This window comes from Anguilla rostrata, chromosome 16 (genome assembly GCF_018555375.3).
Source record: "Anguilla rostrata isolate EN2019 chromosome 16, ASM1855537v3, whole genome shotgun sequence".
NCBI classification, from domain to species: domain Eukaryota; kingdom Metazoa; phylum Chordata; class Actinopteri; order Anguilliformes; family Anguillidae; genus Anguilla; species Anguilla rostrata.
Window position 1 is genome coordinate 14,568,733 of NC_057948.1, and position 106,357 is coordinate 14,675,089.

The window sequence follows — 106,357 nt, forward strand, 5'->3', positions numbered from 1 at the left end:
ATCAGGTTAAGTCCCTTGCTGAAGATACACCAGAAATTTACCACCTGGGATTTATACCTGCAGCCTTCTGCTGCAATACCAGTTCCACAAATACTGCAGTGCCTGGGGGAAATGCATAAAATAGTAACAGTAATGTTTGATCCTGGGGGTTGAATGATCATTTAAAAAATATATTCTGAATGCATATGAAAAATCAGAGGTGATGATATGTATCTAGCTTGTGTGAATTGCTGGTGAAATTGCTAAAACTGTGTTTCCCTTGCCAGAGTGTTGGTCTTGTATTTGGGAAACCTGTACAGCCTGATCATTGCCCTCCTGGACAAGGTGAACAGCATGAGCTCAGCTGTGAGTACTCTTCTTTTTCTCCTTATTCTACCTCTTTCCAGAGATTGTGGTGAAATATTTCATATTTCTGTGCTTTCTCTTGTGACACTGGTGTAGATATTCACACATCACTCACTAAGCGTTGCGTTGACGGTCCTTGTCACTAGGTGTGTGTGTCTGAAAATTGTCCAGGTACTGCTAGTCTGTAGTACCAGCAGTACATGGACACATGTCTGTATGCACATGCATTGCATGTGTATGTATGTACTGTACATATATGTGCACCTTCATCAAAAGTGCGGAAAAGTGTTTCTGTTCAGTAGATTATTTTATGTTTAATAGAATACTGTTGAGTACAGAGCGAAATCTTGTGTTTATGGTGGGTCTGCTTGCTTGATTAATTCAAATTTGAAAATGTAACAGTGACTCCTCGTCAGGGTTATCCAGATAGACATACAGTTCTGAGCTCTTGAGTCTGTTAACATTGGGACATACTGTACATTTCTGTCATGAGCTCAATGTTTTTCTTGAATTTGTAATGTAGTGACAGCCTCTCCTAAAGGGATAAACTTTGGCTGTTCCTCCTGAAGACAGCAGGGGAGATGTCTTATGAGTGCTGTCTGTTCAAGGGCACAGCAGTAGAGCCATGCAGTGGAGTTAACCCTGAACCCTTCTGGTTACAAACTAAGGCCCCATATCACTGTGCCATAACTGCACTCCACACCAGAAGACACAAGAGGGTGTGATAAGAGGGCATGATCAGCAGATGGACATATAAATGTGTGGGTGCGTGTGTGTGCGTGCGTGTTTGCCAGATTAAGTAGAGACCATGATCAGCCCGTGTGTGTGTGTGTGTGTGCGTGCGCATACACTTGCCAGGTTAAGTACAGAGTGTGATCCCCCCGCGTGTGTGTTTCTGTGTGGCAGATTCCCGTGGCAGCTGCGGGGAACTGGTCAGACTCCTCAGCTTTCCTGGCCACCATTGCCCTGCCCGAGGAGGAGAACCTGGCCACCATTGTGCCGGAGATCTCCGACCGGCAGAACAGCACCATGGCTGTGGCACTGGAACCCAATCGGACCAAGAGTGCCATGCCCCTCATCCAGAACCACACCGCCCTGTACGAGTACAACATGCGCTCACAGCAAGACCAGTGCTGGGAGACATACGTCGGGCAGGTAGGAAGTATCATCAGCATCGTCATCATCATTATCATCAGCATCCTACTATTATTATTATTATTATTATTATTATTATTATTATTATCAATAATATTTTATTATTATTATTATTATTATTATTATTATTAGTAGTAGTAGTAGTAGTAACAATACTAATAACAATGGCATCATTTAAAAATGACTATATCCAAGGAACATCACATTGTAACCATTGTTTCTACTTTTTATTTTAATTAGATGGATTATATGGATGGATTAGAAAAGTCCATTATAAAGGCAGTATGTGTGAATGTGTGATTTAAGTGGATATCCAGAATATATCAATGATTGCATTTTTGTATTTATATTGTACAGCATATTTGATGTTTGCCTTGAAACAATATATTTAAATATTATACAATAACAATATATATGAATATATGTAAAACAATTCACATAAGTTTTTGTTTGTAAAACACACAGGTAGCTTGTAAAATATTGGCTAATATATAGAGATTTAATACATGAACATGTTCAGTAATAAAGATAATAAACACCCAATCTCGGCCCCCAATACTATTTAGAGCTGAGATGGTTCTGTCTGTGCGCTCACTGAAAAATTACAGTGTCATTCTGCAATTGTGTGCAGTGGTCCCTGTTAAATAGTTTTTAAAAGCATTACATTGGGGGGCCAAATGAAAACTTACTGCCTTTCAGCTCCCCCACCCTCCCCACGACATTTTTTGCAGATTGGATATTGATCAAAATGTGCAGCATGACATTTATTTAATGGAATTGTCCAGGTGGATGAGATGTTACATGTATCGCTTTTTGTTTGAAATCTTTACAACCACTTGAATTTCCCCTTGACTGCAGGCAGGAAAGTGCTTTTTTAATGGGTCTGCCTTTCTTCTATGGAAAAAAAGTCATCAAATGTGTATCAAAATTTAATCATTTTAAAATAACAAAATAATTGCTCTTCTGTTGCAGGAAATGTTGAAACTCTCGATCATTGACATGATATTTACGGTGGCGAGCATCTTGCTTATCGACTTCATCCGTGGACTTTTCGTCCGGTACCTGAGTGACTGCTGCTGTTGGGATCTGGAAAGCAAGTTTGTAAGTGAGCACATCTGTGAACTGCTTATCTACAGCTTTGTTTCCCCAACTTCAGCTATCTCAGATTTATAATAATTTATACTCATAGATTCACAAATTCCTGAATGAGTACTTATTAGTGTGTGTGTGTGTGTGTGTGTGTGTGTGTGTGTGTCTGTGTGTCCGCACATACGTATTTTTCTATATTGGTGTGTATGTGTGCATGTTTCTTTGCATGTGTGATGTATTTAATTACAGCCTGAATATGGAGAATTTAAAATTGCTGAGAACGTTCTCCATTTGATCTACAACCAAGGAATGATCTGGTATGTGAAAAATTTTCTGTGTGCGTTATGGATGAAGTGTATTTGACTTCTGCAGTAGTGATATTTTCTACAGAGCAGAAATGAAAGCTTTCTTATATAGAGAATTCGAGTTCACTGTTATCTTGCATGTTAGGCTGTATCTTGCGTCTTGTGTCTAGCTGAACTATTGTTGAAAGTTTACTTTTTAAAGTGTTATTTTAATCCTTTTTTGTAACGTGTTATATTTATTGATCCCAGGATGGGAGCGTTCTTCTCACCATGCCTGCCAGCATTTAACGTAATGAAGCTGATTGGTCTGATGTATCTGCGTAGCTGGGCCGTCCTTACCTGCAATGTCCCACATCAACAGGTTTTCCGAGCCTCCAGGTCAGTGACTGATGTTGGGGTGACGAGGTCCCCCTCGGCCTGAAAGAGACTGAGAGAGGCTAACTGCCTCTCTGACCGGCACGCTCACAGTCCATCTTCTGTGCTGATTTATCTAATGGCCTCTTTCCCTGCCCTCAGTTCCACACACTCTCCATCTCCAGTGACAAGAGTCCTTCATGTCAAACATAAAAGTCTCCCAACATGGCCGCCTAGTACAGCCTGCCTTGTGACCACACATCCCTCGGAGCCTGGCTGGTGTGAGGTTCTGCTAACATGTGCACCTTTGAGAGATTCTCACACAAACAGCGCACCATCATTTCAACCTATTCAACTGGGGAAGAGCATTCCTAGTATGCTTCACTAGCTAAATGCCTTTTGTTCATAATGAAAAGTTCCACTGTATGACGCAGATGCCAGTGGCCAGTCAGAAACATTCAGGCCACTAAGCGCACTCCCAACACGCAGGCTGCCTTTGTTTCGATGTTTTCTGCAGGTCTAATAACTTCTACCTGGCCATGCTGCTGTTCATGCTCTTCCTGTGCATGCTGCCGACCATCTTTGCCATTGTGAGGTACAGGCCATCCCAGCACTGTGGTCCCTTCAGGTGAACGGCCTCATAAATCACGGCCTGACTTTCACTCCTCAAAGTGCTGTAGAAAATATCACCCGCGTTTTTCTTGGTCTGTCTAAACCAATTGTGTTTTATCCAAACAGGCTGATGTGGGTGCACGTTTTTGTTTTAGCCCAGTACTATGAGACCAGATTCAAGCAATTTATGAATAAGTCTTTTCAATCAAGACCTTGATAAGTAGAATATCACGTCTTAGTGTTGAGCTAAAACAAAAACCTGAAACCACATCAGTTCTTTTTTGGATGGAAGCCATTCAGTCCACCTTGGCTCATCATTTGATTAAATATAAAAATACATTTGTGGTGCATTTTATGCATTAAAACAGTGGTAACCAACCCTGTTCCTGGAGATCTACCATCTTGACGCTTTTCATGGCAACTCTAATTGGCACACCTACTAATTAGCAGCTCAACAAGATATTGAATGAGGTGTGCTTTGTTAGGGTTGGAATGACATCCTACAGGGTGGTAAATCCCCAGGAACACGGTTGGTTACCACTGCATTACAACAAAATAAAGAGTGAACAAATAAATAAATTTAAAAATATCTTTGGAAGACTGTCAAATACCAAATAAACAAAGGAAAATGCAGAGCCAGTGAAAATAAAATATGAAATGTAATACATTTTGATAAATATGCACGCGTTATTAATAATTTGGTTTTTGATTATGCCCAGTGGCCAGGAGAAGATCTATGATATCATCTCTGAAACGATCGCGGCAGACTTCCCACTCTGGTTCAGTAAAGTGATGAGCTATGTGACGAGTCCCGTTGTGGTCCTGCCTGCCCTGCTCCTGCTGTTGTAAGTACAAAAGTCTTGGCTCATTTGCTTTATGGAATGACTGGGTCAGGTAACCTTCAGTGAGCTAACATACAGATTGGGGCAGTGATTTGATATCTGGGTTTGGAATTCAATTATTGAGGAGGCACAGCTGTATGGAGGACTAAATGTGCCTAGTCCTCCATACCAGCTGAGGACTTGACACAGAAAACTGATTATCTGATGAATGACTTGTCAAACTGTATGGGTCACAGTACACAAAGCTGACTGCGGAGGTGAAGAGTAATATTTGACATCATAATATAATGTAAAATCACACCCCATACAGTGTCTGTGATATGTGTGTGTTTTATGTGTTGCATGTTATGTTTGTGTGTGTGTATGTGCATGTGTGTGTGCATGTATGTATGTGTGTGTGTGTGTGAATGCATGCCTGTTTCTCTCTTTCCAGTATGCTGATATACTACCTTCAGGCCATCGCCAGATCTTTAAAATTCACCAACAATCAGCTGAGAATGCAGCTTCAGACCGTAAGTATGATTACTAATTCAGGTCATCACAGAAGAATTAATGGTTAACAGGCCTCTGGCGAAAAAAAAATAGGAGCTAATGCTTTGTTTGTGTTTATGGCAGAAGCAGCAAGCCGATCGAAGCGCGTGCAAGAAACTCAGAGTGAGACACAGACTAATTATATGCCACTTAGCCATTGCTTTATGTCCCAGCCATTCCCACAATGCATTGCATTAGCCATCACAACTTCAGCCTTTAAAAGAGTAAACAGTTTAGCTGTGTTCTCTCTCGAGTCGGATTCTGCGTTCTAAAACACATCTATTCATGTGTTTGTTTCAGGAGAGGACAGAAGATAAGAAGAAGGTCTTTCAGATGGCTGCAGGTGACCTTGGTCTGCTCACTATATTCATAAATATTGTATTTGTGAGGGTCATTGACTGTGTGTTCCTGAATGTGTTTAAAGACCAAACGAAACTGCTGAGTAGTGACTTGTCTTTCTATCTTCTCGATTATGGGGGTCATTGTGGACGGCCCCCCTACAGCCCGGCTCCAGGGCACAGAGGAGGGAGGGAAGAAGACGGAGCAGGAGAGTGACATCACCAGCCAGGAGTCGTCTGTCCGCTCCTCCTCCCCCCGGCGAAACGGCAGCGTCGCCAACTTTGAGTCCCCGGCTCAGCGTGGCAACAGCATCCGCACCATTGCCCAGTCTGCCTCGCGCTCGGACGTGAGCCGGGCCATTGGCACCTCACCAAACCCCTCCATCCCAATCCTGCAGAAGCACCGAATGGACAAGATCCCCAGCAGGTGGGAGACAGCAAAGAAAACCAAACCACAGGGTTCTAGGTTCAAATCGTGGCTGGGGTGCGCTCTGCTTTTTTACATGTGGTTCAACTCTATTCAATAGTTTGTGTGTACGCAATAGGAATAGATCATACTCAGTGAATATGCTCCTGTTTCCTGAGTTGATCTGAAGTTGATGTCAGAGGTGTAAAATAAAATTCATCCCCAGTACTTCCAGGTAATCCAGGTGTTCCATGCACAATTCTTCAGGTAATAAATTAACTAATTAATGAAATCAGCTGGCTGACTTCATAGATGGGAGAATCGCATGCATGTCTTTTACTTTCTGACCCCTGGAGTTATCACCTCAGGTTGATGTTCAACCAGAGTTGGTCAAACATTTTGTACTTTGTATCTTTGTGTATGAAATTTTACCTGAACGGCTGCAGTAATTTATGAAGCTACATATATGAATGGGCAACGCTAAATACGTTTTAGGTAAACTAAAAATGAATTAAATATACTTACAAAGTGGAAACATTTTATCTCATATAACATTTTCTGGGCTTTAAACTTATGCATTCAAATGTACGCCTCCTTGCTGTTATTCTGTTTTCTGAATACATTTCCGATGCATTTGAAGGCCCCCCGGGTATCTTGGAGGTGCCACAGGCAGCAGATGCAAGTCTTACCACCACGTGGCATACAACCCCTGCAGCCGCTACACTGAGAACATCCACTCTGACCCCCTGTTCAGGAAGAGCGTGCGGCTGGCGCACCCGGACACGGTGGGACTGGCAGCAGCCCAGAGCTTCTCTGGACGACGCTCCCACACCACGCGCTACGTCATCGTCAACGAGCACGAGGTCCGCAAAAAGCTGCTTCGGTCCTCCACCCGAATCCCTCGGCACTACCGCTCTGGCGACACCAGCGACATCGTGGAGCTGTACCCTCGAAACAACAAGAGGTTCGCCGGTCGCGCCCATCACCGCTCACACCAGCCACACCTCAGTGAGGAGGAGGAGGAGGAGGAAGAAGAGGAGGAACTGAGAAGCGTGCGCAGGGGCTCCTTCGGCCAGTCACACCGTCCGCGTTCGCTGTCCGACCTCCACCAGCCGGCGCCTGCGCGCTTCTACATTGGGGACCAGGTGGGCAGTGAGCTCTCCATGACGCAGGAACTGGGGGGGGACAGGTACGGGAAGCGGGGGCAGGGGCAGGACGAGGTTGAGGGGGACTGGGAGGACGCAGCATCGCGCTCGCTCTCCCAGACCAACGTCCGCACTGTCCTGCCCCCATCCGTGCACAATGAGCCACAGGTCAAGCCCAAAACCAAGCACAAGGTGGTGCCATCTCTCACAGAGTCAGACTCGGCTTCAGTAGCGTCCAGCAGTGACCCTCAGAACAGCAGCACTGACCAGTACATCCAGGTCATTCACAACAAAGACAAATACCTCAAGTCCAGTGGCAAGCTCACAAAGAAGAAGTCCAAAGCCAGCACGGATTTCAATGTGTCTGGGTCTAATGAACTGGTCTGCTCAAATGTTTGAGGATAATAATAATAATAATAATAATAATAATAATAATAATAATAATAATAATAATAATAATAATAATAATGTACAGAGCCCCCTAGGTCTTAACTGAGAAAAATTTGATAAATTGCTGTCTCAAAATTGTAATCTGAGATCATCAGAGATGTGGAAAAAAGTGATATGGTCAGATGAGTCATCCTTTACCATATTCTGGACAAGTGGGCGAGTGCATGTGTGGCGTACGCCAAGCGAACAATACATGACTTGTAGAATCTATGCCAAGGCGCATTGAAGCTGTGGTCCTCGTGGTGGCCCAACACCTTACTAAGACACTTCATGTTGGTTTTTCTTTTAATTTGTCACCCGTCTGTATGTACTCAAATAATCAGAATGTTTTACAATGAAAAAGGGTGTAAATATGTAATTGGTGGTGGGTGGTGCACAGCTAGTTCCCTTGTTCCGTGCTTACAAGGTCCTCGTGTAAATGCTCACCACTCATTCATTAAAGTGGTCAGGATAAGATGACTTTATTTTATTTTTTTTCCAATTTGTGTACACTATGTTGTCATTTTGCCGTTCAGCACTGAATGTTTTGGTGATGCGTGCTACAGTTTATCTCATGGCTGTTTTGTAAATTGCCAGATTGTACTTGTGGCACTAATCAAATAAAAAAAGAACAGAGCACTGATAACCCATATGTAATATACAGTATTCCTTTCATGTGCATGTTCTTTGTTTTTTTTTTAAACGTTTGATGTGTGTTATATTTGGGATTTTTGTGCTGTGTGATGTAAATAAAGCAGTTTACAAATGTATTCTAGGTAGTTTGGCTGTCAATGTTCTTCATGTCATCTGGGACCCTGTTTGAGATGACACCGCCTGTTCTGCAGCATATTAGATGCAACGTGACAGGGAAACCCTCCCCTTGATCTCTATGGTCCACTGTGTGTTGTTGGACTTGGATACTCACTGTCCAAGCAGAAAATGACCCAGTTCTTTGATAAAATGTTACATAACATTGCAGTTACTGACACAAAGATATGAATGAGTGAATCATAAAGATATTATATCAATGTTAACCATTTACAGTAATTACAAATTATTGTATTAGTAACTCAGGATCCATTTTAATTCAAAACACTTGAAATCTACAACTCTACGCTAGGGTATTTTGTATGATATAACTCAACGCTTGGCTATATTACAGAGAAAAAAGTATTGGTTGAGGCAAGGCAAATGTGCGACCATCGAACTGGCTACATGTGGTGCAATCCGATTGATAAATTCGATAACCCTGCCAATTCGCCTTTGAGACCGCAGTTTTAAAAAATTCCATAAAAAGGATAAATAGAGAAAATATCGACGTGTGGTATAGTAACTTGCCCGATGGGAGGTGTAGTTTTGTAAATTCTATACGCCTACGTATGAACTACTACTCCCAGTGTGCAATTCAAGAAATGTTCGCACGATTGAGGAAGCATTCATTTTAACATCCATTCCGTCTGTGTAATGTTTGTATTCGAACAGTTTTGTTATCCATTTAATTTATTACATTGTTTGTGTCGAGCCTGAATAACTGTTTTCCTGTGCTGTGCTTTTCCATTTATTCATTTTCCATTTGTAACGTTGACGTGTTCATTGTGAGCTTGCCAGGAGTAGAAAACACTATCGACTATTGCCGGGATTTTTGTTGTGCAATCTACCGGTGTTTTTTGCTGGCAAAATATTATGTATATATAATACTGAATGGTGACTGGGTCATTGCATCGTTGTTAAAGATTTGACATTTCTTGTTTATTTGACATTCAATATGACTAATATGTCTTTTCTAGCACTGTAGCTAGCTGCCCGTGCCACCAAGAAATTGTGCCGTGAGGTGGTTTGAGCAAACAGGTAGCAAAGCAAAATCATTGAGCATTATTTGTAGTCATACTTATGGACTATCTTCAAATTACAAATACTGTCGCGGACAGTCTCCTCTGCTACGCCAAGGACGAGAGTGGGTGGAAAACATGCAAGAAAACGGTAATAAAATAAAAGCTAAGGTTGATTTGTTTCATATTTTATCAATATTTCGAAATGGAAACCTATGACGCATCATGCGTGGTAGCGCTTACTTATAGCTGAAAGCAGAGTTTTGCGTAATTTCTTGCCTTTGTTTTGTGGAATAAGATGTAGTATAGACCTAAATGTGTGGCGAGACATAAATCATGTCTTTTTCATCTTCTTTAGAATGAAGTGACTGTGTGCTGGCGACCATCAACTGAATTCCCAGGCAATTTGTAAGCGTTTCTCTGCCTTCTATACATGTTTATATAGTGCAGTCTGTAAGTATTTGGACAGTGACAGATTTTTGTTGTTTTGGCTCTGTAATGCAGCACATTTCATATGAAATGAAGCCGTAAATATGAGGTTAAAGTCCAGAATGTCTGCTTGAATTTGTGGGTATTTACATCCATGACGGGTGAACCATGTAAGAATTACTGCCCTTTTTATACATCATTAGTTCATGCAGAAGAAAGCTAACAGTAGGTGCAGTGTTGATTGAAGGTTCAGAATTTGCGTTTGGATTCTGTTGCTGTTAACTCTCAACATGAGGGCCAAATAAATATCTATGGCAGCAAAGCATGCCATAATTGGGTAGAAAAATCTGAATGAATTCATAGCCAAAACATTTGGTGTGTTTGGTATGCTGCAAGTACACACTGGTGAGATCAGAAATGGCAGACAACCTGATCAATTGCAGAAGACCACTGTAGTGGATAACCAAAGAATACTTTTGTCAGGCTGATCAAGAACACTCTCCAGGATGTTGGCATGCAGCAGGTGTTTCAAAAGGTGTTTAAAATAAAATGGCTACTCCAGCATGACCTGAGAGGCCTCACTATGAGATGCAAACCATCTAAAATAGTGGAGTACAGAGCCAAATCAAGAAGAAAATATGTCTTTGTCCCAGACATTATGGAGCTCACTGTATATACATTGTATAGGCCAAGCTTTATCTTTGAGTAATTTCATTTTAGTTTTAAACAATGGCGTGCAGTATAAAATAGGCTATATGTAAATTTATGGAATGGTGTTATTTTGGGGAATATTTGGGCTTTTCTAAAATGTTTATTTTAATATTTCAGGTACAAAGGGGACGGCATTATAAACGGAAGTCCAGAGAAGGTTTGGGAGTGTTTGAAGCCGGTGCCGAACGGAATTCGAGTGAAATGGGACAACAACGTAAAGAAGTTAGAACTCGTTGAAACGGTCAATGTTGTAAGTTTCCTGTGCAGGCCTTTTCTCCAAAGTTAGTCTGTGGGATTGTTGTTCTTGTGGTTGTCATGTATTTATTTATTTTGTAATGGAGGATACTGATTTATTCATGTATATGTTTCAATTGTTGAACATTATAACTTTGATTTGGATACATGTAAAAAACACTTTGGTCCAGTTAAATATCCCCCCCCCAAACTCTCATTTGTGCACACTTTACATCTCCCTGTTTAAGGTCATTTTATTTTACGGCGATAAATAAAATACGTATGCCACAATGCGGCTGTAAGCTTAAGCATGTTTGGTCTGTTTGATGCGTTTGTTTTGCTTCTGCGTGTTTGTCAGTGATTCGGAGTCCTGTGTGTTTGCCTTGTCCCCCACTGTCGCACAGGACATATCGGTCTTCAGGACAGTAACGCCCTCTGCAGCTATGGGTATTATAGCTCCTCGAGACTTTGTAGATGTTGTTTTAGTTAAGCAATATGAAGATGGCACCATTACATCCAATGGTGCGTAATACACCTTATTTGCTTGCATTCTTTCTGAAACCATATTATTGTTATTTTTTTGTTGTCTGTCAAATTTTGATTCCATTTTGATTTCAACAGCTTTCATTCATTTTAATTGTGTTTTGATATTTAAAAGTGAGGATTTGTTTATCTTTTTTTTCTTTTTTAATGTGAAACTATATCTTTAAAGTGAAGAACATGTGTGCAAGTGGGAAGTCTCAGCTTATCAATTGTTGCTTTAACTTAATTCTGAAAAATATGGATAGTTATTCACTTTTGTCTCTCAAAAATGGCAATGCAATGGCAATGCATTGCACAATATGAATGCTGTCATCATAATTAGTTTAACACATTCTGGAAGGTTTGTCAGTATTCTGTGATGATCTGTGCAACAAAAAGACTCTTGGGGATGCATTGAATTTAAGTTCAGTGGAACCCTACCACATGGTTCCCTATACAAGTAGACGTAGTGAGTAATAATATCGCTGCATGAGCACGTTACAGTTTGTGTGTGTTCATGTGTTTTCCTTCCTTCGGTAGCTACCCACGTAGGGCACCCTGGCTGTCCTCCACAGGCCGGCTATGTCAGAGGGTTTAACCATCCGTGTGGCTGCTTCTGTGTTCCTGTTCCTGGGTGAGTCTTCGTTTAGACTGAATCAGAGGAGCCTGCAAATATTTGTTGTAAGTGCTACAGCCACGCTTAAGAGGGCATGAAAGAGTTGTAAATACTGCCTCACTAACCTATTTATCTCATCGGTGATTGATTTGATTTTTAAAAAAATCCTTAATATTGACAATGAATTTCAATCTAAACCCCCCCCCCATCCTTCAGAAAATGAGGCCAACCACATTTCTTGGAAATTGTCACATTATAGTAAACTGAATAGTTTCCCCGCTAACCCACACACCCTTAAGTTCATGGGACAGAAGGGCTTTGTCTAGAATGCGTCTGTCTGAGAGCACTCCGTCACTCACGGTCGCTCATTTCACGGTGCTTTTGAACACAGGGAGCCGTCCAAGACGCAGCTGTTGAGCTTCTTCCAGACGGACCTCGGCGGACTCCTCCCACGCTCCGTGGTGGACTCCTTCTTCCCCTCCAGCATGGCCGAATTTTACAAGAACCTCGCCAAAGCAGTCAAATCGCTCAAAGACTGCTAATGGATGCCTTCAGAGAAAATATGCAAGAATGAAATTGGCTTATTATGTCTTATTCCATTGCGCTACTTATGTTGGCATTGGACCATGACCTTTCGTCAAAAGTAGATTTTTATTTTTGTTTTTAACTCCTTAGAGACAGTATAGCCCACAGCACCCTTACACACACCACATACTGATTTACCACATTTATAAATAATATCGGCCAGCTACATATTGAAGATTAAATGGCTGGGATCAGATTGAGTAACAAAGCTAGTGCACTACAATGTAGAAATCATTAGAGCATTTTGATTCATCTCACATACCTTAACTTTTGTAGTGTTGCTGATTTCTGGAGTCATATGATTATTGACTACATATACATGAGCTGCATGTATATCAGAATACACTAGTCTTGTGCAGCTTTTTTGGGAATGGGATTATATTTCATTACATTTCATTACATTTATTTATCCAGAGCGACGTACAGTAAGTACATACTGAAGGTCATTGGAACAACTACAAAACACCAGTCTGATAAGGTACAATACTCATTTTGTAACAGTTATTCATAGCCATGAACACATTAAGTCCAGTTCACACAGTAAACATTTCCATTGAAAATGTTCTATTCGTTATTAATAATGTCAAGAAGAGGAAGAATAATGTTTCATTTTTTTCAGTAATTATTCCAGTTTATCATGGTGTCTATAAAAGGAACAATAAAAGGTAATTCTATCATTTTAATTCAAGATCAAGTTCAATTTACCCCTTCAACATTAAGGCAACAACACTGTTGTGGTTAGATTGAACATCTGTTCCACCAGGGCAGCCAAGCTATTTGCCACATGCAGTTAATCCAGGGAATGATACCTCTCACGTTGTTATAAGTCACTGCTAACACAGTGTTAAATTTTGGTGTGCTACTTCCCAGGGTGTTAAATGAGGGAGTGTTACTGAGCATGAGCGTCCTGCTGATCTTAGTCACAGTATTGTCCCCTGTCTGTCCTAATGCATGCTGCTGTACTGAAAACATTATAGGATATTTTAATAGTGAGGTTCCTTTTAAAATGGCTAAGTGTCTTTCTTCCTGTGCATCATTAAGGTGAGACTTACTGTAGTTCAAGCACCAGTCCTGACTCACAGTATGAGAATGTGTCAATTCCTTCTGTTTGTACAATGGTACATTTGTATCTTGGGAATTTTTGAATACCTTTAATAATATATGTACTGGTTGAGTGTATTTCAATATTTTTCTTGTTATAAAAACATTGCCCCAAGCAGCACCCCATGAACAAAATTTTATGTATGGGCTTTGAGACACACCACTGGCCAGAGACTTGCTCATGTAAATATGTACTCTGTTGTAGCTGTTGAAAAATACAGTAATATAAAATTTTAAAAAGGGAAACTAACATTGAAATTGGACTCTGTTGCTCCACTGGTATAATTTCAGATACCACTGAAGTAAAATAACAGGAAAGGAATGTCTGTCTTTCTTACTTGTACTAAGCGGTTGGAAAATGTGATGTGTGTCTAACTGAGGATGAGAAATATTCTGTGTCTGGGTAGTTTTTTAAATAAATGTAGCAATATCCACAACTTCAGCTGCTAGACACCTGTACTGACATGGGTAATATCCACTAATGCAGGTGTACACCTGTACAGAAACAGGAAATGGCCTCTAATACAAGTATACACCTCAGGAAATATCCTTTAATATACATTTACACCTGTCCTGAAATGAGTAATATCCACTGATACAGGAGTACACCTGTACTAAAACTGGTAATATCCACTAATACCGAAATGGGTTAATATAATTTATATAATGAAATATATTAAACTGAAAAGTGTTCTGAATAATTGTGAAAAAGTGCTTCACTAAAATTATGAAAACACATAATGGTGTATATATTGTATATGTGTGTGTTTGTGAAACAAATTCTCATTTGCTCATTTCACTGTGGTGTTGAATAAAAATAATGTAGCATCCTTCAAAAGGAAAGAAAATGCAAATTTAGAGTTGTTTCATTTCTTTTTGCATATAGGAGTGTGTAGTGTAATTTTTGCACATTTTCCACGGAAACTGATTTTTCATCAGAACTCTCTCCAAACAGATTTTCATTCATTTCATTGTGGCTGTCGAATAAATATCGAATAGCATTCATCTACATGAAAAAACACAGAATTAGAATTTTTGCATATAAGTCTAGTCCTGTATTTAGCTTATTTTCCTCTTAAAATGATTTTTCATCATCAATGTCTTCAAACCCATTTTATTTCATTTATTTAACCATTGTTGAATAAACATGTATCATCCATTTAAATGAAAAATAAGAAATTATACATGCAAAAAATTATACACATTATACACAGGTACATAATTAAAATTAAAAGATTTATCAAGTTGCATTTATTGTCATTCAGTCGTGCAGTGTCACTAAATGAACTCTTTGATGCTGCAACAAGAAAAGGTATGCAGACTTTTGTATACGGCACAGTATTCAGATTCAGTTTTCGGCTGAGTTCACCTCCCGCTGAGAAGTGAGAGTGAGAGAGTGAAGGGCCTGGCCAATGGGATGAGCATACAGTGCCCACACTGGTCATGGGAGGTGTAGTATCATTTAGTATCATGACGAATAGACTGCACTATTTCAGATGCTTATTGTAAACTATAATATTTACTTTTTCTTCAAAAATGCTGCTGAAAGGTCTCCTGCTAAGAGGCTAGTGAGAGTGAACGAGTTACAGGCCACTGCCGAATTCTACACACATTTGGCCAGTGGTGGGTGTTAATGTCAAAGCCTGATTGGTGGTTACTGGTTTCAGTTGACGCTTCTGCCGTGAGAGATCTTAACAGCAGAGACAAATTTGAATATATTTTCTTTGTATTTCCACAGAAACTATTTTTGTTCGCAAAACCACCACGAGGTAAAAAATGTGAGCACTCAAAACGATATCTGACAGTTAATACTTCAACTGTGGGACTCACAAGCAAAGTAGAACAGTGGTAACGATACTCTTATTTTAACGGGAAAGGAGAGGAAAATACATTTTAAAGCTAAAAATAAGGACATGCTTGTTATCCATTATTTTTCAGTGTGTATTTGAGTATGAGCGCAATTCTATGCAAAATAATTAATGGAAAAGAAACAGCATTTATAAGCAAACACCACATTGGTATGTGTAGTAAGCTTTTGTTATATGGTTTTGTGTGTTTTTAATACGAGGACATTCTAATGTCAAAAATGGGTCAAAAGTGGCACCGTTTCCAAAAAGCCTTTTTTTGGTACTGATGGATAGATAAGCATGTTTATAATATGCCTGTAGTGAAATAAATGAATTATAGTGTGTTTTAACAGTTTTATGATCAATAATATGTTTTCATGGAAAATGGCAAAATACATAAGCCTATAGTCTTATGTCAAAAATGGGTCAAAAGTGGCACCGTTTCCAAAAAGCCTTTTTTTTGGTACTGATGGATTGGAAATCATGTTTATAATATACCTGTAGTGAAATAAATGATTTATAGTGTGTTTTAACAGTTTTATGATCAATAATATGTTTTCATGGAAAATGGCAAAATACATAAGACTATTGTCTTATGTCAAAAATGGGTCAAAAGTGGCACCGTTTCCAAAAAGCCTTTTTTTGGTACTGATGGATGATAAGCGTTTATATATCCTGTGTGAAATGAATTAATATATGTGTTTAACGTTATGTCAAATGTTTTCATGGAATGGCAAATACTAGACTATAGTCTATGCAAAATGGGTCAAAAGGGACGTTTCCAAAGCTTTTTTGGACTGATGATAAACATGTTTTAATCTGTGTTGAAATAATAATTATATGTGTTTTAACAGATGTCAATAATGTTCTGGAAAAGGCAACAATACATAGATATAGTCTAGTCAAAAATGGTCAAAGTGGCACCGTTTCCAAAAGCCTTTTTTGGTACTGATGGATAGTAAGCATGTTTATAATACCTGTGTGAAATGAATAATTTATGTGTTTAACAGTTTTATGATCAATAATGGTTTCATGGAAAATGGCAAAATACATAAGACTATAGTCTTATGTCAAAAATGGGTCAAAAGTGGCACCGTTTCCAAAAAGCCTTTTTTTGGTACTGATGGATGGAAGCATGTTTATAATACACCTGTGGTGAAATGAATTAATTACAATGTATTTTTTAAATTTTATGTTCAATAATGTGTTTTCATGGAAAATGGCAAATACATAAGACTATAGTCTTATGTCAAAAATGGGTCAAAAGTGGCACGTTTCCAAAAAAGCCTTTTTTTTGGTACTGATGGATGATAATCATGTTTATAATATACCTGTAGTGAAATAATGATTATAGTGTGTTTTAACAGTTTTATGATCAATAATTGTTTTTCATGGAAAAATGGCAAAATACATAAGCCTATAGTCTTATGTCAAAAATGGGTCAAAAGTGCACCGTTCCCCCCAAAAAAAAAATCATGTTTATAATATACCTGTAGGTGAAATGAATAATTAAAATGTGTTTTAACAGTTTTATGATCAATAATGTGTTTTCATGGAAAATGGCAAAATACATAAGACTATAGTCTTATGTCAAAATGGGTCAAAGTGGCACCGTTTCCAAAAAGCCTTTTTTTGGTACTGATGGATAGATAAGACTGTTTATAATATACCTGTGGTGAAATGAATTAATTATATGTTTTTTAACAGTTTTATGATCAATAATGTGTTTTCATGGAAAATGGCAAAATACATAAGACTATAGTCTATGTCAAAAATGGGTCAAAAGTGGCACCGTTTCCAAAAAGCCTTTTTTTTGGTACTGATGGATTGGAAATCATGTTTATAATATACCTGTGTGAAATAAATGATTATATGTGTTTTAACAGTTTTTGATCAATAATGTGTTTTCATGGAAAATGGCAAAATACATAAGACTATAGTCTTATGTCAAAAATGGGTCAAAAGTGGCACCGTTTCCAAAAAGCCTTTTTTTGGTACTGATGGATATGTAACATGTTTATAATATACCGTAGTGAAATAAATGAATTAAGTGTTTTAACAGTTTATGATCAATAATGTGTTTTCATGGAAAAATGGCAAAATACATAAGACTATAGTCTTATGTCAAAAATGGGTCAAAAGTGGCACCGTTTCCAAAAAGCCTTTTTTTGGTACTGATGGATGAAATCATGTTTATAATATACCTGTAGTGAAATAATAGATTATAGTGTGTTTTAACAGTTTTATGATCATGTTATGGAAAATGGAAATCTAAGCTATATCTTATGTCAAAGGGTCAATGGCACGTTCAAAGCTTTTGGTATTGGATTAATTATAATATCCTGTTAATAATATATGTTTTAACATTTTACATATGTTTTAGGAAAATGCAAATAAGACATGTTATTCAAAGGTCAAGTGCAGTTCCAAAAAGCCTTTTTGTGTGTGTACATGTTATAATCGTGAAATAATATATGGTTTAACATTTGACATATGTTTGGAAGCAAAATATAGCTATGTCAAAAAGGGTCAAAGGGCGTTCCAAACTTTTTGTATGGATATGTTATATCGGAATAATGATATAGTGTACGTTTGATCAAAATGTGTTTTCGAATGAAATTACATAAGCATCAATTGATGATGAATATTAATTGTGAAAATATGGTTAAGTTTTATGATATAATTGTTCAGAAGGCAAATACTAGCATAGTTTATGTCAAAAAGGTCAATGCAGTTCAAAGCTTTTTGGATAGGATAAAACTGTAAATTCTGTGGAATATATATATGGTTTTAACATTAGTCATATTGTTTCATGAAATGCAAAACTAAGCTATATCTTATGTCAAATGGGTCAAAAGTGGCACGTTCCAAAGCCTTTTTGGTACTGATGGTGAAATATGTTTAATTACTGTGGTGAATATAATTTAATGTGTTTTAAAGTTTTAGACAATATGTTTCTGGAAAATGGCAAAATACATAAGCTATAGTCTTATGTCAAATGGGTCAAAGTGGCACGTTCCAAAAGCCTTTTTTGGTACTGATGGATGAAACATGTTTATAATATACCTGTGTGAAATATATTATATGTGTTTTACAGTTTTATGATCATAATGTTTTCATGGAAATGGCAAATACTAACTATAGTCTTATGTCAAAATGGGTCAAGTGGCACCGTTTCCAAAAGCTTTTTTGGTACTGATGGATGAAACATGTTTATAATATCCTGTGGTGAAATTAATTATAAGTGTTTAACAGTTTTATGATCAATAATGTTTTCATGAAATGGCAAAATACATAAGCATAGTCTTATGTCAAAATGGTCAAAGTGGCACCGTTCCAAAAGCTTTTTGGTATGATGGATTGAACATGTTTATAATATACTGTGGTGAATATAATTATATGTGTTTAACAGTTTTATGATCAATAATGTGTTTTCATGGAAAATGGCAAAATACATAAGACTATAGTCTTATGTCAAAAATGGGTCAAAAGTGGCACCGTTTCCAAAAAGCCTTTTTTTGGTACTGATGGATTGGAAATCATGTTTATAATATACCTGTGATGAAATGAATTAATTATAATGTGTTTTAACAGTTTTATGATCAATAATGTGTTTTCATGGAAAATGGCAAAATACATAAGACTATAGTCTTATGTCAAAAATGGGTCAAAAGTGGCACCGTTTCCAAAAAGCCTTTTTTTTGGTACTGATGGATTGGAAATCATGTTTATAATATACCTGTAGTGAAATAAATGAATTATAGTGTGTTTTAACAGTTTTATGATTAATAATGTGTTTTCAAGGAAAATGGCAAAATACATAAGACTATAGTCTTATGTCAAAAATGGGTCAAAAGTGGCACCGTTTCCAAAAAGCCTTTTTTTGGTACTGATGGATAGATAAGCATGTTTATAATATGCCTGTAGTGAAATAAATGAATTATAGTGTGTTTTAACAGTTTTATGATCAATAATGTGTTTTCATGGAAAATGGCAAAATACATAAGACTATAGTCTTATGTCAAAAATGGGTCAAAAGTGGCACCGTTTCCAAAAAGCCTTTTTTTTGGTACTGATGGATTGGAAATCATGTTTATAATATACCTGTGGTGAAATGATAATTAATGTGTTTTAACAGTTTTATGATCAATAATGTGTTTTCATGGAAAATGGCAAAATACATAAGACTATAGTCTTATGTCAAAAATGGGTCAAAAGTGGCACCGTTTCCAAAAAGCCTTTTTTTTGGTACTGATGGATTGGAAATCATGTTTATAATATACCTGTGGTGAAATGATTTAATTATAATGTGTTTTAACAGTTTTATGATCAATAATGTGTTTTCATGGAAAATGGCAAAATACATAAGACTATAGTCTTATGTCAAAAATGGGTCAAAAGTGGCACTGTTTCCAAAAAGCCTTTTTTTTGGTACTGATGGATTGGAAATCATGTTTATAATATACCTGTGGTGAAATGAATTAATTATAATGTGTTTTAACAGTTTTATGATCAATAATGTGTTTTCATGGAAAATGGCAAAATACATAAGACTATAGTCTTATGTCAAAAATGGGTCAAAAGTGGCACTGTTTCCAAAAAGCCTTTATTTGGTACTGATGGATAGATTAGCATGTTTATAATATGCCTGTGGTGAAATGAATTAATTATAGTGTGTTTTAACAGTTTTATGATCAATAATGTGTTTTCATGGAAAATGGCAAAATACATAAGACTATAGTCTTATGTCAAAAATGGGTCAAAAGTGGCACTGTTTCCAAAATGTCTTTTTTTTGGTACTGATGGATTGGAAATCATGTTTATAATATACCTGTGGTGAAATGAATTAATTATAATGTGTTTTAACAGTTTTATGATCAATAATGTGTTTTCATGGAAAATGGCAAAATACATAAGCCTATAGTCTTATGTCAAAAATGGGTCAAAAGTGGCACCGTTTCCAAAAAGCCTTTTTTTTGGTACTGATGGATTGGAAATCATGTTTATAATATACCTGTAGTGAAATAAATGATTTATAGTGTGTTTTAACAGTTTTATGATCAATAATATGTTTTCATGGAAAATGGCAAAATACATAAGACTATAGTCTTATGTCAAAAATGGGTCAAAAGTGGCACCGTTTCCAAAAAGCCTTTTTTTGGTACTGATGGATAGATAAGCATGTTTATAATATACCTGTGGTGAAATGAATTAATTATAATGTGTTTTAACAGTTTTATGATCAATAATGTGTTTTCATGGAAAATGGCAAAATACATAAGACTATAGTCTTATGTCAAAAATGGGTCAAAAGTGGCACCGTTTCCAAAAAGCCTTTTTTTTGGTACTGATGGATTGGAAATCATGTTTATAATATACCTGTGGTGAAATGATTTAATTATAATGTGTTTTAACAGTTTTATGATCAATAATGTGTTTTCATGGAAAATGGCAAAATACATAAGACTATAGTCTTATGTCAAAAATGGGTCAAAAGTGGCACCGTTTCCAAAAAGCCTTTTTTTGGTACTGATGGATAGATAAGCATGTTTATAATATGCCTGTAGTGAAATAAATGAATTATAGTGTGTTTTAACAGTTTTATGATCAATAATATGTTTTCATGGAAAATGGCAAAATACATAAGCCTATAGTCTTATGTCAAAAATGGGTCAAAAGTGGCACCGTTTCCAAAAAGCCTTTTTTTGGTACTGATGGATAGATAAGCATGTTTATAATATACCTGTAGTGAAATAAATGATTTATAGTGTGTTTTAACAGTTTTATGATCAATAATGTGTTTTCATGGAAAATGGCAAAATACATAAGACTATAGTCTTATGTCAAAAATGGGTCAAAAGTGGCACCGTTTCCAAAAAGCCTTTTTTTGGTACTGATGGATAGATAAGCATGTTTATAATATACCTGTGGTGAAATGAATTAATTATAATGTGTTTTAACAGTTTTATGATCAATAATGTGTTTTCATGGAAAATGGCAAAATACATAAGACTATAGTCTTATGTCAAAAATGGGTCAAAAGTGGCACCGTTTCCAAAAAGCCTTTTTTTTGGTACTGATGGATTGGAAATCATGTTTATAATATACCTGTAGTGAAATAAATGAATTATAGTGTGTTTTAACAGTTTTATGATCAATAATGTGTTTTCATGGAAAATTGCAAAATGCCTTCTTCATTGAAAATGGCAGAATACATAAGATTATATGTAAAAATAATTCAAAATACCATGTCTTTTTGTTTTTCTATTGTTCTAAACGTGTCATTTGTTTATTATGAGTTATACTGGTGCCTTAATTCCACCATCCTAAACCCAGTCAAGTGTAGGTAAAAGATGTATGATCAGCACCCACATGACATCCACACAGGCCTCCTTCAATGTCTGGATGAGACAATTGACAATTTCACAGTCTAGCGGTGCCAGGTGTGGATAAGGTGCTCAAAATGATTGCACCAACATCACCCTGTTACTGAAGGCGCGCTAATAAATACATAAAATGCGATGTGGATGAGAATCAGTGGTCAGTTGCATACTGTATGTGTAATCACTGTATATTTGTCAAGACTCTTCCCACTCCATCTCATTTCAAGTAATGTAAAAAATAATAATAATAAAAAACCTCTAAATAATAGCATTATTAAAACTGAGAATAAAGAGCTTTATTTATTTTATTGTAAACAGTCTTTCAGTCTGAAGTAACGGGGCTGAAGAGTGCCTTATGCCCAGTCTTGTTTATTTCACATATATTTCATGAGATCATAAACAAAGTTTGAATTTGTCGCTGAACTACATACGTCTGTAATATAGTACATTTTTTTAAAGCTTTTTGTTTGTTTTACAGATAAGACAGAAACACAGCAGAATATTATACTCAGAATGCTCAAAAGATGTCCCTTCTAGATTTGCTCGATTGTGCCATTACAATAAATAAGTATAAAATATATCTCTGTTACCAATCTGAAGAATTTTAGAAACACGTTCAACATAGAAAACACTAACAACTCTAATATCCGAAAAAAGACCTGCTATTTCGGCAAACGCATACTTCTTTTTTTCAAATTGAAAAAGAATATTGGGCACTGCATTATTGATTCAAACCTGAAATACACAATTCAAGTCAGGATTAGCTGTAGTTAGTCCAACAGAATGCATTCTCTCTGAGGGAACCAGGTTAATATGTTGGACACTGGGTCAAACGGCCCTCGCTGCAATGCATTACAAGGCTTCAGATTTTCTTTCTTTTACATTTACAACATCCACATATGGCCCACAGGTTCAGCAATGAAGCGATTACATGACAAACGCCACGCTATTTAATCACAAAGTTCGTTCATGATTCCAGTCTCTTCTGGAACGCCTTAGAAGTGGACACCAACAGGACAAGATACAGACAGGGAATGCTTCACCTTTCCAGTGACGTCAAGTATACCCAAAGAACAACACAGTTCAAACACAACAAACTCTAATCACTACGGTCCGCGTGGTCTCGCAGGTGTGCAGGTGCAGTCGCAGATGCAGGTTTTGATTCTCTCAGACTCAGCAGGCTGTTCTGGGCATCCCACAATTCCTTTGGCAACAGTGCCAGGTTGGGGGCCGACCACATTCGGCCCCTCATAACTTCATCTTCTTCACCACAGGGAGAGGCAGGACCTGATGAATTTTAACGCTCTCCTCATCGGTCACCAGCCGTACCCACTCTGGTTGGAAGCTTCCTTTGAATCCCACGAACACCAGCTTCTCTGTAAACAGAAGCAAAGGTTACTTTCCATGAAGCATAAATGATAAATGACACAAAGAAAGTCGCTTCCTGTTTGAATTTAGGATTGGAAGTACGTCTTGCTTGTTTTTATGAAAAATAAGTTAATATAATTTTTTAAAAATAATTTTATATTATCTGTTTGTTAATATAGAAGTACTCTGTCTTCAGATACTTCTATATCACAGACACCTTGTACCTCAGCAAATTCAATGACATCAAGATCCAGAAAGAAGTCAACGAACAATTGTTTGGAACTCCTAACCTCGATAAACTCTAAACTTAAGTAGTTATCATGTTTCTTCTCCCCTTCCTTGTATGTGCACTGAGTGTATTATGGTTTGTAACGTATCCTCCACCAATAATAGTTATTTATAAGAGATTCAGGTAGCATGCTAGCCTGGCACAGACTTTAAAATTGAAAGCTTGCATCCAGACTCATCAGCAAATTAAGAATAGTTAGGATTGCTTATGAATTTAATTTATTAAATTATGTTGCTCCAAAGGAAAATCACTGAAAATAATAATGTTTCTGAAAGGACATGAATTATCAAAGTGACGTAAACTTAAGTTATAAGTTATAAACCAGCAGTTCAGGGTCAATGCTTTGACTATGAATTATTCAGATAATAATATATTCACCTGCTTCTAGATTGAGAATTTACAAATATAAGCACATTTCCTGGACCTAAATGCAGTATGGACATGTGTGACAATATCTCTGCAAATCATGTCATAATTATTTTGAAAACACAGTTTTTGTGTGATTATGCAATGCATAGGCTTTATGAAAAAATCTGTCAGAAGTTCAGTCATACCTTTCAATTTGACACTTTTGTCAGCTCCAAGATACTCAAGTATTTTAGTCCATGGCCCACGGGTAACAAGGCGTCCTTTTGAGGTCATCAACACAATGGACCTGCGCATGCACAGACAGAGGTGACCTCATCAAAATGTGCCATGTTTGTTACCCTCTGGGCCCCATGTAAACAAAAGGAAGTAATCTCAGAGCACACAGAAAATGGAAGGAATATACACCCGGCAGACAGGATGAAGACTTGTGTTTCTTTGACTGGTGTCAGCAAGTCAGGGGAAGGGAGGGGGGAGTGTAAGAGGGGAGGGAGGGTCTTACTCGTCTCTGAGGCCAGAGATGAAGCTGGTGATCTGAGCTGGGATTCCCAGGAGGATGGAGTTCCGAAAGACCTGGCTATCCAGCACCTGCCCCGAATGCCCGTCAATCACTGTCACCTGTACACCATCCTCAGCTTGGTACGTCTTCTGCCCATTCACCTGACAACACAACAGCTAGCCAATGAAAATGCATCTTAAATGGGCGGCCAATGAACAGAGGGGAGTAGAAGTTCAACTGGTAGGAATGCCAGTTGAACTAAATTTTGCCAGTGCTTCTGGCTTTTCCACAACCACTGCTTAGCACAAGCATGTGCTTTTGGACATTATAATCACTTTGGTTTTCATTGGGCCATTTGGGTCAAAGAAGCATGATCAATTTAGTGGTTGACACTTCTAAGGCACTGACTGTGGACAAGCAAACAAATCAGCACGGTATAAGGCTGTAGTCACCACTTCTCAGGCTTTTGGCCTGACCTGGCTGGTCTAATGGTGTAAATATAATTAAAGGGAGAGAAAGTTTGTATTGGGGTGTTTATTTGGGTTCAAACACACAGCAATTTACCTCTGTATAAGCATAATCATCTTTGATGTGGAAGAAACGTGTGTTGTAGGACTCCAGCTTAACCTCCAGGAAGTGCTCTGTGGTGCGCTGTTGGAAACAGGAAACATCATTTGATGAACATTTAAATCGTTACAGTAGCAATTATGGTCTTTTGGCTCCCCCTGCTGGCTAACTGCATAAAGCAGAATCCTAAACCCAGGTCTATGCCAATACACAGTACCACTGTTACACAGTTCCCTGTGAGAGCCTATGATGGAGGTCCTATGACACACTGTATGAACATTCCACCCTTTCACATGTGTGTGTGCGTGTGTGTGTGCATGTGTGCATAAAGATATGTCTGTACCTTCTAGATACATTTTTCGGCAAAAGAAAATATATTGTATTACTATTTCACAAGCAATAGTATTACTATGTTACAAGCAATAGTGTAAAAGGTGAGAATTCAGAGAGGGGATTCTATACCACTTGGGCGGCTGGCAGCTTTTTTGGCATGGGCACATCCACGATGGGCATCTCTGCGTATTTGGGGTAGGCCTCAGCCATGCAGTCACTCGGGCTGCTGCCCTGAGGGATCAGGGCTTTGATCTTCACTCGCTCACAGCCGTTAACAGAGCAGAAGGCAAACTCCTCCCTGTCGCCATGAGCACGCACTTTCACAAACAGGAGCCTAAGAAGGGAGAGAGAGAGGGGGACATATTACACAAAATATACTTGGACAAAGTGCAAACTCTGTGTGCACAGCCTTGAGGTAGAGAATGAGCCATGTGATAAACTGTGCTCATACAGTATATGTTGTCCACGAGAGGTTGAGACAAAAGATGCACTTCATCACATGACTTGAGATACACAATGAGAGAGGCTTCAGTCCAGAGTTATACTCCCAGTCCTGTGGAACATACAGTACGGGAGGTTTCCAATCTGCTTCAGTGCTGACAGCAGTTCATTATGGCCTTTGATATCCTCAAATGAGCGACACAAAAGGACCTCTCCCACACCTTAAACTTAAACAGGTCTCTAATATAAACATTGCAATTTTATGACTAATGTATATTGTTGCATATCTTCTTATTTAATTTCTGGTTTTTAATATGACGTATTTCCCGCAGCAACCAGCCCTGATGATCCCATGAACTTTATAGAACTTTATGACCTTATTCTTCTATCATGCACTACAGTTCAGCATCAGCAATCAGTTCAGTACACTTCATCCATCATGCTCCATTTCCCCAGACAGCCAGTCGGTCTCAGAGCCTCATACCCAGTCTCCTCGTCCCAGTAGTAGTATCCTCTGGGCAGCTGCGCATGCTCCACCTTCTCCCTCTCATCGGTACTGTAGAAGACTCCAGTCTTCTTGGTCTGCTTGGTGATCCGGTTGTGGATGTCTGAGATGATGGTGAAGGTTGTCCCTTTGGGGTAGCAGATCCCTACAGTGATCCAGTCCTTCCTTCATGGGAAAGGAGCCACAGCAAGAATTTAAAAAAAAGAAATTTAGAGTGACTGAAGAGACCTTTTAGGCCTGTGAATAAACATTCATGTATATGGTTTGTGAACAATAGACGGCATCAGTGTGTAAACCAGGGAAGAGAACAGGGGCCAATGAACACACAGGAAATTCAACTGTCAGCCTGAATGTTAATTAGAGATGAACAAAGCCAATGTGAGAGGATTGAACACATTAAAACTGACAAGATGTGAGCATTGCATGCATTGTCATTTGGTGTGTGTGGGTGTATGTGCATGTGTGCGTGTGTGTGAGAGAGAGAGAGAAAGAGAAAGAGAGTGTGTGAGTGTGTGTGTGTGTGTGTGTGTGGCCACACATGCTGACCTGTTGAAGTTGATGAGCCATATGACCACCTCTGCAGGTGCAGGTTGGTCCCAGTGCACAGTGTAGCTCTTTGCCAGCATCACCACTGGCTGGAACTGCTGATAATGATTCCTCTTGCCCAGCGCCCCCTGCAGGTCCAGCGGGTACTGCGGATACTCATCCTTCACTATCCTCATGTTGAGATTAGCAGGCTCTCGCGTCTGAATGTAAATCTGCGGAGCCACCAAAAAAAGAGATCAACCTGGGGCTGTTCCCATTTCCGCAGGAGAATTAAGTCTCCGTGACGACGGCAGGGGCTCACCTGGGCGTAATGCCCGCTGCAGATGGCCGCCCGCCAGTCGGGCACGTCCACGCAGTCCGGGTGGCGGAGCAGCCAGTTGTCTTCCTTGACCAGGAAGGCACCGGGGTACTCGCTCACTGACCCGTCCACGTCGTGGAAGATGGTGGTCTTATCGCCGTCCATCTGCATCTGGCTAAACCAGGGCCCCGGCTCCCCAAAAAACACCCGCGAGGTAATCTGCACCCAGAAAAGAGGTGGGATTAGCATCCCCCCATGGTACTGCTGCTTCATACAGAGCAGGTTACCAAACACATAATGTACTCTAGAAGTGGTTTTGCACTTACACACTAACAGGAGTATTAGAACCACAACCTTTTTACTTACATTCTGCTTTTTATTGACTGCCATACGTTTAAAATCATAATTGTGCAGACTAAATATATAGCCTGGATGATACCTGATTAGGACAGGGCTGAATGAGAGGTTATGACTATGTACCTCTTTGCTTTTGGTAATATTGTTTGTAGTTAAATGTTTTTTTTAAATTGTGAATACTGTGGAGATCGAGCCGGTGATACACAGCAAAGTTCTATGTACAACTGACAAATATCTATCTGTCTGTCTGTCTATCTATCTGTCTATCTATCCTACCTACCACTAAGCTACTAAGCACTGGAGTTAATTGGCAGTTTTACCATCACCATCTTGGCAGCTGGCGAAGGGTTAAAAGCATAAAGCAGTTGGATTCGAAATTGGCTGCCTTGACTCACGGGCACTTCTTCGAAGGTGATGTCGGTGACGTTGTTGTTGGGGCAGCTCTGCCAAGAGTTGTTCAAGCGGAAGCCGAAGGCGCTAGTGTGCCGTCCATCAAGAGCCACAAATTTGCGGAACGTGCAGTTCTGGACGTTAATGGGGCCGTCGTAGATCTGCATGCCTCGAATCGGGAAATTACTGAAAGGGGGAGGGGGGAAAGGGGGATCATTCCCTTGACAAAGAACTATAGAGCATTCTGAGACACATTCAACGGCAGTTTTCTACCCAGGAATCGAAACCTGTGACCTCTAGGTTACAAGACCCGTTCCTGACCTTACATTATACTACACTGCCGCCCCTATGGACAATGCGGTAGGATTATAGATGGCATGAGGTGTGTGGTTAAGCGTGTGGGGCAATGTGTGTCAGGTCATGATTGACAGCGTCACTCACAGGCCCCTGGGCAGGGTCCTGCCACTCAGGTCGGGTCCGCCAGGCCCCCAGGTCATGTGATCCGGGTCGACCATCCCTCGGTTTTCACTCTCCCCCACAAACAGAGAGTTCTTCACCTCCTGCCTTGAGCCATCGTCATCAGGGAATGTCCCTCCACTGCAAGCAGGGGGCGCCGTCACACTCAGAGCAACCACACATGGGTCAGCATCAGCACTGACCCACTAGACCCCTTCTGCTCCCACCATACCATTCAGAATAATAATAATAATAATAATGTATCGGAAAGTCATGCCTTTCAGGGCACTCAAAGCTTAGTTAGGATCAGTGTAAATCAGTATGCAGTACAGCTCTGTATCCAAACCTCCCTAATACACAGCATCCAATTACAGCTTCACCATGAATTTCCACAACACACCATGCTGCTAGAGTATGAGGATAATATGCTTTTGGCCCAAAGAGCAGAAACAGGATTAATCCTCTTACCTAGCGAGAGTCAGGCCAATGCCATTATCAGCAAACCTGAGAGAGAGAAATACTGTGTTCAACACAAGCAAAAACTGGACAGATCATTTCAACATGATGAACCCCACAGGATTTTATAGAAGGACAGTAGGGTAGGAGGAGTAGAGTATCATTTCCTATATTACATTACCCTAAAACACCAGACATGCATTAATATAAAGAGCACCTTCATTCTGATGCAATGTACAGACCAGGGCAATGTGACTGCAATGCTCTACTCACTGGCAGTCATCCAGCCACACGTCCCCACCCCGCAGCCAAGCCCCATGGTCCTGGTTCTTGTATGCCACCAAGTGGTGCACGAGCGCTGGGACCCTGGGTTTGAGGGGGTCTGCATCCTGGTGCGGGCCGTACCTGTCCCAAACCGAGAGAGAGGATGCTTCATCTACCTGTAACTCCACATTTAGCATGTGCTGTGGGTGTGGAAGTGCAGGTAACACAGGGGCTTCAGGTGCGCCCTGCAGGTTGAGCTCACCTGGCCCCGATGAGGGACAGAAAGGGCCTCTTGTCCCGAACACTGGCCTCTGTGGTCTTCACTCCCTGGTCAAGGATCATTCCAGCCTGAAACCAAGGAAACAAGGCTACTAAGAAACACCTAAAGCTGACACTTTCCACTTTATCTTCAGTTCACTGAAACCGCTGCAATTTTTAAGGTCCAGCTGTGATCCCTGTGGCCTTGTTTTATCAGACCAGCACGGATGCAGCTTTGCTATAAGAGCTCTCACACTCTGGCATCAATAGAAATGCCTGCAATTCAAACCCAAGGTCATTCCATGTAGCTCTCTCCCTGTGGTCTCCATGCTGCCCAGACAGTATGCTTATTAACAGGGAAAAATGTGGAAATTTGTGGAGAATAAATATATTTCAGGTTTCAGCAGATAGGTAACAGGTGGATAACAGCCAATGGAGGGATGGACGCTCACATAGGCCTCAGGGAGCTTGTATCGAGGGCGTGGCCCATTTGGGGGGTGTGGCTAGGCGGTGATGGCTGCAGCCAGTGGTCTCACCCTGTAGTTGGAGTGGGCGCGGTTGTTGCGAAAGTGGCCCATGGGGGTGTGCTCTGTCCGGCCGGGCGAGTACATGCCCTCCGAAGGCCCGGTAGGAACATGATGGAAAACGAACCAGAACCCCGTCTCCTGCAGAAGAGCCCACTGTGAGCACATGTGCACAAGCACACTGATGCACTCGCACACTCCCACACTTACATACACACACACATACACACATACACACTAATACACACGCATGCAGATACACACACACACACACACACATGCACAAGCACACTGATTCGGATACACATACTCACATACTCAAGAACATACACTCCAACATGTATGCACATACAGACACAAACACAGACCCACGCACACAAACACTCAAGCATGCACACACTAATAATAATAAGAAAACATAATAAATAACATTGCAGTAACGGCTCTTGGCTGTGGGACCGTAATGTTTTCTGCCTGCTCAGTGTGGAGCCTGGGCCTCATTAATCAGGCTCTGAGGTGCTCAACAAAGAGACTCAGCACATCTGCTCTCTGCTCTCCCCTGAGAGGTATGGGGGCAATGGGGGGCAGGCGGACCTCACCTCTGAGCCCGCTGCCGCGCAGTCGATGAGATTGTTATTGGGATTGGCCATCCAAAATGTAGACGTGGCACTGTTGGGAACACCAAGTAGTCTGAATGAGTACACCTCTCCTTCCTCAGCTAGCATGCACTTTAGATAGCACTCTAAATGTGTCTCTCTCTGTGCCTGAGTATGCGTGTGTGCGTGGGTGAGAGAGAGAAAGAGACTGTGAGAGAGAGAGTATGTGTGTGTGAGAGAGAGAGAGAGAGAGAGAAAGAGAGACAGTGAGAGAGACTGTGCATATGTGTGTGTGTATGAGAGAGAAAGACAGAAAGAACGAGATTGTGAGAGAAACCGTGTGTGTGTGTGTGTGTGTGTGAGAGAGAGAGAGAGAGAAAGAGAGAGAGAAGGACATGCGTGAATATGTGTGAGAGGGTGTTTGAGTGGTGGGGGACGCTGGGACACAGACACAGCTGAGTAGGGTACACAGAGAGTTGGGCGATGTTGCTGCAGGCTGACAGGTTTGTGATTTAATTAGCTGCAGGTTTGAACTGCAGCAGGGGATTGGTAGCAGGTGTGCTACTGTACATTTTATTTTTTACATGTCGCTCAGGTGTAGCAGCTGCTTTTCGAAAAGAGCCAGAGTTAAGGTTTACACTGTCTCTGTTTTCTGGTTCAATTTATGTTTCAGTTTAGCTTGGTGGCTTTGTGTCCAAACTTCTTTCTTGTGGGTTGTGTTGTTATAGAAATCACTTAGCAAGTGTAAGAAGGTTTAAGCTTTTTGGTTTTTCTGTTCACTTTCCTTTCTCACAGTCTTTCTTCTTCACTCTGCACAGTACAACTGCTAACATCACTCATTAGGCCCCTATTCATAGTCAATTTCATCTGTCACGTGGCTGGACACATCTGTGCTATTTCATGCTTTATTGTTTGCTACTCAGTTAATGTAGCAGGGGGTTATATTTGGACCACAGCAGTACTTAATTAAGTCATGTGATGGTAGAATATCTGTCAGAGGGCTGGAACGGACTTCTTTTCACAGCTGTAGGGCCCTTTCAGTTAGTGAATGTAATCCCAGAATTACCCGCTGCTTTGTGAGAATGCGACACATCCGTCTTTGTGTGGGTTATGGGTTCAGTGTTAATGTGCTGTTCATGCGGTGCAGCATAATCACACATTTATGGTGCAGGAACAGAGACAGTGCAGCAGAATACCACAGGGCTTGAAAAACCCAACAACGAGATGGCGATCTTAAAGATATTAAAACCACAGGAACAAAGAACAATAAGACATTACATAAGAACCAAGCATAATTATGCAATAATTAAATACAAAAGGAGACCAAACTGAAAAGCCCCTCAGAAAAAGATGCATATTGAGCAGCAGTAGAAGTTTCATAACTGGACCACAATGCCCACTGTTCCAAACAGCACAAATAGTCCTGATCAGAGGAACGTGAAAGGGACCCACACTGTCTTGGGGCATCCTGCATCCCACCACTTCACACAATTAAAAGAACTGTCTCAATTTAATACAAATGTGTATAGCTAATGCTAACAATCCCCATGGTTCCCAAACATGATATTTACTAAATGTAATGTCTTCAGATTATGAATGTCTTCACATTATGATTGACCACATTGTCCAGTGGAAAATTACTGTGGGATAAAATCTGGTGCATGCCACTGCTAATATTATTCAGTATCTTGACAGGCTAACACTGAAAAGTCTGCCATTAGGATGGTTTTCTCAGGTCAGGCACAGATTGAGCAAGCCCAATGACATCTCTCTCTCTCTACTGCTGCCAACATTAATAATCTGCCTGTCATATTAAAATTTGTGTCCGAAGTGTGGTATTTCAGATAGGGGTTATAATGGAGAGGTTTGCAATGACAGGAAGGGGGGGGGGGGGGTGTGTGAGTGGAGAGAACGACTGGAGAAGGGGGGGGGGGAGTGTCACCTGCAGTCCTGCCTGGGGTTTGCCACGTAGCCTGGGTAGGCACCACTGGTGATGTCCTGGCACATCTTGCTGTCCCTGTCAGAGGGTAGCAGTGTGCCAGCTTTCACCAGCAGGCCCAGGCAGTGGTCAAATGTGTTCCTCTCCTCAGGACCATCTTCCAGGAAGAAGCAGTGACCGAGAGCATCGTACCCCACCACGTCCTTCACCTGGGCGGGACACATGCGAACACGGGTCAGTTTTAGCACAAATGAAGTCTCCAATTACCTGCACCTGCCACCCTGTCATATGCTCACTGGTCTAAACATTGTATTTAATTGACTGAAATGTACCAGTGATTGACAGCTCACTGTAGCTCTGGCCATTAAGCGGTCGGTGGAAGTCTCCTCTCCCAGAGCTAGCAGGCAGGTGTCTGGGTGTGTACTCACCAGCAGGCCATTTGAAGAATGAATTGTCACACAGCGAGAGAAGGTGTGGTGGATGGATAGGTCCCGCACATAGGTGGGGGGGTCATAGCCCCCTCTCTGATCCACATCACCGTTCATGTGGAAGTGCACGGGGTAGTGCCCCATAGACTGCTGTCCCATGTGCAACAACTCTGCCCCCTGCAGGTGCACTGCCTTAAACCCTCGCTCCACCTAGAACACAAACAAATACTCTGTGTGACGCTGACACTAAGCAATCAAATTGTGGTCTACCTCAACAAACATGCTAACTATAGCAACACATGTGAAGCATATATCTGTAACATCCCAGCTGAAGCACACATGGAGCATTTTTACTGCAACACAGCTGAAACACATGCAAAACATATGCTATCTGCTGTACCACAATACTGCTGAAATTGTGTATTCAAATGCAATTACATTATGTGATTAGTATAACCTATGAGATTCTGCTGGTTGCCTGTATTTTCTGTGGTTTTCAAGCTGACAGATTTTACGAAGTAGCATATGTTTCAACATCGATTAAGTACACAGCACTGTAATTTAATTGGATTGAGAACATTGTGGTCATAAGAATTCATATTAATCATAAGCATAGCCTGGATAAAATTTCATTCCAGTTCTTCTCCCCTTGGGGGTGTAGCCAAACTATTTGTCAGTAAGTAACAGCAAATGCAAGAGGAAGTGACCACTTTAAATGATCAAAACAAGGTTATTCTGCCATTTCATTATTGGTATTCCCGGTACTTATTTTTAAATACTTTGAAGTGTAAAGGTTGTTAGCGCTGAGATTTTGTTGTTTACAATTCCTGAGCCTACAGTCAACATCTGTCTTCTGTTAAACCGGTGAAAATATTTTGGCAGGATGAAAAATATGTCTAAAACAATGATCATGTTTCATAGTGCCCCATCAGATTTAATCGGAGTAGAGAAATTCTAACCAGACATCTAGAAAACAGGACACTCCCCTGAACATAACTGCTGATTGATTCAAAGCACAAGTTTTGAATCACTGCTGTGGTTGTGAATCCCATATCTCTGACACCCTCGACCAACACTATTGCATCTCTCCTAGAACTAGAGCAGGAGCCCATTAAAAGAGAGTAACTCTCTTACTGACAGGGAGCCTGTGGGTCAATGCAGAGCCAACTGTGTCCTGCTACTGTGGACTGGTTACAGCCAGTTAAAGCCCAGACCCAAACTTGCAATTTCTAGGCTACAGGGCCCATCTAGGCCTTGAAAATAATGTTACACCAGAGTCTCCTAAATAGTCACCTTGTGATTTTTACGCACTTATCCAGCAAACAAAATGCTCATTGAAAAACTATGGCACTGAAACGGTTCGATTTGTAATGGCAGAACAAGGCTCGTCATTGAGTCTACTCAACTGTGACTCTGCAGATAGTAACCCTTACATTGACTCTGAAGTGACTACAAAATGTGATGTCACTGTGAGGCAACAGACAGTGCCTCCAGTGTGTGACCATGGGGGGTCTCGTGCAGTACCTTTATGTGTCCTCCAAAGGTGTCAAAGTCGAAGAATTTGCAGGCCTCACTGGCATAGCACTGGGGCTCCATCTCCCCCCGAATGAGGATGTTTCGGGTCAGCAGACCCACCTCGGCCCTCATGTCCACCCCATTCACCTCCTGTCCCATGTGGAGATAGGTTGGCTTCCCTGTGGGGCATTGCATATGACATTCGACTCATTACAATTGACTAGACCCCAGTGTCCTCAAATATGCCTTCTACAGCTCATACAGAAACTCCGGAGCAGAGGTAAAGACACTGCAGCAGAACAGCTCAGCAGATGTGTGAAAGACAGGACAGCATTAGTGCCATATTTCTCACCCTTTTTTCAGCACAAACAGGGGCACATGCTCCAGGGGAGTGGCCATAATATGTGCTTTCCAATGGGCAGCTTGGAGATGTAAATGTTATAAACATTTAATGTCTGTGGTTTACGGTATCGAAAATACTCATGATTTCACAGTTTGGAGAGAAGGTGGACAGACAGTAAATGTAACTGAATCACCTTACTCATCAGGGGTTACAGTAGCAGACCAGACACACTCTCTGTAAACACATCTGCAGTGCATACACACTTCCTGTTCACACTCCACACACATATTCAACACTGTCCTGGGCACAACATGAATGGGTCTCAGGCTGTTATTTTAGGATGGGCAATCCAGACAGTCAGTTTGTCTGGTGCTTGGAGTCAGCTCATCGAGCATGAGTGTGAGGAGCGCTTGTGCACACAGAGAGCTGGGGAAGCCGGGCGGAGTCACCCGAACATGAGCCAACACGGTGGAACCTTGCTGTGTGGGGGGACCACATTTTCTCCAATGAGACCACCCAAAAAAAGAAATGAGTAATGGACAAGTTGGTTTTCCTTGCTTCTCTAATTTTAACCATTTTATTCCAAGCTGAAACCACAGCTACCGCTCAGCTAGTATTTTGGGCCAAAACACACCCTTCCTGATCCTGATCAGGCCAATCCTGACCCTGTGCACTAGATTCACAAAGAACTGACAGATCAGACTGATCCTCACTGGAGGAACCCGGAAGGCAGGACAAGGTTGTCCCCATGGGGCCTGTGGTGTAAGATGCATATGTAAGCCTTTTGTCCCAACAGGTCACATGCACCCTTGAGCAAGTATTGACTCTTGTAACATTGTGAACTTTGAGGCAGCAAGATGAGGTTATTTTTCCCACATACTGTATGAGTGCTTGTGATATACAGTGTCGTTCCCTAATGAAACAGATCCTGAAATGGCTCTCTCAAACAGGGCCTGACCCCTTCCCTGTCTCTGATTCTGCACACAGTGCATTTCTGTGTAAATGGGAAATTTCTGTTCTGTCAGAGGTGAGAGGCTGCATGCACATTTCCCTTTTCACACCACTGCAATGTGACTGTTTCTGACACGACTTGCCTCAGGGGAGATTTGAGGGGTTTTAAGGGGATTGGTGGGCTAATCCCCCTTTTTTTGTAAAAGCCTTTTTTTCCCCCAAAGCTGTGGTCCAGAAGTGGTCCAGGGGTATTCAATGCCCACAGCAAAGCCACAGCAATCAGTTCATGAGTCATGAACAGGCAGATGTCTGCTCCTAAGCGCGTGCAGCTTGGCTGCTGCTTCTTTTCCTTCCCTGTTCCCCAGCTGAGCTGCGCAGTCATTTTTCCGGACACATCGTGCGCAGCCGGTGCAGGCAGACTGCCGGCCCTGAGGCAGATCAGTGGATTATGCAACGGGAGGGGCGTGCCCTCCTTCCGTAGGAGACAATACAGCCAATAGACCACCACCACATAGGGCTCCGAGCTTGAAAGCACCAGTGCAGTTAATGGCATGCAATATAAATCTGTCAGCTTTGATTAATGAAGAATTTAAGCAGTAACGATCTTTCTGATTGTAAAATTTGTCTTAGCGTGGCGGAGCGACTCTCCACACGGCAGGGAGAATGGGACAATAAATCAGTGAGCCGGAAAATGCATATAAAAGGAATAAAGAAATATGGCATTCCAAGCAGGGTCACCAGGCCTCCAGGCTCAGAGTGGACCTCTCTGGCACTCAGAACGGCACATTAAACAGAAGTGGCCATTGTGTTGCCGCTGCCACGGTGATTCACGGCCGCTCGCATGCAGGGGTCCTCCCTCAGTTACGCCGTGCGGCTCAGTGACAACTCACACTGACTCAGCCAATCACACGCTGCCCAGAAACTGTTTACCGCTCACACTGACTCAGCCAATCACACGCTGCCCAGAAACTGTTTACCGCTCACACTGACTCAGCCAATCACATGCTGCCCAGAAACTGTTTACCTCTCACACTGACTCAGCCAATCACACACTGCCCAGAAACTGTTTACCCCTCACACTGGCACAGATATCCAGCTTAGAGAGCGCTTTTATACAACACACGGATTGTAGAAGAGAACATCCTTCCACGACACACACGTCTTGAGACCTTAGACTCCTTAGAGGACAGAATGCTGTGATAGGATGGAGCTTTAATCATTAAAAACAGGCTGACTATTTGATCAAACAAATCTGGGGAGAAGAGAACAGGCTGCCAAGTAAAGCAGAAATAATAATGAAATTCTTATTTGTGCCAGTAATGTCTGGAACATGGAAACCACCTGTCTAAATTCATTTGGAAGGACTTGTGAAAGGAAATGAGTCAAGTTCAAGTGTCTTCAAGTCGAGAGAGAGAGATAGACGGAGAGACTGGGTCTGGGTTTAATTCACCCAGAGAGATCTGGCGCTCAGTTACAGGCTGACTTTTAAGTCTTGAGTGTCTGATCTGCAGGAAGAGTGCCTGTGGGGAGAGCAGTAATGTCTATTATTTTAAAATAGCGCTGTCCTGCTGAAAAATGCCTTTTAAATAATAACTGAGATGTGTATTACTTAACCTTTTGAAATCTGAGGAATGCTAATCCCCTTTAAAAATAGTTTTGCCTCATGTCACAAAAGGATTTACACATTTTTATATTATTAAGCTTTCTAATAATGAAGAAAATGAGAAGGTGAGGGTTACTTCCTTTTAATTACAGATTGTATATTTCTTATTGAATATAGCTAATTTGGCAATACTGATTATATTTGTCCTGTTAAGTACCTCTTTGACATCAAATTAGTTACATTGTATTGAACTGAACTTGGCTCAACTGAACTGGATTTCATTGACGTGAACAGACAGAGAAAGAGGGTATGACTGACCTTGAACTTTGACCTGAGAGGCGGAGCAGGAAGGGCAGGGCAGGACAGTGAACTCCTCGGCCTGGTGCATGGAGTAGTCAGTGCTGGCCACCACCACCCTGTCCCCTGCCTGCCAGCCGCTGGCATCGTCCACCAACTCCAGGATGCTGTTGTTGGAATGTGTTTCTATGGTAATGGAGGCATGGGGCCGGACTGCATTTGAACACAACAACACAGCCAATCAGAATGCAGAAACCTACATCCTGCTTAAACATGCACAAACACGTACTCTGTGCAGTAATGCTAATTCCCCATATGGTCATATAATATACCCTGGACAGTAATAAGGATAAGAGCACTGCTTACATCACTGATACTAATATCCTGTGTAGTAATACAGAACAATACTGTTTAACAGTAATAATACTGTCCGTAGCATACATACCAAGTTTTCCACAAAGGAAGCGCACTCTGTAGTTGTGGCAGATCCCATCAGGCTGATCTTTATTCAGGCATACAAACCCGTAGTCCTTGTCAATCTTGTGGAATATCTCTCCTGTCTGATTGGCTGGTACTCCATCTAGCGTCTCTGCCTATGGGATGAAAAAGGAAAATGTTGCATCAGGAAACTTTGACTCCTACCTTCATGGTGTTTACGCATGATCTGACAAAGCATCCAATCCGTTGGGAACCTGTGTGTGACAGACATCCTTTTCCTCCCCAGTAAATACAGCCAGCCACCACCTCCATTCACTCTGCTGTCCTTCCTGCCTGGCACAGGCAGACAGCAGGGGGATCGGAAACCCCTCCTCCCTGTCATAGACTGGGTACTGCGTGACCACTGTGCATCTGGCAGTGACAGACCACCCCGCTGTTACCATAGAGAGGAGCAGTGAATGGTGAGAGACTGTACCTGTATTCCCAGAGAGCTGCTGCAGGCGCGGTCTGGGTAGGCCTTGTGGAGGTCTGCCAGCTTTTCCCAGTCACCCGATCCGCGCTCATCATCCCGATCAAACCATTCGGTCCACTCCGCCTCTGCAAAAGAGACCAGTGACCTGCTCAAAATCACCATGGCAACTAAGCTGGGTAACACCAACCACGCCTTCATTGCCCATCCCACTGAACACCAATTGTACACCCTCAAACACACACACTCACTCACACACACAACACACACACAACCCATGCTAACACCAAAACATTACAACCCACAGCAAGATTATTCCTTACAAACAGTCCCATTTAAAATAACAGACATCAGGGACCCAGCTCAGACAGCACCCAGCTCCGGCCAGCTACCATATTGCCCTACATAGTTGGCCTGTGTTCACATAAAACACAGTAAAGTAGCACAAGAATGAGAAAGGAGGGAGGACTCCTATCAAAACAGTAGTCTTCTGCACATTCATCAACTTAACAGCCTCCGGCAGGCCATTTGTAAAATATGAGGTATTGTGGAAATAGCTATTTGAGCTGCATAAAATAACAGAGAGAATATGAAACCCTTTGGTGGGCAGCTGACTGTGTGAAAACAGCATGGCCATTACATCAGCTCTAACCACCTAAAACTGCCTAATAAAACAGTGTTTCTGTCTCTAATGTCAGAGATGCATATGTCTGTATTGGAGCTTGAGTCACTGCTGTATGCCTCTATCCGTGATGGTGTTCGAGTCAGTGACTTTTGTCTTTGTCTGTGCTGTAGTTTCAGTCAGTGTGTATGCCTGTCTGTGCTGTGATTTCATTATTATTGTGGTGCAATGGGGGTGGAATGGGTAAAATCATTTTCATATTTTTCTAAATGGAGTACACAAAACCTTGAGACCAAGGAAAGTATGCGACTGTGAATAATCGTGTCCCAGACCAACACAATTCATCTAATGTATGCTATTTTATCCACGATATGTCTGGCTGTGCCATGCTTATACCACAGTTACTGTGGTTACAGTAATATGTTACTATGGTTATGCTGCCACTGAGAAACAGTGCAGGGGCCTCATTTATAAAACAAACTTAGGATCAATTTTGAGTATGACTTCCGCATAAAATCACGCATAAGTAGTTATTTATAAAACCTTACTTTGACGTGTAAATGATCTTATCTCTTATCACTTACTTGACGTAAGTGATTTTCCTGCTGGCTATGTAGGGGTATTGCAGTTTGGGAAGCATATGCGTCCAAGCCTGTGGTGAACTTTGCATTAGCTTTCTGAACAATTTGTTCACTGCAGTGGCAACACACTAGCAAGTTACCTGTTTGGATTTGTTTGTCAACCCACTATTTAGTCCACCGAATAATATGTGTTGCCTGTCTTCAATCTTCTCTACCATCGTCGTGATCTCGTCTTCCAAAAAGTTTGCTTTCCTCTTTTGGTCCAGGGTTATTCCTGACTAAACCCTAATTTGTACTAGCATTATAAAAGGGGAAATCGCTGATTGTAAGGCACGTTCAGATGCCGTCAATTTTAAGTTAATTTGAGATTTATAGATCATAGCTGCGTAAGTTACAAATGGGCTTCTTAGAACCTGCGTAAGCAAGGTTTTTTATGCTCAGTATCTTTTATGAATCGAACGTAAGCATAACATCGGAAATTATCTTAAGACGAAGTTCAAGTATAAATATAAGAACATTTTTATAAATGAGGACACAGGTCTGGCAAACTATGAGTTTAAGCTAATTAGTGATACATGGATTTGTGACAGCTGCAGTACATACTAACACTGCACTGCAAGCAAACCATGAGGGCTTTACCAAGGCCAGAGGAAGTGTTGCTTTTGAAAATTAAGCAAAACCACTTATTGTTGTGAAGTTTTGTTAGATTGTTAGATGACAAATTGAAAACGTTTTAAGGCTTCGCTGGAACAAGTTTAAAAAAAAACTTTTATTGCTGACATCTTATCCAAATCTGCAAGTATTGCACACATGCCTGCCCAAAAGCATAACTCGGTAATAAAAGAAATTTGGAGCTGCTCAGGCACAGTAAAGGTACCCCATTTGGGCCTCAGTATGCTGCAGTAGACTAGGGTCTTCATTAGGGCGAAAGGTTGGGGTTACCTTGCACCCACTGGCTGGTGGCGATCACAGTGAAGTGCTCTCCATTTCCAGACCTGAAAACACGTGAACTCTTTGCTTCAGATGAAGATTTGGTTCCTGTTGGGGGAATGAAGATGAAACATCAGGGTAGAAGCACAACAGTGTGAAACCGGCACATTCCACAGACATATATTTGAGCTTTAACATTAAACAAACGCAGGAAAGCAGACAGATATGTCACCTTGATAAACCGCTCGATCCTCTACAGACAACGATGGGGTTCCTTTCACTGTGATGAAACTCCAGGGGTGACTGCACAGAGAAAAGAGCCATACGAGCATGAGTAGGGTCATGTGACTACAGTATAACTATAGTGGGATCATGTGATTAGACGTGAGATTTCCACACCGGAAGCCAAGACGATGGAATTCCCGACTGCCTAACTTCACCAGGTTCTTCCTGGCTGTGTCTTCCAGGTTTGTGGAGCCCTCGTCGTTCACCACCATTGCCAAAATGACACCGTCCTGCACTGTGTCCATGTACTGAGCCAGACGCCGGCTCTCATCCTTACTCTTGTATGTGTCGAACCTGAGGCCAGAAACACGCATAACAAACAACTGAGAAATTATAAAGATGATAGTGTTTATCTGCTATCGTTTGTATATGACCATACTAAAGATAATCCATAAGGTAGTGTTAGAGTCTAACAGCTAACATAGACAAGCTGGATCCTTATCTAGGAGACAAGGAACTGACAAATCGGAGGTTGGGATTATGAGATTGTCAGTTGACCAATCAGAACCCACACATTAAGCTTAGCAGCCTGCTTGCTGACCTGTCAGAATGGAGCACCTCCCCTGTGGATGGGTGAATGGCATGGACTAAGATGCCCCTGGCTCCCCAGCCCCTTTCATAGTGGTAGCTGTCCTCATTGACCTCTCCAGGATGCATTGTTCTGCTCAGGAAGGTCCAGGCCAGCTTTCTCTGTCCATGAATCTCCAGGGTCCCCCCTGTTCCCACTCCAATGTATTTCCGCCCAAAGTAGCTGTGCTCTGGCTCTGCATTGTCAGCTCTGTTGGAGCACAAAGCAGAGAGAAAACCATGACCGCAACCACTCAAGACTGGATCGGGATTTAAGGTATCACTGGTGACGCTCCATACCTGCCATACAGGGATATAGTGAGGTTGCCCTTGTAGGGGCAGTCCGGACTGCCAATGTGAAGCTCTCCATTGTTCCCAATGAGAATGTGCTTAGTCCGCAGAACAATTGGGCGACCTGTGTCTGCAATAACAAGCTTTCCTGCGAGAAAGAAAAAAAAACCTGCTGATGAATTCTCCCCTCTTTTCCAGTACATACAGCTCAGTCACACACCCTTAAATGACCATGTACTACAAACGTAAATACACTCAATCCTTTATCTTATGACAGCTGCTGTTTTAGGAGATGAAGTGCCTGACACAAATGATATGGTACCAGGTAATGCGGCGGAGAGGTCGATAGGGTGATTTACAGCCGTGTTGAGGGCTAGTCTCGTTCAGGCCCAGATCCCAGATTGTGCAGATAAATCACACGGCAGCAGAACAGCATGGAGACAGTGCGTCAGCTCACCTCCATCCCTGATCTCTATGGAGTGGACAGTCGCCGAGGTGGTGAGAAGGACCTTCCTGCCGTAAGCAATGGTGACACGATGAGCTCTGCTGTGGCCAGGAGTCCAGGTCTGAAGGTCTGCTTCCTTATCGGGACAAACTGTGCCAACAAGCAGAACAATCAATCAATCAGTCAATCAATCAGTGAATAAAAAACAAAACATTTAATGAATCAACTAATCAGACAATCAATCAAGCAACCAAGTAATATAAGAATCAGTTTAATCATCAGCACTACACAACTGTGGGATTTTACAGGTTTAAAACACAGGATGTTTGTTTTCCTTTCTGAAATAAATTTTTTTAAAATCGCAGGAACAAAGGAGGCCTCCTGTTATATGGGCATTATGGTTTGGAGATATGACTTGTTGACTTCTCACAGCAAACCTAAACTGTCTATTACTCCATGTAATTACAGGGAATTACAGGGTGTATTTTGTCAGCAGGCAAGGATAAACACACACATACACAAACACACACAGCATATATCTGCAGACCTTAAAGACACAAACACACATGGAACACTAGGTGCAGAACCCACAGTTAATGCGAGCGGTTAATGTTTCCACAAAAACAAGGCCACAAGTTGACTTGACTCAGGTTTGGGAATGCTGAAGTGGTTAGTTTTTTCCATTAAAAATACAGAATGAACCCTCAGTGAACTTTGGCGCAGGTAACCCAAGAGCACAAAAGAATATCTGATTAGGCACAATATCCAACCACAGATCATCAAGTGTGTTGGAAATGGGAGTACTTGAAGAATGTAGTATAACATTGTGCAGGTCTCCTTTCCACTTCAAGAGCTTTTTGGGCTCATCTGCAAGAAAATGAAAACGCAAAAAAACGTTTCAAAATAACTGCGTCTGCTGTTTCAGCTGCTTTTGAGTATTTCTGGAAAGTAATTTCCCGTTCATTTCGTGCACTTTAACAACTAAGTGTGCCAGGCCTGAGTGGGTGGACTGTGTCTAGTGCTGCAACGTTGCTGAAAACCGCACACTGACCAGGATAGCGTCAGCCTCATTTCTTCCTGTTTCACTATGAGGTACACTACCGTGCTGCGTGCTAACGCTCCTGGAAGCTGTGGCAGAAGTGCTGTTTGTAATTATACACAGCAAATAAAACTGCTGTAAGACTGCCGTTTGTAATTACAATCAAAGAGCGGGCAGTGTAAATAAAAGAAAGGAAAGGCCAAAGTATATTTATATAAGCTCATAAAAAATTCAAGCGTTGTGTCACAGCTGTGCTGCTGGCCAAAATTCCTTCATTTGCTGCGGACGGGAACTGGATTAGATTGGGCCAGGCCCGGTCTCTCGTGACTTGTTGAGCGCGTGGCAGTGCGGTGACTCTACGAATCTTTAAAGGGTAAAGCAATGTTTCTCTAAACCTTTGATCTCTGACTCAGTTTAACTGTGATAACTGTTGACTTTTCTGTTCAAACAAACCCTATAAAGTAGCCTAATAAACCCAAGGAAGTACCGCAATGCTGGTTTAGTTAATAGCTTAGCAGTTGTGACGCAGTTGCAAATGGCGTGCAAAAGGACCACACAAGGACCTGCACAATTGAAATGATTTCTAGTCTCTGCTCCCTCCCACACTTAAGAGCATTGAGGACAGTCACAATGCTTCAGCTTTGCTCTTAATCCATGGCCACCTTGTCACCCTGCCATTTCTGTCTTATACAGTCTCCACAACACCTCTACAGGTACACTGTCATGTTCTCCTCAGTCTGATAATGGACAAACACAAAGAAGAATCACAGCAAAATAATGTCTTTTCCTGGAAATTCTCAGATCAAGTAAACCTTCAGCCCTTCACACCATTTGCGTTCACCTGCTACCACAAACACCCACGGCAGCTCTCATACCCAAGGTTAAAGCAGAGACCATAAACCCAATCTTCTCTTCTTTCTGTAGTACCAGGGCAGTATAAAGAAGCTCATTAAATTCCCATAAAGCTCCTGAAATGTTTTTTTTTCCCACTGCATTTTTGTTTGGAGTTGACCTACATGTTTGAGACAGAACACAATGGTCACAGCTCAGTGGCTTAGCTAAAGTGGATCAGAGCTGCTGCTGCTGCTGCTGCAGGGGAACACCAGCTGCCCTTTGACACAGAAAGTAATCTATCATGGGTCAGGCCAGCAGCAGGCCTTCCTGCACCAAGATCTATTCATCTCTCCATTGTTGACAGAGCCAGGTATCCAGCTGCCCACTGTACATTTACAGGAAGGGAACGATGGCACTGAATCAAATCTGATTCGAAAAATTGTTGCGAGCAATCGATTGATCGATTTACTGTCTGTTCTCACAGAGGAGATTCTGCCATTTTCACTCACCAGCTTGAATGATGGGAAGGACTGCCACAAGGAGCACCAAACAGGTCTTCATCTTTCAGCGCTGAGGGCCAGCTCGCTGCAAGATCGATTTCAGGACTGACAGTGAGGTTGCAGAGGGTCAAATGCAGTGCTCTAGGGTCAAGTGGATTGCCAAAGTCATCTGAAAATAAACGAGTGCAGTCAGGCACATGTAGCAGTTCCAGTCAAACTCACAGCTGGGGTTTTATAGTGAGGTTCTCTACACCAGAGTCTTAGCAGAAGCCATAGAGAGCTCCTCAATGCCTGTTATTTCTGTGGTTGTATTAATCTGCAGAGTGCTAAGGTAAGCATTTTCACCATGTTTTTACAAAGGGATCAAAGACACACAGAAAGAGGAATGAAACACTTGCAAGCCTGCATATATTTTCAAAGCTACATAAAGGTTTCCCACACCCACGCACACACACACACACACACGCACACACTTTTTCATGATGAACAAAGAGCTGCAGCTTCACAATCTTCACTGGCCAAAAAAAGCAATGCGCATACGCCCACTCACCCCCACACACTCACATGCACCTGTTTCCATTTGTTTTTTGTTTTTTTTGGCAATACGCACACCATGGGTGTGTGAGGCTCTGAAGAGTCTGAGGTTCATTAGTTCAGATGACAAACGCCCCACTCCCCCCTCAGCCCTCCCTGCCCCCCCACCCGCACTGCCCTCGCTGCTTCTCCAGAGCCTCACCTATGCATCCTCACCCACTGCCACAAGTGACCAGTTATTTAAAAACGCCTCTGTTTAAATCGGCTAGAAGTTGTCACGAATGTTATGCTGCTGAATTTTTCTCATGATTATTTTAAAACTGAGGCGGCAACATACAGTCAGGTGATCAAAACAAAAGGCCCTCCAAGTCACTTCCTGTGCCGACTTCACATTGGCCTTCACCGGCGGGAAAAACCCCAGGGTTTTCACCAGGGTTCAAGAAGGAAAATGAGACACAGAAGACACGGCTGTCCATTACCACAGGAGCGTTTATTCATGTGTCAGCTGATACAGGTGTAATACAGGTGTGAGGAAATGAACAGGAAAGGACTGGAAAATAAAATCAGAAGCAGACACGAGAGGGGGGTCGGGCTGGGGGAACCCCTCAGGGGCCTGGTCAGTGAGGACCCCCCAGGATGGCGTTGGCCCCGTGGGGTTCCCGCTCTCTCCCCAGGCACCCATAAGTCCGCAGAGCCAGCGGGACGTAGTGCTGCAGGGTGGCCCACTCCTCCCCCCAGCCCCGGCTGATCGTCCTCACCCAGGGCGGAGATGGCTGGCCCCTGTACCCCAGAAAAGCCAGACTTCCTGCAAGGAAAAATGAGGGATCGTGGTTATGGCTGTGCAGAACTGAGCACGGCTGCGCGTTCTCATCTCACAGCATCACCTTTCCTGAAGAGGCTGACGGGCTTTGCAGATCCCAGTTTGGTAAAGGCAGAGATCCTGGAATCCCTGGGCAGGTCTGAGATGTCTCTGGAGCACACCAGCACTATGGACCTGAAGAGCAGGCGAATCAGCCCAGTGTTAGTTCCCACTGGAGGGATGAAGGGTTACATACACAGAGACAGGTACCCTTCATTTAATGAATAATTGTCCAGAACTCAGACAGAATAAGTGCACGCATTACTATGTGCTCAAAACAAACACAACCAAACAACCAAAGCGTTCATGAATTGGAAATGATAAAGAAGATTAATGTTGACTGAACCCAAGGAAGGTCATTTTCTGCATGCCTTTCCTTGTCGGGGGAGATTTTCTATTTTCATAAACTTGAAATGAGAGTATGGCTGCATTCTGAAACAGCAGCCAGGGAATAAGTGTTCGTTATTATCTCTACAGTCACAGAGAGCACTCAGCTAACACAGCTGCTCAGCAATGAGCTCTGAAAACAGGCATCCCACAGAGGAATGTAAAACAAAGACTTCAAACAGATTCTCCCCCCCATCACGGGAGCAGGCGGTCTTAAAAGAGATTCTTTATCTCTCTTTCCCTCTGTCTCTCCATCTCTCTCTTTCACAGAAAAAAAGGCAGTGCAAGCCATCTGACCTCTCATTCACAGCACTGATGATGTAGGATTCAACTGCAGTGTTGCCGTGGGTGACTGACGCCGTTTCAAAGTGCCTCTTATCTTGCACCTGTCCCGTGCAAGCATCCACTACCACAAAAAACAGTCCCTTCATTCCAAACAGGAACACCTCCTCGTTTACCTGGAGATGAGACAAGAAACAACCAATAGGATTAACAAAGCTTGAGAAACACTATTCCTGCAACACTACCTCCACTTACAGAACCTAAAGCACACACACTGCACAATATCACCACTTGGCAATATCCTTTCAGCAATGTCGATCAAACAACAGTTTCCTTAATGACAGTATGAGCTGAAACCACACCCAGCAGAATCTCAAGATACACCTCAATCTAACAATGGCCATGGATCACTGCCTAGGCCCAATGCCCCTCCCCACCCATCGTGGATCATTATTCTTACGGCCTGGGTTTCAACAGAAAGGAGACCAGCTTTAACGGAGTATTTCACTGAAGTCCTTGGCGTTTGTTGCTTGAGCATGGCATTAGAGAGTAATCCCAGTCATGCTGCTTCAGGAAAGTCATTTCCTTTTTCAGGGGCCTTGCTGTTCAGTTGCCAGGAGAAAAGTGGAAAATTCCATTGTCTGCTCTTTTCCTTGGGCTACAAGCAGATGCTTGCACCATGTGACAGGAAGTGCTCCATCTCATCCACTGATATTGCAATGTAGGCAAGCAGCTGGCCAGTCAGAGGGAGGGCATTTCTCAAGTGCATGAATAGATGAGCAGCATTTTCACTGAGCTTCTGACTGCATTAAGGGTTAATCGTTAAAGTGTGAAAAACTGCGGATTCTATTCAGTCAACTTATGAAATAAATTTTCATTGTTCGAATTTTTAAAAAACTTTTTCTGGTCCTACACAATTTAGAAAATAACGTGTACTCAGCAGTGCTTTTCAGACATCATCATATACAAGCCATGAACTTAGCCTGGAGCCATCACCCAGAGGCACAGCGTAGCACAGGGCTGCATGGCACGCGAGTGGCGCTAAGCCCCATAATCTCACATAAACGGACGGCTTACGCAGAAATCCCTAGTGTGTATAACACAGCACGTCGAGTGGGGATCCACCACACCGCAGCTATTTAACACTCACTACTGGGGCCTTAGGGCAAAAGGCAAAAACATGGCCCTCTCAGCTTCACAAAGCACTCATCTTTAGTTTCTATTCTTCTCACCTCTGCAAACAGCTCAGCATTAGGAGATCCACATGCCAACACACCTAAGGAAATGGCTGTTTTGCTTAAACACTGCAGCAATGGGGGCAAAGTTCAGAAATCCTACCTTAATGAAAGCAGACTTCAGGCCCTGCTGAACACTTGCGCTACTCAGGGAGAGAACCTGGATCTTGACATACTGTTGGAGAGGGTCAGTAGACACAGCCACCTGGATTCAACAAGACATCATCCATACAGATCACAGGGAAGGCAAATAATTCTCAGAACAAAAAAGGCAAATTGTTTTTGGCCTTCTTTAGTCAGGAGGCAGATGGTTACAAACAAATAAATATAAAAGTTGTCTGGTAGAGGACTCATGTACAGTGAGGCAGATTGTTTTTGAGGCAAAGAAAAACAAAAAGCCATACAGTGGTTATAGCTCAAAAAGTTGGTTGCATCTTGGGGGCTCAATGTCTCCAAATCTATCATGAAATGCTACCTCCATGCCAATAATTTTTGGAAGGGTTGCCAGAAAAAAAGCCTCTATTGTGGGCAATCAACAAAAATAAACATCTGGAGTTTGTTAAATGGCACTGGAACATTGGAAATCGCTGTTATGGTTAAATAAGACCAAAGTTAGCTTTTTGGCTACACACTCTAATGGTGGGTTTGGTGTCAGAAGGAAGGCACTTAAGTTGAAAAGGACACCATGCTATATATATAGCCATACCTGCGGGGCCCCACACAGGGGGCAGGGTGTGGTCACACGCTCTGACGCCCACAGCCGGCGTGGGGGGTCTGTGCTGCTCTTCTTTTTGGAAAAGGGGTGGGGGTGACAGGCCCTAGGGGCAGAGGAGGGGATGATGGCCTGAATCTTCACCCTCTCGCACCCGTGCTCTGAGCAGTAGCTGTGTCCCTGGCGTTGATGGGCAGCCTGCAGGTAAAGGAAGAGGTACCTGGTGGGAAATGCATCAGAGGAGGGCTGTTAAGGTTAATACATCATTTACACCACATACATTTCATCTACCCACGCCAGTGATACTCCTTTGCATTTACAGAAGAACAACAAGCTCAGCACCTTGTTCAAATGTATAATGGCAGCGCCACACCTGCGAATCAAACCTGAAACTTCCTGCTTACACATCCAGTTCTCTGTCCAACATACTTCTGCTCCATCCACTATACTATACTGTACAAGAACTTTTCCAGCATTCAAATTCAATTAGCTTATCCATACTGAATATGGACTAAACGCTGGGTCTCATTTTGTAATTATGTAATACAATGGTAATTATTTCATGCTTTGCAATGATTCATCAAACCCACATGTACCAAAATTTATTTAAAAAACTGCCTCTTTGCACAATGGTTCCATCAGTACAGCAAGGGCCATTGATCTCAAACATTGACAGGATAACAACATAATTTCTCACGCTTCTCCCTGAAGCACCCTGGATCACCCTCCCTTACCCTGTCCTGTTACTGTAGTGATAGAGATTCCTGTTGCGTGCTTCCTGTAGGGATCTGAGGGAGGGAGCAGGGTCATATTGTGCCACGCCCTGCACCCTCCCGCTCTCTCTCTGGTAGATGTCTGACACAACTTTGAAAGCAGTTCCTCTGGGGAAGCAGAGCGCCAACAGGATCCAGTCTTTCCTGAAATCAAACACATTGTCCAATCAGGGACCCAAAACCATACACACCGACCAATCATACAGTCAAAACTGAACACATCGACCAACTTGGCTATAGTCGCTTCTGAAAGGAAACACAACAACCAGAGAACCAGCATGATTAATCCCCCACTGAAACCAAGCACACCAACCAAAGTAGAGAACCAGCATGATCCAGTCTTCCCAGAAATCAAGCACACCAGCCAATCAAAGAACCAGTAAGATTCAGTCTCCCTTTAAACCAAGCAGACAAACCTATCACAGGACTAGCTTGTTTTAGTCTCCTCTGAAATCAAATAAACCAGCAAATCAGAAATGTGCAACAGATAAGGAGGAGGCATTTAAGCTTTGTGCCAGGGCACCTCCCCTCTTAAAACTGTTATTTACTATATTAGGCACACTTATTTTCCAAATACCCGACTGCTGGACATGTAGCATCAGAGCAGATGTTAGCTTTCTGTCTGTCCTTAGAGCGGAGAATTCTGATTTGTATGTGACACGTCTTCGATGGCTAATATGGCATTTAATGACTGCTTAACTTTCTATGGTGCATTGTTAGCTGTAAGTTAAGTTTTTCCACTTTAAATCTTTGCATCACTGGTCTTTGGACTTCAAATAATTCTCTTATGAAAGATCAGGCACTGTTAAAGAATGGATAGGTGTTCTGGTATGGTATGAGACTAATAACAGAAAAGAACACAACGTTAATGTACTGTGTTGCCAGTCAAGCCATTTCAAAACATCTTCATCACCTACCGCCTTCAGATAAGATGTACTGAGACAAAAATGACTGGCCAGCACTAAATGTCATACATATAGACATCTGATAATGAGTATCGCTTTTGTAATTCACAAACAAATACTGAGCATAATTTTAAAATAAAAAACAGGTCTAGGAATATAATATGGCTGAAATCATAACATAAATAAATACAATTATTATCCACCCAACCAGAGTACATCTACAAAAGCACAACAGAAAAAGCCAGTTAAAAAGCCAAAGACGCTTGCTATTCTACACATTAAATGGAAGTATTTTGTTTTTTTTGGAGAGATCCTCCTCATTTTTAGAAAGTACTCTCTGACCTGTACTACTGCACAGACTTGCGAGCAGCTGCACAGCCATAATGATGCTGTCTAATCGGGATAAGGTCTATAGGACTATCTTAAATAGAGAATTGGGGTACGGTTGTATATCTTATCGTCAGCTTTTTGGCGGGTTGTTCAACATGTTGTTGAACTTAGGCTGTCAGACTGCCCTCAGGTGACAGGTAAATGAAGTGCTCTTTAAAGGAGCAAATAGCCAGGAGCAGTCGAACGTCCCAGCAGGTGCAACCGAGAAGGAACAGCGTGTAGCCCAGCGTTCTGATTAAAGAAGTCCGTGTTTTTCAGCCTTTCCCCCATGAAATCCTATCCCGTTCCCCCCTCCAGCTGTTGCGCACAGCTGTTCCACGCCATTTCATGCACAAGCCCTCGTCTCCATAGGTCCCAGATGTGGCACACTGCCGTCCTGTCTGCCATAAATCAACTCAATGTGCAGCTAATGAAGGGTTATGATGGAAAAGGAGCGCTTTCGCTGTCCTAATAAACAAATTTTTCAATAAATCAAAGCCTCCTGACTCCAACACGTGAAGCCTGCGTTTGTCATTTCTCAGAATGTTCTGACATGCTGTCTGGTTACCGCAGGCCAGGACCGGCATACTTGGGGGGGGGGGGGGAGGGTGGCTGGGGAGGCATCTGCACCCTCTGAGTTCAAACCGCTATAATATTTGCTGCAGGCTACGGTTCAGATCCCAGCAGGATACAATGTTTGCTTCCCAGAGAATATACTGTACAGTATGTAACAGTGCTAGATTGCACCTGACCACAGTGAACAAACAGACTGCACTGTCTCACAGCCTTGCCTTTCAGCTGGAGGGAAAATTAAAACAGGGATACCCCAGCCTTCCATAAACTGTCACTGCTCTGCACCCCTACAAGGCAGGGCAGGTGTGTTATCAAAATTAGACTTTCAGGACACAAAAAATAGTTTTTTCTTCGTGGAGGGTGTGCACCTCCCTCAGGATCAGGCCATGCTCCCACAGTAACAGTGATGCAAGAGTAACAGAAAAATTGATGCTGAGGGGCATTTTTATGAATATCAGCAAATGCCAGAGTATGTGTAAAAATTGAAAAAGTACATGTATTTTTACTAACTTGTAGCCTATGGAAAATACTTACAGTATATATTCTGCTTTAACCTATTATCGGTTAAATTTCCATACATTCAACAGCCTGATACAGAATATAAACATTCTTCATAATATATAACTGAATATGATCCTTACTGTGTATTTTCACTCCCACTCTGGTGTCCCTAGAATAGACACCTATCCTGCTATTGATTTTTCTGAAGACAGGGACTGCTTGTACACAGACACCCTAGGGAGTCTGTAGCACTAATGCTGTAGCCAGAGGAGGCATGACCTCTACCGTCAGATATGCATGCAGGCTCATTTGTCTCTCAAGTCTACATGACAAGAGCAGCCTCTTCATCCACACGTTTCCTGACCTTTCCCATCATCCCTTGCAAGTAGAATAGGAGCCTCTCGGTGGTTTTAGGAATTATAAAAAGGTGAGGTGAAATCTGGAGAATTTCAGGAAATCATGTGAAAATACATACAGCTATTGCATAAATACAGCTGTATATTCATACGTCAGACTACATTCAGAGTTTTATGAAGTAGCCTGTGCTTCACCATAAATATAATGATATCCACATGGAAACTTTACAACAGCTTTAAAACATGCCAAGTATGAAACTTAGATCCATCTTTTTCCAGTTACAAAAGGAAATAAAGCAAATTAAATTAAAACTGGTCAATGGTATGAAAAACACTACTGATCTGAACCTTTCGGCAAAGTTTCAATATGTGTTTAGCACACATAGGAATACAAGTATGTATGCTGCACACACAGACATATGCACAGGTGTAAAGGGGATGGCATAAATTGATGGGGTACAGGTGTATGCGCGAAGGCATACTGGTTAGAATTTATGGGCTACAGCTGAACAGGTAAGGGTACACCTGTTCAAGTTCATTGGGTACAGGTGAGGGTGTACCTATTGAGATGTATGGAGTACAGGTGAGGGTGTACCTGTTGAAGTTTATGGGGTACAGGTGAGGGTGTACCTGCTAAAGGTTATTGGGTACAGGTGAGGGTGTACCTGCTAAAGGTTGTTTGGTACATGTGAGGGTGTAGCTGCTAAAGGTTATGGGATACAGGTGAGGGTGTACCTGTTGAAGTTTATGGGGTACAGGATGATCTCCTCAGGCACTCCACTGTGCCAGAAGATGGAGTAGGCCTGCTGGAGCATGACCACAGGCTGGTACTGCTGGTAGGGGGCGCCACGGTTGACCCCCTGCAGAGTGAGGGGGTGGTTGGGGTACCTCTCCCGCATCATGACAAGGGTCAGGTTCTCTGGGCGACGGGCCTGGATGTAGAGCTGGGAGAGAAGGGGGAGATAATTAAGAAACTCATCAAAATCCAGCCTCCACAGAGCATACAAACCAGAGGCATTGTGTAGGGGGGCACACCTGCCTAGTTTGAGTTATTCTGCTTTCTTTTAGGGGAGAAATATTCCCACTGTAGACATCCCATAATTGAGTCTTTTGCCCCTGACGAGTGCAGCCTCAGTTGTTACCTCATCTGTCAGAGGAATGCTACCTCACAGAGCTGGAAGGCCACCACAGACACTCCTAATTATAGCCTTTTGAGTTTTACAGCAGTGCATATTCAGAGTGGAGTACATGCCCTGCAATGGTGGGATAGTCTGTCGCCTGAAAAATGAGGACATGGAAAGCAGACCAGTGTTCCTCCCTGATTTCAAAACACCTCAAACTCTCCCAGAAAAATAATATCACGATTCTTCATGCAGGGGCTGAGGTCGCGTTGCTCCGCCTTTGCATTTAAGCCACGTCAAAACACATCCATCCAGCTCTGAGAACACATGCAGACTTGGAAACTGGAGTGCACATAGGAAAACAGAGCTACTGCTGCTGCTGCTGCACCCCTTTGTGATTTGGAAATGAGAAGCTTTTATCCAGCACAGAGTGAGACCCTCTGCCCTGTGGAACTTGAGGAAGAGCCATTTAGATTCATCCTACATCACAACCACAGAATTCCACTGCCTATCAGTCACATGATTACAAGCCACCTTCCACAACATCAGAAACATGATTACATGTCATTTACCTCAAAAACAGTGACGTGCTGTCAAGCGACAGGCTGTCTAGCAGGGCTGCTGCAGAATCTGTAGGGATTAGCTGCAGAATCTGCAGGCTTTATTTGCAATACTTCATTACTTTGACTGTCAATACAATTTAGTACTAAAAATCTTGGAAAAGGCAAAAAAGTGGAGAAAGTCGCATAACTGCCAAAAAATGTCAAGAATCAAGGAATCTGTGACACCCACGACTTCCGTGATAAATACACAGCCATAATTGTGGCACTGCTCCTTTGTAAGGGGTCCAAAGATAATCAGTATTGTGCCCAGCCAGGAGCTGCTGGCTCATGTTTAGTGCTGACCATATGGCCAGCACAGAGAGACTGGTCTGAGCATGCTCGCAGTGTCCCAAACTGAATGGAATAAGGGAGACGTTCCATTTACTTGCACTGGTGGAGCAGCAGATTCATATCACCAGATTTCTTCTGGCAGCATTTTAAAATTCCACAGCCTAACTGAACAAAGAAAACAATTAAACCTTTTTAATAGAATTGAAATCTTTGTGAATTTTAAACAGAACCACAACTAAACAAATAAAAATTAATTAGTCCTGGAATCCTCAACACACCCTCCCCCTAACACATCATTTTCATTTTTATGGTCTGTGCAGACTCTCCCCAGCTTGTTCCCACTTGCTGCAGCGGGCATAGCACTGTCAGTTCACCCATGCCTGGACCTGAAGAGAGCTTTCGTAAGCACCTGCTTACTCCGAAAGCACAAATCTGGGGAGACAAGCCAGATCCAGGATTCAGGTTTCCACTAAAGACCGCAGCACGGGCTTAGAAAATGAGATGTCAATCAGCAGATTGATGTAACTCTGCAAATGTCACAGCAGGCATATGCATGCCAACACGCTCCACTCTCCTGTTGTTTCAGAAAAAGGCATGGAGCAGGGGGAAAAACACTAATTTTGTTGCGGTATTTGAATGGAGTAATGGAGTGTGGTTGATATGCAAAGCAGGCCTTGGGTTATCTGAATGGAGACACTGTAATTCCAGCACCGCACCACTGTAGAAGGACAGGAAGCACTCAACTTTGTCGTCCAGAGAGCGCCCCCTGCTCCTCAGGCAGTAAATCACACGCAAGTCAAAACCATCTCAGAACCAAGCCTCTGAAGACCCCTTTCTGAACACACACTCGGGAAGCCATCTGGAAAGATACCCCGGTTTTAAGAAGCCTCCTCTCAGCAGTCACCCCAGCCCTATGAGGGCTCCCCTGCATTACTCCCACCCCAGAGGTCAGGCTTTGGAAAGAAAGACCTGGATTGACACTGTGGCACAGCCATCTTTGTTTATTTGCACACTTAATTAGCAGGCATAACACACGGAATGCCGCCCAAAGAGACAACCTGCTCCATCACACCAGTCACAGACGCCAGTAAATCCTGCCAAGTCAACTCTCCCGTGATCAGCAACACTGAACTCAAAGAGTAGGAGAAACATGTACAGATCTGCCAGTAAGCTACAGTGTAGAAACTGTAGAGTACCCTGTGTGCGATACAGAGTGAAGAGTATAGATTAGCCTGTGTAAGACACTGTTGAGAGGCAAAGCACAGAGAAGGTAAATGGGTCAAAAGACAGAGGGTCAAGCCAGGTCTCACCTGTGCATATTGTCCGTGGCAAATCACGCCATTCCACCGCGGCACGGTGAGGCAGCCAGGGTGCCGGATCAGGTAGTTATCAGCTCGGGCCACATAGGAGTCTGGGTACCCAGTAAGAGAGCCGTCTAGGTCGTGGAAGATGGATGTCTTGTCCCCATCCATGTCATTAGCCCCAAACCATGGGCCTGGCTGCCCAAAGAATACATTTAGACCCACCTAGAGTTCAGGGAGAAGACTATGTCATTACTACAGAACATACTCGCAAACATACTCAAAAGCACCCACACACAGACTTGCATTCAGACATACTTTCTGACACAAATGCAATCAAGTTTTATATTATCGCGATCCTAGCACTGAAATTATGCAGTCTGCTCAGGGGACTCTTGATTGACAGAATCTGTGAGACACTGTGACAACTGCACCTGACAGAGGTACATCGTTAATCCCGATAAAAATGAAGACACTACAGCCCCAATGTAAAACAGTCTATTAGGAAGTGCGAAGCCAGATTGCCCATCATTTGCCATTCCAGAGATGACTGACCTCTACCCTCCCCCCCCCCCCATACTGCATGACTTTCTATTGGCTCCTGTTCCCATATTGCACAGCAAGCAGAGTAAAGTAAATGCTTTCCATATGAAGGAAAGTGAGAGGCTGAGATCGCAGGCACAGGCCCATCCTCGGGGGGCTCACACAGTGCGGCTCCTTCAGCTCTGGACCTGTCACTGCCAAGAGCACAGAGCTGAGACTCACAGTCTCCAGCTCAATTTGGGATCCTCATATGCACTTTCAGTCCAGTTGGAAATACTTGTGCACAGTTGAGCCTGTGCAATACTGGCTCCTCCCCTTTGGGAGAATCTGCCAATCAGGACTCATGCCTGAAAGGCACTTCTGCCCAAAGGCACTTTCGTTAGGGCAGGGGGAATTAAACAGGGCAGAAGCAGGGGAGAGAACATTATTACACAATGAGAAAAGTGCTCAGAGGTTTTAAATATTCTAAATATGCAGCGATTGCATAATTTGACCATTAGAAGGCAGTACAGTGGCTCATCAGCCACAGTCCCTCTGTCATTTTATCATGTCATTACAGTTCAGTACTTCTACCAAGAGGGAGTCAAGGATCCTGTGAAAAACAAACTTCTCAGAACAGGCAAACTCTATATGAGACCATACTATGTTAGGAGAACCTTCATTATCTCAGGTGTTGCTTCAGCACATCACAGTCTAAGCCAGTGGTCTCCAACCCTGGTCCTGGAGAGCTACAGGGTCTGCTGGTTTTTGTTTTCACCTTAACATCAGCACCCAATTGAGACCAAAGATACCAGGTGAGTTGAGTTAACTGTGTAATCAACTGCTCTAATTGATTCATGAAGTGCAGAGTCACTATGAAAACCAGCAGACCCTGTAGCTCTCCAGGCCCAAGGTTGGAGACCACTGGTCTAAGCTCAGCTTGGTGACAGTGTTACACATACACACAGACACACACGTAGACCGCAGAGCATGCAGATAGCAGAATGTGGGGACATTCCCTGTCTCAGGTTAACTTTCTCCTACAATGCATCTCTCTGTTTACAGTCCTCTGTGTCTCTGACAGGCACGTCACAAACAATGAGCTTTAGGAACCATGAAATTACTGCTTATGATCTGCGGCTTGAGTAAGAAAGCCAGTATGCAGATCCCCTGTCCCAGGGGAGCAGTCAGCGACCTTAAACTGGCTCCGGTGCAGAGCAGTAGGTGAGACAGGGAGCACTGTGATCTCTGTCCTCTCCATAACCCCCAAAATGAATTTTCAACTCAATGCTTAAAATATTTTAATGGTCGACAGAGCATAGTCTTGGCAAAGTTAAAGGCGCATTTTTATAGTACAAAGTCACATTCTTCAGAGAAAAAAATGAAAAAATAAAAGCCAGAACTTGGCTTTGAGTAAGGATTGGGACAGGGCTGTTGATTTTAGCCTCCCCCCTGCCCCTCCACGCCACGCCACGTCACACCTCGCCCCACCCACTCCATTTGCCCCATGCCGTCCCACCACACCTCCTGGATGTGTCCCACCCGACACTGACAACACCATCCGTGTTCATGGAGCTCCCCAGTGTGCTTACAGTTCTCTCCATCTTGATGGCAGAGATGTTATTCTGGGGGCTTCCCTGCCAGGCATTCTTCATGGAGAACCCAACAGCACTGGAGAACCGGTCCACGGTGGGGGAGAACTTCTTAAAGGTGCATCTGGTAAGCCTCACTGGACCATCATACACCTGGAACCCCCGAATCGGGAAAGTCCTAAACAAATACCATTTACAAAAATAATTCATGCTTTAATTTGGAGGCTTCAGACCTCAAAGCAGATCATATTATTATCATTTTGCCCCAAACAGCATAACTCTTGGTCTGGATTACTTTACCTTGCACTTAACATAGAATATTAGAGTAGCATATGACAAAGAGTTTGATACTCAGTAGCACACACATTCACACACATACGAGCGCACACGCTTGCAGTGTGTATTTCAGCATTTTGACTTGACCTTGGGCCACTTCTTATTCTCTACCCCTGAGCTGCCAGACTAAGCATGAAGGAGGGTGATTTAGACACACACACACACACACACACACACACCTGCTACAGGTACCCTAGTAAAGTTATTGAAAAACACTACCTGCTGAGAGTGAGATACATAAATACTTACTTGTTTCGGGGGAGTGTTCTGTATATGTTGTTGGTGCCTTTGCCCCAGTATCTGTTCTGGCCCCCATGGCTGCCCACATTACTGCTCTCCCCTACAAATATAGAGTCCATCACCTCCAGGCTCGAACCTTCATCAGTGGGGAAAGTTCCATCGCTGATGGAGAGAAAACAGGGTTTTATTAAATAAAGAGGACAAAGGAAATAATGGCCTCAGCAACCCTGATGCCATCAATCACAATGAGAATCAGAAATGATATGTTAGTAGCTTTCTGGGACACAATTGCTGTCAGAATATGCCTTTCCAAGAAAACAAAAACAGAAACAGAGAGGGAGCTTAAATTCATTCCTTCTTTAAATCAATCTGTTTTCCATCTCATAGGTCGGTCTGTGTATGCTTTGGAAAAAGACACAAGAAAGTCGCCAAAAATGAGAAGTGGTTGAAGGAGGCCATCTGAGGATTCTGCCATCATTAATGTGCGCACAGTAATTAAGCAGTGATGGACTTATCAACCGATGAGAGGACCTTCCATGACCCCGTCTCTTTGGTGCTCAGTGCACGGTGAAAAAGTTCCCCCCTCTCGTGACCTCACCTACACCTTCGTTAGGCTTATTCACACAGAGTCGGGAAGGTTACGGGTCTGTCATTAACACACACAGAAGGAAAAAAGGGGTCAATGAGGGAGGAGAAGCTAATGGATAAAGTGAGCCTAATGGAACTTTAATTAAGCCATTAATGGTGTGCAAATAGGTCTGTTATTTCAGCAGGACTTTGCTGCTATCTGAAGGCATAGACAAGATTTTTTTTCCTGACAGATTTTGGAAGCTCCTTCTACTTAACGAGGAGCTCATTTTAATTGGATGCCTTTTCCAATTTTGTGGACGACTGTCCATTATGCTAATTGTAAATCGGCTTAAGGTGAAAAAGGTTGTCGGGACAGACAGCTTTAACACTGTTAATACAACCTGGACTTAAGGTTGAAAAGGGCTGAAGTGTTTATATGACCCTGGTGGATAAAGGTAGGTTGTGTAGGTCTGTATACTGTACTACAGCACAGAGACCCTTTTTATAACAGCACCAAGAACAGGCTCTGTTTAGTGGCTGAGACTACTCTTTCTCAAACCCCTCATTAATGATCTTTTGGCCATCTAGTGGCAAAGCAGAAGCACTGCCAATACCCTGGGGAGTCCCACACACTCAGTAAATAGCTCAGTTTCCTCAAAGCAAATTTATCTTGGAGCAAACAAACAATCAATCTCTTTTATTTTTCCAGGAAACATTCTGAAATACAAATGTTTTGCAGATTCCATTGCTGGCGAAAGTAAGATGAATATTTAAGAGAAACCCACTTTAAAATAACATGAATTATATATTCATACAAATGAAAGGAAGTGAGAGAGGAAGTGTGGAGTAAGCAAACTGCAGCTCTTGCTATTTGCTGTAATTCGCATTCAAACAAGTTATTTCAGATTTTTCTGACCGGTCTACTTATTAGAATGCTCAGGTCTAACATTTTAATTATGTTTAATCAGCATTAAAAGTCACATCAAATTCATACTGCTGAAAATTCAGCCAGTGAGTGCGCGAGCAAATGAATAAGGTGAGAGAAAGAGTGAGTGAGCGATTAGCAAGTGAGTGAGTGAGTGAGCGAGCGATTAGCAAGTGAGTGAGTGAGTGAGTGAGCGAGCGATTAGCAAGTGAGTGAGTGAGCGAGCGATTAGCAAGTGAGTGAGTGAGTGAGTGAGCGAGCGATTAGCAAGTGAGTGAGTGAGTGAGTGAGCGATTAGCAAGTGAGTGAGTGAGTGAGTGAGCGAGCGATTAGCAAGTGAGTGAGTGAGTGAGTGAGCGAGCGATTAGCAAGTGAGTGAGTGAGTGAGTGAGCGAGCGATTAGCAAGTGAGCGATTAGCAAGTGAGTGAGTGAATGAGTGAGCGAGCGATTAGCAAGTGAGTGAGTGAGTCAGCAATGGGGACAATGCCATTCCTAGTATAGTGATGCAGTCAAAAACCTGGAATACTGATTTACGGCAGATTGCTTTTTCACAGTTCACTGAAAGAGGAGAAGGTGGCTGGGAGTGCCATACCTCGCTAGCGTGAGTCCAATGCCGTTGTCTGCAAACCTGTAAGAAAGTCAGGATTGGGGGTGCTGAGGTGCAGTGTGACAGATGAAAACGCTTTTGTGCTAATACAGTGCGGCTGCAGAGGCATCCATATTGGCAGCTTATAAATAGAACGCGTTCATCTGAGAGCCACATGCTGGAAAGCTCAGCAATAGTCTTAATATTCAAAGCATATGGAGAGAATTACAGTAGAATTTCTCGCCCTCCTCTCCTGCTCTGTAATTTCAGTCCACTGCTCCTTTTTCCTCTCATAAAAACGGGTTCACGTGCATCCACAAATCCCTACTCCTCGTGGCCTTTGAAGATTGTTTTGAAAATAATCATTATAATCAAATGCAAAGGAACAAGCAGCAGATTGTTCTTGAAGTGAATGTAACTTTTTTTGTGGGCCTGCGCTGCCTTGGTGACAGAGATAAGAGCTGGGAGGACTTGCTTACCCACAGTTCTTAAAGATGACATCGCCTCCTCGGGCCCATGCTCCATGGTCATTGTTCTTAAAGGCTATTAGCCCGTCAATGAGGGCAGCGGCCCGGGGCTTGGTGGGATCTGCATCCAGGTGGGGTCGGTACCTGTGAGGAACCAGGAGCTATGTGGTTATTCATCACAGTCTAACAGCATTTTCATTGTCTACTCTGAGAGTGCATGTGTGGTTATTAAGTCTGGTCTTAGAGCATGGTCACTATGTGGTTATTAAGTCTGGTCTTAGAGCATGGTTACTGCACAGTTATTAAGTCTGGTCTAAGAGCATGGTCACAATGTGGCTATTAAGTCTGGTCTAAGAGCATGGTCGCTGTATGGTTATTAAGTCTGGTCTAAGAGCGTGGTCACTATGTGGTTATTAAGTCTGGTCTAAGAGCATGGTTACTGTGTGGTTATTAAGTCTGGTCTAAGAGCATGGTCACTGCATGGTTATTAAGTCTGGTCTAAGAGCATGGTCACTGCACGGTTATTAAGTCTGGTCTAAGAGTGTGGTCACTATGTGGTTATTAAGTCTGGGCTAAGAGCATGGTCGCTGTATGGTTATTAAGTCTGGTCTAAGAGCGTGGTCACTATGTGGTTATTAAGTCTGGTCTAAGAGCGTGGACACTATGTGGTTATTAAGTCTGGTCTAAGAGCATGGTCGCTATGTGGTTATTAAGTCTGATCTAAGAGCATGGTCGCTATGTGGTTATTAAGTCTGGTCTAAGAGCATGGTCACTATGTGGTTATTATGTCTGGTCTGAAAGCACAGTCACTGCAGGTGTATTCTGAATGGTCCAACAGCATGTTTCCAGGGAAATGGGCCATCACAGCTGATTTGTGTGATTAGCTCCTGGAAGAATAATAGATGCTCACAAGTCTAAATATAACTGCTGTATGAGTTCTCTCTCAGCTCCAGTGCTGGGTTTTTTAGCATGGCATTATCAGACTGAGTACTGCATTTTACACAGAAAAGGGAAACACAGACATTGCTCCCTAACCATCTTCAGAAATCAAACATCAATCGATCACCAAAGGGCGCTCAGTTTCCCAGAACAGAGGCACAGAAAATGAAGATTATGCTGAGTGCTTGCAGTCAGTACTCCAAATTATTTCTTTGGCTCTAATGGAAAAAGAGCATCCACCTTCAACAAGAAGTGGTTATCTCACCAAACAGCTTCTGTCCCCATTAAAAGCAATTTGATGCAGACATCAATTGTAACAAACAGCAGATTGCGGTGATAAACAGATGATTTAAAACACTCATAAGGGCCATGAAACACATTTTAATATGTAACCACTTAATAGAACAGTAAATTTGCCTCATACATCCATGAATTACACTGAGAGGGTCTGATGAATGAGAATGAGAATGAATAAACATGCTCCAACAAGGACGAACAGAACGTGACACGTATTTAAAATAGCTTAGGGTCAAAATGTGCTGTTGCAGTGTAGGATTCAGAGCACCCCGTGGGGGCATGCTTAATTCTTACAGCAGCTTACTGCAGTACTGTCATTTTCCACCTGACAGCCTCTCATTAAGCACAAGGTTATTAAAGTAGAGAAGAGCAGCAACAGAACCTACAGCCACCCCCCTCGCTCGCAGGGGCAGAGGGACAGACGGTAAAGACAGGGTGTGGCAGTGAGCGGCAGGGCGTGTACGCTGTACCTGGCATTGTCAATCGTCAGGTACTCTCTGGGATTGTTAGCGCTGGCGTGTGTGGTCTTCACTCCTTTCCCAATAAAGAGCCCAGCCTACAGACCAATCACAGCACAGCTGTCACCACACCCACACACAAATGTGCACGCACATGCACATATGCATACCACACATGTATGTTATGTTATGTAAAACCAAGTAAAGCATGGTTTCAGTAGACAAGGTCCAGATAATGCCAGGGGCCTGAGAGGGAAGGTATGTGTCTTACTTTAAAGTTGGAGTGCACCCTGTTGCTCCGAAATATTCCCAGTGGCGTTAGCTCTGCCTGGCCTTCTGGGTACCAGCCTTCGGACAGTCCCGTAGGAACACGATGGAAAATAAACCACATTCCCACATCCTGCCAAGAAGAGAGAGTGCAGGGAATTCTGGGTAAGGCAAGCCCTGCCCACACACATAGCATTCAGGAAATACAATGAAGCCCTACATAGCTTAAAGGCAGGACATTTATGAATGAAGCCTTTAGGGCTGTTATTGGGAGAGTAAAAGTGGCACATGTTGACTGTTGTGCTTGCGTTTGCCTACACAACTCTTTCAAGAAGGATTCCGATCAACAGAGCACAAGGCCAGAGGCAATCCATCGATTAGACCTCAGCAGCAGCGCTGTACCGCGGCTAATGGAATTCCTGCCGCTACATTTAATAATTTAAATACATTAAATACATTACAAAAAAGGTCAAAGAGTGACCCTGTACCTGGGAGCCAGCAGCTGCATTGCCGATCAGGTTATTATTGGGATTCGCAATCCAAAATGTGCTGACCGCCCTGTGAAAGGAACACATAGCAAAACATCAAATAATCAATGTGTACAAGAGCTCTGCAGGTCCGCTGATGTTTTTAAATAAAGGTATATATCAATCAGTTTTATAAAGATTTCAAGAACACATCAAAGCAACAGTGAATGTTTAGAAGCTAGATCCTGCAAAGTGTTCAGGCTCACATGCAGTCGGTGCTGGGGCTGGGAGTGTAATCTCCATAAACAGCAGCACGTATGTTCAGGCACATGGTCTCGTCCCTGTCAGTAGGCAGGATGGTGCCGGGACGGGTCAAGAGGCCAAGATTGTGGTAGAAGGTGTTCCTCTGCTCCACACCGTCCTCCAGGAAGAAGCAGTGGCCCAGGGTGTCGTACCCCACTACATCCTTCACCTAGGACACAAAGGGGAGAGGGAGATCAGTCTGGCTGTCACTCCCAGTGAAGGACACACCTTCATAACTATACAGAGACCATCACTTTTGGCCAACAAACTGGAAATGACACCTGAAAAGATGATTATTAATGGTTTGGTTTGTGTTTAAACAAAGCTGGTAATTCTGTCAGAGCTAAAACTGATCTAGCAATGGTTTAGTTTGTGAATAAATTAATCTATTAATGCTATGGATTGCAATTAAATGAAGCTGTTATGGTTTGGATTGTGATTAAGGTAATAAGGTTTTTGACTGTGACTGAATGAACTCGGTAATGGTTTGGACTGTGATTAAGTTTATAATGGTTTGGACTGTGATTAAGTTGATAATGGTTTGGATTGTGATTAAATGCATTTGGTAGTGGTTTGACTCATGATGTAAGGAAGCAGTTAGTGGTGATGTGAGTTGAGCAGAGTGCATACCAGCAGCCCATGTGTGTTGTGCACAGTGACACATCTGGAGAAGCAGTGGTGGACAGACAGGTTGTCCAGGTAGGTGGGGGGGTCATACCCTCCCCTTTCGTCCACGTCCCCAGCCAGGTGGAAGTGCACAGGGTAGCTGCCCCGGTTCTGTTGGCCCAGTCCGATCAGCTCAACCCCGGACATGTGGAATGAGTGAAACCCTTTCTGGATCTGAAGAGACAAACAGAGCTGTTACATGATCTCTCCATCTTTAGATTTGGACAGACTCTCAGAGGTCCCTCTCTGACTTCTTCTTCCAGCTCCGTGTTGAGAGAATAAAATACCTAATTCGCTGGTCTTTCATGGTTTCATTTATTTTTTTATGTGAATTTAGGTTCACCACCACTGCGAGCCAGGATAGTGTTGCTCCTTATTGAATCCCAGTAAAAGAACAGATTTATACTTTTACAGAAGCCATTTCAAAAGGAAACTTTGTCCACCCTAAGGGTTTATACATTCGTAAATAGTGTCATTGCAAAGCAAAACACTATTGTTATCCGACAGAGAACTCATCATCATTATTTCCATTATTATTTTTGTCCACCATCTCTGAAGACAACTTTCGAGGTAGACGCACTAAACCAACTCTCAAATGTGCAGCTTGGTCCCAATCGATGTGCTTGTATACAACTTTCCAAAATTCCAAATAGTTTCCCAGATATCTAATGCTATTTGACAAAATAATTCCCATGGCGAACGAATGGCAGAAATTTTAGATCGCAATTCTTCAGGAAATACACCCTCCTAGTTTTAAATTACCATCATTTATTACATGCACAAATGTATGCTTCGATGAAATCCGACACCGGTAGAGTTGCATCTGGAAGCATGCTACGGGCAGGGAGCTCACCTTGATGTGTCCTCCGAAGGTGTCCTGCTTGAAGAGGTGGCAGTGGTTGTATCCATAGCAAGCGCTCTCCATCTCACTCTGGACTCTGATGTTCCTGGTGAGCAACCCCACCTCTGCCCTCATGTCCACTCCATCCACCACCTCCCCCATGTGGAGGTAATGAGGCTTACCTGCCAAAACACATCACCTGCCACATTAGAGCCAGCTCTCGGTGTACCTGCCAACATCGCAGAGCTGACCTCAACCCTGCAATTATTTCTATAAATTAGCGTGACAGATCTAAAGGCTTTCTCACTTTCTATTTAGCAGCAATTAGCCGGGCTAAGGAGCTGCTGAAAGGGGAGGATGAGGCAGGTGAGGTGCTGTGGCATGGAGCCCAGAGCTGCACACAGGGCATGCCACAGAAATGAGGGTGAGATGGAGGACACCCCTTACAATGCTATGGGATGGACTGCAAGAGAGACTGCAGTAGGAGCAACAGGTTGGGGTGCTGTTGGGTACAGTTTGAATAAGACCTGCTTGGGTAGAGGGGATGAAACAGAAGAAAGAGACAGGTTGCCTGATGGCTGTGCTACTCTGGTCCCGGAGGGCCACAGGGCCAGCAGGACTATTCTAACCTTACCCTGGAATGCTTTAGAGAGGTGGAACTAGTGTTGGCAACCTGCCTTAGAACTCAGTTCATATTGAAACTAACAGGACGGGAGCAGAATTGAGAGATGGGAGGCATACCATCGATTTTGACCTGGGTGCGCTTGCACTCCGGACAGGGGAGGAGCTTGAACTCTTCTGCCTGGTGCATGGAGTAGTCAGTACTTGCCACAACCAGCCGGTCCCCAGGCCTCCAACTGGACACATCGTCCACCAGGTCTATCACTAGCCCCTTCATGGCCTCCACCTTAAACCCAATATGTGGTGACCCTGAACCAACACAGGCCAGGAGACAACCATTAGTAAAGTACTTATAATGATACATAATGGATTTAATATAATGAAGGAACAAAAATAACATAGAACAGCGACACTAAACCTTTTACCCATTCACTGTAGGCGGTGACAGTGAAGCGGACCCCACTGTAGGTGTAGAACTGTCTCCTGGCAATGGCTGTGCCTGTGGTTCCGCTCCACGCATAGGGCCGCTTTCTTTCTGTGGTGGAGAAGGGGCCTGCCCGCAAAATGCCCACCAGTGCCCAGGGCTGCCTAAGGGATGGAAATGGCCTATAATCCTACAGTACAGACCCAGAACCAGAGTTACAGAACCAGAGCTACAGAACTAGAGCCATAGAACCAGAACTCCACTGCCTTTGGGTGACAGCTGCCAGAATTTCCTCAGGAAGTTCCCACTGCAAAGGTCTGGCACCTGTTCCACTTCCCTCCAGGATGAGTAATTTTACTGAATACTCTGAGGTTTGACTGAAACTTCCTGATTCTTCAGCATAAAAAGGCTGCACTGATACCAGTATAAATCTTGAACCCAAAAAAGTATACCCATCCAACACTTTGTGACACCTAATCATGATGCAAGGTAACAGATCTTTCAGTGGGGCTATAGCAGTAGTACCTGAAGAACAGAGGCATAAGGTCAGAACTTTAAAAGAAAAAGCATGGCTGCAGTAGGGAGCAGACTCTTATACAGAAATTATACAGCTGTGGGCACTAGATGTGAAAACTGTTATTTCACCGGCTGAAAATAACTCAGCGGCCGTCAGATTTGAAAAAAAAAGACATTAAAATGTGCAGTGCTCTTTTCCTTTCTCAAATTATACAGCAGCCTGGTGATGTCCTGACGTATAACCACAGCTCTGGCACACAGCCAAACTCTCCCACTGTGGGCTCAGAGCTGACTGGAGTCAGGGGAACAGTGTCCTGGAGGGCATGGGGACTCACTGGGCATGCTCAACAGACCAGTAACAGCAGCACACGGGAGGAGTGCTACTGTACATGACACTATATTGTGTCTGAGAGGGGCCGATGCTCCCCACACACCTTTTCACTAAGGAGCCTTTAATATTCACTCACCAAGAGAAACAACACACAGCTCTGCACATTGGCATCACTACATTATTTTTCTTTTTTCAAATAAGAGATTATTTTCATTATCATCTGACTGTGATCAGCTGCTGCAAAAGCATAAACACGTTTGGAGAGGACAGAATAAGGGGAGCTGTCCATGGTGAAACTGCGCAGCAAACACACAGTCCGGCACATGTGCTGAGAGAGGAGGAATGCAGTGGTGGCTCTTACCTGTACCCCAAGTGTTTAATAAACTTGCTCCCCAAAACCTCGATGATGAACTCCCGGGTCTCGGCAGATAAGCTCTTGGCTGCTGAGTCCCCCACCGCCATGGCAATGATCACTCCAGTTGGCTGCTGATCGAGGAACTCTTTGAGTCTCAGGCTGTCATTCGGGAACATGTGCGTGTCAAAGCGGTCTGCGGCCAGAATCTGACCCGTTCCGTCATCCACAACCCTTACGTTGATGCCCCTGCTGCCCCAGAACCTCTCAAATTTGTATGGTCCAAATTGCAAACCCATGGGGTTCAGGGTTCTTGCCAGTAGAGTCCATGAGACTGGCTTTCGGCCGTGCATTTCCAGCGTGCCGGCTTCGTCCACACCGATGAACTTGCTCCCAAAGTTATGAACCTCACTCTGGTCTGTGGACTTCCCATAGAGAACAATGGTAGCAGTGCCTCTGTAGGGGCACGTCTCAGAGCCAATGTGCAACTCCCCCTTGTCTCGAATCAGAATGTGCCTTGTTCTCAGCACAATTCTGTGTGTCGAGTTGTCATTAAAGACCAATACTCCTGGGGGAAAAAATCAGCCATTAAATCAATCAATTAATATATTAATATTATATATAATATTATAAAATATTCCACATTACCCTCACAAATACTTCTGAGCAGTTATGTTTGACCAAATAAATATACTAGCTATGTAGCACTTTTCCCCTCTATTTTTGCAAATGCCCATAGTTACTGGTCATGAAAAAAGAAAGCAAATCCAGATTTACCTCCTCCCTCTATGACAACAGAGTTGACAGTAGCAGAAGAATCCAATCTGAGAAACGTTCCAGACCCTATCACCACGGTCCGGTCTTCGTCATGCCCTGGGTTCCAGCTTTGTAGACGGCGGTTCTTGTGATGACACCTGCCTGAAATTAAGTAATTGCGTTAATACTTTGGTCAGTTTCATATTCAATACTTTTAGAAACATATTATTTAAAAATATAAATGAACTGTAAATATGAAATACAAACCTGTTAACAGTCAGTTACCGATCTACATTATTCTCGCTCCGTGTTGTTGCCCGGGATATGGTTAAGAAACTGATGTCCCTTTTAGGGCACTTAGCACACCTTGTAGGTCTCCAGCACGCGGTCAGCGGCACGCGAAAACGCACTGAAAACTGCGGAACCACGACGAATAGTTGGCCGAACGACGGAAACATATTGTTGATAAAGTTGTCGTGACATAACATTTTCCTAAAAACAAAAGTTAATTTCAACTTCAATTTCTGTGCGCGCAATTTGGACCGTTTCTATAGCTGCAAATTTTCCCTAGTTGCACCCGTCAAGGACGTTGCCAACAAACGATACCATTGTGTTTATGTGGTCTTTTACATTGTGACAAATTTTATACAATATATGGTCGTACTTCAAAATTATATTTAGTTAGATGTCACTTGTGGCAAACCATAGTACAAAGATTATTTTAAGCACATTCAAATTCACATTCACACAGGACTTGAAGCGTGTAAAAAAAAGCACAAAGCGCCAGCTTTTCAGATCATAAACATCAGCCAGCAGATCATAAACATTCTCCAACGTTTCACGTTCTTCTTACCAAGACCACAAATCCTCCTCATATGACAGTCCACAGTGCGCGGAGGGAAATAATAATCCAGACGTGTATGCTACACCTGTGGATCTGAAACCAGGATTTCGCCGTCAGAAAGGAAACTATGCCGGTAAATTCAGCAATAATATTTATTGCTTCAGTTATTTAAAATCCGGAATGCATTGACTCCACTCGCCACCAACCTGTGGTAATGTGGCGGCGACTCCTGCTGTGAGTGTAATCATAGGCGGCTGGTGCGCTTATGATGGGAGAGCCAGTGCGCTCGTGTGATACGACTCTGCTTCTACCTGAGAGCGAACTGTCTTATTTATATGAATCCCAGCTCCCAGTTCGGCTCAGGCTTCGCTGTTTACAACAGCTGAGTGAAACCACTCCCGCTAAAAACCGATTGGTCCGAAAAATTTCTATCTGTCTTGAGGATTTAATTTAGCCTACTGTAAGCAGAGCGCGCCCTAACAATTAACAATCACTGTCCATAGTCTATACAGACAGCATTGCTAATTTGCTATTATCTCTGAACTCCCCAGTATAAGCATAAGTAGGCTATATGTTGTTGAATGTTCACCGGTTCCGAATACTACCACTTCATACTTCATACCTAAAATATAACTGCGGCGGGGGCGCATGGAATACATCGCTCTGTTTATTTATTTCTGTTTTAGACTGTCAAGGACTTTGCTGTACAACACGCAAATATACATTCCAAGCACTCTCTGCTAATGCGACGTGTAATTGGTTCAGGCTGAAAAAAAAAACACAGGACGCTTCATCTGAAAATCTTATCCTCGTTGATACAGAGGTCGCTATATGTGCTTATAGTTTTATTACAGACACCCAAGTCCAGACTGAATTATACAGCTCATATTTAGAATATGATCCTGCAATAAAAATGGAATTTTACTAAAGACATTCCTTGCTCGATAGCGCCGTAGTGCACACAAGGGAGTCGGAACTACAACTTTCTGGCTAGCCTACAAGTTATTGGATGTAAACTCTTTAAAACACCGAAGTAGGTAAATGTTTCCCGACACTGGAACAGTGATTTTACGACTGAGTTGCAACAGGGACTTCACAATCAAAACCAATAGTTAGCAGAGTAAACATATTTTTCGCCCACAGAGGTCGCCGTAAGATGGAATGTTTGCGTATGACCATTGCAGAAGCGTACGTGTGACGGGAACAGTTTGGAGAGTGTGAAGCCTTTCATTGGTTATAGATTTGCTCAAATCTCTTTCAATAAAAATATACACATGATCAAATAGCGCTCCACCGAGATGAACTGATATCAAGATTATGCGAGCAGCCTAATGACATTTCATCACTGCTATTTGCGCACTATTAGCTTCATGCAGCCAAATCAACGAAGCGCCACTGGCTAAATGAGAAATAAGGAAGGTATGGTCCTCAAAGTAGAGTATACTAAATGGAATGTCAAAAATCGAATAGAAAGAATGTAAGAGCTGCACATGTTGCGATATTACGTAGCAGGAACACACTGGTGTAACAGTCTTGCTTCTTGGTATTCTCTCAGTAGTATGCCATACAATACAGCGACAAATCTAACCTTCTAGAATATTTGGCACTACCCAACTGCCTCAGTCTAATACAACAGGAAGCCGAGAAAATGCATGCTGTAAATCAGTGGTGTCAAACTCGTTGCCATGGAGGGCCGGGTGTATGCAGGTTTTCATTCCAACCAATTAATGCTGCCTTAATTGAGTCCAATTACTCATTCAGCCATATGCGTTTAACTGCATTGAAGCACAGAATATAATGCGGGTCACCATAGACGTCGGGTCACCATTGTGCACAAACCTGCATCCCTAATTCAGCAAATAATTTAACTAATTATATAATCAAGATCTGAGGCTGGAATGAAAACCTGCATACACACGGCCCTCCATGGCAACGAGTTTGACACCACTGCTGTAAATAAAGCATAAGAAATTGCCTCGCATGCGGAGGAGTCACTCCGCGTAAAGGCGCGAGCCCCTCTGATTTACTGGCCACAGGGATGGGATTAGTGAAGAAGAGGTATCTGCGGTTTGACGTGTTTGTGTCTTTCGGCCCAATTTGACCAAAGTCGTCAGGGAGGTTGCTATTGGATGTTATAATCTGTCACAATTAAGGAGTGGATCAAGACAAAGACACCTAAGTGGACAAAGACATATTAGAAAATATCCAGTCAAATACTACAGTGTGAGATCGGTATGGACGTTTGCTGTTTAAATAAATATTTGCTCATCTAAAGGCCAGCAGCGTACAAGATAAAAATAAATCCTCATTCTGAACTAGCATACGGACAGCCTAATGAATTTTTATTTTATTTCTAATCATTAATCCACACTATTTTCATAAACTTTTGAACTACGTGGCATACTAAATTAAAAACTACAGTCATATTACTGTGGAGAACACAGCAGAATATGTTTGATCGCAGTTTGCATTTGAATTCTTCGCTTCTGGTATGTTACCAGGAGATCGCAAAAAACTGGAGCCATTCTTTTTTTCCTGGAACGAGATTATGCTGGCAGAAACACTGACTTTTATTGGTATTAGCTAAGAGAGATAGACATCTCTCTCTCTCTCTCTCTCTCTCTCTCTCTCGGGGCATTTATTTTGCAGGTGAGTTTAAAATAGCACAGTGCAATATATGAATTAAATTATAAATTATCCTAACAGATGTTGGTATCCAGGGTTTTATCAGTTTTAATGTTTTGCTAGGTGAAGTGATTCTCTGGTCAGTGGTGCGTAACAACAGAGCTCGACATGGGACTTGAACCTGTAACATTCTTACCATGTTTCTCTTTGTTACACAAATTGTACAAAATACTTCAAATGATTCTTTTATTTTTTAAAAAGAAAAGAAAAAAAAAGCATAATCCGCGTTAGTTTAGATATATGGTTCGCAGTATTTTAAATAGAACATTTCTACTAGATCTTTGTCTGCACATCTATTATTGTTCAACCTGAACTCTGTTGCTGTTTAATATCTAATGACTGAAATGGGCCCAGGATCACTCAGGGAGGATGGGAGGGATTCAGTCAGTTATCGTGCACCAGTGACTCCCCAAATCAATCAAGCCCCTGCAGCCTGCCTGTGCCAGCTGTGCATGAAGCGCTGCCCTCTGGTGCAAAGATTGTGCGGCGTAGGTGGTGGAGCAGCTAGTGCGCATGTCTAGGAGGGCATATGCACTTCTTCTTCTTTTTTTTTTTTTTTAGCTCTCTTCAGTTAATGGAGGAAGTTGCAGTGGGAGACAAGATTATATTTATGAGTTGATATTCCAAATCCATAAAAAAATAATATGGGAAATAATAAGACATCCAAAAATAAACGCAATAAAATAAATGACACACAAACTCGACCTAGTTTTTCATACGACCGAAACTGGAGGAAGACGATGCATCTACCAGCTGCATTTTCAATGCTGTTTTGTTTCTGTCAGGTCTGTTTAAAGGCCTGCAATTTGGCGCTAGGCTCTAGATTTTAAGTGGGAACATGATTTAATTGTCCGTAAGTTAAATAAACATGTCCACAGCTTGTGGTGAAGTGTAACCTGCAGGGTCGTATTCTGTGAACTGACTTCAGAATAAATATAGAGTAGTCTAGCAACCCACTGGGGATGGCCATGTCTAATTTAAGACTAATTTGGTACGAGGAGTTTGACTTCACTCAGAAGTATAGCACACACACTGAGGGAGGTGCTCCCTACTGTAGGGGGCTGATGTATAAGTCCAGTGGGAAATGGGAGAGTCCTAGTCTGGCCCGGGACATAAATCCTCTGTCTCGCTCTGGCCTCAGCCGCTGTGCGGTAAATCCTCTGTAGCTGCGGTGGAAATGGGCTGAGACTAACCTGTGGGGATTCTGGCATGGGACAGCGGCCAGACGAGCAGGAAGAGGAGCAGCACCACGTGGGGTCGGCTTCGGGGGAGGCCCACAGAGACCTGCTCAGCTCCCAGGATGCACCGAGACCTCTGCAGCCTACCTGGAGGGGCGGCCTCCAGATTTGAGTTCCAGCTCATCGTGTGGGGGAAGGGCATCCTCAGAGGGGCCTCACAGGAACTACTGTGGTGAAAAAAGTAGCGATTTGGGTTGGCTGCAGGCACTGAGAACGCATGTTTTCAATTGGCCCAGACAGTTTATGTGTGTGTTGAAGGATGTTTTAGATACTTACAGAGGTTTCTGATGACTTGTGGGGTTTATAATGGCTGGTATGGGGGCATTCACTGGTTTATGCTTTTTAGCAAGAAGAAAATGCTCTTACACAACTGCAAAGGAGATTGTGATGTTGTGCCTTCTGAGGTACAAGTCTACATTACAAAATTTTCAAAAATGAAGCCTACATTTGATCTAATTTTCAAAACCATTTCATATTGCTTTGGAATTACTTGAAGTGTATTTCTTCCTTTGAACTCCCAAATGCCCCTTCACCAGTCATTAAAAAGTCTACAGGTCATACAAAACACAAGGTTATCTAAAATATCTTTCACCAGACACAAAACTGTCTGGGCCAATCAGAAACATACAGTAAAACTAAGCGAACTGTCTCTTTAATCTCTCAGACTGTTAAGCATTGACACTGCTAAAACACGTAATTAGACATGCTAGTGCATTTCCTGAAATACACCGAATTTAAATATTTCTAATTTACTGCAAAAGTGATTCGTTCATCATGTACAGTGATGTGAGTATGAACAAAGTCATTAAATGATTAATGTTGCTAATGAACTAAAACATTAAAAGTAAATTAATAATATGCAGATAAGGATGAACCTGAAGCAGAAGCACATTGTATGTACTGTGAGGATGCAGGATTCAAGAGGGCACTATTTTGTGTCTGTGCAGATCTTCTCGACATGGCAGATTCCCTGATTCCTATATCACACAGACAGCTTTTTTTTCATTCACAGTGCCTAAACCACAAGCCAGTTCATGAACCATAAAAGACGTGAATCCGCACATGACCTAAGCCCCCACAAGAGTGAGTGCCCCCAGTCTCTCTGGGCGAGTTTTCAGACAGAGGAGGCACGAGCAGGCAGTGAGGGGGAGCTTGAGGGGAGACTGACCACAACCGTGGGACTCATTAGGGCCTTCCTGACAGGAACTCTGGACACGTTCATGTTCGGTTCCCCAGGCCCAGAAGGGGGAACGTGTGCGGTCAAACTGACCGTCTTCACCGACACGCAGCTGCCACTGCCGCTGCCGCTGTACCACGCACGTTGCCATGCAACAGGGACTGTGTTTATGGTGCATCTTTCACAGGATGCGCTGAAGGCCACACAAGTGGCCCAAAAACTGAAGAAAGCTTTCTGTGAGAGCCATTAATAACACTTCTTGCTTCATGTGCTGTAAAATCTAAAATCTTAAATCTTGAAAAATACAATTCATTCTGATGCTTCCAGTTTGTTTTAATACCAAACCATCTAACCAGCAAATGTACAATAAAGTGGGTAGGCATATTGACATGATTGTATATGATCTATTAAATATATGACGGGTGTACATAATCTATTAAAAATAAAAAAATTGAAAATACACGCATCTGGCCTGCAACTTCTTACTTTTTTCAGGTAAATTCATAAATTATACACCACTGTAAAAATATTTAGTGACTGGACGGCAGTTGACCTAATTATTTTTAAGCAACATATACTAGTAAGGAGTTATTAAGTAAAGCCCGCATGATGCTGAGCTGCACACTCACCCGGTCGTGGGCAATGGCCTCAGGTGTCTCTCGGCTGGCCCCCGTTCCCAGTCACCTCGCGCTCATTCCTGCCTCTCAGCGCTGAAATGGAGCCGCACCGCACTGCGCTGCACACACGCGCACACACTCCCAGCCGGTCAGTCCATGTAGGTCTGCCAAAGCTCTCTCTTTTACATAAGGAAGAGAAACCAGACCCTCACCACCCCCCCACCCTCTCCTCCCCGTACAGCAGGCCCCTCCTGCATGGCCCTGTTGCACCCCTGACCTTCCCACGCACTGAGCAGCACCTATAGCCGCACAAGAGAGGGCCCCAGGCGTCCCCGAACAGCACACCCGGGCCGGGATAATGACTGTGTTCAAACCCGGGAGGAGCACTTCAGCAGCAGGAGGAATCTGCAGTTGGAACTAAAAGCTTCGCTTCTTGTTTTTCTTTTTTTCTAACCACCTACAGTAGCTCTTTTACGGCACTCCTGAGCCCAGGTCCCATCAGTGAGGCTTCCTTGTGCCCGGCGCGGGTCCTGACGGCGCTCCTGTGAAAGCCCTCTCCCCCCTGCGTGTGGCGGACAGGGCACCTGCCGCGTGCCAGCGCCCGGCCCAGACGCAGGAGGGGATCACAGAGGCTCCATTTATAAAAGCGCTCGTCAACAGTCCCGCTTTTCAGCTCGCCGGAGATCCTGATCGTCCGGCAGGCCCGGCGAACCAGGAGCTCCCGAACGGCGAGAGCAGCAGCCCCTGCCGGCGCTCAGTGTGTTGCTGGACGCCTCACAACCTTTGACCTCTCACCTCATACAACACATTCAACGTGCATGCAGACAAAAAACATTCAAAGGATTTAAAAAAAAGCAGAATTTTAAGCAGATGCGGAATTTTGTTCATTGCCTTTCTTCTGGTTGTTCACCTCTAAACATTGAGGTAGATTTAACTTTAGTTGCAGGTCAGTGATTAAAGTTTTAAGTAGGGTTTGAGGTTGCCAGGGCCTTGTAATTCTTTACATCGCAAGCCGTAGTTTTGAAAACTTTTTGTGTCAAATTAAATGGTGTAGTGTGCGCCAAGCCTGTGTTCTTACAGTAACTTCAAAGAAGAATTATTTGGTGTGAGAATAACAGCACGTTGACGTCGCTCTTAGCGACATAATGAAGGCTTCCGGGCTCTGCACTGCTCTCCAGACAGCGATTTTCACCTTAGCAATTAGCGCGTTTTCTGAATAACTGCACGGCTTGAGCCTGCATCAGAGCCTCCTAGAGCCAGACCTCTTCACTGACCACCGAATGCACTGGCTTACTCACCTTGGCTAAATTATAAATGTGCACAACACACGCACTTTTAAGCCCAACAAATTATTTTATGCTGAGCAAACCACTGCCGAACGTGCACACACACGCACAGGCACAGCTGAGCACTGCTGTAAAATTTCAAGGACTTAAGGACACTTTCAATGTGTTTAATGTTCAACACAGTACATGCATGCAACCTTCTCTGGAATGTCATAATTCTGAATCCTGAATGTGTATGCAAGCAAAAAATGAATGTGTACATGCACATATGAATGCATGATTGCGCTCTGAAGTATGACCATATTTTCATATTTAAAAAAAACAAATAAAAGCCTGTTTTTTTTATTTCATGCACCTTTTATTCCATTAAAACCATCATGACCACTGTATTTAATATGAAAATGCACATATATCCCAGTCTTGAACAGTACATTTAAGGCTCTCTGTTTAGAGCAAATTCTATGCCAGTAAGCCAGTAGAGAGTGTACCGATTCAGAATTTTTAACCATTTTATATTTACTGTAATTCCAGTGTCAAAATCAAGTAGCATAAAATACCCTTTAATCATATTAATCCGAGATTACATATTACAATTACAGATGTTCATTTAAAAAAACACCATTAAACAAAATGCCCACTTTAGTATAGCTACCAACAACAGTGTGTAAAAAAAATAGAATTAGTATCAAAATAACAAGAGAAGTAAAAACAGCAATCAACAAAAACCTGTTTTGTTGTGTTTTGCTTGTATTTAAAAAAAAGGGGGGGTTACACTGGGGGAAAATAACTGAGCCTGAGAGACACATATAGATCAGTTGGGGCTCTTCATAAACAAGGCTCATAGTGCAGGAACAGGAAACAGCAACTGACCCAGTTCAGCAGTGGACCCCCTCCAACAGAGCCACACTGTAATGCTCACAAATCTAGGCTGACCTGATATCAGCTGGCTTCCCTGTGACAAAGAGCCAAACACAGGACTCCCCATCATGAGAGACCGCATACAGAACTGCCCCGTTCTGACGCACGTTCTTTACTCTACAGCTGTCCTTCAAATTCAGTTCATACTTCAATGAAACTGCACCCATGCACCGTGAAAAACACAAAAACATACTAGGTACTCAGTGGTTAATTACAGTTAAAAATGAAAGCTATTTCACTGTCCAAATCGTCCTGCCTACCTTAATAGATCAGTTTTCAAAATCAAGATGTATTACTTTTTATGAGGACTATTTTCAAAATGAAGTCTAGGGCCAGAGAAATCACTTTGGAATAATCCTGCATACCATGAATCTTTGCACTTACACAACAAACGTATACTCAAACTTTAGTAGCCATATAGTGTCTTATTTGAGGAGAAGTGTTTTTCAAAGACTAGTTGCATGACTAATCTTTAAAGAGAAATTACAGGTTAAGCTATCACTCTGAAAGTTCATGATTCTATAAATACATCAGCGAGCCTCCGGTGGTGTCGACCAAGCCACACTTGAGCCGGCAATTTCGTCATCGACACAGCCAGACAGAGAGCAGTACCCTCCTGAGGCTAGTTACTATGGAAAGGAATGTACGACAATTGTGACTAAAAACACAGCTTCTTGTTGCGTAAATCTTCCCTTCATGCATTAGCACACGCCTACAGTTCAGCTCACCTGTTTGTGCTTGCTAAGACCATACGTACAGATACCTGAACGCCAGCAAATCACTCCGTACTCTATATACAATCACCTCAGAAACACCAAACAACTTTAGCCCCCCCCCGGCCCACCCCGCACGGCTTTTCCCTAAGCTACCACACGCTTAAACATTCAAGGCAATAGGTTTTATCGTGATATTAAACTAAGGTTTGTGATGCCACAGCCAGGCTCAGGGGCTCAGTAGAGTTCCTGGCTCTAAACGCTTCCTGGGGTCAGAGGGTAAACATCCTATTTGACATCATACCGCATTACAACTTCTTTCAGTTTGCTTTCTTGCACTGCGTGGTGAAAGATGTGGAATGCAAATTTAAATTCAGTGAAGTATTCATTATTACAGAGTGATAACTGCACTAAAAAAGTACATCAGTGGAGTATTCCTGTAGGTTTTTTTTCATGTATAAAGAAAGTAGAAAAATGACAAAAACAAAACTAATTTGAAAATATATACATCTGAGGTCCAAAAAACATCTTGTTTCATTTTTGTCATCAGATTAAAAAAAAGAATACGAAGTTGTAATCACACTGAAAGTCCGCAGGTGACAAGTGTGTCCTCTATGGGCAGGAGAGGAGGAAGTGCAAAGACCCATCAGGACAGCTGCCACACACAAGCCTCTCCCAGCTTCACTTCCTCATCTGGGCGGGGCCACGCAGGCTGGGCGGAGCCTCAGGTGGTGGGGCGGAGCCTCAGGAGTTGGGCAGCTCGAAGGAGATGAACTGCTTCAGTCTCTCCAGGTACTGGGCGTAGAGCTCGATGTCGTTGTGCCCGGCACCCTCCACCCACAGCGGCTCCACGGCGCGCGGGCAGCGCTCGTACATGGCCAGGCCGTGGGAGAAGTCGATCACCTCGTCCTCCGTCCCGTGGATCACCAAGACTGGAGACGCCACCTTAGACACCTTGTCGATACTGGAGCACAGGGAGAGAGAGAGAGAGAGAGAGAGAGAGAGAGAGACTGTCACACTGGAGTAGGGGCTAGAGTCAGTCACAGAAAGGTAGGGCCAGAGGGTCTCTCTCTCTCTCTCACACACGCACGCAAGCAAGCACACAAACACACACACATATATATATATAATTCAAAAATTCATAAAACTTCACCAAAAAGGCTGCACTACTCTGTATTATAAAAAAACTGCTAACACATTGACCTAATATTACATTTTCTCTGAAAATTATCTACTGGCCAACTACGGTCCTGATTTGCCACATGGGTCATATACTACTTTGGCTTTATCTTTGGCTTTATAGTGGATAGTTGTACTTGTTTCCTGGGCCCCTTAATAGCGGCTTGCAACTGTATTTATGTTTATTATTCTGATGGACAAAGACAGACAGAATAACTGCAACACTCTCAGGATACATGGAAACCAGGACCTCTGTACTGACAAGCTAAAAACCAGGCAGAATACAGATTGAACCAAAACCAAATCCAGGTCTTCACTTTCCTGAATCCTTTCTCCTCCCAACCTGTGGAACAGCAGGAAAATTTCAGAGGCTTCCTCTGAGCTATGAATGCTAATGACTTATCCTCAGCGCATAACCAATCACAATTACGGTTCAGCTAAAAGGCATTAATGCAAGTAACACACACTGGGAGTACTCATACTCTCATACTCTCATACCACACGCTCACACACTCACAGGTCGGGCCCTGGATACTGATTAGTCAATGAAACTTATCAGTAGAGATGGTGGTTTCAAATTATTGCACAGATTGAGTGATTGCATAATTTGCTCTATTCCAAATTGATTCCTAGCATGGGTAACAATCTATTTTCAGAAGGCATCCTGGCCAGGCCGCAACACTCGTTGTACAGAAAATGCCTGCACACATAACAACACACATCAGTACCCAGTACACAAGTTTTTCCATAACAAAGTCTTGATGCTTAGCCTATTGTGTCAAACACAGTCAGCGTCAGACATGATGAAAAGAGACTTTCTCTCATTAAACCTCTTCAGCTCACCGTACGTATTTTCAAAATAGTATTTAACGTTTTGGTGCACGGAGAAGAAAATAGCTTTCAAAATAAAACTCTTTAAAAACTCTGCAGGGGCATTGCAAACAACGATGGTCTCTCTTTGCAGAAGAATTGGACGATTTCTCCTGAATCAGCAAGATGTTTTTTTTTTTTTTTAAAAAGATCAACTCAAGAAACTGAACGGCCTTCTCATTCTTCTCATTATTTTCACTCTCTCTGCTGGTGTGCGACACTGTGCTTGGACAGGAAAGACACGTGGTGCTGATTCCGGGGGTGGTGCACCAGGACGTTTTTGTTTGTCTCGTTTAGTGCATTTGTCTCCCTCATGCAGTACCTCCACAAAAGAGACGCGACAGGCGTCTGACATGATGACGGACTATCTGGGCTCCAGATCCATTTAGAATCTCATCATTTTGAAAATGGAAAATTTCTCTAGAGAATGAGAGGAAGAAAAAAAAAAAGAAACAGGTGCATCAGGTGCAATATTTCACACACAGCATTCACTGGTCACTGAGTGGCTCCGACGCTTCATAAGGTGAACGTTTGGGCCAGTCAGAGACAAATGTGCGCATTGTGCACGAAGAGAAAAACGACACACCCGTTTCTGCGACTCTCACGCAAACCCGGCGAGTGTGAAAAGCAAGTCCACACCTTCATTTCTGTCTGCAAGAACGCACAAAAGACAGAGATAAAAGGAAAAGGAGATAGAAAGAGAAAGGCAGAAAGCAAGAGACAGACAGAGAAAGAGACATCTGGAATGTGGGCTCACATTCGCGTGTTCTTTAAGAGCACAGGCACCCTTCCCAGCTCCGGTGTCCTCTGTTTTTGTACTCTTAAATCCAGACAGATACACGAGACGCACTCCGCAAACGCTCTCAAAGGCTGCGGCCACTGCCTCAGCCAAGGGTGGACAGCACAGCCGCAAACTGGGACCCCAGTCCTGACCCAGCACAACACGGGAAAGACTGTCACCCCAACACCCAGTCATCTCCCGCACCACAGGAAAGACAGTCACCCCAACACCCAGTCATCTCCCACACCACAGGAAAGACTGTCACCCCAATACTCAGTCATCTCTGATGCCACAGGAAAGACTGTCACCCCAACACCCAGTCATCTCCCCACCACTGAAAAGACAAGTAAGCATGACGGCCGAAGCAAGTACACTGTTTACCACTGCACACAGCGCAAGAAAAAATAAGGTTGCGTTTTATTCCTGAATAAATCCTTTCCCTTCATTCTGGTGAAATCTAATAATTCCCACCAGTGACACAACCATGTAGAGAACTCAATTTCTGATGAAGGATTCCTATCGGACAAGCATAAACAGGTTAATGAAATTTAATGTTCTTGTTTACTTAACTCTGTCAGACATAACAAATTACAACTGAATTTAATTTAGACCCAAGCCAAAACCCATTATGAAACTGGAAGTTTTATTTTACAGGTAAATTACTGGCCCAGAAAGAGGGTGTGCTGTACCTCTGAGGATTTTCAGAGAGTACGTCTCATCAATATTCAGTCCGTATTCAGAAGGTGTGTCAGACTCGTTGCATGCAAGTCCGAATCAAGATATGATTTTGAGCCAAGTGCATAAATTAAGTCTGCACTTAATCCTCCAGGGCAGGATTCCTCCTGCATTATCAAACATCGCAGGTTTCTTTGTAACATTTCTGGTAACTGAAAAAGTGTGAGGGAGAACATAATAGTAAAAGAATAATGAAGTGAATTGTCACCGAACCAAGTAGTGTTTAATTTCCAGTATACATACGATCATATGACCGGCTTTGTCATTAAATATTGAACATATTCAATTATTTACATATTTTCCATCAATTATACTGACATTGGAAAAAATATTGATGGGACCTAATTAGCTGTACCCAAATACAGCTAAAAGAGCAGGGATTCAATATCAATCCAATACTAAACCGAATCCTAGTTTCCATGCATCCATGTATCCATAATTTTCAACAGCCCCTGTCCCCGTACTCTCTCACTTAAACACGAGTGCGGAGAGAGAGCGAGGTTTTCCAGCATTAAGAGGCTTCCATCGTTTCAGAATTTGAGCTTCACACACACGCCCCGAGGCGTATTTAAAAAAGACTTGATTCACACGCCGGGGGTAGGGGGGAGGAGCCACGGATGGAGTACCCGACGGTCGTGGGTAAAATTCCCCCACAGAGGGATAATGAATATCACCAGCTCAGTAATGAGCCTGGATCTGAGCACCCGCAGCGCGGACCGCCGTCTGACCAGAGATAAGGGGCTGCGGTGCGCGGCATTAGGATGAGCGCCGCCGTTTCTGCCGGAAACCCAGCCGTAGTTTTTTATTTTTTTATTTTTTTTTTTGCCGTATGACATTGCCATGAGCCACCGGTACCATTCCAGCCTCGACGAGAGGAAGGAAGCTTGGGGCATGACTCAGAGAATAAAGACCTCTGTTCCAGGCCTCCTGCCTCCCTGCTTTCTATTCACATTCAATGTCTTTATTTTTGATGAAGGCAAGCTAATGAAGCGAGCTCCTTTATATTCTGCCATTGTATGCACCTCTACTGTGTTGACTGTGCAGCTCAGCTGGACTGTAGAGTGAGAAAAAGCAGTGAGACGTCGCATTGATGTGTACCACTGGCCCTGCCAATTTTGGACAAAAGGGAGAAAAAAGTGTTAGTTTCTCTCAGATTATGACCCTATGCGCAACAAAAAGCGACACTCTCTGGTTCCAAATATATGCTGCAACTGAAATGTATGATTACGCAAGTGACAGCTAGGCTGAACCACACATTCATCAATCCCACCAGCTCATTTATGACAGCAGGGGTTGGCACTCTGAATTTCTCTCAGAAAAAGGTCTAACCAGGCTGCTTATTACCTGAGATTTACCTGTGTACAGTGGCAATACCTACAAGCACACAGACGTAAAGACACGCACGCAGACACGCACGCACACATGCAAAGACGCACGCACACACAAAAAGACACGCAAGCACACACGCAAAGACACGCACGCACACACACAAAAGAGAGGGCTCCAGCAGGGCCCCCCAGAGCCCAGCTGAAGCAGCAGGTCTGGCGGGGCGCTCACCTGGGGAAGACGTCGAAGCAGTAGGTCTTGCGGGTGTCGGGGAAGGCCACCCGCAGGCCGGACATGAGGGGGGAGTGCAGGATGACGGCCGCGCATTCGTACCGCGCCGCCAGGTCCACCGTGGGCACCGTGCCAATGCTCTGCCCATACAGGATAACGTTCTCAGGGGTCACACCGTACCTGAGAGACAGGGGGGAGAGGGAGACTGTCAGTGTAGCCAAAGGGTAAACTTCTTAGCTGCGTAAAAGCCTGCCATTCACACACCCACATAAAGACAGTAGCCAGCAGTGTTCCTCTCTCAATCTTTCCAAAGAAGCTTCTGGAAACAGAGAGAGAAATGCACTGGCCAAAAGACAGGGTACTGTCATCGCACCAAGCAACACTGAAGTAGGTTCTAGAAAACCCTCAGAAACGCAGCCTCTCTACACTAGTACACTCTCTGTGAAACTGTTTGAGACTCCCAACAGCGAATAGCGCTTTCAACTAAATCCTGCTTTATCCTGTTATAAAGTCCTTGCATAGTTGTGACACAATGTTCAAAGTGATGCCCTCAAAATAGTTAACATTATTAGGAAGGGACAAATTGTACTTGTACTTCATTTTAATAAATACAATTATAAATGACAAATGCTCGCAGACAATAAATGGTTACCTGGCAAGTACATCACAGATGTGTCCCATCTCTACAGAAACGTTAGTTCCCACTTTAGACGTCAGAACTAAAAGCAAGGAAAGCCACAGCAGGTTGACGGCAACAATAATTATGTCTGCCAAATCAAGGTCAACTGCATATAGCTGGCCAAGCCGCAACAATAACCATGATACTGAACCTTTACAAATCATCTTCAAATATGGCAAAAGGCCAAATATGACCATAACATAGAATGACACCATGGCTATTTAAACACATACAGACAGATCGATGAGACAAATGCTCTTCGAAAAATTATGCTCTGGAATATTAGCTAAATTGACATATCAGGGCTCAAATGACACGGCAGCCATACCCCCTTTGCCATGGATGTCCTGCCTTTTGGCCTGAATGGCCTTTAAAAAATAGCTGCCTGCACTTATGTGCCTTGCCTTATACCCTATATGGCTGTCAAACCTGGTGGGCCCACAGTGTCTGCAGGTTTTTGTAGTTTCCTTTCAATCAGCAGCCTTGAGAAAGGCCTTGAGAAAAAGATGTGCGGTTGGTGGCTAACTAATGAATTATATGAACTGCAGATGCTGAAATGCACCAAAAACCAGCAGACACTGAAACCCTCCGGGACTGGAATCCAACACGTGCTCCAGAGGATTTTTTTTCACTGCTCGCCCAAGTGGTAACGTTCAGCTTGTTGCCATGGTATTGAAAAGGCCTAACGCTCCAGATAGCGGGTTTTACTCTCAACTCTTCTATATAGCCTACCACTTTCAACCACTTGTGTTAACCATGCATCTGCTGTACACAGCTACTTCAAGCAAACAATTTAGCTATCAATAAGCATTAGCTAGCTATCTGGCAATGAAATTAACATTACTACCGAGTCAGCAATGATGTCACAGCAAGGATAACAATACACAGATAATGTGAATACAAACACTATATGGCACAGTATTGTAAAGAAAAAATATTTACATGTCTAAAAATATACAGGCATTCACACACAATTTGAGAACTTGCGCATATATATATATATATATATATAATTTTATTTTTTGGTTTAATCAAACTAAATGAAAACATAAATGCCATATGACTATATATATGCCATATTCAAGGGTAACGATACAGAAATATAAATAATGTATATTATAAATACTGCAGTACTGTAGAAATAATATATTGGCCTGTTTGTAAATATCAGGACAAACGTGTCTAGGAATATAGTCATTCCCATGTATCGGCCCTTTTTTGTTTAATGGAGGAAATTACAAAGTTTTGCTTTATATCAACAAACTAAACACTTACTGGTACCTGACATATTTTTGTTTTGTGGTGGTATAAACAAACAGTTTTTGTTTAAACCGGCAATCTGAGCACTCGACAGTACTTACCATATTATTTGTTTTGTGGTACAAATAAACAGTTGTTGTGTAAACAGTATATGCTTCTTTCTCTTGTGACTTGTGAGTGTATGAATGGGAAAAGTGATTTACAATCATATTGGCCTTGATTGGCTGCCTTCTGATTTTGGCTGGGTGCCCTGTGAAATTTTAGCTTAGACAAGGCCAAAGTGGCCTTGCCCTAAAAATGACAAATTTCAAGGCCTGAAATATAGGCTAGTTTTGGTTGTTCTGGAGGCTAATGGCAGTCATTTATAGTTGAATGACTTTACGCATTTAAATAGTGGAATGACAACACAGTCCAAGTAAAAACAGAAATGCAGCCAATAATCTGTTTGCTCAGGCACACGCGCCTCCAAAACACCAACTTCAGGTGACCCACCCGCACTCCAAGAATGCAAAACTAATCAGAGGTCCCAACTTTCCCTCAAATATCTCCACAGGTGACACAAAGACCTCTTTAACTTTACCCTTGCCTAAATCCACCATTTATGACAACCAAAACAACCATTATGATTCAGATACACAAACCGTTGGCAATTGAATGATAAAGCCGTTTGGGCACAATGAACACTGTGGAAATCTCATTGACTAATCCTCACAAGTGTAAATGCTCATGGCGTTGTTTCCCGTGAACCTTATGGAACACTGCCCATGCACTGGCACTCAAACTCCGCACTCCTGTTACCAAACGGGTTTCTGCCTTTTGCTGTGGAGAACAGCCACCTTTTAACCACAGCTATTCACACTATCGGAAAAATGCTGCTCTGATGCAAGCGCAGATATTTACTCAAATCTGATTACAGAGATGCATCAGTCAAGAGAAGTAAAACAGCCTAAGCTGCAGCAACAGGATTCATACAAATCAAAATGAACACATCCATCCCTGCACACATTTCTTCTTTGCCGTCCAAAGCTAGTTGCATACGCAGGCATAGCTTACAAGATATGATTGGGCATGCTGAGGGAGACACATTTACTCCTGCGAGCACCACACATGTGTTCTTAATCGTCATTCTCTCTTTTTTCCTCTGTTCTGGTTTGGAACAATTCTGCAGCAGTTTCCATTAATTAAATTAACTGTGCCGGCCTGCCATAGTTTAATTTGTCCCACCAGTGCTTCAGAATGAAGACAATATATCTTTTACTTCCATAATAAAGATAAAAGTTCGCTATGTGATTTGTGCCATCGCTTCAGCAAAGCTCTTCTCTCACACAGCCAATCAGCTTCCCCCTCTCCCCTTGCTATAGCACACATGCGAAGGAGATCAGAGCGGGGTTTCAGCAATGAATGTAGTCCCTTTCGAACGAGTCATGCATCTCAACTCCCCAAGTCATTATTATTATTATTATTATATAGATTTGATAGCTCAAGTGTAGGCTCAAGCATCTTGCAAGTTTATACAACTGCATGGGGTATATGACTGGACTGCTTAGAAAATCACAAAATTATTCTTAATTTTCCCCTCAAAATTCAACAAATTTACCCATTTGACTTAAACATGTACAAATTTTTCACCCAGTGGGGCATGCCCTACATCACATATGCCTACAGATTGCGTTCATAACAGGAAATACCATTACCGTAACACACAAAGGACATAGGCTATACCTACAGGTTACACTTCATATCAGGAGATGCCATCACTGTAAAGCACAAATCACATACAGATAACACCTCATCTTCAACTGCTTTGAGGAGGGTTGATCTATGGACACCACGGACCAGAATGATCTGAAAGCCCTTTATTGACTTGCAGTGAAATAAAATGCTTCAGCAGTGGGGGGTAGGAAACAGAACCTGCTGACAAACCCTCGTCAGCTTCTGAAGAAAAGCGTTTTTCTGTAATTTTTCTGTCCATTTCAAATTAAAAAAGCCATTTTATTGAACTACTTCCTTCTCCCATGTATACTCAAAATAGGAGTTCTCAAGATCTCAGAAAATTTGCCTGAATGACCCTGACTTCTGGCCTCCGTAGCACATGCCAGTGACTTGGGAACAGAATAAAGGGCCTCTCAGTGATATGACGGTTCTGGGGTCACAGGGGTCAATTTTGGGATCACTTAGCCTAGTCATTTATAGATAAACTCTGCGTGAGATGCCACCACTGTCCCCCCAATAGTCAGATCCACAGTCAAACAGAATTTAGATGACCTTGGCGGAAGTGACAAATGCTAATTAATGCTGACCTTACAATGCCTGAGGAACACTGTCATAAAGTGTCTCTCTGAAGTATGAATACCATATGTTCACACTAATGAATAGGACACTGGCTGCAACGATTAGGAGAAACTTAAAAATGAGCCGATTATTTTCATCAGAGGAACAGGTTTAGCCACTATGTGCTATCAAAGCTGTGCACGGAGTACATTCCACACATTTTAGCACCTATAATGACACCAAACTCACTGTCTATGGTGAAAACCTGCTTCGACATAAGCAAGTCATCACCCTATCTCCACCCCTCTTCTTGACTGGTTTGAATACAGAATACTGACCCATCAATCTAATATCTGGCAGCACAAATTAGCTTGCTCATTTCAGACTGCCAGTGGCCGAGTTGTGAAAGCCTAGACAGTGATACTTTTTTCCCTTTACACAAACTGATGCACAGCCATAGCTGGGGAGTCAAGTCACTCCAGTCATTTTATAAAACCAATCTGATGTGAGTGTATGTGTGTGAGAGGGAGAGAGAGGGGGAAAGAAACAAAATGGAGAGGAGAGACGGAGGGGTGGAATTAGAAGAGAGAGAGAGGAGAGGGAGGGCAGGGGGGAGGGGGGAGAGAGAGAGAGAGAGAAAAATTAAACTGAAAAACAGATTATTGCCCATGTACTGCAGCTTGAACTGAAAAGTGCAGACAGTTGTGTGAAAAGCTGACAACAACAAAAAAAAGATTGTCTTGCATGTAATTTTTGTGGGCAGGAAGGGAAGGCTAATGAGGTTCTAGTCAATTCAGTGATTCACTAAATAGAGTGGGTGCAGTGGGCGCAGTTTGTGTGTGTGTGTGTGTGTGTGCATGTGCGTGTGTGTGTGTGTGTGCATGTGTGTGTGTGGGAGAGGCTCCTACAGCAGGAGCTTTTTGAAAAATCAGTGCTCCTCACTCACAGCAGCACACACACATCATACAGGACTTACCAAACCTGCAGCAACTGCACAAGATTCTACTGGTGTTTAAATGAGGGCATTACAGAGCCCTGTGGGTGCTAACGTCCAGCTGCAGCACTAGCCCCTAGTGCAGATTCTCACAGGCTGAATCTGCATGACTGGCTACAGCACTGCTGGCAGATCTCAAAACGCATTGCCTATCAGACGAGTGAGGATTGCAGTAGTTGCTGCTTAAAAGTTATTAGTAAGTTGATTTATCCAGGAGAGGGTTAGAAATCAAGTGCTTGTGAACTGCTTTCACATTAGCCCCAGTGAGGGCTCTCTAAGCACAAACACATGGGCTTTTCAAGCTGATGGCACTTCGGAAAGTGCTCCAAGTTCCAAGAACATCAATTACTCACTGAGGCCCATTCTTCCGATTGCTATAATGCGACTGTGAAAAACAACAAGCAGAAAGAGCAGAGCACCCCGTGTTTCCCTAGAGTGCTGGTTTAGATGCAGTGCAGCAGCATACATTTTAGAGTTTAATTAACCACTGATAAATATTGTACAGGTTTTACATTGATGCTTTACCCCATAACAATGGGGAAGTGGCACCATGCTGTCCCTGAACTATTTATTGCAGTATTTCCCATCTCCTGAAAAAGAAAACAATGATATTTCACCGGCAATTAGGCATTAAATAAAAACCATGAATATCACAAGGTTATCTCTGTTTATAAAGAGTCTTTCAGTGAACCTTGCGTAACTGCTGAGTGTCTTTCTCCCAGAACTCTTTTCCTACCATTGCTGTCTGGACCTCAGACATGAATGTCAAACCGAACCTCATCATTATTCAGCACTGCACCGTTTATTGTCTAATATAAAACACTGACCTTTCAGACCAAAAATAAAACACTGCCCTTTAGGATTTATTATAAATGTTCAGAAATGGAATTCAGAATTACATTTTCTCACGAGATCATTCTTTGGAGACCGATTTACTGCCTCTATCAATGAAAACTTAGAAAAAGACTTTAATGAAGAAAGATGTTTGCTATATTGCCAGAATTTACATCAGTTGTCTGTATGAGCTTCACTCACTGGATTCATCAGGCCTACAGAATTAGAAAACCTGATATGCCATTTTGAACATTTATTAGCAAGCCTTAGACCAGGTGACATACATTTAATGTGTGTACAAGTGGATATTGAGTAGAGGAGCCACCCTTAGGGGCACACATCCAGTATCCAACAGGGGAATAAAACCTACAACCATCTGGCCATGAGCCCAATTCCTTCACCACTACCCATGCAGCCACAACTGGATGGACCGTTTCATGTAATGCCATGGGCAAATTATATGAACATCCGGTATCTGTACAACCACGTAACTGACCTACGTTTGGCGAATATTTACACAAAATTACCTGCTGAAGCATGTTTGCAAACGTGCAGTTCCATTAGTTTATTGAATGGATCACAGTGTATTCAATATTAAGACGGTTATCTTCAAGATGGTCACTATACGTTAAAAAAGGCAGCCATCATAAACATAGGCTAACGCCAGGTCTGGTCTGTGGGGTGGCGAAATGTGAAATGTAACTGACGACAAAACCAAGCCTACAACGGTAACCATGGCAATGTAGAGCGGGAGGGACCGCACTAAACTGAAAAGTCAGCCAATTAGCTAAACTTACGCAGGCTGCTAATGCTGTAGAACAGCGTACACACAACATTTGAGTAAAGAGCGTTGTTATTTACTCACTTGGTCCGCAGAACTTGCCAGGCAGCTTCGATGTCGGCATAAAGATTCTTTTCTGACGGTTTCCCAGTGCTGATGCCGTACCCCGAATAATCGTAAGAGAAGACATTGCAGTTTATCCTCGAGCCCAAGCCAATGTAAAAGCTACACATCTGGCCAAGGTCCACCGCGTTACCGTGAGAGAAGAGGAGGGTGTAGCGACTGTTCGGAGCGCAACGCACGAACATGCATCCGACCCGGTTCCCACGGCTGGTTCTGGTGTCGAATACCTCCACCGCGTCCAGTTCGCGCTGAGAATACTGCCAGTCCGCACGCTCGTTCAGGTGGAGGCTACAGGTCCCGCTGGCGTCCGTCTGCACCGAGTACGTGGGCTCCGGGGGCAGGAAGGCAAGCTTGGCGGCGATACGACTGGGGCAGGGCGGGCAACAGAACAACCAACAGAGCTCACCGAGTGAGAACCCGTTCATCCTGGGGCCTTGCTCGGGCATCAGGGCTTTAATGTAATAAGACTAATCCCCGGTCTTCAATGGCCAGAAAGTGGTGCCGCCAGCTAGCTACTAGCTAGCCAGCTACATGACAAACAGAGGCGATCAAGCGATGCTGCCGGCTGTTCTTCTTCCTAGGTAGTAGCCAGCCAAAGATCAAATAGCCGCCGGCATCGTAGACAAAGATTTTATACAATGAACTTTAAACTCTTATTTTAAACCTACCCTCTTCTAACAAACCATTCAGAATGTACATTTAACGATAACGCACGCTACCATTCCTCAAACTCGAAGCTAGCCATCACAACTTCCGGGTCAAGATCATGTAACGGATATCCTGTCTTGGCGAAGTTCATTAAGTGTTAATGGCAGGGATTACGCCTGTTTTCTGTCTGCGGGTTTCAGAGCTATTTTTATACAGTCTGTGGTTTCAGGACAGTAAAATCAGTATGCATTCAAGCTGTTTTTTTTGCAAAGCATTACACCCAACTGAAACAAATGAGGTTACTGTAAAGTAGGTTTTTATGGCCACTTTATTAGGCACACCTGTCTAGTGTACAGCTCTAGAACAGTCTGAAATCTTTCTGACATGTATTCAACAAGGAATTTTGGTCCATGCCTACTTGTTAGCATCACACAGTTCCTACTGATTCATGCTGTAACCCATCTGTTCCACCTCATCCCAGCGGTGGTCTATTAGATTGAGATCTGGTGACTGCATGCCAATGAAGTTACTGTCATGTTTGTGAAACGAGCTTTGTGACATTGTACATTATCCTGCTGGAAGTACCCCTTTCAAAAAGGGGAGATTGTGACTATAATAGGATGCACATGATCAGCAACAAGGCTTGGGTATGGTGGTGCATTCAAATGATACTGAAGTAGTATTAAGCGGCCTAATGTGTGCAAAAAAAAAAAAAAAAAACACTTCCCGTGCCATTACACCACCACCACCAGCCTGCTGTATTCACATAAGTCAGGATGGATCAATGGATTCATGCTGTTTACACCAAATGCATGTCACACAGGAATCAAGATTTTTCAGAGGAGGGGACATTTTTCCACTCTTCCATTGTCCAGTTTTAGTGATCACGTGCCTATTGTAGACTCATCTTACTGTACTTACCCGACAGGAGTGGAACCTGGCATGGTCTTCTGCTGCTGTAGCCCATCCATGCCATCCCAAGAGGGCAGCCATTTTCAAATGCTGGGACTGCCATGTCTGGCATCAACAATCATACCACATGACCAAAGCCACTGAGAGGATCATGTTTTGTTGAACAGCAACAGCAACCATGTTTTCATACTTTATAGCCTATATGAAGTTGCAGTCACATGATTTGCTGCTCAGAGGAGCAGGGTATTAATGAGCAGGTGCACCTAAGCACCTTGGGCTGTGAGTGCTGGCTTACATTGATGCGCTCATTTTTGAATTTCATATGTCATCTTATTACTTGTATATACGTAAGAATGTCTCTATTACCTAGGTTATTATTAAGAAATAATAGTTTGCCCTCAAATGACTCAGTGGAGGTGCTGCCCAAAACATTTAAACAAATGTTTTATTTAATTAATTTGGTTAATAAAGATAAACCTAATATGAAGACCCATTCAGTTGTCTTCATGTCTTTATATTTCCATTTTAGTATATATATATATATATATATATATATATATATATATATATATATATATATATTTGACATGAGGTGTGATGCACATGATTTTTCTGATGGCGATGTAGGCCTAATTGCTGATGGATGGACGCTCTTATTTGCCACAGTGTTGTTTTTCAGTCTACATGTTGTATTCTTATTTTGTCAAATTTAGCACGTTGCAACACGACATTCCAGTGCCCAATGGGCAGCTGTACCTTTGTTATGTATCTGCTGCTGTAAGTTGGGAGTATGTACGCAGAAATTCATCTTTGCCAAACAGCAGAGACGTATTTTCCCTAAATGGTCTTATTTCACAGTTTCATAGTTATTTCACAATCAGGGCTGTTGTGGTTTATCTTTTTAAGGTGCAGGAGATTTATTTCAGTAGCAATGAAATGCTTGCCCCAGGAGTGCATACCCCTTCACTACCAGGACAAGGACTGACAGACCTAAACACATCACTTTGGATGAAAAGGGGAAAGTTCATCTCTTCTGGGGGTTTTGTTTGTCCGGAGATGAAGAACAGACGGAGAATAGATCAGTGTGGGGAGGAGCAGAAAAGTTCTTTCCCATTTATAACCTGCTCAGAAAACATTTCTGGGAAAAAATACCTAATTCAGATCAGGGTCACTTGTGCATATACTCTTTCAGTGCTTTGCATTTACGCATTTCAAAGCACAATTCATATAAACTGAGAATGTATTACTTTTTGGATTTGCTGCCACAAGTGAAGTACTCATTAACAACTTACTTAAAAATGATTGGTATTCCCTCTATAATTAGCTTGCAATGCTTGTGATGATATAGAGTTTGGTTTATGACCGCTATCAGCACATACCCCTGTTTAACTGTTGACAGCAATATACCGAAGTGTTTGAATCAATTAGCCACATCTTAAAGTAAATTATTGAATGTAGCAAAATCATTGAATGTAGCAATCAAATTCCTTTAATCTGCACATCTCTGTTGTTAACCCAAAGGACTGAACTGAGGGTGCAATTAATTTATATTTAAAATGTGATAACACATCATATTGTATTTCAGAAATTTCTTTAATTCTTTTAATCAGTATTTTTGTGTGTGTGTTCTCTTAGCAGAACTGTCTCCTTCCTCTCTCAGGATGAAATGAGGAGGCGGCTGGGTTTGCTGAGAGAATATCAGACCCTTTGTCAGTCACTCTGGATAAAAGCATCTGCTAATTGAATGTAATGAAATGTAAATCAGAGCTGCCAGTACTGTAAGACTGTAAGTCACAAATACAGACAACAAAAGCACACTCAAAGCCAGATCACACAATGTAATTACGCTGATGCAACTCAGTTTGCACTAGGAAAATTATTCAATAAAGTAAACTGTACATGATGGTCAATGTTGATGAAAATGTGGCATGTAACAAGTTCACTCAGATAACTGAAAGTGCTTGTTTCTGTTTCTTTTGAAGGAACTGACAGCAGGACATAATTCCTTTTTTATATACTGTCATTGAGCTAAGCAAGAAAAACCTGCAAAAATGATATTTTGTGTGTTAATGAAAATGGAAAAATAATAGTTAATTGGAAGTAAGTTTTCTTCATTTGAAGTTTTCACTATGAGCTGTGCAAAGCCTGACATAGGAAACTCTGGGTGGGGGTTATACGTTTCTCCACTCTCTATCTTTGTGTTCTACTTATAGCTGTTCCCTAACTCCCTATTTTGTTTCTCTTTGTTACTAAGGTGGCGCCTGTCCAAGTCTCTAGCCACTCCTGAGCCTACTTCACTCCAACCCACCACACACCCCAGATCCACCACCTCCACATGCTTCCTTCTGTCTAGAGTCTATCACACAGACAGAAATAACAACAGAGTGTTGTTTCTATGAACCCACAGTGGTCAGAGGAGGGGCTCCTACTACGAAACCTGGCTCCTCCTAAGGTGTTTTTCTATACATGTCATCAGGGAGTTTTTCCTTCCCACTGCCACCTTTCACTTGCTTTGTGGTGTTTTAGGAAAAGGTTATAAGGTGAAGCATATCGTGATAAATTATTTGTAAAATGTGCTATACCTTGATGTGATTTTATTTCATTTAAAAATATTTTTATGTCAAAATGTATCACTTATTTATTTATTTTTAATAAGCAATAACCAATAAGAAATAACTATATTTCAATAAGACACTTTTAGGTGGTGGTTAAAACGAGGAATTGGCAGATTCATATCCCAGGCATGGTGTTGCTGTTGCATACCATTGCAAGACCCTGTACAAATGCTCCAGTAAATCTCCAGCAGGACAAAAAGGATATTTAACACATATGCTAAGGGCTCTGAATCGGATCTGTTAAGCTAAATTAACTAAAGACTACAGGCAGCAAAACTTACTAATGTTTGACTTGCTCTTCCATCTGAAGCACTCACCCTTCACCTGAAGCCTGGGCAGATGGACCTTTACAGTGCAGATACAGTGTTGCGAAAGCAAACAGCACACACTCGATTTCTCTCTGTTCAGTAGACTTCAAAACACCTTTCACTTCTGTACCAGGCAGCTGAAGGTGCGGCTGAGTTCACACTCTTGTCGGAATTTCCTCATCAAGACATGTGGGAACACATAGTTCTTGAGGATTATTGCCTACTTTATTGATTAAAATATTTGGGATGCTTGCCACTGATTATACAATGACTATTTTGCACCTCTCACCCTAATCTCTGGCCCACACAGCTATGTACCCTGTTGAGGCAATCTCCCTACATGCTGCCAGCTGGTATTGGCAATAATGATTCCTGTTCATATAGAAACTGTGAGGCTTGCTTCATAAAAGCATGACTGCAGTCCTTTTAATCTCAGAGGAAGTCACTAAACTTGTATCATTCCATTATGTCCTCTTAATTGTAATTACATGATATAGGAATAATAAAAAAAACATTTCACACAGAAAACATCAAATAGATCTATAGACAGATCTATCGCAGTGTACTGCTGCACACACTCTCTCTCACACACACCACTCTACTGCCCAAACATACAAACACAATCACTGCAATACTGCAGAAAACATGTACACATTCTCACACACACCACTACTGCCAAAACATGCAAACACACTCACTGCACTACTGCAGAAACATACAAACATACTCACTGCAATACTGAAAACGAAAAATACTTTGCAGATGGATAAGCACAACAGTACCAGAACCATAATCATTTCAGAAGTGGGGGAGTCCAAACACAGGGGGGCAAAAAAACATAATTTGGGAGTCCTGACAAATTGATTTATGAGGTGGTTTGAACCCTGTAAATCCTGCCCACTACACAGTCATAGTTACATCCCATTGGAAATACTATTGTTAAACAGACCCAGACTCACAAGAAAAGGTACAGAAAAGGAAAGCTAGTCCAGTCTGGTCTCAAACAGATGATATATGAAGAAAGATTTAAAGTTAAAAACCTGGCTGAATTTAGAGTGACCCATTTCTTTAGTCTGAATAAAAGGAGACTCAGAAGATTTCAATCAGGAAATTTGTGCATATTTTGATATTTTACATTTTAAAAGTGATGAATAAGGTTCATCATGCAATTCTTGTCAAAATGAACCAACTGGTCAGCAAAATCAGCATGCAACTGTGAAAAGTTTATTTAAAACTTAATTAAATAGATAATTTATATCTTTGATAATAATTACCAAATTAAATCAAATAAAATTAAATATATATTTCATGTTAGATAAGTGAGGTGTTTTAACTGTTGATGCACTTGTGTTTGGTATTTAGAATGTCAGGCGTCAAATGAGGGTGTTAACGGTTAAAATTTCTGGGTTGTTTAAAAATACCAACCCCACCCTTATGAAGTATGCACTACTTAATCACCCATGAACCCCTTGAATAATCAGGAATTAAAATACATCAACATGCCAAGCTGTGAAATCACGGATTTTGTTTTTAATTAATTTTCCAAATTTAAACCTTCACTTTGTGATTTCATGTTTGAAACAGTTACAGTAACAGTACTTGAAAAACTTAATTGTGGCATCAACACATTAACCACACTGATTTATCTTTTTTGCATTTTCCCAATGTTTTGTTTGTTTTGTTTGTGTTCATTTTTCTCTCTTGCTTGACATAAAACCTGTGGAAATAGTTATGAGTGTTTTTTCCTGTGAGAGTGCAAAGGTGGGCACCACATGTGACAGCTTATTTTCAGTAGTCCATCTGGGCACAGCCTGCATCGCCCCTTCTCTGTGAAAATGGGGAGGTGGTCCATCCTGTCAGAACAAATGTCTTGGGACAGTTGGCTTCTGAAGGATTCTGGCTGGTGTATCATCCTGATTGTCTTTTGCAGGCCTTTCCTTCTTCACTTTAGCACCATGGATAAGTGCTTCAGCAACCTCCATCTTGAATGTTCAGATTTTTGTGCCTGGATACAAAGTTGAACAAACACTAGCATCATGCCGGTAAAATAGTCATCCATTGTTGACAACTATACCAGCCATCTCCCGGAACAAGCCCGTGTACCACCAGTGGGATTTTGCAGGGGTACGGTACAAGGCCACCATTATATCAGCAAGGTCGCCCCCTGCCTTGTGCACATTGTATTGTGTCACTATGTTTGGGCAAGCAGCCACAACTTGTCTGTTTCCCCACCTCTCGGGAACAATGCCTGTCCTCTTTCACTGAGCTCGTATCAGCACAGGAGCTGGCTGGAGTGACAGCTCTGCCCCGTTGTCGATTGTATTCAAAGCTACTCCTTCCTCTCTTTTTGGCAGGTCAGGGTCATCTTCCAATGTTTACTCCTTCTGCCCGTTCTTTCAGATGGCACCCGAGCCGCGCAGGCCACGTGACTGATTTACTGTAAGTGGGCGACAAGGGGTAGTGAAGAATTTGGAAAAATAGACAACTCATTCTGTGGATTTTTTGATGGTCTTGTAGAGAAGAACTACAGCATTTGTTCAAAGACAAAGCACTTTCACTGGTCCCTTTGATGAGCAGTATGTGGTTTAGCCAGTGTAAGCTTAAAAGGCATTTAAAAAATGCCAGACACTCCTACAAGTAGAAAAACCTTGAAACCCCACTGATGTGTTTTTCCAGGGAGATAACACCTCAGTGAGCCAGCCCTGGTCCATTTGTAAGAGACCTTCATTCTATCAACAGAATACTGATTCTCACACTGAAGAGCCTGCAATTCCACTTTATATGTATAAGGACTTGTCTTACTTTGCGAAGATGATCCTGGTCCAGCTCTAATCTGCAATTGTCTCAAAAGTGGATCTTCCTTGAAAGGCACTTGAACCTTTTTACAGGCATCACACCAAGATAAAATGGCCAAATTAATTTTTCTATACACAATAAAGTGAGTTTTACTAGTGTATATGAAAATATTATCAATTGTGAAACTCTATGTACATGTATTCTCAAAATTATAAAATTAATCCTATACTACCTCTTATCTGGCAACGTATCCCAGGAGATATTCCAAAGTCAAATTCTACTAAATAAAACCATAGTTACTGTTCATAGTTAATACTGTCAGCTTATATGAATGTTTGTATTTTAATTATATATGATGAAAGCTGAATTACTTACCACATGCTGAACATGTCTTGCCATTCAGGCTGCCAGAACAGTTTTTGAACAGACAATCATAGATAAAGTCATGTGACACAGATATTCTAAAGGATAATATGAAATCAAAGATCCCACACTTTTTTTAACCCAGAGGTGTCTTCTCTCATGTTACCCGACTATTTATTTACAAATTATTAGCCGCCGTATTTATAGTTATCCTTCTAATTAACTTTATCTCATGATAAGCACCATTAATAAAATGTAATTATTCCTACAGGCAAATTACAGTCTAAGATTTCATATTCTGATATTTAACCACAATAGCATACCTTCCACCCTGTATTTAACATTGTCAATATATATCAAAGCTACGACTGAAAATAATATGTCTTCCAATCATGTACTCACATACACTGTGCAGGACAACAGTCTATGAATCTATGAAAAAAGCAACAACACAAGAGACAGGAAACCACTCTAGCCAAAATGGCACTCACCCTAGAAGACAGTAGCTAATAAACTACACTGCATAATTCACCAGCTGTACAAGTGTAATCAGCCAATTTCACATCAATTAGCATTTTCTTCTCCGTTATTTTAAGTTGAGAGATATCACATCCCTTTGAACAGAGGCGCCTTGGGACAGAGCAGTGAGTCGCTCAGAAATTCTGTGTGTCTGTAAATCAGTACATGTAAGGCATTTATGGTGAAAGAAGTCTTGGTCAAAGCAAAGGATCAATTTGTCATTTACAGTCTGGAGAGCAGGTCTTCTCACAGATCAGTCGGACCCCTGCCACCACCGGTCTGAGGGCATGTGGGCACGTTTTACATTTCAGAGACATTTCATCTCCCCTTCGTGGCTGTGTGCTTTTTCATCAGCACCACAGGGAGGCCTGAGTCCCTAGAAGAGGAGACCGAGTGATCATTGTTTCCTCCTGCAAGCTATGGGGAATATAGGATTCTGCCAATGAACACGATTTCAGCCCTGGAAAAAACCTCAGTGTTCCGAAGGACAGAAATAATTACAGAAATCACAGTCAGAGAAGCACACTGTTAACATGCTGTTAACATTAACAATAAACGTTGTGGATAACACCAGTGGTATGCACCAACTGATGGATGAATACTTCTGATGTCCACTTTATGAAGAGTAAAAACGAGAGAGAGAAAGAGAGAGCATCCAAGTTAAAAAATATAAATGTGAGAAATGATCATAAGAAATGTAATGAAAACTGGTTTGATAGGGACTGCCAAATGCTAAGAACTCTATCCAACCAAAAACATAAAAATCCTGAAAACCAAGATTTATGCCTAAGATACAGTGAAATACTCAAACAATGTAAACAAACAATAAACAGTAAAAGACTGGAACCCATCAACACACAGCTAAACAAAACTGAAGAGTCAATAAACCAAAACCACTTCTGGGAAACACGGAAAAACTAAATTCAATAAAAAAAGAAGAATTATCTACACAAAATGGAAAAATGTGGAAAAAATATTTTGAAAACCTCTACCAAAATAATCCACCTAAAAAACAGACTCGACGTAATTCAATTTCTGAAAGACTTGAACAAATAGAATCATGTAAAGACAACCAAAACCCCCTAGACAATCATATAACTACCAAGGAGCTGCAAGACAAACTCAGAGCCTTCAAATCAGGGAAAACTAATTGGCCTGACAGCCAATTAGTGCTGAGATGTTAAAGCATAGCAGCCCTGATATGCAGAGTGCCCTACTGAAATTCTTCAATCACGTGGTAAAAGCTAAATATTGGGCATGCAAGACATGCATGGGGCTCTGTCAGTGAACATGGATAAGACCAGAGTCATGATATTTCAGAAAAAGACAAGATCTCAGGCAAATAAGTTCCACTTTACTTCAGGAAACAGCATCCATGAACATATCGCTACTTATACTTACCTGGGTCTTATTATCAGTGCTTTAGTGAGGTTTGACCTGGCTGTGAATGCATTAAAGGAGAAGGCACACAAGGCTTTTTACACCATAAAGAAGAGGCTATACAATTTAAACCCAACCATTCAAATTTGGATTCAAATATTTGACAGTGTAATTAAAATAATTGCTCTTTATGGTAGTGAAGTATGGGGTTCCATTACCAACCAAGATTACATCAAATGGGAAAACACCCTAGAGAATCCCTGCATGAGGAATTTTTCAAAAACATGTTAAATTACAAAGAAATCCCAAAAAATGGGAAGAATTTAAAGATATGAACATTGATTTCCTCAAGATCCATTATGAGTGACAACGAAAAATTATCTGTCATATTAGAATGGCCTGCAGGCCCACAAGAAGGCAAATATGTAGCCACTTCCTACAGGATGGGGAAAGAGAACAAATATATTTCTTTACAATTTTTATTTGTTGATCTATTTGAAAAGGTAATTTACCATAATTTGCCTTTTTAAACCTATACTATACATATTAATTTATATTATGATACCTGTATTATCATTTTTATGTTCTTCACACCTTAATGTTAACAGTTTTCTTTGTTGTTTATGTGATTATTATTATTAGTAGTAGTAGTAGCAGTAGTAGTAGTAGTAGTAGTAGTAGTAGTAGTAGTAGCAGCAGCAGCAGCAGCAGTAGTAGTAGCAGTAGTAGTTGTAGTAGCAGTAGTAGTAGTATTATAGTGTTGTGGGTCATATTTGTTGCATGTTGTATATGTGGTTTCCATAGCAGACAGTAATCCTTTAAAAATTATTGAGGATAGAAACACAAGAAAGACAGCAGGCTTATTTCCACTGTGGTCTTCTAACATTCAAACATAGACATGACAAAACATCCAATACAATGCAGTTAATTCAATACAAACAGATATGACAGAGCAATACATTCACCACAGGACAGACAGCATACTGGCAGGCAGGCATATTATATTATAAGAGAGGAATTCAACTGAAACACAGATCATTGCCCACGTACTGCAGTTTGCACTGAAAAGTGCAAACAGTTGTGTGAGACACTGACAACAACAACAACAAAAAACAGATTATGTCTTGCATGTCATTTTAGTGAGAGAGAGAGAGATGTCTACCTCTATTAGCCAATACCGATAAAAGCCAGTATTTCTGTCTGTATAATCTCATTCCAGGAAAAAAAAAAAAAAAGGATGGCTCCAGTTTTTACTTTTTTTTTGCAATCTCCTCATAACATGCCAGAAGCGAAGAATTAAAATGCAAACTGCAATCAAAAATATTATTCTGTATTCTCCACTGTAATGTAACTGCATTTTTTAAGTTTAGTATGCTATGCAGTTTAAATGTTTATGAACATTGTGTGGATTTATGATGAAAGAAAGTGTGACAGCGAGAGCGAGAGTAAGTGAGTGAGGGAGTTTGAGAGAGAGAGAAAGAGAGCGAGGCTGGCTCCATGTATGACTTTCAGCTAGGTAATTCTCTGTCAATGAACAACAGAACTGACTCTGGATCAACTTTCCTTCCCAAATCAAAAAAATTGTCACTGGTTGATGGACACCAATCCAAGGATAGAAGAATTTACATTTACAGTATCAATGCTGGTCACGGTTCTGATGGGAACATTTAAAATACCCACTCTGTGACATTTTTTGCCTTAAATTCCAAAGTGACCCCATGCTTTATGACTGTGGAGCTGTTTTTACACCCCTTTTCAATATTTTTATATACCCTAATAAAAATATTATAGTCCATTGCTTCAGGAGTCTCTATGTCATATAAAATGACAACATCCTTGGCTGCAGGGGGCTCATCCTGTCAAAGCAGGGGTGCACAATTCCATTCCTGGGCTAGTGTGTATGCAGGTTTTTGTTTCAGCGGTCCTTCACATGTTTATCAATAAATGTAGCTAAAGGCAAGATCACATATATGATGGCAAATTAAATTAAGAGCGCAGGTTGGAGTGAAATCAGATATGACCCTCCTTGCACATCCTTGTTAAAGATCGTGAAATCTTTAAAAGCCAGCATGACCAATGGAGGACATTTGTATTGTGCAAATCCCTCAGAGAACTTTCCTGCTATTAAAAATGAAATGGTCACTTTCTATTTCACAAGTGTTACTCATTTTGCATTATGACAGATGTGCATGTTACAATTACTATAGTGACAGTCATACATTGCATTACATCTCAGTTATTCAGTACATCCATGAGTATGCTCCCATTCCACACACACACACACACACACAGTCAAAAGGAGCCATAATTCTGAAGTTTATTATTATTGTCATTGAGATTGTTATTTATTTGGTGGAAACCCTTCTCCAGGGAAACCTACACAACAGTACCTAGATGCACAGGGCAAAATACAAATAGACACTAAGCAAACACAGTATATCCACTCTCATATAGGTACTCACAAAGCCACACTGAGCAGCTGTAAACACAAACCCCTATCTGACTCCAACACAGACTAGAATAATAACTGCAATAAATACACATCTGCAGTCGGTATCTCTCAAAAAAACATGAGTAAGTGCTACCGTTTCCAAGGTTATTCTCAGGACAGAACCAGCATTCTCTCACCTCTCCCTTTCAAACTGTGTCTTTATTCACAGTTATGAGAGAAATGACTCCCAAGAAAGAAATGAAAATGTTTGATTGAAAATGGTGGCCATACATCAGGAAGTATGCAACGTATTTTTGCTGAAACTGAGAGAGCTCAACCATCTCCCACCTGTGGAGGAGCTTGTTTCAAAAGCCCTGCAGGCTTTATAGGACCCAGGTTCATTACTGAAAGAGCAGAGCCTCATCTCACACAAGGGGACAGCCGGTGCCATCATTAATATTAGGGTGTTAGGCTGCCTTGAGTCAATGGCTTGGTGTGTGGTTGGAATACCCAACTAAATGTCCAAGGGATTCTTTATCAGTAATGGATTGATCATTTTTAAAAATAACTTTAAAAATAATCAGACGATATGTTCAAGGTAAATTCTTCAGTATCATGTATGTATCATCATACATCATGAGAGAAACCTAAGGAACTCACTGTATCTGTGAGACGGCAGGAGACCCTGTGATTGACAGCCCACTGACAGGGCGGGTGCCGACAGGATGTGACCTCTCCACAGTCACGCTGTACCCAGTTTCCTATTGCGTATGTCACAGGATGGCCTTCGACCTGTGGTGACTCGTTCATCCGCACAGGATATGGCCACTCAAACCATAGAGCAAAGGGTCCATATCACTCATTACTACTGAGGAGGCTCTTAATGCTTCCAGCAACAGTTTCACCTTGTCTCACACTGGCATAATGAACAGCACATTCATAATAGCTTATGCTGCAGCTCTTTTGCCATTAAAACCGGGATAAAGTCTAAACATGGAAAGCCTCAGAAAAAAGGTGTATGAACTCAATCAGCCAATCAATCAGCAAAATTAAGAACTTAATTTCTGACACCCCGAAGAAAACAGCCAACACTGAGGCCTTCCTGCCATAGATGGTCATAATGCCTGCACTGTAAATCACAGGTAGAGAGTGTCACATGGCTGCTGGGGTGCACACAAGGATACCTGTGAAGATAAGAATAGCGACACAACTGCCGCAGCGAAGTTCACACTGATAGACAGCCTCCTGGACCTGCGGCTGAATGTCAGTGTTTATCTCTGTGGCAGTGGGGACAGTCATTTACGTAGAACCGTCAGGAAAAAACTCACAGAAATATTTCCATGTTTACTTTGCACTCAGAAACTGAGGACAGACAAGTTAAAAGATTATTGTCTGAAACCTCATAAAACAAAAACAAAAAACTGAAAACTGAAAAAGGAAAAATCAGCAAAATATTTGTTTACAAAATTGTTTACAAGTGAAGTCTGTATGCTGCGAAACTCTGTGGCTTTTCTAGAAAGGGGCGCTGAAGACAAAAGACGGCCCTCTGTGAGTGCACGCGGGGACTTCATACAGAACAGTACAAATGACTTTATTTAATCCCTCTAAGGGAAATCTTGTTTTGGGCCAGGAGAGGGAGTACAATTACACTACCATAAACATTGTCACTAACACATTATTTCTCCTATAGTAACACTGACACCATCACCAAAGCTATCACTGACATATAAGAAAGAATGCGAGAATGCTGTCACAGACGCATATTATCACTGACATTAGCACGGAAACAATCCCTAGCACTTTACCAATGACATACTAACACTAACACATTATCACTGATTCTTTATCCCTGTAATTCTGACAGATAGCATGACACACACCAGAGCTGAGAGTAGATCTCAGAGCCTATAGCCCCATGTGGAGGGCTACAAGCTGTGTCTTTTTGATTTGTTCTTCAGACGCCACAGTGTGTTCCACAGCCGCAAGCCGTAAACACGAGCACAATAGCCGCATACCAGGACAGAGGTCTACAACTGGCTGCGTGACCACGTGCTGCTTCTGTGAGCGGTCTCCAAACAGCCAGGGAGCATTAGTGCAGAGCCCGGAGAAGAGCCCTGTTTTCACTCAGTCTGTGCGCCGAGTCCCACACGACTGCCCCCAAAACATCTCAAACATCTCCCAAACTCTCCCTCAGCCAAATACCACTGAATGGACTTGGACCCCGGGGCTTGGATGCCGTTTGCGTCCGTCGTTGTTTTTCTCAAGAGCCGGGAAGAGGCCGAAACAGGAAGACTCCAACAGCACCGGCACACGAGCAGTGTTCACACATGGTTTGTTTTATCTGTTTTTCCAAACTTTCCATGCAAAGCACCAAGAGGACCCAGTTCAGCTGAGGTGGTGTCAGACGTACGGTTCAGGACCTGCACGCAGTGCCCTTTCTTTCACTGCAATATGAATCCTCTGTAAAACGAGGAGAAAAACAAGTTCAATGTTTTTTTCCACGGAACACAAAAAAAGAATCAGCTGCGGCGGGGAGATTCCGAGTCATACCGAGGCTCGTAAATCAGGAGAGGCAGATTCCTGCAGAGAATCTTCTCTGTGTGTAGCTCACTGTCCACTGGACGCTAACAGACACAAAGTACAGGCACACTCATTGATGTACTGCAGCATTCTGGTTAAAGCCACTGGCAAGAATGCAGTAGCAAGCACTGCGCTCAGTAGACTGACTTTTCCAGTTGGGAAAATACTGTTTGAGCCATTAAGAACAATTGTATTCATTTACTGCGGCTGTGCATCAGCAACTATGCAGAATGTCTACTGGTGGAGTCCTGAACCAGCTTATTCAGACAAAGCAGGATTTTTTCATGATTCTTTAAAAAAAAATGGTGTCCATAGATCTCACATTTTCTACGTACAAAACAATGTACAATTTAAAAGAATTGTTGCTCCATGTGTGTAAAGAATGCAGACTAGTACACTTTTAAAACATTCAGAGCACTCGATTATTATACTGTCACTAGCAGGAATTGAAGTGACATTGTGCAGATGCAGACCTTCACATAGTCTAAATGTATGATCTGTTTGACACTTTTTCCCATTAATGATCAAAGGGCCAAGAGTACACCTATGACAAAATGCATTTAGTCCCATTAGCTGCCAGTTCAGTAAGTCCACAGAAATATCTTGACATAGCAATATTAAAGAATGTTGCAACTGTGCATGCAGTCGTGACCATAATGTCCGGTCACATCCGAAATGCACAGTCACCTTCTGGAAGCACAGTTCAATTTCAGGTATGAGGTCACTTTCCTGGTCTGCGATCATACCCCACGCAAATGGTCACATCCCAAGTGTATGGTCATATCCTAGTTTTTATGGTTGTGTCCTCAGCTTGCGGTCACTTCCTGAGTCCGTGGTCTAGTTCAGGGAGAGAGCGGTTGTGTCATGGTGGGGACTCGCCTCTCTAGTTGAGGTCATGAGTTCATTTTGAGTGAGTCAATGGCTGAGTCAATTCTTGTCGATCGTTAACAGCTGGCGGAAGTGTTGCTCCCCCCAATTCCGTGATCGCAAGCACCTTCACTAGCAGCTTTCCTGTGGGAACACTGCACCGTTTTCTATTGGGCTATATGGTGTTGTTGGTTTGTTATCTCAGTGATAGGCCTCTATTGGGTTTGGGCTGAAAAGTAAAGCTTGTTGGACTGGTTTGGGTCAGCCTGTCTGGCTGAGACACACAGAGACACAGCCAGGTAAGCAGACAGGTTTGTGGGTGGGGCACAGATGCATGTATGTTTAGTGAATAAAGGCAAACGGACAGGTTGGTGCTTGTGAGGTGAATCTGGTGCCAGGCTTGCCTGAGCCCTGGTGTATGTTGACAGGCAGTGTCTGGATGGTAACCATGGCAGCCGGGCTAAAAATGCACATATTCAGTGAGGTGTGGAAAAAAAAACAAGAGGTATCAGCCAGCCAAAAAATCAATCAATCATTCATCAATCTAATGTAATACAGCACTCTTAACACCCTCAAGATTGTTTTAAAGAACATGATGTAGATGCGTACATTTTTGAGGTAGCATGAAACCACACGTAGAATGAGATGGAAAACAGAAGCTATGAACTAAGGAAAGTGTCAAAACAATGAAAAAATATTTGTTGCAATTTTTGTGCATGAAGAAGGCCTGAATGTAATATCTTGCTATTACTGTAGAGTAAGCCTGCTTTTTGTGGAAGGAAAAACTCCCCAGCAAATCCAGTAAGACAAACTGCAGTTCCACTCCTCTCTTTATCAGGAAAACTGAACAAAAAGACAGAAACGCACCCAGAGATGGATGCTCACCTGCCTTTTTACATCCTGGAAGACAGATTACAGAGGCTGGTGTACTGTGGATATGGTTTGAGCCAAATTGTGCTGATATTTAAAGCACAAATGGATGACTATCAGCACAATTGCTGCAGTCGTGTGAGCACATGCGAATGCCATTTTCATGAACATTGTGGTACAGAATGAAAAGTAAAACCACATGGAGCGGCGCCATCCATAGTCAGGAAGAAGCGGCGTCCAACCCAGAGAGGGGTGGCAGTGATGTCTGGGACAGGGCATCAGAGGACTTGCACGCGAGCACAGGTGACGGTTCAGAACACCTGGGATAATTTCCCAGGTTGTTCCAAACGGCACGCAGGAGCAGAGAGTACCGTCTGCACTCCCTCGCACGCCACAGACCTGTCCATCACAGCCGTCACCGAGTTCACCGAAAGTCAAACAAAAAATCCAACGGTACTTCTGCCAGCAGCTCAGACTGACATATCGTCAGGAAAGCTCAGGGGAAAACAGCAATGCGCGAACTACACGAAACTGCCAGGCGGAACATCTGGGGTCAATGCAAAAGTGCAGGAATGCGAGAGGAGACAGATCCCCTTCTCACAGCACAGGTGACTCTGTACAACTGCACCCACATAAAACAGCTTTCGTCCACATGCAGGGGGGTGCACACACACGTTCACATGCGCTGGCACGCATACATGCATGCTCACACACATATAAGCAGACACAGAGATTGCAGTTCAGGTCTTCAGATACCAAAATAATTTGATTCAATGAAGAATAAACAGTATAAATTGCTACATGATGCATGATATTGAACCATAGGGAGTCTCAGTAAAACACACCAGCA

At 42.5% G+C, this 106,357-nt stretch overlaps 5 protein-coding genes and 1 long non-coding RNA gene across 9 annotated transcripts in view; 2 read left to right on the forward strand and 4 right to left on the reverse strand.

Annotated features, from left to right (window-relative positions):
- LOC135242297 (transmembrane channel-like protein 3) overlaps positions 1 to 8,288 on the forward strand; it is a 17,205-nt gene extending 8,917 nt beyond the window's left edge. Inside the window, exons 12-23 of the mRNA XM_064313317.1 lie at positions 267 to 345; positions 1,252 to 1,500; positions 2,473 to 2,601; positions 2,839 to 2,906; positions 3,144 to 3,272; positions 3,766 to 3,876; positions 4,580 to 4,705; positions 5,136 to 5,214; positions 5,318 to 5,356; positions 5,534 to 5,576; positions 5,737 to 5,998; positions 6,618 to 8,288. Of these exons, the coding sequence (XP_064169387.1) occupies positions 267 to 345; positions 1,252 to 1,500; positions 2,473 to 2,601; positions 2,839 to 2,906; positions 3,144 to 3,272; positions 3,766 to 3,876; positions 4,580 to 4,705; positions 5,136 to 5,214; positions 5,318 to 5,356; positions 5,534 to 5,576; positions 5,737 to 5,998; positions 6,618 to 7,521 (2,218 nt within the window). The 3' untranslated portion in view covers positions 7,522 to 8,288. The remainder of the gene's footprint in view (positions 1 to 266; positions 346 to 1,251; positions 1,501 to 2,472; positions 2,602 to 2,838; positions 2,907 to 3,143; positions 3,273 to 3,765; positions 3,877 to 4,579; positions 4,706 to 5,135; positions 5,215 to 5,317; positions 5,357 to 5,533; positions 5,577 to 5,736; positions 5,999 to 6,617) is intronic.
- Positions 8,289 to 8,946: 658 nt separating this feature from the next.
- Positions 8,947 to 14,266, forward strand: stard5 (StAR related lipid transfer domain containing 5). The gene is made up of 6 exons (XM_064312877.1): positions 8,947 to 9,531; positions 9,739 to 9,788; positions 10,638 to 10,770; positions 11,159 to 11,276; positions 11,817 to 11,910; positions 12,284 to 14,266. The coding sequence occupies exons 1-6, from the start codon at positions 9,442 to 9,444 to the stop codon at positions 12,432 to 12,434; spliced, it is 636 nt and encodes a 211-aa protein (XP_064168947.1). The 5' UTR covers positions 8,947 to 9,441; the 3' UTR covers positions 12,435 to 14,266.
- Positions 14,267 to 22,079: 7,813 nt separating this feature from the next.
- On the reverse strand, positions 22,080 to 68,783 carry LOC135241668 (cell migration-inducing and hyaluronan-binding protein-like). Its single transcript, XM_064312226.1, has 30 exons — positions 68,727 to 68,783; positions 68,530 to 68,613; positions 44,408 to 44,567; positions 42,038 to 42,175; positions 41,590 to 41,728; positions 41,264 to 41,500; positions 40,837 to 41,016; positions 40,670 to 40,740; positions 40,450 to 40,545; positions 38,311 to 38,432; positions 37,843 to 37,990; positions 37,419 to 37,610; positions 34,213 to 34,382; positions 32,689 to 32,898; positions 32,264 to 32,469; positions 30,325 to 30,394; positions 29,738 to 29,866; positions 29,206 to 29,291; positions 28,953 to 29,084; positions 28,692 to 28,727; positions 28,209 to 28,364; positions 27,773 to 27,953; positions 27,024 to 27,239; positions 26,723 to 26,934; positions 26,156 to 26,341; positions 25,360 to 25,564; positions 24,895 to 24,981; positions 24,334 to 24,491; positions 24,020 to 24,120; positions 22,080 to 23,184 (listed from the first exon to the last, which is right to left on the reverse strand). Exons 3-30 carry the CDS (start codon positions 44,457 to 44,459, stop codon positions 23,057 to 23,059), a joined length of 4,044 nt encoding a protein of 1,347 aa, XP_064168296.1. The 5' UTR covers positions 44,460 to 44,567; positions 68,530 to 68,613; positions 68,727 to 68,783; the 3' UTR covers positions 22,080 to 23,056.
- LOC135241669 (inactive cell surface hyaluronidase CEMIP2-like) lies at positions 45,404 to 74,380 on the reverse strand. 4 transcript variants are annotated; one of them, XM_064312228.1, is made up of 24 exons: positions 74,250 to 74,380; positions 72,399 to 72,610; positions 67,698 to 67,838; positions 66,930 to 67,488; positions 65,716 to 65,885; positions 65,418 to 65,606; positions 64,689 to 64,858; positions 63,800 to 64,009; positions 63,133 to 63,338; positions 62,888 to 62,957; positions 62,404 to 62,532; positions 62,145 to 62,230; positions 60,451 to 60,582; positions 59,978 to 60,013; positions 57,899 to 58,051; positions 57,314 to 57,491; positions 55,209 to 55,424; positions 52,620 to 52,828; positions 49,142 to 49,324; positions 48,402 to 48,627; positions 47,799 to 47,900; positions 46,476 to 46,636; positions 45,817 to 45,926; positions 45,404 to 45,737 (listed from the first exon to the last, which is right to left on the reverse strand). In XM_064312228.1, exons 2-24 carry the CDS (start codon positions 72,583 to 72,585, stop codon positions 45,550 to 45,552), a joined length of 4,011 nt encoding a protein of 1,336 aa, XP_064168298.1. In that variant the 5' UTR covers positions 72,586 to 72,610; positions 74,250 to 74,380; the 3' UTR covers positions 45,404 to 45,549. The 4 variants fall into 4 exon arrangements, with proteins under 4 accessions (XP_064168298.1, XP_064168299.1, XP_064168300.1 ...); XM_064312229.1 differs by lacking the exon at positions 59,978 to 60,013; XM_064312230.1 differs by lacking the exons at positions 72,399 to 72,610; positions 74,250 to 74,380 and adding an exon at positions 68,530 to 68,617.
- Positions 74,381 to 75,859: 1,479 nt separating this feature from the next.
- Positions 75,860 to 90,003, reverse strand: LOC135241824 (alpha/beta hydrolase domain-containing protein 17C). The gene is made up of 3 exons (XM_064312532.1): positions 89,180 to 90,003; positions 82,277 to 82,456; positions 75,860 to 78,118 (listed from the first exon to the last, which is right to left on the reverse strand). Exons 1-3 carry the CDS (start codon positions 89,662 to 89,664, stop codon positions 77,899 to 77,901), a joined length of 885 nt encoding a protein of 294 aa, XP_064168602.1. The 5' UTR covers positions 89,665 to 90,003; the 3' UTR covers positions 75,860 to 77,898.
- Positions 90,004 to 95,209: 5,206 nt separating this feature from the next.
- On the reverse strand, positions 95,210 to 98,626 carry LOC135241655 (uncharacterized). Its single transcript, XR_010326075.1, has 2 exons — positions 96,504 to 98,626; positions 95,210 to 95,706 (listed from the first exon to the last, which is right to left on the reverse strand). It is a non-coding gene; the product is annotated as an uncharacterized LOC135241655 (long non-coding RNA).
- Positions 98,627 to 106,357: the final 7,731 nt, after the last annotated feature.

Bases quoted from the DNA above. Each gene is read 5' to 3' on its own strand.
- stard5 (XM_064312877.1), top strand. From the start codon at position 9,442: ATGGACTATCTTCAAATTACAAATACTGTCGCGGACAGTCTCCTCTGC. The intron at 9,532-9,738 runs GTAATAAAATAA...CATCTTCTTTAG, and splicing joins GGAAAACATGCAAGAAAACG to AATGAAGTGACTGTGTGCTG. The intron at 11,277-11,816 runs GTGCGTAATACA...TTCCTTCGGTAG, and splicing joins TGGCACCATTACATCCAATG to CTACCCACGTAGGGCACCCT.
- LOC135241668 (XM_064312226.1), bottom strand. From the start codon at position 44,459: ATGAAGACCTGTTTGGTGCTCCTTGTGGCAGTCCTTCCCATCATTCAA. The intron at 41,017-41,263 runs GTCAGCAAGCAG...TTCTGGCCTCAG, and splicing joins GAGGTGCTCCATTCTGACAG to GTTCGACACATACAAGAGTA. The intron at 38,433-40,449 runs GTAACCCCAACC...TCTCTTTTGCAG, and splicing joins CACCAGCCAGTGGGTGCAAG to AGGCGGAGTGGACCGAATGG.
- LOC135241669 (XM_064312228.1), bottom strand. From the start codon at position 72,585: ATGCCCTTCCCCCACACGATGAGCTGGAACTCAAATCTGGAGGCCGCC. The intron at 62,533-62,887 runs GTACAGGGTCAC...TCTTCTTGGCAG, and splicing joins ATGCAGCTGCTGGCTCCCAG to GATGTGGGAATGTGGTTTAT. The intron at 46,637-47,798 runs GTAGGATTTCTG...TCTCATCTCCAG, and splicing joins TGAAGTCTGCTTTCATTAAG to GTAAACGAGGAGGTGTTCCT.
- LOC135241824 (XM_064312532.1), bottom strand. From the start codon at position 89,664: ATGCCCGAGCAAGGCCCCAGGATGAACGGGTTCTCACTCGGTGAGCTC. The intron at 82,457-89,179 runs GTGAGTAAATAA...CCTGTCTCTCAG, and splicing joins TGGCAAGTTCTGCGGACCAA to GTACGGTGTGACCCCTGAGA. The intron at 78,119-82,276 runs GTGAGCGCCCCG...CCTGTGCTCCAG, and splicing joins TGCTTCGACGTCTTCCCCAG to TATCGACAAGGTGTCTAAGG.